Source organism: Salmo trutta, chromosome 28 (assembly GCF_901001165.1).
Source record: "Salmo trutta chromosome 28, fSalTru1.1, whole genome shotgun sequence".
In the NCBI taxonomy this organism is placed as follows: domain Eukaryota; kingdom Metazoa; phylum Chordata; class Actinopteri; order Salmoniformes; family Salmonidae; genus Salmo; species Salmo trutta.
Window position 1 is genome coordinate 41,565,483 of NC_042984.1, and position 144,179 is coordinate 41,709,661.

A 144,179-nucleotide genomic window follows, 5' to 3' on the forward strand; every position below is an offset into this window, starting at 1 on the left:
GAGGAAAGGACTAGTGGAGGTGGAGGAAGGACTAGTGGAAGGAAGGACTAGTGGAGGGAAGGGACTAGTGGAGGGAAGGACTAGTGGAGGGAAGGACTAGTGGAGGGAAGGGACTAGTGGAGGGAAGGGACTAGTGGAGGGAAGGACTAGTGGAGGGAAGGGACTAGTGGAGGGAAGGGACTAGTGGAGGGAAGGGACTAGTGGAGGGAAGGGACTAGTGGAGGAAAGGACTAGTGGAGGTGGAGGAAGGACTAGTGGAGGGAAGGACTAGTGGAGGGAAGGAGTAGTGGAGGGAAGGACTAGTGGAGGGAAGGGACTAGTGGAGGAAGGACTAGAGGAGGGAAGGGACTAGTGGAGGAAGGACTAGTGGAGGGAAGGGACTAGTGGAGGGAAGGGACTAGTGGAGGTGAGGTGGAGGAAGGACTAGTGGAGGGAAGGGACTAGTGGAGGGAAGGGACTAGTGGAGGAAGGACTAGTGGAGGGAAGGACTAGTGGAGGAAGGAATAGTGGAGGAAGGACTAGTGGAGGAAGGACTAGTGGAGGGAAGGGACTAGTGGAGGGAAGGGACTAGTGGAGGGACTAGTGGAGGTGGAGGGACTAGTGGAGGGAAGGGACTAGTGGAGGGAAGGGACTAGTGGAGGGAAGGACTAGAGGAGGAAGAACTAGTGGAGGGAAGGACTAGTGGAGGGAAGGACTAGTGGAGGAAAGACTAGTGGAGGAAAGGACTAGTGGAGGAAAGGACTAGTAGAGGAAGGACTAGTGGAGGAAGGACTGGTGGAGGAAGGACTAGTGGAGGAAGGACTAGTGGAGGTGGAGGAAGGACTAGTGGAGGTGGAGGAAGGACTAGTGGAGGAAGGACTAGTGGAGGAAGGACTAGTGGAGGAAGGACTAGTGGAGGAAGGACTAGTGGAGGAAGGACTAGTGGAGGGAAGGACTAGTGGAGGTGGAGGAAGGACTAGTGGAGGAAGAACTAATGGAGGAAAGACTAGTGGAGGGAAGGGACTAGTGGAGGAAAGACTAGTGGAGGAAAGGACTAGTGGAGGAAAGGACTAGTGGAGGAAAGGACTAGTGGAGGAAAGGACTAGTGGAGGAAAGGACTAGTGGAGGAAGGACTAGTGGAGGAAAGGACTAGTGGAGGAAAGGACTAGTGGAGGAAGGACTAGTGGAGGAAGGACTAGTGGAGGTGGAGGAAGGACTAGTGGAGGAAGGACTAATGGAGGAAGGACTAATGGAGGAAGGACTAGTGGAGGAAGGACTAGTGGAGGAAGGACTAGTGGAGGAAGGACTAGTGGAGGTGGAGGAAGGACTAGTGGAGGAAGGACTAGTGGAGGAAGAACTAGTGGAGGAAGGACTAGTGGAGGGAAGGACTAGTGGAGGGAAGGACTAGTGGAGGGAAGGGCTAGTGGAGGGAAGGACTAGTGGAGGAAGGACTAGTGGAGGAAGGACTAGTGGAGGAAGGACTAGTGGAGGTGGAGGAAGGACTAGTGGAGGGAAGGACTAGTGGAGGGAAGGACTAGTGGAGGCAAAGGACTAGTGGAGGCAAAGGACTAGTGGAGGCAAAGGACTAGTGGAGGCAAAGGACTAGTGGAGGCAAAGGACTAGTGGAGGCAAAGGACTAGTGGAGGCAAAGGACTAGTGGAGGGAAGGACTAGTGGAGGGAAGGACTAGTGGAGGGAAGGACTAGTGGAGGAAGGACTAGTGGAGGAAGGACTAGTGGAGGAAAGGACTAGTGGAGGAAAGGACTAGTGGAGGAAAGGACTAGTGGAGGAAGGACTAGTGGAGGAAGGACTAGTGGAGGTGGAGGAAGGACTAGTGGAGGAAGGACTAGTGGAGGAAGGACTAGTGGAGGTGGAGGAAGGACTAGTGGAGGAAGGACTAGTGGAGGTGGAGGGAAGGACTAGTGGAGGAAGGACTAGTGGAAGAAGGACTAGTGGAGGTGGAGGAAGGACTAGTGGAGGAAGGACTAGTGGAGGAAGGACTAGTGGAGGGAGGACTAGTGGAGGGAAGTACTAGTGGAGGGAAGGACTAGTGGAGGAAGGACTAGTGGAGGAAGGACTAGTGGAGGAAGGACTAGTGGAGGTGGAGGAAGGACTAGTGGAGGAAGGACTAGTGGAGGAAGGACTAGTGGAAGAAACTCTAGTGGAGGGAAGGACTAGTGGAGGAAGGACTAGTGGAGGGAAGGACTAGTGGAGGGAAGGACTAGTGGAGGAAGGACTAGTGGAGGAAGGACTAGTGGAGGAAGGACTAGTGGAGGAAGGACTAGTGGAGGAAGGAAGGACTAGTGGAGGAAGGACTAGTGGACGTGGAGGAAGGACTAGTGGAGGAAGGACTAGTGGAGGAAGGAAGGACTAGTGGAGGAAGGAAGGACTAGTGGAGGAAGGAAGGACTAGTGGAGGAAGGACTAGTGGAGGAAGGGACTAGTGGAGGAAGGGACTAGTGGAGGGAAGGGACTAGTGGAGGTGGAGGAAGGACTAGTGGAGGGAAGGGACTAGTGGAGGAAGGACTAGTGGAGGGAAGGGACTAGTGGAGGGAAGGGACTAGTGGAGGAAGGACTAGTGGAGGGAAGGGACTAGTGGAGGTGGAGGAAGGACTAGTGGAGGGAAGGACTAGTGGAGGAAGGACTAGTGGAGGAAGGACTAGTGGAGGAAGGACTAGTGGAGGAAAGGACTAGTGGAGGAAAGGACTAGTGGAGGAAGGACTAGTGGAGGAAGGACTAGTGGAGGAAGGACTAGTGGAGGTGGAGGAAGGACTAGTGGAGGAAGGACTAGTGGAGGAAGGACTAGTGGAGGTGGAGGAAGGACTAGTGGAGGAAGAACTAGTGGAGGAAGGACTAGTGGAGGAAGGACTAGTGGAGGAAGGACTAGTGGAGGGAAGGACTAGTGGAGGAAGGACTAGTGGAGGAAGGACTAGTGGAGGAAGGACTAGTGGAGGTGGAGGAAGGACTAGTGGAGGAAGGACTAGTGGAGGGAATCTCTAGTGGAGGAAGGACTAGTGGAGGCAAGGACAAGTGGAGGCAAAGGACTAGTGGAGGGAAGGACTAGTGGAGGAAGGACTAGTGGAGGAAGGACTAGTGGAGGAAGGACTAGTGGAGGTGGAGGAAGGACTAGTGGAGGAAGGACTAGTGGAGGGAAGGACTAGTGGAGGGAATCTCTAGTGGAGGAAGGACTAGTGGAGGCAAGAACTAGTGGAGGAAGGACTAGTGGAGGAAGGACTAGTGGAGGAAGGACTAGTGGAGGAAGGACTAGTGGAGGAAGGACTAGTGGAGGGAAGGACTAGTGGAGGGAAGGACTAGTGGAAGGAATCTCTAGTGGAGGAAGGACTAGTGGAGGCAAGGACTAGTGGAGGCAAGGACTAGTGGAGGCAAAGGACTAGTGGAGGGAAGGACTAGTGGAGGAAGGACTAGTGGAGGAAGGACTAGTGGAGGAAGGACTAGTGGAGGAAGGACTAGTGGAGGAAGGACTAGTGGAGGAAGGACTAGTGGAGGTGGAGGAAGGACTAGTGGAGGGAAGGACTAGTGGAGGGAATCTCTAGTGGAGGAAGGACTAGTGGAGGCAAGGACTAGTGGAGGCAAAGGACTAGTGGAGGGAAGGACTAGTGGAGGGAAGGACTAGTGGAGGGAAGGACTAGTGGAGGGAAGGACTAGTGGAGGAAGGACTAGTGGAGGAAGGACTAGTGGAGGAAAGGACTAGTGGAGGAAGGACTAGTGGAGGAAGGACTAGTGGAGGAAAGGACTAGTGGAGGAAGGACTAGTGGAGGAAGGACTAGTGGAGGTGGAGGAAGGACTAGTGGAGGAAGGACTAGTGGAGGAAGGACTAGTGGAGGTGGAGGAAGGACTAGTGGATGAAGGACTAGTGGAGGAAAGGACTAGTGGAGGGAAGGACTAGTGGAGGAAGGACTAGTGGAGGAAGTACTAGTGGAAGAAGTACTAGTGGAGGTGGAGGAAGGACTAGTGGAGGGAAGGGACTAGTGGAGGTGAGGTGGAGGAAGGACTAGTGGAGGAAGGACTAGTGGAGGGAAGGACTAGTGGAGGAAGGACTAGTGGAGGAAGTACTAGTGGAAGAAGTACTAGTGGAGGTGGAGGAAGGACTAGTGGAGGGAAGGGACTAGTGGAGGTGAGGTGGAGGAAGGACTAGTGGAGGAAGGACTAGTGGAGGGAAGGACTAGTGGAGGAAGGACTAGTGGAGGAAGGACTAGTGGAGGAAGGACTAGTGGAGGAAGGACTAGTGGAGGTGGAGGAAGGACTAGTGGAGGAAGGACTAGTGGAGGTGGAGGAAGGACTAGTGGAAGAAGGACTAGTGGAGGGAAGGACTAGTGGAGGAAGGACTAGTGGAGGGAAGGACTAGTGGAGGGAAGGACTAGTGGAGGAAAGGAACTAGTGGAGGAAGGAAGGACTAGTGGAGGAAGGACTAGTGGAGGTGGAGGAAGGACTAGTGGAGGAAGGACTAGTGGAGGAAGGACTAGTGGAGGAAGGACTAGTGGAGGTGGAGGAAGGACTAGTGGAGGAAGGACTAGTGGAGGAAGGACTAGTGTAGGTGGAGGAAGGACTAGTGGAGGAAGAACTAGTGGAGGAAGAACTAGTGGAGGAAGGACTAGTGGAGGAAGGACTAGTGGAGGAAGGACTAGTGGAGGTGGAGGAAGGACTAGTGGAGGGAAGGACTAGTGGAGGGAAGGACTAGTGGAGGGAAGGATTAGTGGAGGAAAGGACTAGTGGAGGAAAGGACTAGTGGAGGAAGGACTAATGGAGGAAGGACTAGTGGAGGCAAAGGAATAGTGGAGGCAAAGGACTAGTGGAGGAAGGACTAATGGAGGAAGGACTAATGGAGGAAGGACTAATGGAGGAAGGACTAGTGGAGGCAAAGGACTAGTGGAGGCAAAGGACTAGTGGAGGCAAAGGACTAGTGGAGGAAGGACTAGTGGAGGAAGGACTAGTGGAGGAAGGACTAGTGGAGGAAGGACTAGTGGAGGAAGGACTACTGGAGGTGGAGGAAGGACTAGTGGAGGAAGGACTAGTGGAGGAAGGACTAGTGGAGGAAGGACTACTGGAGGTGGAGGAAGGACTAGTGGAGGTGGAGGAAGGACTAGTGGAGGAAGGACTAGTGGAGGAAGGACTAGCTATTTTCAGGTCCCTTCAGACCATTTTAAACTTGCAATGATTTGGGATCCACAACAAATTTCTGGAATAGCAGGTAAATCATATAGTCGTAGGTCGCATAATGTGAGTGGGTGAAAGAGGTGCATTTATGCATCTGGCGATCTCCTCATCTGCATCTTAGGTCCCAATAATTAGTTTGACATGACAGATATTTTTGTCGTATCTTGTATAGTGAGCGGTGTGCTACAATGCGACTTCTGCAACTTGGTCTTCGTTGCTCGGGGGCAATGATGACAATTCTTAAAACCACGATCGATACGACACATCTGGAAATCGTGGGACAGGGAGGGGTCTAGACAGGTTGCAATGTGAGTAAACTCGTGTAGCGTGAGCACACCGGTCACAGACTTCAGGATGACAAGATTATGCAGACGATTCCCATAATGGGAGTGCTCCCAAGATGTCAAGATTTTTGTAATTGTCTAATGTATGTCTAGTTTAAGCGTCCTTGCTGAACCCAACTGTCACTCCAGGGGGTTACACCATGAAGGGCCAGCCATTGACCTCTCCCCCATCTCTGTCGCTGAGGAACTAGATGTGCTTGGGGAAGCCGAAGATCCTTGAAGTGACAGGCAGAAGAGAAGTGAAAATTGTTAAAGAGTGACTGCGCTTCCTGATTAGGCCTCGTTTTGAAGATTGCTCATTAAGAAATGCTAGCGGCCATGACTGAAGCCAAACGAGAGTTGTCTTGGGGTGAGGTTTGATGTGGATGTGTAATGTTCACATATTGTACCCTGTCGTTTGTCACTGTAGCAAGCAACAACATAGCCACGTCCTCAAAATAGTCACTTCCTGAAAATAGATAGATTTCTTAATTTGTCATTCATTTCGATGTTTTTGCAGAAGAGGTGTTAGTCGTGCAATTCTAGCTAAGGTTTTTGGTGTAGTATTTCTCAGGTAAAAACATGTGCATGAAAAACTAGTCAGTGCACTGCATGCAGCCTATCAAGTCAGGAAAGTCTGTCTGCTCAGGATTGATTTCTGAGAACAACGTCATCATCTGCAAGCTGTCAAACTATCGTAAATAAAGTATAAGCTGTTTATCAGTGCCCAAAATCACTTGCTAGCTAGCTAAGATCCAACTCTGTGTTTGTCAATGAAGCTTACAAGTAGTAGCTAGCAGGCACTTTGAGCAGCCAGGCCACAATTAGTTTATCAAGTCACTAGCGAGTGGTGACGTGTGTGCTTTAGTGCCGTTTTGTTTTTTACAACTTTCTCACTATCTATTACCAGAGTATGTGTCTGTCTAGCAGTGTTTCATAAGGAATCATGTTACAAAACATTTACATTTAAGTCATTTAGCAGACGCTCTTATCCAGAGCGACTTACAAATTGGTGCATTCACCTTATGATATCCAGTGGAACAACCACTTTACAATAGTGCATCTAAATCTTTTAAGGGGGGGGGGGTTAGAAGGATTACTTTATCCTATCCCAGGTATTCCTTAAAGAGGTGGGGTTTCAGGTGTCTCCGGAAGGTGGTGATTGACTCCGCTGTCCTGGCGTCGTGAAGGAGCTTGTTCCACAATTGGGGTGCCAGAGCAGCGAACCGTTTTGACTGGGCTGAGCGGGAACTGTACTTCCTCAGAGGTAGGGAGGCGAGCAGGCCAGAGGTGGATGAACGCAGTGCCCTTGTTTGGGTGTAGGGCCTGATCAGAGCCTGAAGGTACGGAGGTGCCGTTCCCCTCACAGCTCCGTAGGCAAGCACCATGGTCTTGTAGCGGATGCGAGCTTCAACTGGAAGCCAGTGGAGAGAGCGGAGGAGCAAAACAGGTTGTGGGGGACATAAGATGCTCAATGTGTTTTGCAATATTGACATGTTACAGTTGGGATAAAAGTGCACTTTGATCATCTCAATTCTAATTTTGCCCCAACAAGTGGCAGACTGGAGTGATTGACACTATCAAACATATCAGCAAATGGCCACTCCATAAAGGGCTTTGGGCCAAGGGTTATTTCAACATAACGTTGGCGACGTGTTGTCTTATGTAAGCAAGTCTTAGGCTCTGTGTAATGGGCAGGTTTGTCTCACTGTCTGGAGGTTTTGGCTGCTATGATTGGATAGAGTGCACGCAGCACAGATGCTTCTCCCGTGTTAGTGGGCACTGGGAAAGTGGCCATGATCATAATCCATAACCAACCTCCAGTAAGTCGTGACGAACTCATTTACAAAAAAACTCTGCTTTGGACAAAACTGACTTTATGACCAAAATTATCCTATTTACACTTTGCAGTCAATTTTGACACTACACTCTAGAACGTAAATTATCTTCAGCTGTCCCAATAAGAGAACCCTTTTGAAGAACCTATTTTGGCTTCAGGTAGAACCCTTTCCACAAAGGTGTCTACATGGACCCAAAAGGGTTATACATGGAACCAAAAATGGTTCTCCTATGGGGACAGCCGATGAACCCTTTTGGGAAAAAAGTCAGAGTGTAGAATTAATGTTTCTGACTCATATCGATGCGACATAGAACCAACTTCTTTGGTTTTGAACGGCCTAAGGGGCAGTTGACCTTTCATTTCAGCTGAATTTCAAGAAATAAAAGTGAGAATAAATGAAATGCTACATTTTAAAATGCCTCCTTCTCTAGCACTGTGATCCACATGTCATCCACGCCTTTCTCTGATACCGGGAGCTTTCCAACATCTTTGTTCTGCTTGAGAGAGTTCGAGTTGGTGGGGATTGTCCTCACTTTTGTGAACTGTGCAATAGAATATAAACGAAACAAAGGAAAACAAGAACGTAAGACACCAGGAAATGCAGACAGCTACAGGTTCCAAAGAAAGAGGGTTAGAATACAGTGGCTTGCGAAAGTATTAACCCCCTTGGCATTTTTCCTATTTTGTTGCCTTACAACCTGGAATTAAAATAGATTTTTTTGGGGGGGGTTGTATCATTTGATTTACACAACATGCCTACCACTTTGAAGATGTCAAATATTTTTTATTGTGAAGCAAATAAGAAATAAGACAAAAAAACTGAACTTGAGCGTGCATAACTATTCACCCCCTCAAAGTCAATACTTGTAGAGACACTTTTGCAGCAACTACAGCTGCAAGTCTCTTTGGGTATGTCTCTATAAGCTTGGCACATCTAGCCACTGGGATTTTTGCCCATTCTTCAAGGCAAAACTGCTCCAGCTCCTTCAAGTTGGATGGCTTCTGCTGGTGTACAGCAATCTAAGTCATACCGCAGATTCTCAATTGGATTGAGGTTTGGGTTTGACTAGGCCATTCCAAGACATTTAAATGTTTCCCCTTAAACCATTTGAGTGTTGCTTTAGCAGTATGCCTAGGGTCATTGTCCTGCTGGAAGGTGAACCTCTGTCCCAGTCTGAAATCTCTGGAAGATTGAAATAGGTCTCCCTCAAGAATTTCCCTGTATTTAGCGCCATCCATCATTCCTTCACTTTTGACCAGTTTCCCAGGCCCTGCCGATGAAAAACATGCTGCCACCACCATGCTTCACTGTGGGGATGGTATTCTCGGGGTGATGAGAGGTGTTGGGTTTGTGCCAGACATAGCGTTTTCCTTGATGGCCAAAAAGCTCAATTTTAGTCTCATCTGACCAGAGTACATTCTTCCATATGTTTGGGGAGTCTCCCACATGCCCTTTGGCAAATACCTAACGTGTTTGCTTATTTTTTTCTTTAAGCAATGGATTTTTTCTGGCCACTCTTCCGTAAAGCCCAGCTCTGTGGAGTGTACGGCTTAAAGTGGTCCTATGGACAGATACTCCAATCTCCGCTGTGGAGCTTTGCAACTCCTTCAGGGTTATCTTTGGTCTCTTTGTTGCATCTCTGATTAATGCCCTCCTTGCCTGGTCTGTGAGTTTTGTGGGCGGCTCTCTCTTGGCAGGTTTGTTGTGGTGCATTATTCGTTCCATTTTTTAATAATGGATTTAATGGTGCTCTGTGGGATGTTCAAAGTTTCAGATTTGTTTATAACCCAACCCTGATCTGTACTTGGCTGCAACTTTGTCCCTGACCTGTTTGGAGAGCTCCTTGGTCTTCATGGTGCCCCTTGCTTAGTGGTGTTGCAGACTCTGGGGTCTTTCAGAACAGGTGTATATATACACTCAGATCATGTGACACTTAGATTGCACACAGGTGGACTTTATGTAACTAATTATGTGACTTCTGAAGGTAATTGGTTGCACCAGATCTTATTTAGGAGCTTCGTAGCAAAGGGGGTGAATACCACTTTTCTTTGAAACAAGTTATTTTTTTAATTTCACTTCACCAATTTTGACTTTTTTATGTATGTCCATTACATGAAATCCAAATAAAAATACATTTAAATTTCAGGTTGTAATGCAACAAAATAGGAAAAATGCCAAGGGGGATGAATACTTTTGCAAGGCACTGTAACTCAAATTAAAATGGAAAAAACAGGACAACAATGTTTGAAAACAACCAAAGAGGATCAGATTGGGACTTCCTAGTTAACCTTTATTTAAATAGAAAATGCACTTGAAAAATTGTCTGACCTTGGCAACTCTGCCCCTTTCAAGGAAGTCTTGGAGATTGACCTTGTCGTTCTGTGATGTGATGATGGGCCTAGAACAGAATCAGATACATTGAACAAAACCTAAGGCCATTTCTAAAGGCAGGAAGATGACTCATCCCCAAGGAGATAATCGTCACATTCGCTGTTGCTAGTGTTCATTATCTGTCACTTTATTCCTAGTTCTTTGCACATATCTACCTCAATTACCTCGTACGCCTGCACATGGACTCGGTACTGGTACCCCATGTATATAGCCAAGTTATCGTTACTCATTGTTTATTTAGTATTACTTTTATTATTACGTGTTTTACTTTTCTATTGTTTCTCTCTGCGTTGTTGGGAAGGGCCTGTAAGTAAGCATTTCACTGTTAGCCTGTTGTTTACGAATCATGTGACAAATAACATTTTATTAGAATTTGATTTGAATCAGTCAGACAGGGTCACCAGTGAGTTATTCTTATGAACAGAGAGAGATGAGCCTAAAGATGATGTCACACTGGTGTGGTCCTGGGTTTTTCCGAACACCCACATAAACAGAAGACTATGTACTGGTACCGGAGCACCAAGTCTAGGACCAAAAGGCTCCTAAACAGCTTCTACCCCCAAGCCATAAGACTGCTGAACAATTAATCAAATGGCCACCGGACTATTTACATCGACCCCCCTTCTATTTGTTTTTACACTGCTGCCACTCACTGTTTATTATCTATCCATAGTCACTACACCCCTACCTACATGTACAAATGACCTTGACTAACCCGTACCCCCGCACATTGACTCAGTGCCGGTACCCCCTGTATATAGCCTCTATTGTTATTTTATTGTGTTCATTTTTATAATTGTTTACTATAGTTTATTAGGTAAATATTTTCTTAACTCTTCTTGAACTGCACTGTTGGTTAAGGGCTTGTAAGTAAGCATTTCACGGTAAGGTCTACACTTGTTGTATTCGGCGCATGTGACAAATAAAGTTGGATTTGATTTGATAAACTGCATTGAATTCACTTTTCATCTGAGGTTTCAAGAATCAATGGGGTTGATGTGAAAGGATCAAGGATCAGCGGAATGGTTAAGTTTGGTCCAGGGCGGAGACACATACCTGTTCATCCCAGGGATGCTGCCCCAGAAGTATTGCGCTTTATGGGCCGGGCTCACTTTCACCGCATCCACCAGAACCGGGTTGCACTGACAACAGAGTATCAGTTAGTTGGGTTCTAAACTACAGAATATTTAGACAGTATGATTTGCATCCAAATTGAGAGATCTGATGCTGTGTTCATGTGCTCTCAAAATTATAACAGTTTCCGACTTCAAAACCGTTCATTCGGAGACCCAGACCAAGACTCATAAATATAAGTGGGGAAAGCTTGTTTAAAGCTTGAACCCTGAGTTTCACATGAACGCAGCACAATACAATTGTTCTGAGGAGAGTGAGTGAGTGGGGCTAGCTAACCACCAGAAAGCGGAAGATGTTGGCCTTGTTGTTCATGAACACCACGTTATCAAACAACCTAAAGGGCCGCCCGTCCTCTCTACTGACAGAGGTGTAATAAGCACCCATAACACAGGGGAATAGTCAGGTTATGCACTGTAGCTAGGCAGTGAACAGACCTTTCTAGGCAGCACTGTAGCTAGGCAGGTTATGCACTGTAGCTAGGCAGTGAACAGACCTTTCTAGGCAGCACTGTAGCTAGGCAGGTTATGCACTGTAGCTAGGCAGTGAACAATGCCATTTTGACCTTGCGCAACACTTAAACCACACTGCAGAACTGATATCCACATTAGAGCTAACAGTATGTTACACTATACTTGCCTATTTGAACTGCACCACATTTTCATACACTGCCCTCTACTGGTAATGTCTACAAGCCGCACTAAACCTGTGTTCCCCCAATATTCATTTAGCACCTTTGCTAAATTGTTGCCACCGCTGTAAAAAAATATTGTCATTTAAAAAATATATATTTATTTCTGGCGAGACGCACTTTTAAATGGATAGTCGTTGGCTCAATGACTAGTGGTCTATGGGAACAGCTAGCATGTCATTGCGCTAACACTATTAGCAATTCCCCCCTCCCCCGCTAGCCTTGCCACCACTGTTGAAAAAAATCCTAGGGGAAACTGCTACACTACGCGTATGGAAATGCATTTTAAAAAAAGTCCGTTGATCTATTCAAGTCTCGAACATACCAAACAGTCCCTTCCGTGCTGGGTTCACGATGGACAGATTGTTGCAAGAGCTCCCACCAATGAGCAGATCGACCAGACCCCACTTCCAGAATTGGATTGGATAAGACTAGTGCGGTTTTAGTACTACAATGTTTAAAATCGTCAGTAAATGCGCTGTGCCCACGTTACCAGACAACAGAATTGAAGTCCCCATACTGTACGTGCCGGACATCAGTATGATCTTGACTTCGTGGTTGATCTTGGAGACAGCAATTAACTCTGAACAGATCTCTGAGGCCACATATTTGTCCACCTTGAATCCCAGCTCTTTCAACGCCAAGTAACCCGAGAGTCAAATAAGAACACATTAACAACCATTCTGACGCACATCTTCCTTCACAATCTGGTTATGTGTTACTGTGCAAAGGTTCAGAAGTTCCTCTTCTCGTTAGACCTTAGAGGAGTATAATAGAATTTCCACCGTAGAACCAGAACAGTACAAAAACAGTAGAATTAGAACATAGAATAGAATAATCTTCACAGTAAGATCTTCATAATAGAATCAGAACAAATAACAGCGGAATCAGAACAGTAGAATTAAAACATAAATTAGTAGAATCTTTTCTGGAAAATCAGGACAACACAGAGTAGAATTGTAGATTCAGAATACAGGAATTCCGGCACTGCAGCTAACCTGTGCCAATCCCATCAAACAGTGAGAGAACCTTGATTGGGCGACGCATGTTGGCAGGGATGGACGGGTATACCCGGTGGAGCTCCTAGAGAGAGCAAAGGTCAAACTCTGTCATTCGGTTATTGACCAATAACAGCAGTAGCAGAATGTCAATTAATATTACTAATATGACAAATCAAAACAGAGAGCATTCCACCCTAAGGTGGTGTTATAAGAAAATATGGATTAAGGGGCCACTCACAAACTGAAAGGCACTATCATTTGCAAAAAAACTCCTGGACATGGATGCTCCAGTCCAGATGGGGTTTCAGGGCACTGTGGGCATGGTGTGGTTCGCACAGGTAGCAGATCCATGGATCCACCTCTTCAGAGAGTCGAAGGTACCTGGACCAACCAACATGTTTAGGCAGCCCGAAGAGTAGGAGCTGTGGAGAAGAAATATGCTTCGAACATGACCCATGTCTGGAAGGTTTAGAGTAGACAATGGCATAGGGAGCATCATTGAAGGCTGGTGGAGGGATAAATGGGGAGGACGGTCCCTCCTACCACTAGCCTCCATTGGAGTTAGAGAGTAAGTAGCAAAGACTGTTACTCACCGGCAGCAGCTGTCGTTCCCACAGAGGATGACCTCCCGGCCAGCACAACACACTGTACAGTATGACTGGTAGCCATCTTCATCGTACCGATAAAGAGTCTCAGTGAAGTTACCCTATAGGGAGATCATGTCAATTTTTTTTCAATGGCAGTATTAATCTGACCATTATTGTACCCCCTCTCCTTGAATTTTCTTTGCGTCTAAGCCATATTTCTGTCGAAATCTGATTTGTTTTTTGCAAATTCTTTTGAGTCGACAGAATTGGTTGTACGGAAACTGTTTTTCAAGGGAAGCGGGTGACAACTATCAGCCCTCAACAAATTGTTATGATCAGTAGGTTTCCTGTAAAGATCAGTGTATAGAACATTATCCTCACAGAAAATCAGAAGATCAAGGAAACGGATTTGACGTGTGTCAGATTGCATAGTAAACCTCAGGTGCTCAGAACAGGAGTTAAGAAAAGCATGGAACGCCTGGAGCTGTTTTGCATCATCCCTCCATAGAACAAAAATATCATCAATGTACCGTTTCTAAATGATTATGTTAGGCAAGAAAACATTTGAGAGTAAATGCACTGTTTCTCCATGTAACCCACATACAAATTAGCATAGTAAGGAGCCATAGGGGATCCCATAGCAGTACCCTTCTTCTGAATAAATAAATAATTTACAAACATGAAGTAGTTGTGTGTGTGAGTACTATTTCAGCCAATAATGCATGCACTGGAAGGTAATTTATTAAGGTCACGTTACAGAAGAAAATGTTCCATGGCTTCAATACCGTCCTCGTGTGGAATATTTGTGTATAACGACTCAACATAAAAAGTAACTCAAAGTATTATCAGGGAGAGGATCAAAATATTCAATAATAGAGATCATACTGCTGCTGTCCTTTACAAAAGGAGGGGAGCTGTTCTGCGACTGGTCTAATAAAAAAGTAAACAAAAGTCGATAATGCCCATCAAGCATTTCACTACACTCGCAATAACATCAGCTAACCATGTGTATGTGACCAATACAATTTGATTTGATACAATAGGGTGCCCTGGAGGTTTTGTAACATTCTTGTGTAATTTCGGCAAAGTATATAATGTGGTAATTTTACATTTGAGTCATTTAGCAGACGCTCTTATCCAGAGCGACTTACACATTGGTGCATTCACCTTATGATATCCAGTGGAACAACCACTTTACAATAGTACATCTATATCTTTTAGGGGGGGGGGGGGGGGTTAGAAGGATTACTATATCCTATCCCAGGTATTCCTTAAAGAGGTGGGGTTTCAGGTGTCTCCGGAAGGTGGTGATTGACTCCGCTGTCCTGGCGTCGTGAGGGAGCTTCTTCCACCATTGGGGTGCCAGAGCAGCGAACAGTTTGGACTGGGCTGAGCGGGAACCGTGCTTCCTCAGAGGTAGGGGGGCCAGCAGGCCAGAGGTGGATGAACGCAGTGCCCTTGTTTGGGTGTAGGGCCTGATCAGAGCCTGAAGGTATGGAGGTGCCGTTCCCCTCACAGCTCCGTAGGCAAGCACCATGGTCTTGTAGCGGATGCGAGCTTCAACTGGAAGCCAGTGGAGAGAGCGGAGGAGCGGGGTGACGTGAGAGAACTTGGGAAGGTTGAACACCAGATGGGCTGCGGTGTTCTGGATGAGTTGTAGGGGTTTAATGGCACAGGCAGGGAGCCCAGCCAACAGCGAGTTGCAGTAATCCAGACGGGAGATGACAAGTGCCTGGATTAGGACCTGCGTCGCTTCCTGTGTGAGGCAGGGTCGTACTCTGCGAATGTTGTAGAGCATGAACCTACAGGATCGGGTCACCGCCTTGATGTTAGTGGAGAACGACAGGGTGTTGTCCAGGATCACGCCAAGGTTCTTAGCACTCTGGGAGGAGGACACAAGGGAGTTGTCAACCGTGATGGCGAGATCATGGAACGGGCAGTCCTTCCCCGGGAGGAAGAGCGGCTCCGTCTTGCCGAGGTTCAGCTTGAGGTGGTGATCCGTCATCCACACTGATATGTCTGCCAGACATGCAGAGATGCGATTCGCCGCCTGGTTATCAGAAGGGGGAAAGGAGAAGATTAATTGTGTGTCGTCTGCATAGCAATGATAGGAGAGACCATGTGAGGATATGACAGAGCCAAGTGACTTGGTGTATAGCGAGAATAGGAGAGGGCCTAGAACAGAGCCCTGGGGGACACCAGTGGTGAGAGCGCGTGGTGCAGAGACAGATTCTCGCCACGCCACCTGGTAGGAGCGACCTGTCAGGTAGGACGCAATCCAAGCGTGGGCCGCGCCGGAGATGCCCAACTCGGAGAGGGTGGAGAGGAGGATCTGATGGTTCACAGTATCAAAGGCAGCAGATAGGTCTAGAAGGATGAGAGCAGAGGAGAGAGAGTTAGCTTTAGCAGTGCGGAGAGCCTCCGTGACACAGAGAAGAGCAGTCTCAGTTGAATGCCCAGTCTTGAAACCTGACTGATTAGGATCAAGAAGGTCATTCTGAGAGAGATAGCAGGAGAGCTGGCCAAGGACGGCACGTTCAAGAGTTTTGGAGAGAAAAGAAAGAAGGGATACTGGTCTGTAGTTGTTGATATCGGAGGGATCGAGTATAGGTTTTTTCAGAAGGGGTGCAACTCTCGCTCTCTTGAAGACGGAAGGGACGTAGCCAGCGGTCAAGGATGAGTTGATGAGCGAGGTGAGAAGGTCTCCGGAAATGGTCTGGAGAACCATTTTAACATTTCAACCAATTTTAGGGTGTTGAATTGCCAAAAAGTCGTGTTTTTTTGGGGGGGGGGGGGTAATCTGACCAGAATTTAAACACCCATCTAGGACAGGAAAGATAGTGTTCTGAAATTGGGAAGTGGGGTCACTTCGGAGTTTCTAAAAGGTGTTGTCAAGCAGTTGTTTATGACACTCATTTACATAAACTGTCCAATCCATGAGTACAACCGACCCACCCTTATCACCAGGACAGGTAAGGACTGACATATCGGATTGTAAATCAAGCAAAGTTTATAGTCTATCACTGTGCCATCCGTTTTGTCACCAAAGCCCCATACACTACCCACCACTGCGACCTGTATGCTCTCGTTGGTTGGCCCTCGCTTCATACTCGTCGTCAAACCCACTGGCTACAGGTTATCTACAAGTCTCTGGTAGGTAAAGCCCCGCCTTATCTCAGCTCACTGGTCACCATAGCAGCACCCACTCGTAGCACGCGCTCCAGCAGGTATGTCTCACTGGTCACCCCCAAAGCCAATTCCTCCTTTGGTCACCTTTCCTTCCAGTTCTCTGCTGCCAATGACTGGAACGAACTGCAAAAATCACTGAAGCTGGAGACTTTTACCTCCCTCACTAGCTTTAAGCACCAGCTGTCAGAGCAGCTCACAGATCACTGCACCTGTAAACAGCCCATCCAACCACCTCATCCCCAAAATGTATTTATTTATCTTTCTCCTTTGCACCCCAGTATCTCTACTTGCACATTCATCTTCTGCACATCTACCATTCCAGTGTTTAATTGCTATATTGTAATTACTTCGCCACCATGGCCTATTTATTGCCTTAACTCCCTTATCTTACCTCATTTGCACTCACTGTGTATAGACTGTTTTCTTTTTTCTACTGTATTATTGACTGTATGTTTTGTTTATTCCATGTGTGACTGTGTTGTTGTATGTGTCGAATTGCTATGCTTTATCTTGGCCAGGTTGCAGTTGCAAATAAGAACTTGTTCTCAACTAGCCTATCTGGTTAAATAAAGGTGAAATTACTAACATATTTTTCAACGAGTCTGCAATATGTCTCAATAGAGAGATTGCGAGATATATATATATATACACTGCTCAAAAAAATAAAGGGAACACTTAAACAACACAATGTAACTCCAAGTCAATCACACTTCTGTGAAATCAAACTGTCCACTTAGGAAGCAACACTGATTGACAATAAATTTCAAATGCTGTTGTACAAATGGAATAGACAACAGGTGGAAGTTATAGGCAATTAGCAAGACACCCCCAATAAAGGAGTGGTTCTGCAGGTGGGGACCACAGACCACTTCTCAGTTCCTATGCTTCCTGGCTGATGTTTTGGTCACTTTTGAATGCTGGCGGTGCTTTCACTCTAGTGGTAGCATGAGACGGAGTCTACAACCCACACAAGGGGCTCAGGTAGTGCAGCTCATCCAGGATGGCACATCAATGTGAGCTGTGGCAAAAAGGTTTGCTGTGTCTGTCAGCGTAGTGTCCAGAGCATGGAGGCACTACCAGGAGACAGGCCAGTACACCAGGAGACGTGGAGGAGGCCGTAGGAGGGCAACAACCCAGCAGCAGGACCGCTACCTCCGCCTTTGTGCAAGGAGGAGCAGGAGGAGCACTGCCAGAGCCCTGCAAAATGACCTCCAGCAGGCCACAAATGTGCATGTGTCTGCTCAAACGGTCAGAAACAGACTCCATGAGGGTGGTATGAGGGCCTGACATCCACAGGTGGGGGTTGTGCTTACAGCCCAACACCGTGCAGGACGTTTGGCATTTGCCAGAGAACACCAACATTGGCAAATTCGCCACTGGCGCCCTGTGCTCTTCACAGATGAAAGCAGGTTCACACTGAGCATGTGACAGACGTGACAGAGTCTGGAGACGCAGTGGAGAACGTTCTGCTGCCTGCAACATCCTCCAGCATGACCGGTTTGGCGGTGGGTCAGTCATGGTGTAGGGTGGCATTTCTTTGGGGGGCCGCACAGCCCTCCATGTGCTCGCCAGAGGTAGCCTGACTGCCATTAGGTACCGAGATGAGATCCTCAGACCCCTTGTGAGACCATATGCTGGTGCGGTTGGCCCTGGGTTCCTCCTAATGCAAGACAATGCTAGACCTCATGTGGCTGGAGTGTGTCAGCAGTTCCTGCAAGAGGAAGGCATTGATGCTATGGACTGGCCCGCCCGTTCCCCAGACCTGAATCCAATTGAGCACATCTGGGACATCATGTCTCGCTCCATCAACGCCACGTTGCACCACAGACTGTCCAGGAGTTGGCGGATGCTTTAGTCCAGGTCTGGGAGGAGATCCCTCAGGAGACCATCTGCCACCTCATCAGGAGCATGCCCAGGCGTTGTAGGGAGGTCATACAGGCACGTGGAGGCCACACACACTACTGAGCCTCATTTTGACTTGTTTTAAGGACATTACATCAAAGTTGGATCAGCCTGTAGTGTGGTTTTCCACTTTAATTTTGAGTGTGACTCCAAATCCAGACCTCCATGGGTTGATAAATTGGATTTTCATTGATTATTTTTGTGTGATTTTGTTGTCAGCACATTGAACTATGTAAAGAAAAAAGTATTTAATAAGATTATTTCTTTCATTCAGATCTAGGATGTGTTGTTTAAGTGTTCCCTTTATTTTTTTGAGCAGTATATATATATATATTGTGGCAGATCTCTTCAAGGTTAGGAGCATTTGTCACAAATTAAGTGGGAAACTGTCACCAAAATCATCCCAGAACGAGAGTTAATTCGAACAGGACAGTACCTGTGTGTTTGTTTCTCCGTCGGTACACGAATCGGGTTCTTGGTAGGTCCAGGTCCAAACGTCAACAGGTAATTCCAAAACAATCCAGCTCATACACGGTAAATCCAGCCAATATATATAGTCTCTTTCTCTATGGTTCACAGATCCTTCCAGCCCTCTCTCTCTCTTCCTGGTTTGTCTTGACCCTTTATCTGTGGGTCGGCCCCCCCTTCTGAGGGTTCCCCTTGCTTCTGGGAATTGTAGTTTTGGCAGTCGGCCATTTTGTGATCTGTAGTTCTGATCGGGGTGGCCATTTTAGTGATCGGGCAGAGGCCGTTTATTAGTTCTGCTCTCACACATCTGCCATTTATCACTCGACCCCCTTCTTTGCCACACATCTCCCCCCTAGATCCGACCCCCTAGATCGGGCTACCGCAGCAAAATATGCGTGCATGCGGGATAACCCATCCACATTTCCCATTTCCTTCCCTGCTCTGTGTTTCAAGTCAAAGTGAAATAGTTGGAGACTCAAAAACTACCGCATCACCCGAGCGTTCTTCTCTTTAGCCCTATGCATCCAGGTGAGTGGGGCATGGTCACTGATGAGGGTAAAGTGGCGCCCCAGCAGGTAGTATTTCAGACTTTCTAGAGCCCACTTTACTGCCAGCGCCTCTTTCTCAATGACTGAGTAGTTGGTTTCCCGTGGATCCAGCTTCCTGCTTAAAAACAGGATGGGGTGTTCCACCCCTTCTACTTCTTGGGAAGTACTGCTCCCAAGCCGACCTCAGAGGCATCCGTCTGAACCCCGAACTCTCTCTCAAAGTCTGGTACCACCAACACTGGATTACAGCAGAGAGCCTCCTGTAATGTCCTAAATGCTTTGGTGGCCCTTTCATCCCATTTGACCATGTTTGGCCCTCTGGCTCTAGTCATGTCGGTGAGTGGGGCGGCCACTGTGGCATAACTTGGGATGAACTTCCGGTAGTAACCGGTCAGCCCTAGGAAGGCTCGAACCTGCTTCTTATTTACTGGTTTCGGCCATTCTCTAATTGCCTCCAACTTCTTACGTTTGGGTTTGATTAACCCTCTTCCCACGGTGTATCCCAGATACTCTGTTTCCTCTAACCCCACGTAACACTTGGCAGGGTTCGCTGTGAGCCCTGCCTTTCTAAGGGCGTCAAACACTGCCTGTACCCGGGGTAAGTGGGATTCCCAATCTGGGCTGTAGATCCCCACATCATCTAAATAAGCTGTGGCGTATGCTTGGTGCGGTTTTAGGACCTTGTCCATTAGCCGTTGAAAGGTGGCTGGGGCCCCGTGTAAGCAGAATGGCATGATGGTGTATTGAAACAAACCGTCAGAGGTTGCAAAGGCTGTCTTTTCTTTGGCCCTGGGGGTCAGAGGAATTTGCCAGTACCCTTTGGTCAGGTCCAGGGTCGTAATGTACCGAGCTTTACCAATTTTCTCCAGTAGTTCGTCTACTCGGGGCATGGGGTAGGCATCAATCTTGGAGATTTCATTTACCTTCCGAAAGTCGTTACAGAACCGCAAAGACACATCGGGCTTGGAAACCATCACAATTGGGCTAGACCACTCACTATGTGACTCTTCCATCACTCCAACTGTCAACATTTTCTCCGTCTCTGCTCTAATCGCGGCCTGTCGAGCCTCGCGTACCTGATATGGCCTCATGCTCACTTTTCTCCCTGGTAGGGAAACGATATCATGAGCCGTAACCTCAGTTCGGCCGGGTACTTCTGAAAACACATCTCTGTTTTTCTGGATCAGGGTCTTTACTTCCTGTACTTGTGCTGGGGACAAAGTAGGTGAAATATTTACTTTGGCTGTCTCCTGAGTGTGTGTGGGGTACGTGGCCATTAGTGTTTCTCTCTCTCCATGCTTTTAACAGGTTTATGTGATAGATCTGTTCCTGGGGCCGTCGACCTGGCTGTCGGATCCGATAATTAACTTCTCTTATTCTCTCCAGTACTTCATATGGTCCTTTCCATGTGGCTAGTAGTTTGCACTCTACCGTGGGGATCAGCACTAACACCTTATCTCCCGGTTGAATTTCCCTCAGGGTAGCCTGCCGGTTATAAGTGTGCCGCTGGTGCTCTTGTGCTTGTCTCATGTGCTCTCTGACAATGGGCATGACTGTGGCTATCCTTTCTTGCATTGCCGTGACGTGCTCTATGACACTAGTATACGGGGTGGATTGGTGATCCCAGGTTTCCCGGGCGATGTCTAAGATTCCCCGGGGGTGGCTCCCATAAACCAGCTCAAAGGGAGAAAACCCCAGCGAGGCATGAGGAACATCTCTAATGGCAAACATCAGATACGGCAACATGCAATCCCAGTTTTTCCCATCCTTATCAATTACCTTCCTGAGCAATGACTTCAGGGTACGGTTGAATCTCTCAACCAGCCCGTCCGTTTGAGGATGGTAAAACGATGTCCTCAACTGTTTCACCTGCCACAATTTACAAAGGTCCGCCATAAGGCGGGACATAAAGGGGGTCCCCTGGTCAGTAAGGATCTCCTTTGGAACCCCTACCCTGGTGAACAAGAGCACTAATTCCTTGGCGATAGTTTTGGAAGCCATCGTCCGAAGGGGAATGGCTTCTGGGTAGCGAGTGGCATAATCTAGAATGATCAGAATGTATTGGTGCCCTCTGGCGGATTTGGGTAGTGGGCCCACTATATCCATCGCTATCCTCTCAAATGGCGTTTTGATTATGGGGAGTGGCACTAACGGGCTTCTAACAGCTGGTCGGGGAGCTGTTAACTGGCACTCCGGGCACTCTCCACAATGCCGAGCCACTTCAGCCTGAATTCCTGGCCAGTAAAACGTCCTTACAATCCGGTCTCAGGTTTTATCGATACCAAGGTGTCCACCCAGAATGTGCCAATGAGCTAGATCCAGTACTGTCCTCCAGTACTGGGTGGGGTCCAACAACTGTTCCACCACATCAACCCCTATTTTTGAGACTCTGTACACCAAACCCTTTTTTCATGATGAAGTGGGGAAAACTATTAGGCATCATCCCATCATTTATGGGAGTACCATCTACGACCTGCACATCTGCTCTGGCTTGCTGCAGGGTTGAATCCTGGGTTTGGGCCGTCACGAAATTAGTCAAGGACCCTGCCAGGTCTGCTGGTTCTAGATAGTCGTCCAGCCCCACGACCCCAGCCCCACTAGTACCGGGCTGTTCGTTATCAACGAGGTCTGCCACTTCATCCTCATCCTCCCCTACTAGCACCTGTGAGGTTGGCCCCTGGGAGACCTCTTTTATTGGCTTTGGTTGAAGGCCCCATGCTTCTTCCTACTTGGTCAGGGTTGTTGGCTTCTCAAATATGCCATTCTTTTGGCCTATCATCGCAAAGTTAGGAAAGTATCTACCCAATATTACATCATATGGTATCTTTGGGACCACGCCGACCTCATAATCCAGCAGACCGTCCTCTGTTTGTATGCTCACTAAGGCTGTGGGGTACAGACGGGTATCCCCATGAATGCACGTAACACTGATATCCTGACTTGTATCCAGTTTATGAGTCGGCACTAGGTTTGCAACGACCAGGGTTAGCATACTGCCGGAATCCAGCAGTGCTTCAACCTCTTTCCCTTCAACCTTCACCCTGCACATATGTCTGTTTCTTGATCTTTCAAGTACAGTGGTTACCACAGGACATGCATACCATATCTCATCTTCTTTTTCACCGAGGTTACATTGCATTGGCTTTTCTTTAATAGGGCAGTAGGCTGCAATATGTCCCGGTCGATTACAACTGTAACAGATAATAGGGTTTCAGGGGGGAGACCCCCTCGACCGGCTTTTCCCTTAGTGTCTTGGCCCGATTCTGAATCTTTCCTCACGGCCCCACGCTGCTCTCTTCCCCCTCCACATGTAGGGACAGTCTTACCCTGTCCGCTGGTTCGCCCAGGCCTGGGGAATGGGAATCTTTTCCTCCTGTGCCTGCTCAGCTGTTCCTGCCGTACAATACCGTTCAACCAGGCCCACGAGATGGTCGGCGGAAAGTACCTCGTTCTGGCCAACCCATCGTCGCACTTCTTGGGGTAGACCTCGCTGAAACTGGTCGAGTACGATGGTCTTGGCGGATGAACGGATCTCCGGTCGCAACCATTTCCGTGCCAGGTGAATCAAGTCGAACATCTGTGTTCGGGGGGGTTGTCCAGGTCGGTAGGACCACTGATGCAAGCGGTGTGCCCTCACGGTATCGGTCACTCCCAGTCTAGTCAGAATCTCTCCCTTTAATTTATCGTAATCTTGTGCATCTTTCAACTCCAGGTCGAAATACGCTTTTTGAGCATCCCCTGCCAGGTATGGTGCCAGAAGCCCTGCCCATTCTTCTTTCGGCCACTTCTCCCACTCTGCCGTCCTTTGTCATTTTTTGAAGAAAATGATTGGCCCGCCTCTGGGTATTTGCACCTGGTAACTGAGCCCCAATTTGATCCGCTAGCCCCTTTAGGCCTTCTCTTAACTCCCGGGTGTTTCTCTCTTGCTCTTCTCTGAGAAGCTGGTTGGTGCGGTGCTGGACCTGTAACGTGTCCTGATACATTCGCATTGCATCCTGATGAGCTATTTGTTGAACTCTAGTTGCCTCTTGTTGGGCGGCCGCCGCTTGTAACAGGGCCTGTATGGCTCCCTCCATACTCATTTTCCCGAGAAACTGTCCTAACCAAACAAAGCCCAAAAAATAAAAAACCTGACTCCCGTTTGGAGTGCTAACTGAACATTTTAAATTTTTATACCTAACCAGCGGTATGGTTAGTCCTTTGCCCGCATTCTCCACCACGTGTGGCAGACCTCTTCAAGGTTAGGAGCGTTTGTCAAAAATTAAGTGGGAAACTGTCACCAAAATCACCCCAGAATGAGAGTTCTTTCGAACAGGACAGTACCTGTGTGTTTGTTTCTCCGTCTGGGTCCACCTAGGCCGCAGGCAAGGTCAAGGATAGCAGGGTTCGATACACGAATCGGGTTCTCGGTAGGTCCAAACGCCAACAGGTAAATCCAAAACAATCCAGCTCATACATGGTAAATCCAGCCGATATATGTGCCCCTGTGCCCCTGTGTCCCTGTGCCAACAATTTTGGACCCCCTTGTGGCCCCCCTAAATGTGGAGTATGAAATAATTTTTTACATAACTAATGCCTGCAATGCAGTGAAGAAAACGATATGACAACAATAACATCTAATGTAACTGGCCCCAGCTTGGCCCCCCCAGTTGAAATGGTCTAGGACCGCCACTGTGCTTGACATCATGGGGAAATCAAAAGAAATCAGCCAAGAATTAAAATAATTAATTGTAGACCTCCACAAGTCTGGTTCATCCTTGGGAGCAATTTCCAAACGCCTGAAGGTACCACGTTCATCTGTACAAACAATAGTACACAAGCATAAACACCATAGGACCGCGCAGCCGTCATACCGCCCAGGAAGGAGACGGTTTATGTCTCCTAGAGATTAACGGACTTTGGTGCAAAAAGTGCAAATCAATCCCAGAACTACAGCAACGGACCTTGTGAAGATGCTGGAGAAAACAGGTACAAAAGTATCTATATCCACAGTAAAACAAGTCCTATATCGACATAACCTGAAAGGCCGCTCAGCAAGGAAGAAGCCACTGCTCCAAAACCGCCATAAAAAAGCCTGCAAACTACTGTTTGCAGCTGCACATGGGAACAAAGATTGTACTTTTTGGAGAAATGTCCTCTAGTCTGATGAAACAAAAATAGAACTGTTTGGCCATAATGACCATCGTTATGTTTGGAGGAAAAAGGGGGACGCTTGCAAGCCGAAGAACATCATCCCAACCGTGAAGCATGGGGGTGGCAGCATCATGTTGTGGGGGTGCTTTGCTGCAGGAGGGACTGGTGCACTTCACAAAATAGATGGCATCATGAGAATGGAAAATGATGTGGATATAATGAAGCAACATCTGAAGACGTCGGTGAGGAAGTTAAAGCTTGGTCGCAAATGAGTCTTCCATATGGACAATGACCCCAAGCATATTTTCAAAGTTGTGGCAAAATGGCTTAAGGACAACAAAGTCAAGGTATTGGAGTGGCCATCACAAACCCTGACCTCATTCCAATAGAACATTTGTGGGCAGAACTGAAAAAGTGTGTGTGAGCAAGGAGGCCTACAAACCTGACTCTGTCAGGAGAAATGGGCCAAAATTCACCCAACTTATTGTGGCAAGCTTGTGGAAGGCTACCCAAAACGTTTGACCCAAGTTAACTTCTCTAGGGTAGGGGGCAGTATTTTGACGTCCGGATGAAAAACGGACCCAAATTAAACTGCCTACTACTCGGGCCCAGGAACTAGAATATGCATATTATTAGTAGATTTGGATAGAAAACACTCTGAAGTTTCTAAAACTGTTTGAATGGTGTCTGTGAGTATAACAGAACTCATATGGCAGGCAAAAACCTGAAAAGAATCCAACCAGGAAGTGGGAAATCTGAGACTTGTAGTCTTTCAAACCATTGCCTATTCAGACTACGGTGTCTGTGGGGTCATGTTGCACTTTCTACGGCTCCACTAGATGTCAACAGTCTTTAGAAAGTTGTTTGAGGCTTCTATTGTGAATTTTGAGGGAATAACAGCCGTTTCAAGCAGTGGACTGTCTGAGGTCATGTAGTTACTTCATGCGCATTCACACATGGCTAGCATTTTTTTTTTTTTCTTCTGTAATGAATATGCTATTGTCCGGTTGGAATATGATCGATTGTTTATGTTAAAAACACCCTAAGAATTGATTGTAAACATCGTTTGACATGTTTCTACAAATGGTAATGGAAATTTTGAGCTTTTCGTCTATTGATTTGCGCTCCCGCATCGTGCCTTTGGAATAGTGTTCTGGACGCGCCAACAAAATGGAGGTATTTGGACATAAATGATGGACTTTATCGAACAAATGAACATTTCTTGTGGAAGTGGGAGTCCTGCGAGTGCATTCCGCCGAAGATCAGCAAAGGTAAGGAAAGATTTATAACACTAATTTAGAGTTTTATTGATGCCATGACTTGGCGGGTAGCTGTATAGCTTGCATTGATGGCTGAGCTCTGTACTCAGAATATTGAACAATGTGATTTCTCCGTAAAGTTATTTTGAAATCTAACACAGCGGTTGCATTAAGGAGTAGTCTATCTATAATTCTTTAAATAATTGTTATGCATTTTGTCAATCTTTATGATGAGTATTTCTGTAAATGAATGTGCACATTCACCGGAAGTTTTGGGAGGCAAACATTTTCTGAACATCACGCGCCAATGTAAAATGCTGTTTTTGGATATAAATATGAACTTAATCGAACAAAACATACATGTATTGTGTAACATGATGTCCTATGAGTGTCATCTGATGAAGATCGTCAAAGGTTAGTGCTAATTTTAGCTGTATTTCTGGTTTTTGTGACGCCTCTCCTTGCTAGGAAAATGGCTGTTTAGGTGGTGTCCTAACATAATCTAATGTTTTGCTTTCGCTGTAAAGCCTTTTTGAAATTGGACAATGTGGTTGCATTAAGGAGAAGTGTATCTTTAAAATGGTGTAAAATAGTCATATGTTCGAGAAATTTGAATTATGAGATTTTTGTCGTTTTGAATTTGGCGCCCTGCTATTTCACTGGCTGTTGAATAGTGTGTCCCACATACCCAAGAGAGGTTAAACAATTTAAAGGCAATGCTACCAAATACTAATTGAGTGTATGTAAACTTCTGACCCACTGGGAATGTGATGAAAGAAATATAAGCTTAAGTAAATCATTCTCTCTACTATTATTCTGACATTTCACATTCTTAAAATAAAGTGGTGATCCTAACTGACCTAAGACAGGGAATTTTTACCAGGATTAAATGTCAGGAATTGTGAAAAACTGAGTTTAAATGTATTTGGCTAAGGTGTATGTAAACTTCTGACTTCAACTGTATATATATATGCGTTTTTCACTATATATATATATATATATAGTGAAAAACGCATATATATATATTTTTTGATGCCTAAAGGGGTCCTAAAATTCGAAATCAAATAGCTAAATGATCCACAGTATGACCTTCTTAAAACAATTCCATATGTCAGCTTAGAATGAAGGCTTTTTATTGAATAAAAGTAACATATACTGAGTACACAGACATACCTTCTTGCTGCTTTTTCAAAAAGTGCACAAGAAGTACAAAAATAGCAGACTGGTCTTTTTGAATTGCTTGCACTTCAAACCACAAGTGTAGATTAAAAAAAGGTTAATGAAAAAATGCTGAAAGCACAATGAAAGTACAGTACTACTGGAGAAAGTATTTTTCACAAAAGATAAATCATACACATCTAACATTTGTCAAAGTTGCAAATCTAACATCCACTGACAATAAAAAAATCCTATTGATTAAAATCAAGTTCTAAAATGCTCTATAAAATGATAAATGTGAAGCAAGCCTAAAATACAGTATATTGTGCTACTATTTCAGATACTGTTGCAAAAAAGCAGAATATCTGAGTATATTAAACTAAACATTTTAAAGGTACAGTCATAAAATTATAGAAAAAACTTTTAGAATATTCAAAAATCATAAGCATGACATTCAGCAAACATTTTAAAGGATACAGTAGTGATAAAGCATGTAAACGATTTATGTATTTTGGCATCTTAGTAAAAAATAACCTTTGAAGTAAAGCAACTGCTGGTTATGTCATGGACATACAACCAGTGTGTAACTGAAGTAGCTCTTTGAACATACTGATAAAAGGCACCCTGAATGAGTGAGTATTATTAAGTAGTACTCAGTGAGTACAGACAACTCAAAAACAAATAACTGGCAGGTCTCCACTGTGCACATATGATATGTCAAATCTGTTAAATGTCCAGTATTTAAAAAACTGAATAGCAAACGGTACACATTCAATTACCAAATCAAAAAAGGGCTACAAATGTAGCCAAAATGAGTAGTCAAAAAGTGTATATTGTACTTCAATCTGAAGTCCAGAGTACTTTAATGTGAGTTGAGGCATATCTATGCCCCATACTGGGGGTTATCAACTGCTGAAATTCACAGATTTAAAAATATTAATTTAAGATGACATTAGGACAGTCAAACTCCCAGTCCAATCAAATACTGTTAAATCCTGTAAACATTTGCATATATACAGTATAACAATGAAGTATAAAAGTTCTACAAAACATTCCAGTGACTAAAAAATAAGTGTAAAATGTTGTTGTTGTTTTTGAACAGATGACCAAGGTGTTTTTTTTAGATGCCCTGGATGATGAGGTAATGCCCACTTATTTTTGGTGAAAGCAAAAAAATAAAAACTTCCAGTTCAAAAATATGGATATCTTAGAACAGTAGCAGATGACAAATGTCAAAATGTCCAATATTGAGATGTCTTTACATGTCTTTGCATTGCTTTTACAGTATTTAAAAATATATATATTTGGATATGGCTGAGAATGGATTCTTCTTCAGTCGCATTGGCATTTGGGAGAAGAACATGTATATTTCCCAACCCTGACTATGTTGACATAAAAATGAAAAAAACATTTCTACTCATTCATAAAGAGATCTAAATCAATTTAAGAATATATATAAATCAGCGTGGCATCAAAATATGTTTGACCTCCCAAAAAATGGTGATCACAACAAAACCAGTCAAAGACAACATAAGGGGAAGTCATTAGTAAAAAAAAAATAAAAGCCGTGTTTAAAACCTTAAAACCCTAAAATAATACTTTCGCTACCAGGGGATAACTTGGCATTGGCACTTCTGATTGACCGTCAGTGGTATTTTCCATGTCACACTCAGCACAGCCTTTTGCTACAGGGAAGGCTATAGGAGCCAGACCCTCAAATGATCCCCCTATGGCAGGGCTGGTTTCGCTCAGTAGAAGCAGGTTTGGCACCTTGATTGTAGGGTATTTTTCAAGTGTGTTGGATGAAAACACCTAGGCTGAACGGAGAGGGGTGAAAGCAGAGTCACCATTTGTACTCGCCCAGTCTTGTGTCCTCCTGCTCTTCCAGAAGGGGCCCTCCCCTACCATTACCTACACAGCCTCATGATTGGAGAAGATCAAGGTGGGGTGTGGAATGGATAGAGTGATGGATCAGGGAGGGAATTATTCACATGCAAAGTAGTCCTTCAGTGGGGCAAACAGGTGTCTGATGACGGGTACGCTCCAGGATCTGCCCAGCAGCTTCTGCCTGGCACCGCGACCCATGTTGGACACATCTGTGTAGTGGACTGGGAAGCCAAAGATCCTTGAGGAAACAGATGATCAGAACAATGGTGTATCACAAGGTGTCCCACAAGGCTCAGTGTTAGGTCCATTACGGTTTAGTATTTGAACTCAGATTTCACTGTTATGCAGACACAAATCTACATCCACACAAAACACCACCACTCTGCAACCCCCATGTTGTTGACTATCTCTGTGAAGTGAAAACTTTTAAAAACTAAATGACGACAAAACTCATGGGCCCCAACTCCCTCATCAAGAAACTGGGTGAACTCAAAATGGAAATCAACGGCTTCACCATCCAATCCAATTCCACAGTCAGGAACCTTGGTGTTACATTTGACTCCACTCTGTCATTTGTACCCCACATCTGAAACATCACCAAGTCAGCCTTCTTCCACCTCCAAAACATCTCACAACTCGGACCCTCTCTCACTGACCCCAATGTTGAAACCCTCATTCACACCTTTGTTTTCTTCCGCCTGGACTACTGCAACGCCATTCTCTATGGACTGCCCGCCAAAACACTGGACATACTTCAACTCGTTCAAAATTCAGCTGACACACACCAGACGCTGAGACCACATCACTCCCACTGGCTCCCAATTCAATACAGGATCATCTTCAAATTGCTCATGCTCACCTACAAAGCACTCACATACCTAACTTACAATGGACTGGCACCCACCGACCTCACTTACCTCCTGCACCCCTACACTCCCATTTGTTCACACCAAAGACACACCTCTTCAGACAGGCTTACCCAGATTCTCTGTTGTCTTAGCTTTTATCCTCTGTCTAGTTCACTTCCCTGGTTAGCCTGTCATCATGTTTAGTGTTCTCCCTGGTTAGTCTGTCATCATGTTTAGTGTTCTCCCTGGTTAGTCTGTCATCATGTTTAATGTTCTCCCTGGTTAGTCTGTCATCATGTTTAATGTTCTCCCTGGTTAGTCTGTCATCATGTTTAGTGTTCTCCCTGGTCAGTCTGTCATCATGTTTAGTGTTCTCCATGGTTAGTCTGTCATCATGTTTAGTGTTCTCCCTGGTTAGTCTGTCATCATGTTTAGTGTTCTCCCTGGTTAGTCTGTCATCATGTTTAGTGTTCTCCCTGGTTAGTCTGTCATCATGTTTAATGTTCTCCCTGGTTAGTCTGTCATCATGTTTAGTGTTCTCCCTGGTCAGTCTGTCATCATGTTTAGTGTTCTCCATGGTTAGTCTGTCATCATGTTTAGTGTTCTCCCTGGTTAGTCTGTCATCATGTTTAGTGTTCTCCCTGGTCAGTCTGTCATCATGTTTAGTGTTCTCCCTGGTTAGTCTGTCATCATGTTTAATGTTCTCCCTGGTTAGTCTGTCATCATGTTTAGTGTTCTCCCTGGTTAGTCTGTCATCATGTTTAGTGTTCTCCATGGTCAGTCTGTCATCATGTTTAGTGTTCTCCATGGTTAGTCTGTCATCATGTCTAGTGTTCTCCATGGTTAGTCTGTCATCATGTATGGTGTTCTCCCTGGTCAGTCTGTCATCATGTTTAGTGTTCTCCATGGTTAGTCTGTCATCATGTTTAGTGTTCTCCCTGGTTAGTCTGTCATCATGTTTAGTGTTCTCCCTGGTTAGTCTGTCATCATGTTTAGTGTTCTCCCTGGTTAGTCTGTCATCATGTTTAGTGTTCTCCATGGTTAGCCTGTCATCATGTATGGTGTTCTCCCTGGTTAGTCTGTCATCATGTTTAGTGTTCTCCCTGGTTAGTCTGTCATCATGTTTAGTGTTCTCCCTGGTCAGTCTGTCATCATGTTTAGTGTTCTCCATGGTTAGTCTGTCATCATGTTTAGTGTTCTCCCTGGTTAGTCTGTCATCATGTTTAGTGTTCTCCCTGGTTAGTCTGTCATCATGTTTAGTGTTCTCCCTGGTTAGTCTGTCATCATGTTTAGTGTTCTCCCTGGTTAGTCTGTCATCATGTTTAGTGTTCTCCCTGGTTAGTCTGTCATCATGTTTAGTGTTCTCCATGGTTAGCCTGTCATCATGTATGGTGTTCTCCCTGGTTAGTCTGTCATCATGTTTAGTGTTCTCCATGGTTAGTCTGTCATCATGTTTAGTGTTCTCCCTGGTTAGTCTGTCATCATGTTTAGTGTTCTCCCTGGTTAGTCTGTCATCATGTTTAGTGTTCTCCCTGGTTAGTCTGTCATCATGTTTAGTGTTCTCCCTGGTTAGTCTGTCATCATGTTTAGTGTTCTCCCTGGTTAGTCTGTCATCATGTTTAGTGTTCTCCATGGTCAGTCTGTCATCATGTTTAGTGTTCTCCCTGGTTAGTCTGTCATCATGGTTAGTCTGTCATCATGTTTAGTGTTCTCCCTGGTTAGTCTGTCATCATGTTTAGTGTTCTCCATGGTTAGTCTGTCATCATGTTTAGTGTTCTCCATGGTTAGTCTGTCATCATGTTTAGTGTTCTCCCTGGTCAGTCTGTCATCATGTTTAGTGTTCTCCCTGGTTAGTCTGTCATCATGTTTAGTGTTCTCCATGGTTAGTCTGTCATCATGTTTAGTGTTCTCCCTGGTTAGTCTGTCATCATGTTTAGTGTTCTCCCTGGTTAGTCTGTCATCATGTTTAGTGTTCTCCCTGGTTAGTCTGTCATCATGTTTAGTGTTCTCCCTGGTTAGTCTGTCATCATGTTTAGTGTTCTCCCTGGTTAGTCTGTCATCATGTTTTTTATACTTATTTAATATGTCATTGTATTGCTATTTATCCTGCTGATTTTCTTGTGTATGTAAAGTGACTTCGGGTGTCATGGAAAACGCTTAAAATAAAATGTATGATTATTAGTATTAAAATGGCATCAGAGGGCATTGTGGGCAGAGTTGGGTCTCATTCATTAGTGCACACAGTAGCAAAACATTTTGCAACAGAAAACAAAAACGAGCTTCAGACAAGTTCCGGTAGTCCCTCCGAATGTGATTTGACATTGTTTTTTTTAACAGAGGCACCACAGTTAACCTGTTGGGGCTAGGGGGCAGTATTTGCACGACCGGATAAAAAACGTACCCGATTTAATCTGGTTACTACTCCTGCCCAGTAACTAGAATATGCATATAATTGTTTGATTTGGATAGAAAACACCCTAAAGTTTCTAAAACTGTTTGAATGGTGTCTGTGAGTATAACAGAACTCATTTGGCAGGCCAAAACCTGAGAAGATTCCAAACAGGAAGCGCTCTCTCTGACCATTTCATGGCCTTCTTGATCATCTCTAACCAAAACAGGGGATCTCTGGCATGACGTGACATTTTCTAACGCTCCCATAGGCTCTCAGAAGGCGCCAAAAAGCTGAATGGTGGCTTTGCAGGCCCTGGCTGAAAAACATTAGCGCATTTTGTAAGTGGTCGATCTGAGAACAATGATACTGGAGGCGCGTGCCCGAGTCGACTCCATGTTTACTTTCTCTCTCTTTGAACGAAAACAACCACTCCCGGTCGGAATATTATCGCTTTTTTACGAGAAAAATTGCATAAAAATTGATTTTAAACAGCGGTTGACATGCTTCGAAGTACGGTAATGGAATATTTAGAATTTTTTGTCACGAAACGCGTCGGGCGCGTAACCCTTATTTACCCTTCAGATAGTGTCTTGAACGCACGAACAAAACGCCGCTATTTGGATATAACTATGGATTATTTGGGACCAAACCAACATTTGTTATTGAAGTAGAAGTCCTGGGAGTGCATTCTGACGAAGAACAGCAAAGGTAATAATATTTTTCTTATAGTAAATCTGACTTTGGTGAGGGCTAAACTTGGTGGGTGTCTAAATAGCAAGCCCTGTGATGCCGGGCTATCTACTTAGAATATTGCAAAATGTGCTTTCACCGAAAAGCTATTTTAAAATCGGACATAGCGAGTGCATATAGGAGTTCTGTATCTATAATTCTTAAAATAATTGTTATGTTTTTTGTGAACGTTTATTGTGAGTAATTTAGTAAATTCACCGGAAGTGTTCGGTGGGAATGCTAGTCACATGCTAGTCACATGCTAATGTAAAAAGCTGGTTTTTGATATAAATATGAACTTGATTGAACAAAACATGCATGTATTGTATAACATAATGTCCTAGGTGTGTCATCTGATGAAGATCATCAAAGGTTAGTGCTGCATTTAGCTGTGGTTTGGGTTTATGTGACATTATATGCTAGCTTGAAAAATGGGTGTCTGATTATTTCTGGCTGGGTACTCTGCTGACATAATCTAATGTTTTGCTTTCGTTGTAAAGCCTTTTTGAAATCGGCAAGCGTCCCACCTAGCCCATAGAGGTTAAAAAAGGTAGAGGGCGCACTTGGGACAAATTAGTCCCAAGGAGAGTGGCACAGTCAGATTAGAGTTGTGGTTCTAGGTCTCACCTCTCCAACTCGGTGCACCACAGGATGTCCTCTTTGCCGTTCATCATGACGGGAAAGTGCTGGTCTTTGCCCTGCTTGATGGAGTTAGAGCGCGTGGTGATGGTGCGCACCTTTCCAAACTACCAGACAAAGAAAATGCACACTCATATTAATACACTTTATGTGTGTACACACACACACACACACACACACACACACACAAACACAGTGCATTCGGAAAGTCTTTAGACCCCTTGACTTTTTTCACATTACAGCCTTATTCTAAACTTTATTAAATTGTTTTTCCCCCTCAATCTACACAAAGCAAAAACACGTTTTTTTTTGTGTGCAAATTTATGAAAAACAAAAACCAGAAATACCATATTTACATAGGTATTCAGACCCTTTGCTATCAGCCTCTAAATTGAGCTCAGGTGCATCAGGTTTCCATTGATTGCCCTTGAGATGTTTCTACAACTTGATTGTAGTCCACCTGTGATAAATTCAATTGATTGGATATGATTTGGAAAGGCACACATCTGTCCATATAAGGTCCGACAGTTGACAGTGCATGTCAGAGCAAAAACCAAGCCATGAGATCGAAGGAATTGTCCGTAGAGTGCCGAGACAGGATTGTGTCGAGGCACGGATTGGGGGAGGGTTCCAAAAAATGTCTGCAGCATTGAGGGTCCCCAAGAACACAGTGGTCTCCATCATTCTTAAATGGAAGAAGTTTGGAACCACCAAGACTCATCCTAGAGCTGGCCGCACGGCCAAACTGAGCAATCAGGGGAGAAGAGCCTTGGTCAGGAAAGTGAACAAGAACCCGATGGTCACTGACAGAGCTCCAGAGTTCCTCTGTGGAGATGTTAGAACCTTCCAGAAGGACAGCCATCTCTGCAACACTCCACTAATTAGACCTTTATGGTAGAGTGGCCAGACGGAAGCCACTCCCCAGTAAAAGGCACATGACAGCCTGCTTGGAGTTTGCCAAAAGGCACCTAAAGACTCTCAGACCATGAGAAACAAGATTCTCTGGTCTGATGAAACCAAGATTGAACTCTTTGGCCTGAACGGAGCTAAGTAGAGAGAGATCCTTGATGAAAACCTGCTCCAGAGCGCTCAGGACCTCCGACCACAGCGAAGGTTCACCTTCCAACAGGACAACGGCCCTAAGCACACAGCCAAGACAACGCAGCAGTGGCTTCAGGACAAGTCTCTGAATGTCCTTGATTGGCCCAGCCAGAGCCCAGACTTGAGCCCGATTTGAACATCTCTGAAGAGACCTGAAAATAGCTGTGCAGCAACTCTCCCCATCCAACCTGAGAGGATCTGCAGAGAAGAATGGGAGAAACTCCCCATATACAGGTGTGCCAAGCTTGTAGCATCATACCCAAGAAGACTCGAGGCTGTAATCACTGCAAAAGGTGCTTCAGAGTACTGAGTAAAGGGTCTGAATAATTATGTAAATGTCATATTTAATTTTAGTTTTTACCTGTTTTTGCTTTGGTATTGTGTGTAGGTTGATTCAATAGTTTTTTCCCTTCAATCTTAGAATAAGGTTGTAACGTAACAAAATGTGGAAAAAGTCAACTGGTCTGAATACTTTCCGAAGGCACTGTGAATGTGACATTTCAGTTTGTTATTTTTAATAAATGTCTAAACCTGTTGTTGCTTTGTCATTATGGGGTATTGTGTGTAGATAAGACAAAAAAAACTATTTCATCATTTTTAGAATAAGGCTGTAACATAACAAAATGTAGAAAAAGTCAAAGGGTGTCACAGAATAAGTCGTACTCATCGTTGAAAATGTCATACATGAGAGAGAAGGACCAAGGCGCAGCGGAAGTGTGGACACTCATGTTTCTTTAATTAACAAAACAAGTAAAGTATCCACTGGAAAACCAAAAACAGTACTCACGACAGCAAACAGTTTTGCAGGCTCACAAAGCAAGTGCAAAAACAATTCCCCACAACCCCAAAGACAAACACACACACCTATATAGGACTTCCAATCAAAGGCAACTATACACACCTGCCTTCAATTGGAAGTCCCAATCATCAACCCAACATTTAACAAACACAAACCCCCTGCCACATCCTGACCTAGACTAAGCAATACGCCCTCTGCTGGTCAAGACGTGACAAAGGGTCTGAATACTTTCCAAATGCACTGTATATACAGTACCAGTCAAAAGTTTGGACAAACCTAACTCATTCAAGGGTTTTTCTTTATTTTTACTATTTTACACATTGTAAAGACATCAAACTACGAAATTACACATATCATGTAGTAACCACAAGTGTTAAACAAAACAAAATATATTTTAGATTCTTCAAAGTAGCCACCCTTTGCCTTGATGACAGCTTAGCACATGCGTGGCATTCTCTCAACCAGTTTCATGAGGAATGCTTTTCCAACAGTCATGAAGGAGTTCCCACATATGCTGAGCACTTGTTGGCTGCTTTTCCTTCCCTCTGTGGTCCAACTCATCCCAAACCATCTCAATTGGGTTGAGGTCGGGTGATTGTTGAGGCCAGGTCATCTGATGAAGCACTCCATCACTCTTCTTCTTGGTCAAATAGCCCTTACACAGCCTGGTGGTGTGTTTTGGGTCATTGTCCGGTTGAAAAACAAATGATAGTCCCAATAAGAGCAAACCAGATGGGATGGCGTATCGCTACAGAATGATGTGGTAGCCATGCAGGTTAAGTGTGCCTTGAATTCTAAATAAATCACAGACAGTGTCACAAGCAAAGCACCCCCAACACCATCCCACCTCCTCCTCCATGCTTCATGGTGGGAACCACACATGTGGAGATCATCTGTTCACCTACTCTGCATCTCACAAAAACACGGCGGTTGGAACCAAAAATCTCAAATTTGGACACATCAAACCAAAGGACAGATTTCCACCGATCTAATTGCTCGTGTTTCTTGGCCCAAGCAAGTCTCTTCTTCATATTGGTGTCCTTTAGTAGTGGTTTCCTTGCAGCAATTCAACCATGAAGGCCTGATTCACGTAGTCTCCTCTGAACAGAAATCGGCTCCTTTTATTCTCTGTTCCCAAAGCACTAGATGACCAGTTCATATAGCCTTTAGCCGTACCCTTAACCTACTCCTCCTCTGTTCCTCTGGTGATGTAGAGGTTAACCCAGGCCCTGTGTGTCCCTAGGCGCTCCCATTTGTTGACTTCTGCAACCGTAAAAGCCTTGGGTTCATGCATGTTAACATCAGAAGCCTCCTCCCTGGGTTTGCTTTATTCACTGCTTTAGCACACTCTGTCACATCCTGACCCTAGTAAGATGTCCTTTTCTATAGTAGAGTAGGGCAGGGCGTGACAGGGGGTGTTTTGGGTTGTTCTATGTTTTCTATTTCTATGTTTAAGTTCTAGTTTGTCTATTTCTATGTTGGGATTGTTTGGGGTTGAGCTCTAATTGGAGGCAGCTGATCCTCATTGCCTCTGATTAGAGATCATATTTAAGTAGGGGTTTTTCTCTTCCTGTTTGTGGGTTATTATCTTTTGAGTAGTGTGTTTTCCTCTCTGTGTCACGGTTTATTTTTGTATTTCAAGTATTAGTGTATTGCATTTTAGTTTCTTAAATAAGCATGCCCCTTTCAACATTTTTTGAACTAAGAACAGATATAGACCTTGGTTCACTCCAGACTTGACTGGCCTTGACCAGCACAAAAACATCCTGTGGCGTACTGCACTAGCTTCGAATAGTCCCCGCGATATGCAACTTTTCAGGGAAGTCAGGAACCAATACACACAGTCAGTTAGGAAAGCAAAGGCTAGCTTTTTCAAACAGAAATTTGCATCCTGCAGCACTAATTCCAAAAAGTTTTGGGACACTGTAAAGTCCACGGAGAATAAGAGTACGTCCTCCCAGCTGTAGTATTGAAATAAAATCACTTAGTGATTCCTGTCCAGTTCCACTGAATGAAGGAGAGCTAGATCGTGTTACCTTAGCCACACGGCCATGGTCCAGACAGTCCTGTAGCTCTAGCTTGTCCATCCCAGATGCACACCGAGGCCTGATAACATGAATGGGAATTAGAAATGAAATCCTCCAAGAGATCCATAAAGTGAAGTGGCTAGTACTTTATTTTACTGTACGGTTTCCACTAGTATTCAACTGGTAACAATGTGTACTTCCTAGCATTTACTTACTAAACACATTTGGCAACTATCAAATGGTGCCAAGTGGTGCGTTTAATGAATCCCAAATGAACAAACAAGTAAAAGTAATGAATAAGTTATTACTGTGTAATTACCATTAGCTTTTACAATGCAATTTGGTCATTTTTGTATTGTAAAGTAACAACAGGAATATGAAAGATTGTGTTAGTATAGGAAACACATATACTGTGGTCATCACACACCTGTTCATCCCTGGTAGGTTGCCCCAGAAGTACCTAGCCCTGTGAGCCGCAGACACCTCAATGGCGTCGATCATTACTGGATTGCACTGTAGGACACGCACGCACACACACGCGCACACACACACACACACACACACACAGGTTGGTGTTTAATTGAACATACCGCTGCTACCGTGGGTTACACATCTTCACTCCTTGTGTTATGTTGCGAGTCAGTAACGATATATAAAGACTAAGTAGCCGAGACGACTTCTCAAGCTATCTCACGAGGTAATGCCAAAGACCCCTGAGGTTGTCACTTGTATTGATCCATTGATATTGAATTGATATTGTGGACACAACAAACCTCGAGGAAACGGGAGATGTCTCTCTTGTCGTTGACGCCCATGGCGACCACGTTCTCGAACATCCAGAAGAAGGGGCGGTCCTCGGCCTCCTTGGGCTTGGCCTCACTCAGCAGACGGTAGAACTCAAAGAACAACCTCCCTGTGCCCTCTGGACAGACAGACAGACGGGGGATGAGGAGAACACGCTAGGAGATTCCTACTACAGTCCAATGTAAACTGAATAATAATGTACATCAATTGCAATTAGGGCTGGGCGATATGTCCAAAATATAATATCACTGTATTTAAAAAAAATGTGACTGTATTTTATGTTTTGGAATAATAAAAGTTCTAAATTTGCTTTATGAGTAATGTTTAACCCTAGGGTGCCAACACATACGTTCTTAGTGATTCCAATGGGTCTATTATCTATGTCTATTCAGATTGTTTTATACTGTTCAATTAAACTTAAACCAAAAATACATTTCTGAATTTTCATACATTTTCTGCACTCATTTGAGATCATTTCCACAATGCCAAATAGGGCTGCACGATATGGGCAAGAAAACTAGGCCTTATTTTTAACCAAATGTTGTGATCTGACTTGCGATTTAGATCAAAACACTTGAGTGAACTGAAGGGATGAAGAAAAAATAATGTTTATTCCAATTCTAAGATAATAACACTTTGAATAGTGATATTTGACATGACAACAAATTAAAATGTCAGGGAGGAGTTATTGTGACACAGTAAGAACCAAAGTGTTGGTCAGTGTTTCCTAGGGGACACTATAATCTTTGGCTACGTTCAATGATTTCTCTTAGCTACTTCATGTAGCTAACATATTCATGCTCTTTGATTTAGAAGATATTGTTACACAAACAACATGCTGATTGAAGCCTACACCAACACTGGTATCAGGCTGTATAGCTAGCTACATTTTTTCTGACTAACTAGTGATTAGCATTAGTGGCTAACACGTCTTCGCCACAACCTGCTAAGAAAAGACAAACTAGCTGTTTGCAGATGTAAGAAACACTAAATAATAGTGTAATTATATAACACTTGAGGACTTATATTAAGAAGCAAAGTGGAAACAGCATCGTAGTCATCAACACGTGTGCTGCATTGACCATGCGGACTGAGCGCAAGAGTCTCGTGGTCGAGCAACAACAAATGCGCTCCTTAATCAACGGGGCCAAGCTAAGTCTAGATGCAAAACAGCATGGAGAGAGAGAGAGCGGAGAGAGATGACTCAAACACCGTTACAGAAGGTAAAGTAAAAACGCAAACCGGTCCGTGCATCAATAGTGGTCTAAAGTAAAATACGGTATAGCGCCCAGCCCTAATTCCAATAATACATCTGTCATTATGAGTTTCAAATATCCCTCTGATTCTTATACCTTACACGTTGCCCTGGATGTTTAGAGGTACAAGTCTATAACGTACATGTAAGAGGGAATGTATATAAATGACTTGCATAAGAACTACTTCACTGGAATTTTAGCCCGTAACACTTGGCAAGAATTCTAAAGTGTAATTGGAGTGAAGTGAAGCATGCTTATTAATACATTTAATGAAGTTTGATTAAAATTCATTATTTTGATTCAAACTCTTACCGTACAATCCCTTCCTGGCGGGGTTGACGATAGACAGGTCATTACAGGGGCTTCCTCCGATCACCAGGTCAAATGGTCCCCACTCTTCTATCTGTGTGACACAATCACACCACCTACTGTCAGACTGAGTGTAACACACGTCAATGCCCCAACATCTGCCCCCATCTGCCGTTTGTCATTCCCAATCCCCCCCTATCCTATCCTACATAGTGTCATCTCCCCCCATCACCACATCCATATTGGCCACCACCCCCAACGCAACGTACAGTGCCTTCAGAAAGTACTTGACTTATTCCACATGTTGTTATATTACAGCCTGAATTCAAAATGGATGAAATAGATATTTTTCTCACCAATCTACACAAAATACCCCATAATGACAAAGTGAAAGCATGTCTTTAGAAATGTTTGCACATTTATTGAAAATGAAATACAGAAATATCTAATTTACATAAGTATTCACACCCCTGAGTCAATACATGTTAGAATCACCTTTGGCAGCGATTACAGCTGTTAGTCTTTCTGGGTAAATCTCTAAGAGCTTGGATTGTACAATATTTGCACATTATTCTTTTTACAATTCTTCAAGCTATGTCAAGTTGGTTGTTGATATATTGCTAGACAGCCTGGACAATAACCTAAAACACAAAGCCAAAGTGTTGCTTACCAAGACAACATTGAATGTACCTGAGTAGCCTAGTTATAGTTTTTACCTCAATTGGCTTGAAAATCTATGGCAAGACTTGAAAATGTGAATTTGTCTCCAGTGGGAAGCAGACTGAACAATGTTTTCCTCTAGGATTTTGCCTGTGATTAGCTCTATTCCGTAAATTTTTTTCCTAAAAAGAAAACTCCATAGTCCTTGCCAATGACAAGCATAACCATAACATGATGCAGCCACCACCATCCTTGAAAATATGAAGAGTGGTACTCAGTGATGTGCTGTGTTGTATTTGCCCGAAACATAAGGCTTTGTATTCAGGACACAAAGTTAATTTCTTTGCCACATTTTTTGCAGTTTTACTTTAGTGCCTTATTGCAAACAGGATGCGTGTTTTGGAATATTTTATGCTATAGTCTTCCTTTTCTTTTTACGCTGTCATTTAGGTTAGTTATCTCCTATCACAGCTCCTTAAACTCTGTAACTGTTTTATAGTCACCTTTGGCATCATGGTGAAATCCTTTATGGTGAAATCCCCCATACCTTCCTCTCCAGCAACTCAGTTAGGAAGGACGCCTGTATATTTGTAGTGACTGGGTCAATTCATACACCATCCAAAGTGTAATTAATAACTTCACCATGCTAAAAGGAATATTCAATGTCTGCTTTTTTTTATACCCATCTACCAATAGGTGCCCTTCTTTGTGAGGCATTGGAAAACCTCCCTGGTCTTTGTGGTTGAATCTGTGTTTGAAATTCACTGGTCGACTGAGGAACCTTACAGATAATTGTATGTGTGGGGTACAGAGATCAGGTAGTCTTTTAAAAATCATGTTAAACACTATTATTGCACACAGAGTGAGTCCATGCAACTTATTACAGTGCATGCAGGAAGTATTCAGACCCCTTAAGTTTTTCCACATTTTGTTACATTATATCCTTATTCTAAAATTGATTAAATAGTTTTTTCCCCCTCATCAATCTACACACAATACCCCATAACAACAAACCAAAAACTGGTTTTTAGACATTTTTGCAAATGTATAAAACATTTTTTTTAAACTGATATCACATTTACATACAGTATGTGACATGTTAAGCAAATGTTTACTCCTGAACATATTTAGGCTTGCCATAACAAAGGGGTTGAATACTTATTGACTCAAGACATTTCAGCTTTTCCTATTTAATTTGTAAAAAATGAAACACAACAACACGTCAAAATGTGGAAAAAGTCAAGGGGTGTGAATACTTTCTCAATGCACTGTATAATCCCCAACCCCCCACCCTACAGAACGACCCATACAGAAACACCCCTCCCTCCCCCCACCCATCCATACCACCCATCCCACTTCCCTACAGAACACCCCCCTCCTCCTCAGCTCTACATAGGGGCCTTTTCATCTGTGACAAAGGCCTTGGATAGAGAGAGAGTGAGAGGGTGTAGCAGGGCCAGAGCAGACCCTCCCCGGGCCCAGCCCCTCTTTGAGGAGTGCTCTGAGTCGCTGACAAAGGGGTGAATGGGTTCTGGGGGATTTAATCTGACAAGAGGCTGTGCTTTGTCCTATAAACCAGATGACCTCACGGACTCTCATGCAACCCGGCAGCACGCCCCTCTCTGCAGCTGTGGTGGAGCTATGTGTTTAGGTTCGACTTGGGAGTGGTTAATGTTGTCTGTTGGTGTGTTTGCATGTTTGTGCTCTTGTGCTCTTGTGTTGAAGCTCTCAAAAGAGTCCTTGCGAGCCCATGAGTCTGTATAGGTTTCATTGTGGATCCACATAATGTAGGTCAGGGGGGAGGGCATTCACTATAAGGTGAGGCTCATTAGGCTACAATAAGGTAATACTGTCTGGACAGGCAATGGCCTGGTCCAGACAGAACAAACCAGTAACAGGTGTGTGGTATGAATGTGTGCAATTGTTTGATTTTCCATGACACTGACGAGGACTACTCCTTATAACCAGTGTTGGGGGTAATGCATTACAAAAGTAACACTATACAGTGGCTTGCGAAAGTATTCACCCCCCTTGGTATTTTTCCTATTTTGTTGCCTTACAACCTGGAATTAAAATGTATTTTTGGGGGGGTTTGTATCATTTGATTTACACAACATGCCTACCACTTTGAAGATGCAAAATATTTTTTATTGTGAAGCAAATAAGAAATAAGACAAAAAAAACGAAAACTTAAACGTGCATAACTATTCACCCCCCCAAAGTCAATACTTTGTAGAGCCACCTTTTGCAGCAATTACAGCTGCAAGTCTCTTGGGGTATGTCTCTATAAGCTTGGCACATCTAGCCACTGGGAGTTTTGCCCATTCTCAAAGGCTAGACTGCTCCAGCTCCTTCAAGTCGGATGTGTTCCGCTGGTGTACAGTAATCTTTAAGTCATACCACAGATTGAGGTCTGGGCTTTGACTTGGCCATTCCAAGACATTTAAATGTTTCCCCTTAAACCACTCAAGTGTTGCTTTTGCAGTATGTTTAGGGTCATTGTCCTGCTGGAAGGTGAACCTCTGTCCCAGTCTTAAATCTCTGGAAGACTGAAACAGGTTTCCCTCAAGAATTTCCCTGTGTTTAGCGCCATCCATCATTCCTTCAATTCTGACTAGTTTCCCAGTCCCTGCCGATGAAAAACATACCCACAGCATGATGCTGCCACCACCATGCTTCAATGTAGGGATGGTGTTCTTGGGGTGATGAGAGGTGTTGGGTTTGCGCCAGACAGCATTTTCCTTGTTGGCCAAAAAGCTCAATTTTTGTCTCATCTAACCAGAGTACGTTCTTCCATATGTTTGGGGAGTCTCCCACATGCCTTTTGGCGAACACCAAACGTGTTTGCTTATTTTTTTCCTTAAGCAATGTCTTTTTTTCTGGCCACTCTTCCGTAAAGCCCAGCTCTGTGGAGTGTATGGCTTAAAGTGGTCGAATGGACAGATACTCCAATCTCCGCTGTGGAGCTCCTTCAGGGTTATCTTTGGTCTCTTTGTTGCCTCTCTGATTAATGCCCTCCTTGCCAGATCCGTGAGTTTTGGTGGGCGGCCCTCTCTTGTCAGGTTTGTTGTGGTGCCATATTCTTTAAATGTTTTAATAATGGATTTAATAGTGCTCTGTGGGATGTTCAAAGTTTCATATTTTTTTTTTATAACCCAACCCTGATCTGTACTTCTCCACAAATTTGTCCCTGACCTGTTTGGAGAGCTCCTTGGTCTTCATGGTGCCACTTGCTTGGTGGTGCCCCTTGCTTAGTTGTGTTGCAGACTCTGGGGCCTTTCAGAACAGGTGTATATATACTGAGATCATGTGACACTTAGATTGTACACAGGTGGACTTTATTTAACTAATTATGTGACTTCTGAAGGTAATTGGTTGCACCAGATCTTATTTAGGGGCTTCATAGCAAAGGGGGGTGAATACATATGCACGCACCACTTGTCCGTTTTTATTTTTTTTCATTTCACGTCACCAATTTCAACTATTTTGTGTATGTCCATTACATGAAATCCAAATGAAAATCTATTTAAATTACAGGTTGTAATGCAACAAAATAGGAAAAATGCCAAGGGGGTGAATACTTTTGCAAGGCACTGTACGTAATCAGATTACATTATTGAGTAATAGAGTAAAGTAACGCATAACTTTTTCAAATTGGGTAATATTATTACAGTTACTATACCTGCCGCATGTTTCCATAATCCAATGATTTGTATTGTTTATAAAATAGCACCAACAATCATTTTTAGAGAGGTTGCACCTCTGATCTTTGCCATTGATGGCTTCTGTGATAGAAAAGCCCATAGAGGGCTTTCCTGTCTAGTGGCAAGTGTTCCCTTTATACATCTCTACATCTCGAGAGAAAGATTTTGAATGAAAAGATAGGAAATCTGTACAGATGTTTGGCTTACAGTATACACTACCGTTCAAAAGTTTGGGGTCACTTAGAAATGTCCTTGTTTTCCATGAGTTGCAAAATGAATAGGAAATATAGTCAAGACGTTGACAAGGTTATAAATAATTATTTTGTATTGAAATAATAATTGTGTCCTTCAAACTTTGCTTTCATCAAAGAATCATCCACTTGGAGCAATTACAGCCTTGCAGAACTTTGGCATTCTAGTTGTCAATTTGATGAGGTAATCTGAAGAGATTTCACCCCATGCTTCCTGAAGCACCTCCCACAAGTTGGATTGGCTTGATGGGCACTTCTTACGTACCATACGGTCAAGCTGCTCCCACAACAGCTCAATAGGGTTGAGATCCAGTGACTGTGCTGGCCACTCCATTATAGACAGAATACCAGCTAACTGCTTCTTCCCTAAATAGTTATTGTATAGTTTGGAGCTGTGCTTTGGGTCATTGTCCTGTTGTAGGAGGAAATTGTTTCCAATTAAGTACCGTCCACAGGATATGGCATGGCGTTGCAAAATGGAGTGATAGCCTTCATTCTTCAAGATCCCTTTTACCCTGTACAAATCTCCCACTTTACCACCACCAAAGCACCCCCAGACCATCACATTGCCTCCACCATGCTTGACAGATGGCGGCAAGCACTCCTCCAGCATCATTTCCTTTTTTCTGCATCTCACGAATGTTCTTCTTTGTGATCCGAACACCTCAAAATTAGATTTGTCTGTCCATAACACCTTTTTCCAATCTTCCTCTGTCCAGTGTCTGTTCTTTTGCCCATCTTAATCTTTTCTTTTTATTGGCCAGTCGAGATATGGCTTTTTCTTTACAACTCTGCCTAGAAGGCCAGCATCCCGGAGTCGTCTCTTCACTGTTGACGTTGAGACTGGTGTTTTGCGGGTACTATTTAATGAAGCTGCCAGTTGAGGACTTGTGAGGCGTCTGTTTTAGAGGACGACCGATTAATCGGCACGGCCGATTAATTAGGGACGATTTGAAGTTTTCATAACAATCGGTAATCGTCATTTTTGGATGCCGATTATGGCCGATTACATTGCAATCCACGAGGAGACTGCGTAACAGGCTGACCAACTGTTACGCGAGTGCAGCAAGGAGCCAAGGTAAGTTGCTAGCTAGCATTAAACTTATCTTATGAAAAACAATCAATCTTAAGATAGTCACTAGTTAACTACACATGGTTGATGGTATTACTAGTTTAACTAGCTTGTCCGGCGTTGCATATAATCAATGCGGTGCCTGTTAATTTTTTATCGAATCACAGCGTACTTCGCCAAACGGGTGATGATTTAACAAAAGTGCATTTGCGAAAAAAGCACAATCTTAGCACCAATGTACCTAACCATAAACATCAATGCCTTTCTTAAAATCAATACACAAGTATATATTTTTTAACCTGCATATTTAGTTAAAAGAAATGTATGTTAGCAGGCAATATTAACTAGAGAAATTGTGTCACTTCTCTTGCGTTCAGTGTAAGCAGAGTCAGGGTATATGCAGCAGTTTGGGCCGTTGCTAACTGTGTGAAGACCATTTCTTCCTAACAAAGACGTAATTAATTTGCCAGAATTGTACATATTTATGACATAACATTGAAGGTTGTGCAATGTAACAGCAATATTTAGACTTATGGATGCCACCCGTTAGATAAAATATGGAACGGATGCCACCCATTAGATAAAATATAACTTCAAGCCTATCAACTCACGAGATTAGGCTGGAAATACTATAGTGCTTATAAGGACATCCAATAGCCAAAGGTATATGAAATACAAATGGTATAGAGAGAAATAGTACTATAAATTCATATACACAACCTAAAACTGGGAATATTGAAGACTCATGTTAAAAGGAACCACCAGCTTTGATATGTTCTCAGCTATTTTACATGGCACATATTACATTTTTACTTTCTTCTCCTTATGTATTATATTAAGTTAATTCAGTATTGTTGCAATTGTCATTATTACAAATATATATATAAAAATTTACCGATTAATCGGTATCGATTAATAGGTCTTCCGTTTCTTGGCAATTTCTCGCATGGAATAGCCTTCATTTCTCAGAACAAGAATATACTGACGAGTTCCAGAAGAACGTTTTTTGTTTCTGGCCATTTTGAGCCTGTAATTAAACCCACAAATGTTGATGCTCCAGATACTCAACTAGTCTACAGAAGGCCAGTTTTATTGCTTCTTTAATCAGCACAACAGTTTTCAGCTGTGCTAACATAATTGCAAACAGGTTTTTTAATGATTAATTAGCCTTTTAAAATGATAAACTTGGATTAGCTAACACAACGTGCCATTGGAACACAGGAGTGATGGTTGCTGATAATGGGCCTCTGTACGCCTATGTAGATATTCCATAAAAAATGAGCTGTTTCCAGCTACAATAGTCATTTACAACATTAACAATGTCTACACTGTATTTCTGATCAATTTTATGTTATTTTAATGGACAAAAAAATGTGCTTTTCTTTCAAAAACAAGGACATTTCTAAGTGACCCTAAACTTTTGAACGGTAGTGTATATGGCTAACTAAGCAGCCCATATGATAGCGCAGTACTTGTAGACAAGTACAGGAAAGCAGCGCCACCGAAGAAAGGAGAAACCAGCGATCAAGCCCGAGTTAGTAAGTAGCCTATATTTGGTAGAGTGCGCACGGTTCGCCTTGCTCCCTCCGACAGTCAAACAAACAGGGAGATTGAGATTTTTTCCTATGAACGTAACACAAAGTAATATAACTTATTACTTTCCACACAAAGTGACATTGTAAAGTAACGCATTACTTTTTGCTAAATATAACGATATTTCGTCATATGTTGAATTAGGAGAAGGAAAAGAAGCACCTGCTTTACACAACAACATAATGAGTCATTGGGGAACGGATTGGATCTTTGCTTTAGAGACAACCCTAGTACTCTACTCTCCCCTCTCTCACCCCTCCCTCTATATGATTTAACTCAGATTCAATTTGTTCTGCCCACCCATATGTAAAGACTGTGAAAAGAGAAGAGAGAGAGAGAAAGAGGGAGGGAGATTTGATCTGCTTACGTTCTTCCTGGAGATGTTGCGCACATCATGCACATACTGGATTCTTCCTTCATGTCGGACGACGCCCACCGATATGGAATCTTCACACACCTCTGACGCAATATAATGGTCCACTTTGAATCCTAGGTCTCGTAGCACTAAGTATCCTAAACACACACCAGGTAAACATACGTCAAGATATTTTTTTTACGGGTTCTGAATACTAAACTTGAGTAATGCATTGACACCTATGCGTGTGCGTGCGCACACACACACACACACACACACACACACACACACACACACACACACACTTACCAGTGGCGATGCCATCGAACAGTGAGAGCACGCGGATGGGGCGCCTCTGTTCTGCAGGGACAGCCCGGTAGATCTTTGGGCTTTCCTGAGAAACATATAGACCAAATCAAAATGTTTATATAAACAAACACAGACACTGTATGTACTGTAGTAATGTCGCTAGGAGTGGGACCCTGAAGTTTTCCTGACCCTGTGACCTGACCAAGAAGAACGGCAGGCCCTAGATACTGTATGAGCTAAGTTAGTTTGGCCTCGGTACTGGGACAAGGTCAATGTGAGGAGTTAACTAAAGCATCTTGATGGGACTCACAAACTCCTGGCCGTTGTCGTTGACGAAGAACTCCTGCAGCTTCATGCTCCAGTCGTGGCGTCGTTTCAGCACGCCGTAGTTCTGCAGGGGCTGGCACATGAAGCAGCGCCACGGGTCCAGGTTACGGGCACTGTTCGACGCCCCTGCGCCCACCAGAATGTCCAGACAGTCGACACAGAAACACCTGCAGGGGAGGAGACAGACGGGTGTGATAAGGTTGAGGGGGGAGAAGGGGAGATGGACGAGTAGGGGAGGGGAGAGGGGGAAGGAAGGGGTGGAGGGAAGGCAGGGGGAGAGAGGGATATGGGGAAGGGAGTGGGGGAAGGGGAGGGAGGGAGAAGGGAGGAAAGGCAGGGAGTGAGAGGGATATATGGGGGAGGGGAGAAAGGGATATGTGGGGGAAGGGGAGAGAGAGATATGGGGGGAAGGGGAGAGAGAGATATGGGGGGAGGGGGGAGAGAGAGATATGGGGGGAAGGGGAGAGAGAGATAGGATATGGGGCAGGGGGAGAGAGAGATATGGGGGGAAGGGGGAGAGAGAGATATGGGGGGAGGGGGAGATATGGGGCAGGGGGAGAGAGAGATATGGGGGGAGGGGGAGAGAGAGATATGGGGGGAAGGGGAGAGAGAGATATGGGGCAGGGGGAGAGAGATATGGGGGGAAGGGGAGAGAGAGATATGGGGGAGGGGGAGAGAGAGATATGGGGGGAAGGGGAGAGAGATATGGAGGGGAAGGGGAGAGAGAGATATGGGGGGAGGGGAGAGAGATATGGGGGGAAGGGGAGAGAGAGATATGGGGGGAGGGGGGAGAGAGAGATATGGGGGAAGGGGAGAGAGAGATATGGGGGGAAGGGGAGAGAGAGATTTGGGGGGGAGGGGGAGAGAGAGATATGGGGGGAAGGGGAGAGAGAGATATGGGGGGAAGGGGAGAGAGAGATTGGGGGGGAAGGGGAGAGAGAGATATGGGGGGAAGGGGGAGAGAGAGATATGGGGGGAAGGGGAGAGAGAGATATGGGGGGAAGGGGAGAGAGAGATATGGGGGGAAGGGGAGAGAGAGATATGGGGGGAAGGGGAGAGAGAGATATGGGGGAAGGGGAGAGAGAGATATGGGGGGGAAGGGGAGAGAGAGATATGGGGGGAAGGGGAGAGAGAGATATGGGGGGAGGGGGAGAGAGAGATATGGGGGGAAGGGGAGAGAGAGATATGGGGGGAGGGGGGAGAGAGAGATATGGGGGAAGGGGAGAGAGAGATATGGGGGAGGGGGAGATATGGGGGAAGGGGAGAGAGAGATATGGGGGGAAGGGGAGAGAGAGATTTGGGGGGGAGGGGGAGAGAGAGATATGGGGGGAAGGGGAGAGAGAGATATGGGGGGGAAGGGGAGAGAGAGATATGGGGGGAAGGGGAGAGAGAGATATGGGGGGAAGGGGAGAGAGAGATATGGGGGGGAGGGGAGAGAGAGATATGGGGGAAGGGGAGAGAGAGATATGGGGGAGGGGGAGATATGGGGGAAGGGGAGAGAGAGATATGGGGGGAGGGGGAGAGAGAGATATGGGGGGAAGGGGAGAGAGAGATATGGGGGGAGGGGAGAGAGAGATATGGGGGGAGGGGGAGAGAGAGATATGGGGGGAAGGGGAGAGAGAGATATGGGGGAGGGGGAGATATGGGGGAAGGGGAGAGAGAGATATGGGGGGAGGGGGAGAGAGAGATATGGGGGGAAGGGGAGAGAGAGATATGGGGGGAGGGGAGAGAGAGATATGGGGGGAGGGGAGAGAGAGATATGGGGGGAAGGGGAGAGAGAGATATGGGGGAAGGGGAGAGAGAGATATGGGGGGAAGGGGAGAGAGAGATATGGGGGGAGGGGGAGAGAGATATATGGGGCAGGGGGAGAGAGAGATATGGGGGGAAGGGGAGAGAGAGATATGGGGGGAGGGGGAGATATGGGGGAAGGGGAGAGAGAGATATGGGGGGAGGGGGGAGAGAGAGATATGGGGGGGAAGGGGAGAGAGAGATATGGGGGGAGGGGAGAGAGAGATATGGGGGGAAGGGGAGAGAGAGATATGGGGGGAAGGGGAGAGAGAGATATGGGGGGAGGGGGAGAGAGAGATATGGGGGGAAGGGGACAGAGATATGGGGGGAGGGGGAGAGAGAGATATGGCGGGAGGGGAGGAAAGATAGGGGGGAGGGGGAGAGATGAAGAGAGAAAGCAGAGATAGAAAGCAGGTGAAACCAGTGGAAATAAAAGGTGACATCGAGAGGAAACATGTACAGTGCCGTGAACAAGTATTTGCCCTCTTTCTGATTTTCTCTATTTTTGTATATTTTTTATACTGAATGTTATCAGATCTTTTACCAAAACCTAATATTGGATAATGTTTACAAATAACCCAAAAAATGTATACCTATTTTATTTATTTATATAATTAACAAAGTTACGCAACAACCAATTCCCTTATGTGAAAAACTCAATAACTGGTTGTGCCACCTTTAGCTGCAATGAATGCAACCAAATGCTTCCTGTAGTTGTTGATCAGTCTCTAATGTCGCTGTGGAGGAATTTTGTCCCAGTCTTGCATGCAGAACTGCTTTAACTCAGCAATATTTGTAGGTTTTCAAGCATGAGCTGCTCGTTTCAAGTCCTGCCACAACATCTCAATTGGGATTAGGTCTGGACTTTGACTAGGCCATTCCAAAACTTCATATTTGTTGCTATTTAACCATTTTCATGTAGACTTGATTGTGTGTTCTGGATCATTGTCTTGCTGCATGACCCAGCTGCGCTTCAGCTTCAGCTCACAGACGGATGGCCTGACATTCTCCTGTAGAATTCTCTGATGCAGAGCAAAATTCATGGTTCCTTCTATTAAGACAAGTCGTCGTCCTGAGGCAGCAGAGCATGCCCAAACCATCCCACTACCACCACCATGCTTGATATGGTATGAGGTTCTTACTGTGGAATTCAGTGTTTGGTTTTCGCCAGGCATAATGAGACCCATGTCGTCCAAAAAGTTATACTTTTGAATCATCTGTCCATAGAACATTCTACCAAGAGTCTTGATGATCATCCAGGTGCTTTTTTTTGGCAAACTTGAGTCAACTTTTCGGATGAGATGGGTCCCATTACGTCTGGCAAAAACCAAACAGTACATTCAGTATAAAAAAATATGTAAAAATAGAAGAAAGAATACTTTTTTACAGCACTGTACATCTAATCAACAGGTTAGAGAGAAAGGAGAGTGAAAGAAAAAGTAGAAGCTGACTGAGAAGGCAGAACGTAAAAGAGGGTAATGAACTAAGATATAGCAGATTACAGTTAAGACGCAGAATATTACACTAATGACACAGTATAGATACAGCTTGTGTCCCAAATAGCACCATATTCCCTAGTGCACTACATTTGACCACAGCCAATAAAGTAGTGCAATGCACTTTTAGAAAAAAAGGGTTCCAAGAGTGTTCTTCAGCTGCCCCCTTTTTTGGTTCCACGTAGAACCCTTTAGGGTTCCATGTAGAAACCTCACTGGAAAGGGTTCTACCTGGAACCCAAAAGGGTTCTTCAAAAGGGTTCTCCTATGGGGACGGCCGAAGAACCTTTTCCGGTTCTAGAAAGCGGCCCTTTTTTCCACTAAGACTGTATAAAAGGGACAAGGGCAGCATTTGGGCCACACTCGTAGAAGATTACAGAGAAACGGTTAATGAGGTGAGTGTTGAGTCCCACCTGCAGCAGTTGGCGTTCCCACACAGTAGCACCTCGCGCCCCCCGCAGCACACCGTGCAGTACGATTGGTAGCCGTCGTCATCATACATGTAGGAGATCTCCAGGTACACGTCCTACCACACGCACGCAACAACACTCATCAACAACAATATCTAGACGCCAGTGTTGATTTACAGAACCAAAAAAATACCACATTTCTTGACACCAGGATCTTTAACCAGTTCGAGCATGTATGGTGATGCAGGAAATCAAACAAGAATGCGAATACAAAGATCCTGTCACGCCCTGACCTGAGAGATCCTTTTTATGTCTCTATTTAGGTTTGGTCAGGGTGTGATTTGGGTGGGCATTCTATGTCTGTTTTTCTATGTTTGGGATTTCTTTGTTTCGGCCGTGTATGGCTCTCAATCAGGAACAGCTGTACATCGTTGTTGCTGATTGGGAGTCATACTTAGGCAGCCTGTTTTTCCTTTGGGTTTTGTGGGTGAATATTTTCCTGTTTAGTTTTTGTAACCTGACAGAACTGTTGCTGGTCGTTTTTTGGTTTATTTTGTAAGTGTTCATTCGGTCCATTAAAATCTTTCAAGATGAACACATCCTCCCCTGCACCTTGGTCTCATTTTGACGTTGGCCGTTACAGATCCACTATATACACAAAAGTATGTGGACACCCCTTCAAATGAGTGGATTTGACTATTTCAGCCACACCTGTTGCTGGTAGGTGTATAAAATCGAGCACACCACCATGCAATCTCTATAGACAAACACTGTCAGTAGAATGGCCTTACTCTAAGAGCTCAGTGGCTTTCAACGTGACACCGTCATAGGATGCCACCTTTCCAACAAGTCAGTTCATCAAATTTCTGCCCTGCTAGAGCTGCCCCGGTCAACTGTAAGTGATGTTATTGTGAAGTGAAACATCTAGAAACAACAACGGCTCAGCCGCGAAGTGGTAGGCCACACAAGCTCACAGAATGGGACCGCCGAGTGCTGAAGCTTGTAGCACATAAAAATCCTCTGTCCTCACTACCGAGTTCCCAAACTGCCTCTGGAAGCAACGTCAGCACAAGAACTGTTCGTCGGGAGCTTCATGAAATGGGTTTCCATGGTCAAGCAGCCGCATACAAGCCTAAGATCACCATGCGCAATGCCAAGCTTTGGCCCGGAGTGGTGTAAAGTTCACCACCATTAGACTCTTGAGCAGTGGAAACACGTTCTCTGGAGTGAAGCTTCACCGTCTGGCAGTCCCGACGGACAAATCTGGGTTTGGCGGATGCCAGGAGAACGCTACCTGCCCGAATGCATAGTGCCATCTGTAAAGTTTGGTGGAGGAGGAATAATGTTCTGGGCCTGTTGTCTGTTTTTCATGGTTCGGTCTAGGCCTCAGTTCCTGGGAAGGGAAATCTTAACATCTGTGTATTTTAAACACAGAGACCAAAGTCCACAGACACAAAGGCACTGCTCTGGGACACATTGTATAACACATTGACAAAGCTGTAAACTGACAACATCACTGCAATTGTACCAGTCACTCACCATGCACCCATTGCACTTAACAAGGGGCTGAACCATAGCTATTTAACTATGATGGAACCGGGCCTATAACAACAAAGCTGCTAATAATAAAGAGAATGCTTGAGCCAATAGTTTCTATAAGAACTTACTGAGACCTTGATAAATATGGATAAAGGCCATTGCTTCAGAAACCCAATAAGATAATGTGATTAGACCTGGGTTTGCAACCCTTACAAATCTTCTAGCTGGGCTTAATTGTGCTTTCCTGGAGCAAATAGAATAGTCACAACGCCACAAACCTTGCCCCTCTGGCACTCCATGCAAGCTAAAGCAAACTCTAAAAGTATCTGCCAGATTTTGAATAGTAATTGAACCCAGGTCAGGATGAGATTACGTCATATGATCATGCAGTGAACATTCACACACCTGTGGTAATGATCTATTGGACTGAAGGTATGTCAATAGAAGCAGTCAGCCAGGCCTGGTATCGATGCTTCTAGTCCCTTACACAAGAGAGACAGGCCTAGGCATGTCTCTCTCTTAAGTTCTGAACACAGTGGTTCTATTAACAAAATAGCTCTTGATGACTTCTGTGGAAAAGTCTTCTTCCAGAGAGCCGCACAAACACGTGAATAAACACCAGCGCAGGGGTTCAGGATCGGATTATATGTTTAGGTAGGTAGGTGTCATTCACCTCAGGGTGTCCTGACTCTTTCAATGGGATCTAGACTCAGTGGTGGCTGGTAAAGATGGCTGTGTGAGACTGATGACAGTGATGACAGTGTAAAGGTAATATAGGTCTATTTCTTGTCAGCGTGCCATTTCTGAATGAGAGGGCAATAGAGAAGTGCACTAACCTTGCATGCTTGGCAAAGGCCTCCTTCAAAAAGTGGGTGGAAGGTTGCCACTCTTGTCTTCCCGCAAGAGAGGCAAAAGTCTGCACGAAACAAATATGAGATAGACGAAGACTTGACGAAAACACTTTTTCGCAGCTCATGTTCAACAGCTACGGTGCCTTCAGACAGTATTCACACCCCTTGACTTTTTCCACATTTTGTTGTGTTACAGCCTGAATTTTAAACGGGTTGAGGTGTTTTTTAGTCACTGGCCTACACACAATACCCCATAAGGTCAAAGTGTTTACATTTTTTTTTTTTTTAAATGAATACAAAATGAAAAGCTGAAATGTCTTGAGTCAATAAATAGTCAACCCCTTTGTTATGGCAAGTCTAAATAAGTTCAGGAGTAAAAATGTGCTTAATAAATTGCATGGACTCACTCTGTGTCCAATAAAAGTGTTTAACATGATTTTTTAAATGACTACCTCAACTCTACCACACACATACAAATATCTGTAAGGTCCCGAGGGTGGAGCAGTGATTTTAAAACACAGATTCAACCACAAAGATCAGGGAGGTTTTCCAATGCCTCGCAAAGAAGGGCACCTATTGGTAGATGGGTAAAAAAAGAAGCAGACATTGAATATCCCTTTGAGTCATTAATTCCACTTTGGATGGTGTATCAATACACCCAGTCACCACAAAGATACAGGTGTCCTTCTTAAGGATTTCACCATGAGGTCAAAGGTTGATTTTAAAATAGTTTAGAGGCTGTTATAGGAGAAAACTGAGGATGGATCAACAACATTGTAGTTACTCCACAATACTAACCTAAATAACAGAAGGAATGGGTGGGTGAGGAAGAAAATAACAATTTAATTCATTTTGAATTCAGGCTGTAACACAACAAAATGTGGAATAAGTCAAGGGGTATGAAAACTTTCTACAATATCTGAAGGCCCTTGTATGTCAACTAGAAAGAAATATCTGAAACTAAAAGGAGAACGTACCTTCTATACTTCTGTTATTCTTCAAAACTTCATGCACCATTTGTTCTGAAGGGCAGAGAGGAGAGAGAGACGCATGCAGGTCAATAATTAAAGACAGGTCTTGAGTCACATGAATAATAACATGCCATAGCAATAAATCACAGACGACTCCAGGATCGTATTCATTGGGGCATAAAGTGTTAGAAAAATGTTGCAACGGAAATGGGAAATTAGTGTTTCTGATAGGACCAATCCAAGTAGTCCCCTCCCTGTTTCTGTTTTCTTCCATTTGGTGACTAATAAATACGACCCTGATAACCCCAGGTTGACCCGTTTGGTTGACCTCTGACCTCGACTGTAGACCTCCTCTGGGCCGCTTTTGGCCTTACACAGGCTGATGCGGGGCCTCTTGGCTGTCGGGAAATACTCTGTCAGACTGACGTCCAAAACCTGGTGGTTCAACGTGTTGCTATCTGGAGAGGACACACAGACACACACACACACACACACACACACACACACACACACACACACACACACACACACACACACACACACACACACACACACACACACACACACACAGACAGACAACCGTCAAAGCATGTAGAAGAAAGTACACTGTACCTAAAATACTCTACAAATATATGTAATATTACTGTATACCAGTTGATATTACTGTGAATTATTGGCCAAGTAATACTGGTCCACTAGACCCGACAAACCCATTGAACCCTTACCTACGGAGTATGGTGGATGACATAATGAAACATACTAAACAGGAGATAACCCTTAACCACCCTAGTGTGAGTACCGGTCTTTTCTGATAACATTCCACTCCTTGTCATTGCAAAAGAGACTGGCCTTTTGGCAATCTCGACGTTCAACATGCGCTGTATTTACGGTGGAGTTGCTCGTTGGTTGTTGGAAATAACATTAATATTATCCAACATGTGGAGCTTCGGAAATAGAATAAGAATTTATAACAAAGTCAAAAACAAACATTTAGCTGTTAGCTAGGCAAGTTGTGGTATTTTTAGGTTTACAATCAAAACTAAGACGACATTTTGTGGTTGGAATTGCAGTATGTATTTAGTTTGAGAATTTCGATGTGAGCTAGCAACTTTGGTCATCACTAGCTACCACAGCCACAAAGTCATAAACCCTATCTATTTCTAACAGTTCTCTTGTTAAAATCTGATTTTAAACCACAGGAGGCTGGTGGCATCTTAATTGGGGAGAACGGGCTAGTGGTAATGGCTGGAGCGGAATCAGTGGAATGATAGCAAATACACATGGTATCCATGTATTTGATGCCTTTCCATTTGATCCATTCCAGCCATTACCATGAGCTGTCCTCCCCTCAGCAGCCTCCACTGTTTTAAACCTAAACCCAACCCTAACCTCAACCCTAACCTTAGCCACACTGCTAACCTTATGCCTAACCCTAACCTTTTCATACATTTTTATGATCTAGGCCATTTTGACTTTGTGGCTGTGGTAACTAGTGGAAACCGGAGCACAGGAAGTGGATTAGCTAAAGGAACAGGTACCTAGGCTATAACCACCCCTCCTCTCTAATGAAATACCAACGTGCCACCATACAGTTAACCGATCATGTGAGAGAGAGAGGAGAGGCAGATTAGGATGCCAAGTAGAGACAGGAATAAATGACGTAAGTCTTCTAATAAAAGTATTTAATTAAAAACGTGTCATATTGATAGAGAGAAAGTAATGGTGGAACTCTTAAATATGTCAGCAACTACTGTCTCAGCACTAACTGGGGCTATCGTTTAAAGCCACAATATGTAACTTTTTGGGGCGATCCGACCAAATTCACATAGAAATATGAGTTATGGATCTGTCACTCTCAAGAAGCAGTAGATCTGTTATATATGCGCTATTTCTATGCTTCCCGTTCATAAATGTTGTTTTTGCGTCTTTTATTTTTCAATTTTGTACACCAGCTTCAAAAAGCTGAAAATATAATATTTTTGGTTATTGAAAATATATTTCACAGCGGTTTAGATGGTACAATAAACTGAAAGCACCTGAACTACTAGAATTTTAGCAACAAAATGGCGGAGCAATTTCTGCATATTGCACCTTTAAGTTGGGTGCTATAACGGCGATCTATTGGACTACATATGTACTTCCTAGGCGCATTCCAAATTACTGTATGATGTGAAAACTAAAACATTGATTCAAGGGATCATTCGCATTTGAGAAGTTTCAACAACAAAACAACTCTAAAAAGTTAACTATCCCTTCAACGTGCCCATATTAGACAAGACAGTACAGGAGGAGTCAAGAGAAAAACCCAGCCATTACATTTAGACCTTATATTGGCTTTGGTTGGTGAGTCTCACCAGGGTTGTCTGTGGGTTTGAGGCCTTCTTGGCCCTTAGGCAGGAAGCCCCCGATGGCCCAGTCCAGCATGGGCTTGACTTGGTCCTCTGGCCCCTCTGATTCACACTGAGGGAACGTCTTCTCAGCACGCAGACTTGCCATCTGAGAGAGGGAAGGGAGGTAGAAGGAGAGAGGGAAGGGAGGTAGAAGGAGAGGAAGGAGGTTAGGGGGAAGAAAATAAGAGAAGGAAGGGAGAGAGAAAGTGAGAGGAGAGGGGGGAAGAAGGCCAGAGAGAAAAATGGAGCTGAGAAGAGATGATTGACAGCCTTGATAAACAAACAGATGATCAGACAGGCAGGTACTCTATACAGACAGTCAAGCACACGAGAGACCAAACAGACCTGGTAGACAGAGACCAAACAGACCTGGTAGACAGAGACCAAACAGACCTGGTAGACAGAGACCAAACAGACCTGGTAGGCAGAGACCAAACAGACCTGGTAGACAGAGACCAAACAGACCTGGTAGACAGAGACCAAACAGACCTGGTAGACAGAGACCAAACAGACCTGGTAGACAGAGACCAAACAGACCTGGTAGGCAGAGACCAAACAGACCTGGTAGACAGAGACCAAACAGACCTGGTAGACAGAGACCAAACAGACCTGGTAGGCAGAGACAACAGACTGAACTAGGCTACTACAAGAAGGGGCTTGTGCTCACAGACAGACAGACAGACAGACAGACAGACAGACAGACAGACAGACAGACAGACAGACAGACAGACAGACAGACAGACAGACAGACAGACAGACAGACAGACAGACAGACAGACAGGACAGACAGACAGACAGACACCTCACTAGACACACAAGTCTTCCTCTCTCTGTCTCGCTCTATCTCACAAAGGCGGACAGGTCATCTCAACCAGAGAAAAGAGTCAAACAAACACAAACACACAAAAGAACAAGACAAGGAGACAAGAACAAGTAGGGTCGGCCCGCTCATTTAGGCAGGATTAGGCAGCATTTTCTGAGCATGGGAATTTTCTGAGCTAAACTGGCCAAGAAGCACCTCCAACAACACATAAAACCTCACATAATTTTGCTAAAAAACAATGACAATTTCTCTCAACCAGTGGCATTATGGGCTTTTTAGGTGAGCGCTGACGCCGCCTTGGGATAAGCAGTACCCACTTTGTCAAAGGCAAGGAAATTAAATATTTATCTCGTCCATTCCCAGCGTGCTTCTCCAGGGTGCTGTTGGAGAGATTCATCTCTGCAGCGCTCAACCAACGTTCCGTCCCAAAAACGATCTAACATAAATCATGTATCAGATATAGCATATGGTAGACAGAGTAGGCTATGCGGCCTTTTCTGTAGTCTACAGGCTGGAGATAAAATGAATGACAATGCAAAGAGACGGAAACATCGTGTTTCTCCGATCGAATAGCCTAACCTAAATGGCGGCCAATCAGATAAAGAACGCGCTGAGATGTTAAACACAGGACAGGTTAAATGGACAATCAGGCTACTCATAACTGCTGCTGTCCAGGCATTTCATCCCGTGGGCTAAATTGCCATGGTCAGTGGTTTCAAGTACGTATCCTTATATTCTTTGACGAGCTGATCATAGCGAAAAAGTAAAATATTGATTCAATATTTTAGCATTTCTCGCTGTATAAACGCATTGCAAATAGGCTCAGGATAACTTCTTTTACATTTTTTTATTTAACCAGGCAAGTCAGTTAAGAACAAACTCTTATTTACAATGACGGCCTAGGAACAGTGGGTTAACTGCCATGTTCAGGGGCAGAATGACAGATTTTAGCCTTATCAGCTCGGGGATTTGATCTAGCAACCTTTTGTTCACTGCCCCATCGCTCTAACCACCAACGCTGACGTCTTCTGGACGTCTTTTGTGGGGTTGTTTTACAAACGGTAGGCCTACCACAAAGATGGACACTCCTCAAATTACATTTCAGGCGACACTGTAGGCCATACCTCAGTAAGCACAGAACGATGCAGTTCAGGCGGCCTGGATTTCCACGTCCACAGAAGATGGTTTTTGGTCCGGTCCGGACCAAATCTGAACCAATCATAGATGGCTATGTTCGGTTTAGATCTGGTGCGGTCTGGCCTTAATTTCAACGTCCACGGACATAGATTTTTGGTCTATAAATTATGTATTGGTCTATAAATTATGTTTTTTCATTCAGAACCAAAAATTAACCTTATTTCAACATCCGGAAAATAAGAATTTTCACCTTTCATTCAGAACCTAAATTTAAGCTAACTTCAAAGTCTGGAAAATATGTATTTTAGACTTCTTTTCAACGTCATGTTGTCTGTCTGTCTGTCTGTCTGTCTGTCTGTCTGTCTGTCTGTCTGTCTGTCTGTCTGTCTGTCTGTCTGAAGATGATTAACAGCTCCTTGTATTGAGAGACTGATAAAGGAACGGCAGGGAAAGCAAGTCCCTGTATTGACTTTATTGTGCAGCTGTCACACACCCACACAGGCAACCACAGTTATATGGCATGCACACAGGCACACACACACACACCTGACATGAAGGAAGATAGGCACTAGGCAGGTAAGTGTTAAACCACACACACACACACCTTCCACCAAATGAAGGAAGGTAGGCACTAGGCAAGTAAGTGTTAAAGCACACACATATAGCCTTTCTCACTCTGTCACATTCTTCTTCATCCCCCCTCCTCCTCCTCCTCCTCTTCCTTCCTTACCTCCAGTGCCTGGAAGATGGCCCTGCGGTAGGATGTCAGCTTGGTGTAGGAGGCCTGGTTGAAGAACTTGGGGAAAGCAGTGATGGAGTCCAGCTTGTCAGCAGACACCTGGAGGAAGGATGATGAGTGGAGATATGGAGGGTTAAACGCTCATTCATTGCTTTACTGTAAAGCAACGTCCGCATTCACATAGGGGGGAATTCCGACACAAGTTAAGCATGGAATTCCCTTTTTTATGCCCTTTTTCTCTCTATGAATATTCTGACCCTTATAACTTCAGCATGAGAAGAGCATGCTATTCACTCGCTATTGGTTTGGGATGTAGATGGAATAATACACATACTCCCTATTCTGACCTTGACTTCATTCCCTAACTAATTCCACCACCTTTACTCGCCAGGAAACTGTAAATAAGGTCTAGCGAACCGACCGGTTCCAAGTGGGGGACAAAAACATCTACACCATTCTCCACGCACTGTCATCTACAACTTGATAAGAGCTAGTGATAAAAACTAGGTAAATGATGAGGGAATTGTAAATATAAATGCTTTAGATCTATTTTAGATCTATTTTAGATCTATTTTACCTTATGATCTCTGGGAAAAAAGGTGAAACTTGTCATATGGCAGCTAACTGAAGCATATCAACATATTAACTTTCCCATAGTAAAGTTTATGAAATGCTGTGCCATTATGCAGCATTTAAATTATACAGCCTTTTAACTTGCAGGGATGGGCACTCTCTAATGTCTTAATTATAGGCTACCGTGACTTTCTCTGTTTCCGATTTCTATCATGTTAAAGATTAGCTATCAGTATCGACTGTCTATCAGTATCGACTGTCGGAAACCAGATATTCAACTGCCAATTTACTATTAGTTCCCTTCAGTTGGTATAGCCTACATTATCATTTAATTACATTGTTTTGTTTACCTTCATTTCCTTCCTCTGTAAACGGTTGTGATGACCTCACAACTGTTTACAGAGGAAGGAAATGAAGGTAAACAAAACAATGTAATTAAATAACATACTGCCAAATTCTCTAAAACGACGTTGGGGCAGCTTATGGTATAGAAATGAACATTCAATTCTCTGGCAACAGCTCTGGTGGACATTCCTCCAGTCAGCATGCCAATTGCACACACCCTCAAAACTTAAGACATCTGTGGCATTGTGTTGTGCTACAAAACTGCACATTTTAAAGTGGCCTCTTATTGTCCCCAGCACAAGGTGCACCCGTGTAATGATCATGCTGTTAAATCAGCTTCTTGATATGCCACACCTGTCAGATGGATGGATTATCTTGGCAAAGAATAAATGCTCACTAACAGGGATATAAAAAATGTGTGCACATTTTCGAGAAATAAGCTTTTTGTGTGTATGGAACATTTCTGGGATTTTTATTTCAGCTCATAAAACACTTTACATGTTGCGTTTATATTTTTGTTCAGTGTAGATGGCTTTCCTTCATTGATCCCTAATTATTCTGAAGCCGGTCGCTCGATATATTCTAGTGAGTCTGTTGACAAAATTTGAACTAAACGATACATGTCATTGGAAACACTTATCTTCCTGTATCTTGTTAGACTACAAAACATAGAGACGTGCCATCATATGTTGATGTTGGGGTGGTGCTGGAGACGATGAATATGTCTTTGAAAAATATGTAGAAAAATTATGACATTTCCCTTTGAAAGAAAAATGTACTGAAAACCCAACTGAATGAAAACTCCACGAGAAAATCTGGTTGGCTAGCAAGTGGGAGGGTTTTCAGCGGTTGAAGGAAATGTATTCAAAGCGAGCAGAGGCGTCACAGGGGCACGTGCCCCCTGAGAATTGTCCTGTTTACAACAACAACAACAAAAATATATATATTGTATCTATTTTTTTTTTTTTTTTTAACTCTGTAATACTACTAGCCACTTATCAATTTTATGAAGTTTGGATTTAGCTAGCCCAGATAGATTCCCAAACTCCAAACCTCAGAACAAGCTACCAAGAAGCCATTTCATGCTGTCACTCAAGTTAGAGTAGCTAGGTGGTCTAACTATCTTAGCTGGCATGTCTGTTGGTAAGGCTGGTAGACTTTAGAAAAGCAAGAAATAACTCATGAATAAGACTCACGTTCCTTTCCATATTTTACACAGATTTTAGAAGAGATGCAAAGAAGCATATTGTTTCAACACAAAAAAATACACTAGTCAGGTGGATACAGACAGCTCAAGAGGTATGATTAATATTTTTGTCACAGAATGAAGCATAATAATTATAGCTCTAGACAGCAGGAAAAAGCTGTTTCAGGTGTTTGAAAAATTCTACAACTTACGAACTGGGGGGTGGCGCACAGCACCCTTCTGGACCCCCCCCCCAGCCATCCTCATGTAGTTTGTGCCCTGTCAAATTCTTGGGGTGCATGATGCCCCTGAGAGCGTGCAAGGTACCCACATCTGCAGAGTGCATTACCCTACTGAATAAGGTAAGTCTGAATACCAAATATTGAGAAGTCCGTAGGAAAGGCCCCAAGCGTCTTATCTACTGTAGGATCAGGTGCCCTGTCCATATAATGTTATCCATTATGGTCTAAAACGGATTCTCGATCAGCAATCCTACTCTGTGTGGCATGAGCCTAGTTTACACCTTGCGTAAATACACGACATGACCAAAAGTATGTGGACACCTGCTCATCGAACATCTCATTCCAAAATCATGGGCATTAATATGGAGTTGTTCCCCCCTTTGCTGCAATAATAGCCTCCACTCTTCTGGGAAGTTTTTCCACTAGATGTTGGAACATTGCTGCAGGGACTTGCTTCCATTCAGCTACAAGAGCATTAGTGAGGTTGGGCGATTAGGCCTGGTTCACAGTCGGCGTTCCAATTAATCCAAAAGGTGTTCAATGGGGTTGAGGTCAGGGTTCTGTGCAGGCCAGTCAAGTTCTTCCACAGCAATATCGACAAACCATTTCTGTATGAACCTCGCTTTGTGCACGGGGGCATTGTCATGCTGAAACAGGAAAGGGCCTTCCCCAAACTGTTGCCACAAAGTTGGAAGCACAGAATCGTCTAGAATGTATTCTGTAGCGTTAAGATCTCTCTTCAGTGGTACTAAGGGACCTAGCCCGAACCATGAAAAACAGCCCAGACCATTATTCCTCCACCAAACTTTACAGTTTGCATTATGTACTTTACAGTTTGCATTGGTCTTCCCTGTGGCTCAGTTGGTAGAGCATGGTGTTTGCAACGCCAGCATGGTGTGTGCAATGCCAGGGTTGTGGGTTCAATTCCCACGGGGGGCCAGTCCCAAAAAAAATGCATGAAATGAAATGTATGCATTCACTACTGTAACTCGCTCTGGATAAGAGCGTCTGCTAAATGACTAAAATGTAAATGTAATATATTCGAGCAAGTAGGGTTCTCCTGGCAACCGCCAAACCCAGATTTGTCTGTCGGACTGCCAGATGGTGAAGCATGATTCATCCTTCCAGAGAACGTGTTTCCACTGCTCCAGAGTCCAATGGTAGCGAGCTTTATACTACTCCAGCCGGCGCTTCGCATTGCGCATAGTGATCTTAGGCTTGTGTGCGGCTGCTCAGCCATGGAAACCCATTCCTGAAGCTCCCAACAAACAGTTATTGTGCTGACGTTGCTTCAAAAGGCAGTTTGGAACTCGGTAGTGAGTGTTAGAACCGAGGACAGACGATTTTTACGCACTACTAGCTTCAGCACTCGGCGGTCCCATTCTGTGAGCTTGTGTGGCCTATCACTTCGCGGCTGAGCCGTTGTTGCTCATAGACGTTTCCACTTCACAGGACAACAAGGGTTGAGCGGGGAAGCTCTAGCAGGGCTCTTCAGTACAGGCCATTCTACTGCCAATGTTTGTCTATGGAGATTGCATGGCTGTGTGCTCGATTTTATACACCTGTCAGCAACGGGTGTGGCTGAAATAGCCAAATCCACTAAGTTGAAGGGGTGTCCACATACTTTTGTATATATAGTGCATGTGGGTTTTATGTTCTGATCAATATGATTCAATCACAATCTGATCAAGATGATTCAATCACAATCTGATCCAGATGACTCAATCACAATCTGATCAAGATGATTCAATCACAATCTGATCAAGATGATTCAAACACAATCTGATCCAGATGATTCAATCACAATCTGATCCAGATGATTCAATCACAATCTGATCCAGATGATTCAATCACAATCTGATCTAGATGTGTCGCATCTACACATGGTATTAAAATGTCTATCTGATGTGTCTGCAGATTTCCTAGTCCCCCCCTGTGTGCAATTTATTTGCATACAGATAATATCTATTTATTTGAAGATAATTATGAAGGCATTGGTGCTACCTGTCAATGACTTTAGAAGCCGGTATAATGACGATTTAAATAGTTTCACCATCTAGATCTGTTTACACTTGATTAATATCCAGATCCAATGCGTACCTAACTATCTCCACAGGGAATGCATCGTCTAAAAATGTGGGCACAACCAGAATGTGGACAAGATCAGGACAAGGACACATGTTAGCACCAAGTATAAACAGGGCTTTTGTGCATGCTGGCCCTGATAATACAGCAGACTTTTTGACAGACTTACGATAACACCCAAAATGTTTCTCTCGCCCAAAACAACCCACTTCCTCAATGCTCACCTCAGAGAACTTGCCGTCGCCGAACCACTGCAGCCACCTCATGCCATGCGTGGCCTGTCGTTTGCCCGTAGCGCGCCAGGTGACCACGATGCCTGGCCACCAGGAGAACCCCTTAATCTTCCCCCACACTAGCTCCCCAATGCCGAAACCCTTGTTGTCCTGCGAGGGGAAGAGAGAGGAGGGGGGACGTTTAGAGGGGTAAAAAGGGGTGTGCGTGTGAGAACTGGATTTGGCGTTTGAGACGAGGGAGGTCTTAGCTTCCATGGGACATGTCAGTGCATAGATACACCGCCAGGTGCACATGATCATAATAGATATACACTACTGCTAGGGGACAGTGGATACGGGTTGGTCTCCAACCACACACTACAAAGACTCAAGTCTTTCTATGAGAATGTTACACTTCATTTACTTCATGTGCCACTGACTAACCACACGCCACCCAGCTGTGTAGAACTGTGAGGTTGCCGGCATCAAAGGATGCAGAGATGTACAAACACACACAGTCAGCCATGCTCCACGCACACACTCTCTCTGCAGGTGGACAAACAGAAGACGGGATGAGAGACCTCTATGATCTTCTCCCCTTCCTTTCTGTTTCACCTTCACTCCCTCTTCTATTGGCCCTATATTCACTTTTTTTTCATTTCTCCCTTCTCTCACCCCCCTCCCCCTCTCTCCCCTTCTTCCTCCTACCCTCTCCTCTATCCCTGTTCAGTTACCTTGTACTCCGGCTGGCAGGCAATCTCTGTGGTATTGGAGATCAGGGAGGTGGAGGAGGTGGAGGTGCTCTGGGCCGAGTCCTTGGAGTCCTGCTCCAGGAGCTCCAGGGAGGGGCCCTCAGGGACCACGGACACCAGGGTCCCGGGGCCGACACCGCAGGCCAGGCTCTGTGGAGCGAGAGAAAGGGGAAGGGAGGGAGATAGGGGGGGGGGGGGGGAAGGCAGGCACAATGCATGAAACGTTAGTTGGGGTGTATTGTATTGCATTAGTCATTACAACCTGTCTAACTACAGTGTAAGTACACAATGTTACCAAGTAACTGTTGAACTTGTATCTGTTTTTTTTGTTTAATTTGGTCCTGATGTTCTCTGCTCTACCCAGCCCTATTTCTTAGCTCCATCAGTGTGTGTTTCAGTCCTCTTGACTCAAATGGACTCCCACACCTACACAGCGAATTCAGACCAACACCTTGAAACCTGCTCAAGTGTTCAATTCTCTTTCCGATTCAGTTAAGATTCTCAGCAGTAACTGAACCAAAGCAACTCTTTATGCAGGTACTGTGACAGAGGGACAGATGGAGAGGGTATGAGAGAGGGGGGGAGAGAGAGAAAGAGACAGCGAGATAGAGAGCGAGGGAGAGCGAGAACGTAAGAGAGTGAAAGAGAGAAGGAGAGCGCAAGAGGGAGAGAGAGAGAGAGAGAGAGAGAGCGAGAGCGAAAGAGAGAGATCCAGAGAGGCGCCAAACGTTGTCGGCGCCGTCACGAAGCGGAGACGGCGAGGACTTAAGTAAGCACTTCTGAAATCTCATCACGTGACGGACTGCAGACAATCCTGTTTTTACTGGCTCTCGCTGCAAAGAAGAGGCTTCAGAAAATAAACACTGAGGAAAAAGTGGTTGAGAGAGAAATAATCACCTCAGCCTTTCAAACAAAGGCAGCACTTACGGTTTCTGTGTGCGTGTTATGTCTCCAAGGATTTGGCTTGGTTTAGCTCTACCTACCCACTCATATCTCCTGTGTGTGTGTGTGTGTGTGTGTGTGTGTGTGTGTCTGTTTGACTGTTTTGAGAGTGACAAGTCATGTTGGATGGTGTGTTTCTACAGGTGCTGACTCGTCATGTCTCAGACAACTGAGAGATGACGCCGAGAGAAACTCGTATTGCCTTGCGAGGCCAAGAGTCAGAGAGACTGCCAAAAGTATGGCTACCTAGTCATGTCATCGCTAATGGGATTGACACAATGTCTTCTTTAATGTCAAATAATGTCTCAGGTACTGTTGGAACCAAGTAAAACATTTATTAGGGGCTGTCAAATTTGAATGAATGAAAAATAGGATTCTGGGGAGGCGTACATGTTTTTTTGTTGTAAATAATGAATTATAATATAAAAGATCAGAGCTGAATATTTTGACAGACTGGATAGGATATGCCCTGGGAGTTATAGTGTCTGTTCATTATGTTTTTGCACATTCAGTCTAGTCTGAATGGTGTGTTCTCACCGGAGAGCTGCTGTGGTGCTCCAGCTTGCTCTGGCATCCTCCTCCTCTCTGCTCGCGGCTGCGCGGTTTGTTGTGAGGGGCCAGCAGACCGGCCTGGAAGATGGTTCTGGGAGAAGGTCTCTGTCTCAGGCCCGAGCCCGACTCCGAGGCCCCCACCCCTGCCACCTTGGCCTTCTGCTGTAGAAAAGACACAACAACCCTTTCACTCAACCAATAGGTACCAGGGGACCAAGATCCAGGCAAACAGCGCCAGAGTCGTGTTTAATGGGGCAAATGTTTTAAAAGAAATCTTAACGGAACACAACAATCTGTGTTCTTATTGGGCAATTTCAGGTATCGCCTCAACGTTTCAAAACGTTTCTACCAACTGTACACAACTCAGGTTTCAGTATTACCAGCCGTGCTTGTCTTGGTTCCAGGATGCAGAAGGAGTGTGAGAAGAGGGTGTCTGGCTACGAGATGATGACAGATGGGTGGTTATATCAAAGCTGAGTTGATACCAGCAATGACCCTATCAGTTAGAACCAGTTAGTCCTGCTGTCTGCCAGACAAGACTGCCAGTTCTTTTGATTTACGGGTCACAGGTATGACAGCGTCTGGGGGAGAGAGCTGGAGCAGTTTGTGCGTGTGTGTGTGTGTGCATCTATCTATATCAGGGTCTTCAACCTTTTCTTGACCAGAGACCCCCTCCCAGGCAAACCGGCGACCCAGGGACGGCCATCATACGTTAGCAAAAATAATTATAACCATCACAAGTCTTGTCTTATCAGGTGAACGCAAGGAGAAGTAATTCACATTTTAAAATGAATAGATTTGGTAGATAGTTTGTCATTATTTTGACCTCCCCACATTATAATTGGAAGAGTAAGTGTAAACTTTAACATAGCCTATTAGCTAGGAAGGTAATGGGCTCAGAGCATTTTCCCTAAGAGCAGCTGTTCAGCTGGTCAAGAAAGCTCAACCAGCAGCCAGCGGCACTTGCAGCCTGTTCCCAGGTGCTTTTTCAAAGCCTTTGTCAGATACGCAAGTGAGTGTAAATGGCTCCAGTGAGTGTAATCAGGAGGTGAGAAAAAAAAAATGTTTGGTTAATTCTGTTGTTGTTAGCGATATTCATAAAAATATTTAAATAAAAAATAAAAAACGGGGGGAAAGAAGATATTTGTCCTGTTTCACTGCATCACGTGGGTAACCTGTACGAGCATGAGGTGTATAATGAAAATGTATTTTTTGCATATCCCAACTCCCCCTGAGACACCCTCGGAGAGTGTGTGTGTGTGTGTGTGTGTGTGTGTGTGTGCGCGTGTCCATGTATGTGTGTCTATGTAGCGTGTGCGAGACTCACCTCACTGTAGGTAGAGTCCCAGCTGCACTCCTCCTCTGAGGACCTCTTCCTAGTTCTCTTTCTGCTGCCTGACAACTGATTCACATCTGAATCTGGAGAGGGGGGGGGCAAGAGGGAGAGAGGGGGGGTGAGAAAGTGAGAGACATGGGATACAAGGTAAGGATGGTGACTTGAGCCATCTGCCTGCTTCCCAGCCAAAACAGCTCAGTAGAATTTGTGCATACATTATAATAATAACAAATAAAACAATAGTTAACTAGGCAAGTCAGTTAGGAACACATTTTTATTTACAATGACGGTCTAGGAACAGTGGGTTAACTGCCTTGTTCAGGAGCAGAACGACAGATTTTTACCTTGTCAGCTCGGGGATTCGATACAGCAACCTTTCAGTTACTGGCCCAACGCTCTAACCACTAGGCTACCTGCCTCCCCAAAATTACGCTGACATTTTGTAACGGATTTTTTTCCGGTTTGGACTTCGGTGAGGGTTTTTTCGGCTGTTCGGACACACAACATTCTTTCTGGAGGCAAGACGAAGTTCGGAGCCGAAGTCTACGCCCCTTCGACTGTGATTGGTCAACAGTAGGGATTCTTCAATAAAGTCTTTGTCATTCAATGAGAGACCACTCATTTTCAGACACCAAACAACTTAGTTAGATGTAAAATAAGATCTCTTCGGCAAAAACTGAAAAATTAATGACAGATTTCTTGAGTTATCTTAGATTAATTTGGACTATTTTGAGGAAGTGTATACTGGTTACGGCGTCTCAAAATGGACAAACAGTACGATTGGTGCCTTTTTCTTGTTTTTCAAGCGAAGGTCTTTCCAGGGAGTGTGCGAGCACACTCAAACTGAAGCATGCTGACGCCTTTATGCAAACACAGGTTTCAGAGAGTGTGTGAGAAGGGTGAGGGTTGAGAGGTGAGAGAATGATGTAACTTAACGTGGTCGGAGAGTGTGATGTGATAACGAGATCAAAGGCCTGAAGTCAACTGAGAGGGGTGAAAGCTTTCCGAGAATGTCCAGTGTGTGTGTGTGTGTGTGTGTGTGTGTGTGTGTGTGTGTGTGTGTGTTCCGGACCTGCAGGTGAGGCAGCATCTCCATTCTGCTTGGGGCTGAACGGGGAGTGCGGTTCGGCCAGGGTGAGCGGGCTGTTCTCATTGGTCATCTCCATGCCACTGTCGTCGGCTGCAGGCATGTCCCCATTCACCTCAGCCTGGAGACGACAGGAGAGGAGCTATCAACACACAGCACTCAACAACACTATGGAAAACCGTAGCAACGGTCAACATTTTTTATTATTATTATTATTTTATTTTAATTTTACAATTCTAATAAATACAACAGTTGGACAATGGATGAAGAAACTCCAAACTTTTAGCATTTTTTTAATCCATCAGATATTGACTGAATTGTAGCACATAAAACATTTTACTGGCATGGACAAATAATGAGGGATTTTGGTGGGAAGGTATTCAATTTATTGTCAAACATTACCTTTTTTTAAATTTTAGAATGCATTCACATATAACTGTTCATATTGTATCTGGTATTGTTTTTATACGGTGTGTTAAAATAAAGAAAATGATATGTGCCTAATTTGCATAAATACAGTGGGCATATTTGCATATATGACTAAATTAACATAAATGGGTGGAACAGGGCTGGAGCCACCAAACACTTGCTCTGTCTACCCTACTTGCACTCACCTGTGTCTAGGCTGCCTCATTAACTACTGTTGTTGTCACAGTCTTTTGCATAATTCAATAGCAGGATACGCTCAGACTAAAAATCAACACGCTTGTCTCTAGATAACACCTATCTAAATATACTTCACATTGTTTGCGAGATCAGACATAATATCACTATAATCCAGGTGTACATTTTAGGAAGTTGCTTTCATTTCAGCGCATATAATTTGAAAGCATTTCATCTGTACTAAATTACTGTTTTGTTAAACTTCACAGAAAATGTACACCCATCAAAATAAAGGTATCTCTCTTCTCTATTTTGTGATGTATGTGTCGAGACGTTGCGTTAAATCCCAGACAAAGCTTTAGCGTTCTTATAGATACAACGGAAAGACACTGTATTCCCTTGAGCCCATTTCAGCCATTACCAGGGTGTGTTTGACAGGTCATTACAAACATTTCCGCGGACGTAATGCTTACGGGGAAAACGACAGGCACAAGAAAAACCTGTGTTAGTGTTACTTGATTCAATTCAGCCACAAGAGCATTAGTGAGGTCGGGCACTGATGTTGGGCGATTAGGTCTGGCTCGCAGTCGACGTTCCAATTCATTCCAAAGGTGTTCGATGTCGTTGAAGTCAGGGCTCTGTGCAGGCCAGTCAAGTTCTTCCACACCAATCTCAACAAACTATTTCTGTATGGATCTCACTTTGTGCACGGGGCATTGTCAGGCTGAAACAGGAAAGGGCCTTCCCCAAATTGTTGTCACAAAGTTGGAATCACAGAATCGTCTAGAATGTCATTGTATGCTGTAGCATTAAGATTTCCCTTCACTGGAACAAAGGGGCCTAGCCCAAAACATGAAAAATAACCCCAGACCATTATTCCTCCTCCACCAAACTTTACAGTTGGCACTATGCATTGGGGCAGGTAGCGTTCTCCTGGCATCCGCCAAACCCAGATTCGTCCATCGGACTGCCAGAGGGTGAAGTGTGATTCATCACTCCAGAGAAGGAGTTTCCACTGCTCCAGAGTCCAAAAATGGCGAGCGTTACACCACTTCAGCCGACGTTTGGCATTGCGCATAATGATCTTAAGCTTATGTGTGGCTGCTCATCCATGGAAACCCATTTCATGAAGCTCCTGATGAACAGTTCTTGTGCTGACGTTGCTTCCAGAAGCAGTTTGGAACTCGGTAGTGAGTGTTGCAACCGAGGACAAATGATTGTTATGCGCTACGCGCTTCAGCACTAGGCGCTCCCGTTTTGTGGTCTTGTGTGGCCTACCACTTCACGGCTGAGCCGTTGTTGCTCTTAGATGTTTCCACTTCACAATAAAAGCACTTGCAGTTGACCAGGGCAGCTCTAGCAGGGCAGAAATTTGGCGAACTGACTTGTTGGAACGGTGGCATCCTATGACGGTGCCACATTGAAAGTCAATGAGCTCTTCAGTAAGGCCATTCTACTGCCAATGTTTGTCTATGGAGATTGCATGGCGGTGTACTCAATTTTATACACCTGCCAGCAATGAGCATAGCTGAAATAGTCGAATCCACTAATTTGAAGGGGTGTCCACACTATATAGTGTAGGTCCGTATTTGTATTATTTATTTCATACAGTCTCTTTTGCTCATCTTTATTAAGGGTGCCAATAATTATGGAAGTGACTGTAGATATAGAGATTATAGAATGGACTGAGAAGAGTGAAAGCATCTATCTGATATCTTTAGATTGTCACACCTCTGTTGCAATGACAGGGAACGCGGTGCTCGGATGGGAGGAGGGTGAGAGTGGAGGGTGAGAGAGGAGGGAGGGAGGAGGGTGAGAGAGGAGGGAGGAAGGAGGGTGAGAGAGGAAGGAGGGTGAGAGAGGAGGGAGAAGGGGTAAGGGAGAGTTAAGGGCCTTCACCAAAGTCAGGCTTCCTCCTCAGGGAGCGTAAGCCCTTGGCCTTGGGAACAATGCTGGCAGCTGTGGGTTATCAGGAATCTTCCTCTGGAATGCCAGACTGAGACACGGAACACTTCCCACCACAGCTGTCCTCCAGTGGCACAGTCACTTGCCAAAGCTAACGCAGCCAGCCAGCAGACACAGGCCAATACACAACCCAACCTAGGTAAGGCTAGGTTGGAGCTGAGTACAATTCAATACCATACCTAGGGCCCTATAAAATCTGTGTTGCGGAAAACGTGGATGGAATCACGGAATCCAGACATTAAAAAGGAATTAAAAAAAATAAAAATGATATATATATCTTTTTACTTTAGTAGGAAATCAACTAAATGTATTGAACTTAATCAATTGGGTGCACACTGCCTGCCCTCCAGGACACCTACAACACCAGGTGTCGCAGGAAGGCCAAGAAAATCATCAAGGACCTCAGCCACCTGAGCCACGGCCTGTTCTCCCCACTTCCATCACTCAGACGCGTGCAGTCATGGTTAAAACAAACAGACTGGCCAATAGCTTCTACCCCCAGACCATCAGACTGCTGAATAGCCACTAGTCAGTTACCTACCCCACCTCAACGGACAATTACCCATGCCCACACACCAATGGACATTAATATTCATCACTGTCACAGTTGTAAACATGTATATATTCTACATTTTTGATTTGATTGTTTCATTCACACCTGCACTGTTGGGAGCTCGGAGCTTAGGAATGTCACTGTACACTGCAACTACATCTGTGCATGTGACTAAATAAAAAACCTCTCATCTAATCGAACGTTCATTCATTTGCCCAAGTTAATCATAAGACATGAACAAAATGCATCAGTGATTTCTATTTTCCTGCAACTTTGTGAAACGGCACAGGAATAGCCTTGTCTGTGTGTGTCGTGCCTATGTTTAGTCTACACTTCGAGTAGCTGTTTAGTGGTAATGCTAATGATAACCGTTCTGCTGGTCGATGGAAAGCCTTTCCCAAACACTATAAAGTAGCCGGGCAGAACGATACCATGAATATCTGCATTGAATCCAGTAGCCATTTGTTTTGCAAACTCTGCAATCACGTGAGCGCTATAGAAACACTGCTGGTGCACACTTGCATTAAAGGGTAACTACACCCAAAATTCTACATTTCTTCGATTTTTCTAGATCTCAAAAGTGGTCTCCTGTGGTTCAAGATTTGTTGTGGATTTAGAACATTCAATTTAGTTGTTCTTCTGTGTGATTTTGAGAACAAAAACGTGAAGAAACGGGGGGGGGCCTGGGGAAAAAAACACGAGAAAACGGAATTTGGGGAAAGACTAAACGGAATCAGGAAAAATAATTCAATATATTTTTATAGTGCCCTACATGCCACACAGTGTGTTCTCTCTCATTCTGGAAAACCAGCACTACAATATAAAAAGAACAGTTTCTCTCTCTGGCTGCTGTGCCCTTGTGTGTCTCTCTCTCTCTCCTCCCTCTCCCTGCTCCTCTCAAACTTAATGGAGGAGAAAAGAGAGCCCTCAGGCTGTGAGATTCATTCTGACGCACATCCAACAGTGTCAGCCCAAATTGCGTTTCACCTGAGCCAACCTGGGCCTCACACGCAGGCAGGCAGCGCAGCACAGTATAATATAGTAAGGCACAGTACAGCACAGCCATAGGTCCCAATGAACTCAATACACCCTGGATACAGTGATTATTAAGCCATACAGGGGGCAGAGGTAGAGAGAGTGAATTAAAGAGAGGGAAATATAGAGAGCGAGAGAAAGAGGAGAGAGAGAGAGAGAGAGAGAGGAGAGAGAGAAAGAGGAGAGAGAGAGAGGAGAGAGAGAAAGAGGAGAGAGAAAGAGACACAGACAAGAGGGAGAGAGAGACAGACAGGAGTGCGAGAGAGACAGACAAGAGTGAGAGAGAGACAGACAAGAGTGAGAGAGATAGAGAGTGACACGTCCAGGGCGGGAGGTCAGTGCCAGAGTTTCTCTCATTAGTGAGATTAGACCTGAGAGGGCCGCCTTGTCCCAAACCAGGACACCCCTCTGCGTGTGTTAACGCTCCATCTGCTACCCCACCCCTGTCTGCACCCCCCCTCCCCACATCTGGCTAGGAGACTGCAGACGACTGAGGAAACCTATCGGTGCCTGACATAAGACAACGCATGTACGGATTCATTCAAAGTGTGTTGACAGATTGCGGAGCAACACCTCTGGTTGATCTGCCTGTCTGTCTCCGGGGGGGGGGGGGGGGGGGCAGAGGGAGATGTTAGGAAGGACTATGCCGAGTCGGAGAGATCGGCCCTTTCAATGAACCCACACCCGAACCTACAGTATTACACACACACACACACACACACACACACACACACACAGCATTACATTACAAGCACACACACCTTTCAGACACATTTACAATATAAGTCACTGGCTTGCCATGTCAAGGTGCTTAGCCGACGTCCGTTAATCTCATTCTCACAGTCTAGACTCGCTCCACTGGCTCGGCACAAAGGCACCAAGATAAGAACGTGACAGAGGACCATAAAAGGTGAAGTTTGTCAACAGATATAACAGTAAAGACAACATGTCTGTGCTTTAACTGCCCTCCATAGAACAAAAGCTCTGGGATCACAGATGCATATAGCTGAGGACCAGACTGCAAGGCAGATCTAGAAACGATAGAAACTCCCATTGGAAAAGCATGTAGAAATCCAAGAGAGAGAGAGAGAATAAAGAGTTGGTCATTCTGGTTTGAAACTGGTCTCTCTCTCTCTCTCTCTCTCTCTCGATGCCCTGAAGAACGATCACACTCGGGGTTACAGCAGCAGACACAGTCCCACAGGCGACGCCACACTGCCACCCTGCTCCAACACAGACTGACACCACAGAAGAGAACTTCCTACATGTATTACGATATGCAGATTGATCTAGATATTCCCCCCATAACAACATTTTTCAACATAGCCGTGGTTGTCCCATTAGACCGGCTGAGTCTTTGACACAAACTCAAGTCACTGTATAACTACGTAACCATTTGACTCGTCCTGCTACTCAAAGTAAGTAATAATATAATCCAGGACTGAAACCCAAAACCTAACAGGCAGAGAATGCTATTGGGACTGCCTGGAAGTCACATTATTCTACTCTAATTAACCGGGAAGATAGATTGTCCTACTGAACGGAAAAAGAGGGATTTGAGGGCAAAACCAATACAACCGAAAGTATCACAGTGCCAATGTATCGTGATCCAGTTCTGTGCGAGATCGCTAGTGGTGGAACCAGAAGGAGTGTTATCCGAGCAGCGAGAAACTATACGAATTTCAACTCTTGGAGCAGTGGCCATATCTCATCTGATATGATGTGAAAAACCACTGATGGAATTGCAGAGGGGGGGAGAGGGGGGGGGGACGCTTTGTAGGGTGAAAACAGGGCAGTAATTTGCTGAGAAGTACCAAGCACTGTACCTTGTACCAAGTTCCCCAATTGAGGAGAGGGATGTGTAGACAGGTACCAACACATTAGTAATACTGCAATACCGATGGGTGGAAACAACAGCCACCTGAAGTCCACACTAGAGCGAGTGTTAATTCGGAACATAAAGAGCCCACTGTGATGATGGATCTCACACACACACACACACACACACACACTCCTCTTCCATTTCCTCTTTCCCTCCCTCTCTCTCTCTCTCTCTCTCTCTCTCTCTCTCTCTAAAGAGGCAGCTGCCCTGGCCGCTCCATGAAAGGCTATGACACATCCAGGCCAGATGTACTGTAAGAAGTTGCCAGTTTGCTCTCTGAGGCCAAATGATTATGCACATTCAGCATGGTAGGCTGGGAGACACAGAGGCAGGCCAGTTGACTGAGGGAGGGAGCTGAGGCCTGAGGCTTCTGGCAAACACAGGAGGGGGAGGAGGGGGAGGCACTAAAGCCAGGCAGATGAGTTACCATGATATGAAGGGTGGGCTGACAACGTCATGACAACGTGGACGCATCTCGTAGCTGCCACGTGGTAAACCGTAGATGGCTCCCTTCAGCTAGTTTTATATTGTTCTTGACACCACGTCTTGTTTTGAGGTGTTTCGACTTATATGTCACGTCTATGCTAATATGGCTCAAATTTGACTAGCTCGCTAACCAACAACTGTAATGATGTATTTGAGAGACCACAAATGCTTATTGTGCATTTATGTTTTCAATAAACATTTGGGGATAATATAGTATAGTATAACAGTGCGCAGAATGGTGGTGTGCATTTTGGAGCAAAAACACAGTGGAAAACGGTGTGAACAGTGGATATTTGGTGACTTTGTTGGCAATAGCACCATCAGAAGACCTAACCCCCCCCCCCCCCCCCCCCCCCCCCCCCCCCCCCCTACTTACTGTTGCCGTCATCTTGTCACTCTCCACCATGATGGCTGAAGAATACTTGTTGGATGGCATCGCTGTTGCAGTTGTTTTCTTCAAGGATTGATCTTTTGTTTCTCTTCTAACCTGGAAGTAAACCAAAAAAAAACAATGTAGCAGTTAGGAGAGTGCACGAAAGGGCACATTTCAACGTGCGTTATTTCCCACAATTGACATACTTTTCCCATACTTCCCTCTCTTACAAGTTCACAGACTAAACAGATAGAGAATCTTGAGTCAAATACAAAATATCTTATCTAATCCCCGTAACCACACAGAATCACTAGCTAAGTGACCACCTGAATATGTATTACTATAGTATTATAATATTACTATAATACACCAATGCTCCATTTTGGACATGTACATCGTCTACTCAAACGCCCACCACAAAAGTTAGATCTCACGTTTCAAAAATAAGCTTTAACCTTGTTGTCTTTAAGCAACAGTCTTGACACTACAATCAGAGCACCAGAGAAGATCCCCACCAAAATAGGCTCTGAAAGCTAATTCACACGTAAAAATACATTTATCGAAAATTATTTGGATTTGGTGTGAACGTAGTAGCAACAGCTACTAGCAACAGCTCAAGAAACAACATCAACAATATAGTTCCTCAACATAAAGTGTTCTTCTTCCTGAAGTTCAAGGCCAGGGTTTGGGATACAGGCAGGAATGTAGTGGAGGATAAACGCACGTAAACACCATTTAGCACTTTTTTATTTCTGAAATAGCATTTACTCACCTTTTTATTTTGTTAATGAGCGTTTACCCACATTGTCACACCCTGACCAGTAGTAATTTAGTTATTGTAGTTGGTCAGGACGTGGCAGGGGTGTGTTTCGAGGTTTTTTGGGTTATGATCTATGTTAATATATTTCTATGTTTAGTTTATTGGGCTGACCTTCAATTGGAGGCAGCTGTTCCTCGTTGCCTTTAATTGAAGGTCCTATTTAGTAGGGGTGTTTTTTCCATGGGTTTTGTGGGTAATTGTTCCGTGTTTAGCTGTGAGCCTTACAGGACTGTTTTTCGTCGTTGTTTTTGTAATTTTGTTTTGGTTTTCATCTAATAAAAAAGATGAGTATTCATATCCCCGCTGCGTTTTGGTCCCATTCTTACGACGAATGTGACACATATTATTACGTTCCCAGTGTTGATCAAAGCTCAAAACGCTTATATTGTTGATCTTCTTGAGTTGTAATTGCGCCTGCCTCTTTGCGAACGAGTGGAATCATGAATAGTTGTTTGCTCGTTAGGTTTGCGTGCGCCCCTTGGATTTGCCTTGTCAGTAGCACATTCCCCACTCTCTCAAACGGCCCTCTTGTGAGTCGCAGCACCTGCGACAACAAACCAACAGCGCTGACAGACTAGGCTAGTGGGTTTGTGAGATGTCAGACATAAGGTGTCCGCGACTCCGACTTTGTCTCCAGACATCCCCCAAACAAAGAAAAAACAGACTCTCGGAAAATTTGTGCACAACTGGTAAATAGTCACTTAGTCAGGTGGCTGGCTGCCAGCAGAGACTTCTATTAATATTGCAGTAATGTTAAAGGGATCTGGTGTTAGGAGGAAGTAAGAAGCTAATGTTAAAGGGATCTGGTGTTAGGATGAAGTAAGAAGCTAATGTTAAAGATGAACTGAAACATTTATGTAAGTTAAGGTGATTTTGATAACCAAATGAGATAATGTTCCTACTCTTAAAACTGCTGAAAAACTCATATTTTGTCACGGATCCCTCCGGAACTGTCATTACGCACACCTGGTCCCTATTCCCATTCATTAGTAATTGTATAAGTGTGTCCTTTGTTCACCATTGTCCTTTCCATTATTGTTACAATGTCAGTTGGTGCGTGTGAGTACATGTGCTGTGTTGTTTTGGCTCTCGTGTCACGTGTATCGTGCAGATGATTACGGGTCTCGTCCCATGTGGTAATCATTGTGCGATTGTGTATTTATTCGAGGTACTCCTTGCTCTTTGTTTGGGTTTCTACACTGTGTTTTGTATACTTGTTTGTTTGGTCTTCGTCCCCGTGCCTTTACACGGCACGCTGTAATTTGGGTAAATAAAAAACCCTATTACGCATTCCTGCGCCTGTCTCCCGACCATTTATGCCAACGTGACATATTTATGTTAAAACGTTTGAAAATGGCCACATCTGACTACTGTGCGCCGCCATCTTGATAATGTGTCATCAATGATATCACTTGAATGGTTCGGCTGAAAGGCAGACCAGATTACAATCCATGTTTGTAGCATCATTGAGAATGTTTTCATTTCGACAACAATAAAAAAAAATGAAACAAGTGTCTTTTTAGGAGGCTATCCTGCTAGAGACTAGCCAGGTAACATGGCATGAATGACAAATAGACCAAAAAAGTATACTGTGCCAGCTGGGCTATCATAGCCAGCTAGTCCAAAACAATGGCAAGCTCAGCTATCATTGATGGATATTTTGCTAAGGTTAGCTTGTGAAGTTAGCGAATAATGTTGTAGGTTGAACTGAGCATTTCAGTTCTACTTTAAACAGATTCTGACCTCAGCAGGAGCAAAAGATAGGCTAGTTCTCATTCTAACTTGGCTTTACAGAGAGTACTAGTGAGTCAGATAGTGGTGAGCTTGAGGAAGGCTGCAATGCATGCAGGAGGAGGCAGAGGAGACACAGAGAGATAGGAAGCAAGCAGAGAGGACAGTACAGAGGTTCCAAAACTTGAGGCCGGGGTCCAAATGTTGTGCACGAATTTGTTTACATCCCTGTTAGTGAGCATTTCTCTTTTGCCAAAATAATCCATCCACCTGACAGGTGTGGCATATCAAGAAGCTGATTAAACAGCATGATCATTACACAGGTTCACCTTGTGCTGGGGACAATAAAAGGCCACTCTAAAATGTGCAGTTTTGTCACACAACACAATGCCACAGATGTCTCAAGTTTTGAGAAAGCGGGAATTGGCATGCTTACTGCAGGAATGTCCACCAGAGCTGTTGCTAGATCATTTTATGTTCATTTCTCTACCATAAGCCGCCTCCAACATAATTTTTGAAAATTTGGCAGTACGTCAAACCAGCCTCACAACCTCAGACCACGTGTAACCATGCCAGCCCAGGACCTCCACATCCGGCTTCTTCACCTGCTGGATCATCTGAGACCAGCCACTCGGACAGCTGATGAAACTGAGGAGTATTTCTGTCTGTAATAAAGCCCTTTTGTTGGATAAAACTCATTCTGATTGACTGGGCCTGGCTCCCCAGTGGGTTGGCCCTCCACCCCCTCCCATGGCTGCACCCCTGCCCAGTCGTGAAATTCATAGATTAGGGCCAAATTGTATTTATTTCAAGTAATATACACAACAATATACACATTTTTCTACCGATGTCTACCCAATGTGGACCTGACAGAGACAATGTTTTGGCAATTGAATGTTCACTATTTTTGGCTTTGGAATTTCCATTTAAAAAGCTCTAAAATCATTTAATGTAAAAAAAATATATAATAATAATTAACTGACCTCAAAAAGCACTATTCCCTCAACACTACTATAGGCCTACATTAAAGTGCAATCAAAATGCAAATAACACCGTTTTTGTTTTTTAAAGTGTATATCTCGTTAGCCCACTGACAGGAGTTTATAGCTTACCCACGTTTTTCTTTACCACTACATCACTGGATACAGGACAATGGGCTCATAATGAGGCCCGGGAGCAGACCAGACATGTCCATACACTTCCCCGGGGGAAAGACACACACAGAGACCGGAAAGAACCTAACAGGTCAACAGTATTGTCAAACATGCCTCTGCAGAGAGAGAGAGGAATTTGTCAGAGAGATAGTGATTTGACCCCGCTGGAGGGCAATGAGCGAGATCAGATAAGGCTGGTTGGTGCTGGTGATCAGGCGGTTACTGATTGAAATCGTGTGTTGGGGCACTGCTGTCGTTTTGTTTGAGAGATCATTTCAGCCACTGGCTGAATGTTATTATCAACGGGAGGGGCTCAACAGTCAGCCCTGCAGCACCCCATAAACCAAAGAAGAAGTGAAAGATCACAAACAGCATACTATGCAACACCTACATCCCCATTTGCATGAATGTTCTAGGCATTAAAAGAAGAAGCTCATACGCAAGACCAGAAACAGCCAAGGCCACAGGTGCATCCTGCAAACTACGGGGGACTCTCTCTCTCTCTCTCTCTCTCTCTCTCTCTCTCTCTCTCACGGTAAATGACTCAAGATGAGTCTCTAAATAAATACATTTTCAACAACCTTTCAAACCTCTGTTTTTACGGCTTCTTTAGAAACACATTGAAATGCAAAGCCACATTGTGAAGTTAACACTGGGCAAAAGCCATGGCGACTGAGAGGGTGAAGGTAGGAGGTGGAGGGGAGAGTGGGGGGGGGGACAATAAGGGGCCACATCAAAGTTCTTTCGGCAGCCTGAATGTCAGAGATTAGGCGCTACAACATGAAAGGTTTTTTTTACCCACAGGGGGTGTCACCACTAACAGCCATTACAATTCTGCAGCCTACCTTTACATTTACTATTCAGAAATTCTGTGTTCAAGAAACTGTAAGCCTACAGTATTTGTTATATTTGTAACCTCCAAATAGTTCAATTGGGGCAGAAAAATTTAAAAAAATGTGGATGTTTTAAAATGAGTGTTTTCACACGTGTGCGTGCAGCGCGTATGAGGGGTCCGAAGATGGTTCGTGCCATCCCTCGCCACGAAGCACAACGTGTAGTTCTCGAGAGATGAACAACAAAGCCAAAGCCACGACTTTTTGTTCTTAATTAGAAACGGTATCCGTGCATGTGTGGTTAAAATGTATCTTTGGAAATCCCACTACGGCCGGGCATGCCTTAAGCAGGCCCAAGCGGGTTCACACGGTGCGGTGTCGGCTACAGTCAAACACGCCAATTATCCTATGACTTTCGCGCTGATGCGTGTGAACTCTCAGAGAATAAAGACCCAACTTCAAAGACTCTGCAAACGTGATGTAAAAATCCACGCAGGTGCACAACAGTTTACGAATTCTGTAACACTCAAACGACTAGGCTAGGGTTATAGGCCTATTATATTAAGTTTCCGCATTAGGCCTACATACAATGATTATGAAGGCACATATTCTTACAGAAAACAACTATTTCAAATAAACCATTCAAAAAAGAACTCTCTCTTTCTCTCTGGCACGGCATGGAGTTAGGAAACATGCGCTTGCTTGTATGGAAAACGTCGCCGTCGATCTTGAAATGATTTTGAGGAGATTGTGCCAATGCCACAATAACAATGTAACACTTTCTTAGTCAAGTTGAACCGACGTTTATATAAACGTCCAAAGACACGCAAAAAAAATAAATCACCGCCTTCTTGGAAATCACAAACTAGCCTACTCACGCGTGAAAATGCATTAGATTCCACTCGCAACGTCTGTTTGCCAACTGTACAGGCTACTAACTACGCGACGCAGATGGTAACTCGGTGAATTTAAACTGCAATATCACACATTCCGATACAGAACATAATACAGATTTATTTTACAGTAAATAGCCCTATATTTGCCATGTCTGAGGACATGCTGGATATTTTCCCTTCGTTCCTTGTTTCCAACTTTCATAATAATTCATCCGCGCAACCTTGTTGCATCAATTACATCGAAGTGAAGCATGTCTTTAAGCAACAAAAAAAAGTGGGAATTAATATGACTCCCAATCGAACAAATGACTGTAAAAGTAAGAAAGTTGTCAAACCTCATGCGGGAATTCGTACTGTCTCAAGCAGCATGCTGTAGCGTAAATTGATCTCCTGAGTGCTGTTTTGCAGAGAGCACAGCCTAGGCTACTTGAACACTTATCGTGAGAAGGGCAACTGTACAAAATAATTACCTGTTGCAGAGGTTGTCATTCGGAAAGAAAGAGGGGGAACAGTTGAAATTGATTGGTTCTCTCTCACTGCTTGGCCCACGCTCTACCTACTTCAACCTACACACGCCTTTTTTTTCCACGGGGGGGGAATATTTAAGCCGAGTTCTTTACTCCTCAAACTTCCCTGCTGCAATCTTTTTTCTCCTTTTTTATTTTTTGCAACAGTATTCAGGCGTAACTTTTCCCGGGTCTCGAATCACGCTGTAGCTGAATGAAAAATATATTTACCTTTTCCAGTGTTAACCCTTAATAGACCTACATTGCATTATACACCATTTATAAACTGCTCTGCCAATGGTCTAGTTAGTAGTACCCCACTAGTCCGTGTTAGGAGAGTGCGTGTACGCGTAACCGAATGTCCACGATAACAATATATCCAAACATTTGAAGTTGTCACTGAAAAGGGATTGCCCATTCTATTCATTTACTGAAGTCTTATTAAATCCATTGCTATAATAACAAATGCATCATCATAACTGTGCCCATTTAAATGCTATCGCACATGTGTCTTAAATGTTTCTATGTTTTGTATTGTAGCCTATGTAATGTGCTTTGTTCATCCTAACTGCAAACCAAACTTGAATTTGAACTTGATTATTGATAGGGTTGCAATGGGAGGGTATATTACTGGCAACCTTTGAAGTTCACAAATAAACTATGAGCGTTTTGGTAACTTTCAAGGATTTTATGTCATTTATCATAAGACATCTAGTGGCCTTTTTGGATACTTCAGATTGTCTCACCTGTCTGTAGTTATCGCTGGCCCCCTGTGTGGCCTTATCACATGTAAAATATGTAAAATAATAAAATAAGACGATTTTAAGATACAAAATAGAATGACAAAGCTGTGAAACATTATCCTAAATATCACCTAACCACCTTGTGAATACCATTGGTGTTTAATATGAGGGTTTCAGCATAAACTATCCTTTATATTCTGACACACTTTTATTTATTTTACTTGCTACTGCACTGTTATAATAAAGTGTTTTGTAACACTAAAACTAGCGGCAACTGAACTGCCACCAATGTTAAGGAGACAAAACTAACTTTGCTGGAGTTTTCAAACACATGGTTGTAAGGGGTTATGAGACAGATTTAAGGTGTACTGAAACATTCATCCTAAAGTGGTCTGAAACATCACTTAATCAATAGTTGTGGAACACCTTGCAAGAGGCTGGGAGCATTAACCCGGAAAATATTGAAAACACTAGTATAGTGTTTCGAGTCCTGTTTAGTGCAGAATTAGATCCTTTCTTCTGGAGTTTCCAAATACAGTAGAAGGGAGTCCCTCCACTTATTGTGTATTCCCTGCTCTTGTGCTGATGAACTCCTCATTGGTAATTCCAAAAGGTCAAATGTACAGTATTATGCTCAAACAAAGGATGTGCCAAAATATAGTTTTGTGAAAATACAAATGAATACGTTTGTCCAGGATAATAATTAATGAGTACAACATTTTTTTTTTCAAAACCTGATTTTGAAGCTTGAAATGCCTTATCTTTTCGTTGTAAATTATCAAATGACAACAAATCATTGAAAGGTTTCACATTTTTATATTGATAAAGTAAGACGGTTCAAAGATCAGTAATATTATCACATGAATATTCTTCAAAATCAACGCAAATAACATATTTCACATTCAGGGGGGGAAAAAAACATGCAATGACTGCTAATGTTAGCAAAAGCACTTACAAAAGTTGTACAAAACCTGGGCTCAATGCGATCCACCAGTCACCCATTATGCTAATGTCTCAGACCGGAGTCTTTATATTCAGATTATGGTACATGGAAGGTTGTTCAGATGGGTTGAATCACAGTACAGTTGAGTTAGATGATATTGAGTTGGCATTAGCCTATGATCCTTTTCTTGATTGGCTTTGGTTAGGATTGGCCAGCCTGTGGGTAACATAGCATGTACACTACCGTTCAACAGTTTGGGGTCACTTAGAAATGTCCTTGTTTTTGAAAGAAAAGCAAAAAAAAATTGTCCATTTAAATAACATCAAATTGATCAGAAATACAGTGTAGACATTGTTAATGTTGTAAATGACTATTGTAGCTATACACGGCTGATTTTTAATGGAATATCTACATAGGCGTACAGAGGCCCATTTTTAGCAGCCATTACTCCTGTGTTCCAATGGCACGTTGTGTTAGCTAATCCAAATTTGTCATTTTAACTTCATCGGCGGTAGGGGGCAGTATTTTGACGTCCGGATGAAAAGCGTGCCCGTAGTAAACTGCCTGCTACTCAGGCCCAGAAGGTAGGATATGCATATAATTAGTAGATTTAGATAGAAAACACTCTGAAGTTTCTAAAACTGTTTGAATGATGTCTGTGAGTATAACAGAACTCATATGGCAGGCAAAAACCTGAGAATAAATCCAACCAGGAAGTGTGGAGATCGGAGGTTTGTAGTTTTTCAAGTGATTCCCTATCCAGTATACAGTGTCAATGGGGTCATTTTGCACTTCCTAAGGCTTCCACTAGATGTCAACAGTCTTTAGAACGTTGTTTCATGCTTCTACTGTGAATGGGGTGAGAATAAGAGCCATTGGAATCAGATGACTGAGAAAATGACATGAGCTGAATCGCGTGCGCTCATGTGAGAGTTAGCTGTGTTCCTTTTCATTTCTGAAGACAAAGGAATCGTCCGGTTGGAATATTATGGAAGATTTATGATAAAAACATCCTAAAGATTGATTCTATACATCGTTTGACATGTTTCTACGAACTGTAATATAACTTTTTTGACTTTTCGTCTGAACTCACTGCGCGAGCACAGTGGATTTGGATTACTCGACTGAACGCGTGAACAAAATTGAGCTATTTGGACATAAAGATTAACTTTATCGAACAAAACAAACATTTATTCTGGAACTGGGATTCCTGGGAGTGCATTCCGATGAAGATCATCAAAGGTAAGTGAATATTTATAATGTAATTTTTGTCATTTCTGTTGACTCCAAAATGGCAGGTATCTGTATGGCTTGTTTTGATATCTGAGCGCTGTACTCAGCTTATTGCAAAGTTTGCTTTCGCCGTAAAGCTTTTTTGAAATCTGACACAGCGGTTGCATTAAGGAGAAGTGTATCTATAATTATTTGAATAACAGTTGAATATTTTATCAATGTTTATGATGAGTATTTCTGTAAATTGATGTGCTCATTCACTGGAAGATTTGGGAGACAAAACATTTCTGAATATTACACGCCAATGTAAAATGTTTTTTTTATATATAAATATGAACTTTATCGAGCAAAACATTTATGTATTGTGTAACATGAAGTCCTATGAGTGCCATCTGATGAATATCATCAAAGGTTAGTGATTCATTTTTAGCTGTATTTCTGGTTTTTGTGACGCGTCTCCTTGCTTGGAAAATGGCTGTTTGGTTTTTCTTGTCTAGGCGCTGTCCTAACATAATCTAATGTTATGCTTTCGCCAATGTTTTTATTATTATTATTATTATTATTATTAAAGGCCGTAAAGCCTTTTTGAAATCGGACAATGTGGTTGGATTTACGAGAAGTGTATCTTTAAAATGGGATATAATAGTTGTATGTTTGAGAAGTTTGAATTATGAGATTTTTGTTGTTTTGAATTTGGCGCCCTGCTATTTCACTGGCTGTTGAAAAGTGTGTCCCGCAGGTGGGACGCAGGCGTCCCACATACCCCAGAGAGGTTAAAAGGCTAATTGATCATTAGAAAACCCTTTTGCAATTATGTTAGCACAGCTGAAAACTGTTGTCCTGATTAAAGAAGCAATAAAACTGGCCTTCTTTAGACTAGTTGAGTATCTGGAGCATCAGCATTTGTGGGTTCGATTACAGGCTCAAAATGGTTAGAAATAATGGTCTTTCTTCTGAAACTCATCAGTCTATTCTTGCTCTGAGAAATGAAGGCTATTCCATGCGAGAAATTGCCAAAAAACTGAAGATCTCGTACAAAACTGTGTACTACTGTGTACCACTGCTTAGTGCCAGTTTGCGCTGTTCTGTGAAGGGAGTACGTCAACAGCGAAGAGTAGCAACCCTTTTCCTTGATGACAGCTTTGCACACTCTTGGCATTCTTTCAACCAGCTTCATGAGGTAGTCACCTGGAATGCATTTCAATTAACAGGCGTGCCTTGTTAAAAGTTAATTTGTGTAATTTCTTTCCTTCATGAGTTTGAGCAAATCTGTTGTGTTGTGACAACGTAGGGGTGGTATACAGAAGATAGCCCTACTTGGTAAAAGACCAAGTCCATATTATGGCAAGAACAGCTCAAATAAGCAAAGTGAAATGACAGTCCATCATTACTTTAAGACATGAAGGTCAGTCAAGTGCTAAGTTTCTTGAAGTGCAGTCACAAAAACCATTAAGCGTTGTGATGAAATTGGCTCTCATGAGGACAGCCACAGGAAAGGAAGACACAGAGTTACCTCTGCTGCAGAGAATAAGTTCATTAGAGTTAACTGCACCCAAATAAATACTTCAGAGTTCAAGGAACAGACACATCTCAACATCAACTGTTCAGAGGAGACTGTTCAGAGGAGACTCCAGTCATTGGCAGCAGAGAACTGGAAGGAAAGACGACCAAAGGAGGAATTGGCTTTGGGGGTGACCAGTGAGATATACCTGCTGGAGCACGTGCTACGAGTGGGTGCTGCTATGGTGACCAGTTAGCTGAGATAAGGCGGGGCTTTACCTAGCAAAGACTTGTAGATAACCTGTAGCCAGTGGGTTTGGCGACGAGTATGAAGCGAGGGCCAACAAACGAGAGCGTACAGGTCGCAATGGTGGGTAGTGTATGGGGCTTTGGTGACAAAACGGATGGCACTGTGAAAGACTGCATCCAGTTTTTTGAGTAGAGTGTTGGAGGCTATTTTATAGATGACATCGCCAAAGTCGAGGATCGGTAGGATAGTCAGTTTTACGAGGGTATGTTTGGCAGCATAAGTGAATGATGCTTTGTTGCGATATAGGAAGCCGATTCTAGATTTCCTTTTGGATTGGAGATGCTTAATGTGAGTCTGGAAGGAGAGTTTTCAGTCTAACCAGACACCCAGGTATTTGTAGTTGTTCACGTATTCTAAGTCAGAGCCGTCCAGAGTAGTGATGCTGGACGGGCGAGCAGGTGCGGGCAGTGATCAATTGAATAGCATGCATTTAGTTTTACTTGCGTTTAAGAGCAGCTGTGGAAGGAGAGTTGTATGGGATTGAAGCTCGTCTGGAGGTTAGTTAACACAGTGTCCAAAGAGGGGCCAGAAGTATACAGAATGGTGTCGTCTGCGTAGAGGTGGATCAGAGAATCACCAGCAGCAAGAGTGACATCATTGATGTATACAGAGAAGAGAGTCAGCCCGAGAATTGAACCCTGTGGCACACCCATAGAGACTGCCAGAGGTCCGGACAACAGGCCCTCCGATTTGACACACTGAACTCTATCAGAGAAATAGTTGGTAAACCAGGCGAGGCAATAATTTGAGAAACCAAGGCTGTCGAGTCTGCCAATAAGAATGTGGTGATTGACAGAGTCGAAAGCCTTGGCCAGGTCGATGAATACGGCTGCACAGTAATGGCTCTTATCGATGGCGGTTATGATGTCGTTTAGGACCTTGAGTGTAGCTGAGGTGCACCCATGACCAGCTCTGAAACCAGATTGCATAGGGTCTCCGCTACTGTGGGATTCGAAATGGTCGGTAATCTGTTTGTTAACATGGCTTTTGAAGACCTTAGAAAGACAGGGTAGGATAGATATAGGTCTGTAGCAGTTTGGGTCTAGAGTGGCGGGATGACCGCGGCAGCTTTCCAATCTTTTGGAATCTTAGACGATACGAAAGAGAGGTTGAACAGGCTAGTAGTAGAGGTTGCAACAATTTCGGCAGATCATTTTAGAAAGAGAGGGTCCAGATTGTCTAGCCAGGCTGATTTGTATGGGTCCAGATTTTGCAACTCTTTCAGAACATCAGCTATCTGGATTTGGGTGAAGGAGAAATGGTGGGGACATTGGCGGGTTGCTGTGGAGGGTTCCAGGCAGTTGACCGGGGTAGGGGTAGCCAGGTGGAAAGCATGGCCAGCCGTAGAGAAATGCTTATTGAAATTCTCAATTATAGTGGATTTATCGATGGTAACAGTGTTTCCTAGCCTCAGTGCAGTGGGCAGCTGGGAGGAGGTGCTCTTATTCTCCATGGACTTTAGTGTCCCAGAACTGTTTTGAGTTAGTACTACAGGATGCACATTTCTGTTTGAAAACGCTAGCCTTAGGTTTTCTAACTGCCTGTGTATATTTGTTCCTAACTTCCCTGAAAAGTTGCATATCACGGGGGCTATTCAATGCTAATGCAGAACGCCACAGGATGTTTTTGTGCTGGTCAAAGGCAGACAGGTCTGGAGTGAACCAAGGACTATATCTATTCCTAGTTCCAATTTTTTTGCGTGGTGCATGCTTATTTAAGATGGTGAGGAAGGCACTTTTAAAGAATAGCCAGGCATCATCTACTGACGGGATGAGGTCATTGTCATTCCAGGATACCCCGGCCAGGTCGATTAGAAAGGCCTGCTTGCAGAAGTGTTTTAGGGAGTGTTTGACAGTGATGAGGGGTGGTCGTTTGGTCGCAGACCCATTACGGATGCAGGCGCTGAGATCTTGATTGAAAACAGCAGAGGTGTATTTGGAGGGCGAGTTAGTTAGGATGACATCTATGAGGGTGCCCATGTTTACAGATTTGGGGTTGTACCTGGTAGGTTCATTGATAATTTGTGTGAGATTGAGGGCATCAAGCTTAGATTGTAGGATGGCCGGGGTGTTAAGCATGTCCCAGTTTAGGTCACCTAGTAGCACGAGCTCAGAAGATAGATGGGGGCAATCAATTCACATATGGTATCGAGGGCACAGCTGGGGGCAGAGGGAGGTCTATAGCAAGCGGCAACAGTGAGAGACTTGTTTCTGGAAAGGTGAATTTTTAGAAGTAGAAGCTCGAATTGTTTGGGTACAGACTTGGATAGTAATACAGAACTCTGCAGGCTATCTTTGCAACACTGCAACACCGCCCCCTTTGGCAGTTCTATCTTGGCGGAAAATGTTATAGTTAGCGATGGAGATTTCAGGGTTTTTGTTGGTTTTCCTAAGCCAGGATTCAGACACCCGGGTTGGCAGAGTGTGCTAAAGCAGTGAGTAATACAAACTTAGGGAGTAGGCTTCTAATGTTAACATGCATGAAACCAAGGCTTTTACGGTTACAGAAGTCAACAAATGAGAGCGCCTGGGGAGTGGGAGTGGAGCTAGGCACTGCAGGACCTGGATTAACCTCCACATCACCAGAGGAACAGAGGAGAAGTAGGATAAGGGTACGGTTAAAGGCTATACGAACTGGCCGTCTAGCACGTTCGGATCAGAGAGTAAAAGGAGCAGGTTTCTGGGCACGATAGCATAGATTCAAGGCATAGTGTACAGACAAAGGTAAGGTAGGATGTGAGTACATTGGAGGTAAACCTAGGCATTGAGTAATGATGAGAGAGATATAGTCTCTAGAGACGTTTAAACCAGGTGATGTCATCGCATATGTAGGAGGTGGAACAACATGGTTGGTTAAGGCATATTGAGCAGGGCTAGAGGCTCTATAGTGAAATAAGACAGTAATTACTAACCAGGACAGTAATGGACGAGGCATATTGATATTAGAGAGAGGCATGCGCAGACATATAAACATATGGGTCCATTGAGTGGTTGGGCTGACTGGGGACACGGCGATTCAGACAGTTAGCAGGCCGATGCTAACAAGCTAACAGTTAGTAGGCCGGGGCTTAACAAGCTAGCAGTTAGCAGACCGGGGCTGGCAAGGTAGCAGTTAGCAGACCGGGTTAGCAATCAAGCAGTTGGCAGACCGGGGCTAGCAGTTAGAAGACCCGGGCAGGCAAGCTAGCAGTTAGCAAACCGGGGCAAGCAAGCTAGCAGTTAACAGATTGGTGCTAGCAAGTTAGCCTTATGAAGAGTTTCATGCTGTTCCCCATGGTGAGACTGACAGACAGCACTCACAAATAAAGATATTTAGAAATAACTTGTGTATACAACAAATACACCTAAACCAAAATATGGTAAAGATTCCAGCACATATCTTAGTATATTAGTATATCAAGGAAAATTGCCTTTCTTCCTGTCCATACTGTTAGAACTATAGAGCTATACAGTGTATTCGGAAAGTATTCATACCCCTTAACTTTTTGTTACGTTATAGCCTTATTCTAAAATGGATTAAACACATTTTTGTCTCATCAATCTACACACAATACTCCATAATGACAAAGCAAAAACTGGTTTTTAGAAAGTTTTGCAGATTTTAATGAAATAAAAAACTGAAATAACTTATTTACATAAGCTCAGGTGCATCCTGTTTCCATTGATCACCCTTGAGATGTTTCTACAACTTGATTGGAGTCCACCTGTGATAAATTCAATTGATTGGACATGATTTGGAAAGGCACACACCTGTCTATATAAGGTCTCACGGTTGACAGTACATGTCAGAGCAAAAACTAAGCCATGAGGTTGAAGGAATTGTCCGTAGAGCTCCGAGACAGGATTTTGTCGAGGCACAGATCTGGGGAAGGGTACCAAAACATTTATGCAGCATTGAAGGTCCCCAAGAACACAGTGGCCTCCATCATTCTTAAATGGAAGAAGTTTGGAACCACCAAAACTTTTCCTAGAGCTGGCCGCCCGGCCAAACTGAGCAATCGGGGGAGAAGGGTCTTGGTCATGGAGGTGACCAAGAACCCGATGGTCACTCTGACAGAGCTCCAGAGTTCCTCTGTGAAGATGGGAGAACCTTCCAGAAGGACAACCATCTCTGCAGCACTCCACCAATCAGGCCTTTATGGTAGAATGGTCAGACGGAAGCCACTCCTCAGTGAAAGGCATATGACAGCCCACTTGGATTTTGCCAAAAGGCACCTAAAGGACTCTCAGACCATGAGAAACAAAATTCTCTGGTCTGATGAATCCAAGATTGAACTCTTTGGCCTGAATGCCAAGCGTCACGTCTGGAGGAAACCTGGCACCATCTCTACGGTGAAGCATGGTGGGGGCAGCATCATGCTGTGGGGATGTTTTTCAGCAGCAGGGACTGAGAGACTAGTCAGGATCGAGGGGTAAGATGAACAGAGCAAAGTACAGAGAGATCCTTGATGAAAACCTGCTCCAGAGCGCTCAGGTCCTCAGACTGGGGCTAAGGTTCACCTTCCAACAGGACAACGACCCTAAGCACACAACCAAGACAACGCAGGACTGGCATCGAGACAAGTCTCTGAATGTCCTTGAGTGGCCCAGCCAGAGCCTGGACTTGAACCCGATCGAACATCTTTGGAGAGACCTGAAAATAGCTGTGCAGCGACACTCCCATCCAACCTGAGAGAGCTTGAGGGGGATCTGCAGAGAAAAATGGAAGAAACTCCCCAAATACAGGCGTGCCAAGCTTGTAGCATCGAGGTTGTAATCGTGGCCAAAGGTGCTTCAACAAATTACTGAGTAAAGGGTCTGAATACTAAATGTGATATTTCAAAACATTTTTTATACATTTGTAAACATTTCTAAAAACCTGTTTTTACTTTGTCATTATGGGGTATTGTGTGAAGATTGAGGGAAAAAGCTATTTAATAAATTTTAGAATAAGGCTGTAACATAAATTTTTTTTGAAAAAGTCAAGGGGTATGAATACTTTCCGAATGCACTGTAAAATGTGTTTGATTTAATTATGTGGTCACAGCAACCTAAAATGGACAAAGTACATTCTAGGTGCCCTGAAGAGAAATCTGACGGCAGACCAAGTCAAAGAGGACGCTTTAGGTATGTTGTAATATATAAATCCCATGTATCTATCACTATCAAAGCTGCAAATACTCCAGTCTCCACAGTCCATATTGGTACTGAGCTTTACAGTGTCATTGCACAGCTTTTAACGATAACCTTTTAATTTATAGGATTCAATGATGCCAAGGCAGCCCATTTTTCACAACAGGTATGTTACAACATTTAATATCATATCCTCCGTGTTGGATATTGAATTGAGAAAAAAAATGTCATTAATTGAATTATGTTTTTCAGTGGAGCAGCCACTACCCTGTGTTGTCCAGGCTGGCTGTAGGGCAGACTCTTATGGTCAACCAGCTGGTTGACATGGAGTGGAAGTTTGGTGGTAAGACAAATAACCTAGATAGATAGAAGTTCCCTTGCGAATGGTCCACTTTTTTGTGATCCTCCCCACCTTATCGTATAATGTAGATGTGTGTTTCCCTCATTTATACTGAACAAAAATATGAAAACAACATGCAACAATTTCAAAGATTTTCATTACAGTTCATATAAGGAAATCAGTCAATTGAAATAAATTCATTAGGCATTAATCTATTGATTACACAATACAGATATGCACCGGTTGGTCACAGACACCTTAAAAAAAATGTAAATCAGAAAACCAATCAGTATCTAGTGTGACCACCATTTGCCTCATGCAGTGCGACACCTCTTTCGTATAGAGTTGATCAGGCTATTGATTGTGGCCTGTGGAATGTTGTCCGTTGAGAGAAATAAGCTTTTTGTGCATATGAAACATTTATGGGATCTTTTATTTCAGCTCATGAAACATGGGACCAACACTTTACATGCGTTTATATTTTTGCTCAGTGTGTAATAGATACATTACCCAATTCCCAGCCTCTTCATGACTACTGTCGTGATGTGACTTTCATTAATCTGATGACTGTTATGTATCGAATCAACTATGTTTAATTGTTACCCGATTTAAATTAATCAATTAACTCATTAGGATTTGGGGCACCACGGAAGAAGTAGTTTAACGAGTTAATTAATCTCCCTAATTAAACTCTAGATGATCTAAGATATATATCAATAAGTCATTTATTAATCATTACCTCATATCAGTCTCATTCTGTTTAATGAGTTACCATCTGATCCCTAATTAAACTCTAGATGATCTAAGATATATATCGATAAGTCATTTATTAATCATTACCTCATATGTCTCATTCTGTTTAATGAGTTACCATCTCCCGAATTAAACTCTAGATGATATAAGATATATATCAATAAGTCATTTATTAATCATTACCTCATATCAGTCTCATTCTGTTTAATGAGTTACCATCTCCCTAATTAAACTCTAGATGATATAAGATATATATCAATAAGTCATTTATTAATCATTACCTCATATCAGTCTCATAATTCTGAACGTCGCATACTCCTTGTATCTGCACAAACCCAAGCTTTACTGATCATTCCGTACCACACAAATTGATTTAATTGTTTATTTACTAACTAACTAAATGATAACACAGGACACACACACACACACACACACACACACACACACACACACACACACGGTATAGGTTATTGATTATAAACTTAATATGATGAAAATAGGTCCCTAGTGGACTAACGACAACATGACTGCTTGTTTATCAAAAGAGGGAGGGGGAAAAGAAAGATTAGACAACACTTGTAACTATGCTCACAGTTATGCTCCTAATACTTTACCCCGAACCCTTTTGGGTAAGAAATAATGAATGTATTTACAGTTGAAGTCGGAAGTTTAGATACACCTTAGCCAAATAGTATAAATCTCCGTTTTTCACAATTCCTGACATTTAATCCAAGTATCCAAAATTCCCTGTTTTAGGTCAGTTAGTATCACCACTTTATTTTAAGAATGTAAAATGTCAGAATAATAGTAGAGAGTGATTTATTTCAGCTTTTATTTCTTTCATCACATTCCCAGTGGGTCAGAAGTTTACATACACTCAATTAGTATTTGGTAGCATTGCCTTAACATTGTTTAACTTGGGTCGAATGTTTTGGGTAGCCTTCCACAAGCTTCCCACAATAAGTTGGGTGAATTTTGTCCCATTCCTCCTGACAGAGCAGGTGTAACTGAATCAGGTTTGTAGGCCTCCTTGCTCGCACACGCTTTTTCAGTTCTACCCACACATTTTCTATAGGATTGAGGTCAGGGCTTTGTAATGGCCACTCCAATACCTTGACATTCTTGTCCTTAGACCATTTTGACACAACTTTGGAAGTATGCTTGGGGTCATTGTCCATTTGGAAGACCCATTTGCGACCAAGTTTTAACTTTCTGACTGATGTCTTGAGATGTTGCTTCAATATATCCACTAGAGGTCGACCGATTAATCGGAATGGCCGATTAATTAGGGCCGATTTCAAGTTTTCATAACAATCGGTAATCGGTATTTTTGGCCACCGATTTGCCGATTTTTAAAAAATTATTATTATTTTTTTTTACACCTTTATTTAACTAGGCAAGTCAGATTAAGAACACATTCTTATTTTCAATGACGGCCTAGGAACGGGGGTTAACTGCCTTGTTCAGGGGGGATTCGTATTTGCCACCTTCTGGTTACTAGTCCAACGCTGTAACCACCTGCCTTACATTGCACTCCACGAGGATCCTGCATGGCAGGCTGACTACCTGTTACGCAAGGGCCGCAAGAAGCCAAGGTAAGTTGCTAGCTAGCATTAAACTTATCTTATAAAAAACAATCAATCTTAACATAATCACTAGTTAACTACACATGGTTGATGATATTACTAGTTTATCTAACGTGTCCTGCGTTGCATATAATCAATGCGGTGCCTGTTAATTTCTCATCGAATCACAGCCTACTTCGACAAATGGGTGATGATTTAACAAGCGCATTTGCGAAAAAAGCACTGTCGTTGCACCAATGTACCTAACCATAAACATCAATGCCTTTCTTTAAAATCAATACACAAGTATATATTTTTAAACCTGCATATTTAGTTACTATTGCCTGCTAACATGAAATTGTGTCACTGCTCTTGCGTTCATTGCCTGGCTCGTTGCGAACTAATTTGCCAGAATTTTACGTAATTATGACATACCGTTGAAGGTTGTGCAATGTAACAGGAAAATTTAGACTTAGGGATGCCACCCCTTAGATAAAATACGGACCGGTTCTGTATTTCACTGAAAGGAAAAACGTTTTGTTTTCGAGATGATAGTTTCCGAATTCGACCATATTAATGACCTAAGGCTCGTATTTCTGTGTGTTTATTATATTATAATTAAGTCTATGATTTGATAGAGCAGTCTGACTGAGTGGTGGTAGGCACCAGCAGGCTCGTAAGCATTCTGAAAGATTAGTGGAATCTGTGTGGGTAGCTGGACAGGTAGGATGACTGACAGTGAGGGTGAACAGGTGGTCACGGGTCAGGTGACAGAGAAATGGATGAGACTGAGGCAGGAATTCCTTTAACCATAAAGTGGTATATTTACTGAGTAGTCTGTGGTGGATTCATGGACGCACAGAACTTCTGGATTTGACAGAGTGAAGGAAGAGAAAGCAGCGCAATCAGGCGATGGTGATTTCCTCCTTTTATGGAGTGGAGATCTGTCGGACATTTCCACCTGACCTAATTAAAGCGCCCCTGGCCCAGCTGAGTAAGTGGCAATGAATTAAAGGATTATTCCACCAACTCCATGGGCTTTTTCTACAGCCACCCCGGAAATTGGTTAATTTCCACACTCCTCAAAAAAGGCTCATTGCTCCCCGTCCTCTGTCATCTCAGGGAGAGGAATTAGTCTGGCAACTGGCCTGATATATGTCCGGTTCTTTACCTGGATCTCCACCGATCTAACACGACCATCGGTCCCAGGCATGATCTTAGTGATACGGCCCACAGGCCAGGAGGCTCGAGGCAGCTGAGGGTCCACCATCATTACAACTTGGCCAGTTTCCAGGCTGGCCATTTCTCTCCGCCATTTCCCTCTGTGCTGTAGACTTGGTAGGTAATCCCGAATGAATCGGGCCCAGAAATGGTCAGCCAAGATCTGGCTGTGTCGCCACCGGCGCCTGCCAACGAGGTTGGTATCAGCGTACATGGCTTGAGGAAGTGATGCATCTCGGCGTCCCATCAAGAGCATATTCGGTGTAACCGGATCGGGGTCAGCGACGTCTGCAGAGAGATATTCCAAGGGTTTGGAGTTCAGTATCCCTTCCACCTCTATCAGGACAGTCCGCAAGACAGTTTCCGTGACAGTTTGGTCCCCCAGTACGACTCGTAAGACCGTCTTTACAGATTTGATCTCTCGCTCCCATGTTCCGCCAAAATGAGGAGCTCCTGGAGGGTTAAATTTGAATGAGATTTGTTGCTCCATCAGCTGATCCAGGAGGCTGGGTTCCATGGCTTGGAAGGCTTCCTCCAACCTGGCTTCTCCTGCCTTGAAGTTTGTACCTCTGTCAGCCAGGATCTCGTAGGGTTTCCCCCGTCGGGAGATAAACCGCCGTAGGGCCATGAGGAACGCTTCAGTATCCAAACTCTCCAGTAGGTCCAGGTGGACACATCTAGTGGTCAAACACTTGAATAGAATGCCCCAGCGCTTTTCCACTTGACGACCTAACTTGATCGTCAAGGGGCCAAAGCAATCCACTCCTGTTGACCAGAAGGGTGGTTTGAGGAGGCGCAAGCGAGCAGGGGGTAAATCTGCAATTTTGGGCACCGTGGCTCTGGCCCGCCATCTCTGACATTCCACACAGGCGTATTGGTGCTTACGAATGGCTCCTCGTCCTCCAAGTATCCAGTACTTCCGCCTCATCTCCCCATAGACTCTCTCTGGCCCTGGGTGGAGAAGCCTCTCATCATAACTCTTGATGAGGAGCCTGGTACTAGGGTGTCTGGAGTCAAGGATAATTGGGTGGATAGCGTCGGGATCCAAAACTTCTGCTTGGCGCAGCCTCCCTCCGACTCTGATCACTCCAAGGATTCGATCATATTCTGGGGCCAGAGAGAGAAGACGGCTGTCCTTAGCCACCTCCCTACCGGCTTTCAGAGCTTTTAGCTCCTCAGGGAAGCTAACTGCTTGTGCATGCTGGAGGAGTAGTGTTTCTGCCGCGAGGGAGGTGGGTATGGAAGCCACCCCATCTGAGGTCTGGTTTGTGGCGGTGATCAGATCCGGCAGGGTTTGGGATTGTGTCATGTCATGGAGAGCTGTTGTTGGTTCCATAGAGATGCTGTAGCATTGGGTGGACTTCCTTAACTCATGAGCTTCAGTTGGTTGCGGAGGGGCTGCACGCCTGGGCGCTGTCGGCCACTCGTTCTCTGGTTGGGACAAGAATGGTGGCCCCAAACTCCAGCGATGGGGTTGAGCCAGTTCCTTAAGTGTTTTACCACGAGTAACGTCATCAGCAGGATTGTTTATGCTGTCAACATACCTCCAGTCTTGGACTTCTGTTAGGTCTTGGATTTCCGCAATGCGAGTTCCGACGAACACCTTATACCTGCAAGACTCCGACTTGAGCCAGGTCAATACAGTAGTTGAATCACTCCAGTAGATGACCCTTTGGATTGGCAAGGTGAGCTCGGCTCGCAAGGTTGATGCCAACTGGGCTCCGGAAAGGGCAGCACTGAGTTCCAGCCTAGGCATTGACAACTGCTTCTTGGGTGCGACCCTGGACCTGGCCATGACGAAGGATACATGGATGTGGCCTGCCTTATCCTCCACTCTTAGATAGGAAACCGCCCCATAAGCTCGCTCTGAAGCGTCACAGAACACATGCAGTTCCAGGCATGATCCCAGTTGGTCAGCACAGGGTGGTACATAACATCGTGGCATTTGAACTTCAGAGAGCTCCGATAACTCTGTTTCCCAACAGATCCATCGTTCCACTAGGTCAGCCGGGTGGATTGGTTCATCCCAGTCCCTCTTGGTCTGCCACAGGTCCTGGACTAAGACTTTGGCCCGGGTTGTGTATGGCAGAATATACCCAACGGGATCGTATTGACTGGCCAGGGTCCGATAGATGGTGCGCAGAGTGGGGGTTTCGGTACTCAGGGCGGAGCGGTGCTTGTACCCCAGGGTATCCGGTATGCAGCTCCATCTCAATACTAGAGTGGGCTCTTGTGGGTGAGCGCCAGACTGCGATAGCCATAGTTCACTGCTACTAGACCTGGCTTGTGGCGGGAGGTGCTGGATAACCTCCGCTCTGTTACTCGCCCACTGTCGGACCTCAAATCCCCCTTTGGACAGGAGATTCCGTACTTTGTCAAGGAGTGCTTTCGCTTCAGCCGTGGATGGGACGCTCTGTAAGCAGTTATCCACATAAAAGGCATTTTCCACTGAATCCCATACTTCTGGGTCACTGTCTGGGTGCTCCAGTGCATGTCTCTGCAGAGCGTATATGGCACAGCAAGGACTGCAGGTGGTGCCAAATGGGAGTACTTGCCATTCATAGATTGTGGGCTCTGCGTCTCGTTCCATATCTCGCCATATGAACCGGAGCAGTGTAGTGTCGGAAGGCAGCAGACGAATCTGATGAAACATGGCTTTGATGTCTCCACTGATGGCTCTAGAGTGCTGCCGGAACCGGATAAGGACACCAAGCAAGGAAGGACCTAAAATTGGTCCGGGGAGTAGACAGTCATTCAGGCTTTGACCAGCAGCTTGGAATGAACAGTTGAAGACAAGTCTGTACTTCCCACCGTGTTGCTGGATAACATGATGAGGGAGATACCAGGATTCGCCGAGTGCGTTTCCCTCTTCTTGAGTTGTCACTTTGGTGACATAGCCTGCCTTTACAAGGTTATGAATCTCTCGGTTATGAACTTCAGCAAGCTCAGGATTCTTCACCAGGCGTCGCTCCGTTCCACGCAATAGTGGGAGTACAGCCCGCGTCGTGGTTGCCAGAGGAGGATGGTTGGGCACCCGTAGCAGTGGGGTTGCGTACCTCCGAACGCCATCCATTTCAGTGGTGGTGGTGCGCTTCTCCAGGAGGTCTAATGCATAGGAGTCTTGTTTAGAGCAAGTGACCTCCTGTAGCTTCCTGTTGGAGAAGGTGTCCATCTTCCATAGCATCTCAACATTCCGAAGGAGGTCAGTAGCTGGACAGGGGGATGGAGCTGGATTGCTTCTGGTGAAGAGGACTTGCTGTGACTGTACAGCTTGGGTGGAGAGAAGTAAACGGGCTGGACCTTGCACAGCCCAACCCAAGGATGTATGGACAGCAACGGGCCCGCCTTCTGGTCCAGCTCGTATAGGCTCAGTCGGGGTGACAAGATGTGGGTGGTCTGACCCAATCAGGATAAGTGGAGCTACTCTGGCCAGGCTAGGAAGAGGCAATCCTCGGAGATGAGGATATTGTTTCTGTAGAACACTTACCGGGCAGGAGTGCTCTGCAAGATTCAGGCCATCCGCCGTGAAGGCATTGGTGATAGTATAGGTCACGTCCCTGTTTTCTGAAGGAGAAATGCTGAAGGTCACAGCAGAGCCTTTCATTTGGATAACATCATGTCGCACCGTTCTGAAATTAAGGGTCTCGGGGATCCCCTCCAGGTTAAGCTGTCGGGTGGCCGCCGGGAGAATGATTGTTCGTTCAGACCCATCATCTAGAACGGCGAATGTATCAATGCTTCTCCCTCCACTCCACAGAGTGACCTTGACCACCTTCAACATGACCCTTGGAGACCGGTTCTGCTGGTCGAGGTAGAGCTCCTTTACAGCTCCTACCATGAGCATACTCTGCTCTTTCTGTGCTTGGGGAATTACATCATGCAACACTGTGAGATGGATTTCTGTACAGCGATTGCAGGGTTTCCTCAATGTGCAGGTCTCCGCCTTATGGCTACGGGCACACTTGTAGCATCGCTCGCCTGAAGTGATCCAAGCCTTCAATTGAGGTTGAGTGAGCTTTTTTACCCTGGGGCATGAGCCAAGGAAGTGCCCCTTACTATTGCAATATGGGCAGTAAGGCTGAAATTTGATGTTCTTGCTCTTGAGAGGGGTCTTCTTCCTGGGTTCCTCCCCAGCTTCACTATTTAAATACATAGTAGTGGGAGTTGGCCTTTTCTGTCCCTCCTGGTGTTCAAACTCCTTCCTTCCCCTGTAGACTATGGCTGAGATTGTGGCCTGGTGAGCGATGCTCTTCGCCCTCGCTTTCACCTGCAACCATGCGGCTAGGTCTCTGAGAGCATAGGTGCTTCTCAAGCCCTCTTTCAGGATGCCTTTGTTCAAACAATGTTCAACGAAACTGTCTCTGAGGGACGCTGGAAGCTTGCTAAGAAGCCTGTCCACGTGGGAGCCACATTTCAGCTCGTTCCCGTCTTCTCCTCAACGGATTGGAGCATCGAGGTCAGGGATTGGACAGCCAGGGAGAACTCTTGGAAGGCAGCATGGTCGCCCATTTTAATTGGAGACATGTTCAGGATGTTGTTTAATTCATTCTGGACTAGCTGGCGTGGCTCACCATATCTCGCTTTCAGGGCCTGGAGAGAGGCAGTGTATGGTATTGCGGAGTGCATAAAGGATTGGGCCAGCTTATATGCACTGGGAAACCGCAAGTGATCCATTAGTACTTGGTACTTGTAGCGTTCTGACAGATGACTGTGAATACCCAGTAGGCTCTCCAATGCCATTTCCAAAAGGACAAATTCACTCTCCTTTCCACTCTCAAAGTATGGCAGTTTGGGTCTGGGAATTCCATAGGCTGAGGCTACTAGCAGTTTCATAATGTTGGCTCCATCTTCTGGTTGCGTGAAGGATAAACCCGGGACTTCTGATGAGCCCACTGTGGCCTCATTGGGCCTGTCCCCTACTGTCCCAGACCCTCCATGGGTGGCAGCCGGAATTGGGTGAGAGCCCTCCCACCTGCCGTCTGAGGACTGGCCTGGTCCAGGCCCTGGACGAGAGGAATGATTTGCCGTGGTTGGTAATTGGCGGAAAGGCGAAGGAGTGATGCTTTGTCCAGATGGAGGAATGCTAACTTCTGTCACTGGCCTAGAGGGCGTTTGCGGAGTGGTCTGTCCCCCGTGCTCCGTGTTGGCTGTTGACCTTGGAGCCTCCGGGGACTGTGTGCCATGCTGTACCAGAGGGGCAGATTGGGAAAGAAAGGCAGACAGGTCAGGTCCATCTGGAAGGGTGGTCAGGTCAGCTCCCTGTTCGTTCCTCTCCAGTAAGGATGAGACCATCCGTGCCTCCTCCAATTCCCTTCTTGCTTGACGGTGCCGTCGCTGCTGTGCCAGGTCCTTGGCAATGAATTCCCTTTCCTGTAGAGCTCTACGGGCTTGCACATCCAATAGGTGACATCGTTCGTCAGCCTGTCGTTCCTCCTCAATCTGACGCTCAATTTCCTCCAACGCTAATAGTTTCATCCTCTCTTGTAGGGCAGCGGTCTGTGATTCGCTGAGGGCTAGTGAATGGCGGCTGCCATGTCCACATCCAAAGGGGTATCCACTGGTCGAACTCTCACTCTGTCTAGAGTGCCTCGACGATTTCCTTTCAGTTAAGGGGTGAGCGGAGCCTGCCTCAGGAAGCTGGTCGACCTGTGCGGTGAGAGTTACCTCCATAGGTTCTTCCTGTAGAACACTTTCCCATCCCAAAGCAGTTTCTGGTCCTTGGCCCAGAGGGGATGGTTGATGGCTGAAACGTACAGCTGATCCATCACCACTTTGAGCTCTGGTGGGCTTGCCCTTGGATGTGGGAAACTCGACCACATAATCCTTAAGATAACCAGGTGCTTGCCTGGTTCTCCTGGTACTACTGGTGGTTGAGGATGAAGCCTTTGTTACTTTAGGCTTAGCTCCTGGACCTTTTCGTTGTTCCAGGACCTTTCCCTCCGCTGCTCTCTCTTCCTTTATCCCTCCTTCCAGTGGAGACAATTCCTCCTTCTCCCCCTTCATTCCCTTTCCACCTGTCTTTGGTTCCGTCATCATCCGGCTCGAAGGACCATTGAAAGATTAGTGGAATCTGTGTGGGTAGCTGGACAGGTAGGATGACTGACAGTGAGGGTGAACAGGTGGTCACGGGTCAGGTGACAGAGAAATGGATGAGACTGAGGCAGGAATTCCTTTAACCATAAAGTGGTATATTTACTGAGTAGTCTGTGGTGGATTCATGGACGCACAGAACTTCTGGATTTGACAGAGTGAAGGAAGAGAAAGCAGCGCAATCAGGCGATGGTGATTTCCTCCTTTTATGGAGTGGAGATCTGTCGGACATTTCCACCTGACCTAATTAAAGCGCCCCTGGCCCAGCTGAGTAAGTGGCAATGAATTAAAGGATTATTCCACCAACTCCATGGGCTTTTTCTACACATTCATTCAAACAGCACTTTCGTGCTTTTTGCCAGCAGCTCTTCGCAATGCATTGCGCTGTTTATGACTTCAAGCCTGTCAACTCCCAAGATTAGGCTGGTGTAACTGATGTGAAATGGCTAGCTAGTTAGCGGGTGCGCGCTAATAGCATTTCAAACGTCACTCGCTCTGAGACTTGGGAGTGGTTGTTCCCCTTGCTCTGCATGGGTAACGCTGCTTCGAGGGTGGATGTTGTCGATGTGTTCCTGGTTCGAGCCCAGGTAGGAGCGAGGAGAGGGACGGAAGCTATACTGTTACACTGGCAATACTAAAGTGCCTAAAAGAACATCCAATAGTCAAAGGTATATGAAATACAAATCGTATAGAGAGAAATAGTCCTATAATTCCTATAATAACTACAACCTAAAACTTCTTACCTGGGAATATTGAAGACTCATGTTAAAAGGAACCACCAGCTTTCATATGTTCTCATGTTCTGAGCAAGGAACTTAAACGTTAGCTTTCTTACATGGCACATATTGCACTTTTACTTTCTTCTCCAACACTTTGTTTTTGCATTATTTAAACCAAATTGAACATGTTTCATTATTTATTTGAGGCTAAATAGATTTTATTGATGTGTTATATTAAGTTAAAATAAGTGTTCATTCAGTATTGTTGTAATTGTCATTATTACAAATACATTGCCAAAGAATCGGCCGATTAATCGGTAGCGGGTTTTTTGGTCCTCCATTAATTGGTATTGGCGTTGAAAAATCATAATCGGTCGACCTCTAATATCCACATCATTTTCCGTCCTCATGATGCCATCTATTCTATGAAGTGCACCAGTCCCTCCTGCAGCAAAGCACCCCCACAACATGATGCTGCCACCCCCGTGCTTCACGGTTGAAATGGTGTTCTTCAGCTCGCAAGCCTCCCCCTTTTTCCTCCAAACATAACGATGGTCATTATGGCCAAACAGTTCTATTTTTGTTTCATCAGACCAGAGGACATTTCTCCAAAAAGTACAATCTTTGTCCCCATGTGCAGTTGCAAACCGTAGTCTGGCTTTTTTATGGTGGTTTTGGAGCAGTGGCTGCTTCTTCCTTGCTGAGCGCCCTTTCAGTTTAATGTCGATATAGGACTCGTTTTTACTGTGAATATAGATACTTTTGTACCCGTTTCCTCCAGCATCTTCACAAGGTCCTTTGCTGTTGTTCTGGGATTGATTTGCACTTTTCGCACCAAAGTATGTTCATCTCTAGGAGACAGAACGCGTCTCCTTCCTGAGCGTAATGATGGCTGCGTGGTCCCATGGTGTTCATACTTGCTTATATTGTTTGTACAGATGAACGTGGTACCTACAGGCGTTTGGAAATTGCTCCCAAGGATGATCCAGACTTGTGGAGGTCTACAATTTTTTTCTGAGGTCTTGGCTAATTCTTTAGATTTTCCCATGATGTCAAGCAAAGAGGCACTGAGTTTTAAGGTAGGTCTTGAAACACATCCACAGGTACACCTCCAATTGACTCAAATGATGTCAATTAGCCTATCAGAAGCTTCTAAAGCCATGACATCATTTTCTGGAATTTTTCAAGCTGTTTAAAGGCACAGTCAACTTAGTGTATGTAAACCTCTGACCCACTGGAATTGTGATACAGTGAATTATAAGTGAAATAATCTGTCTGTAAACAATTGTTGGAAACATGACTTGTGTCATGCACAAAGTAGATGTCCTAACCGACTTGCCAAAACTATAGTTTGTTAACAAGAAAATTGTAGAGTGGTTGAAAAATGAGTTTTAATGACTCCAACCTAAGTGTATGTAGTCTTTCGACTTCAACTGTACCTACGCTATATAGGTATGCACGGCAGTTTTGACATCGGTTTTTAACATGAGCGTTAAACTAGACATCGAGCCGATACCGATGTTGGCATTTTTAGCTAATATCGTCCGATTCCGATATGTTCACCGACTATATCGTGCATCCCAAATTCCAAAGGATTCACATACTTTTTCTTGCCCCTGTACAGTTTACAGCAGGTATAAATGATGCTGGAAAAGCCCTCAACAGTGCACTACAAATTATAAAAAGTTTTTTAAAAAAAGAAGTAAAACAAAATCATTGGAGAAAGTAGTATGCATAGTAATAGAGCTGCTATGTACTCATTAGGATATACAGTATACATTCTGAATGTGCTATGTCAAGAATGACTGTTTACAGATATAAAGTGTCTTGGGTCTTATTTACCATTATAAAGTGGATAGTGTCTTGGTCGTGCAGTTGAATAAAATGGTATATAAATGGGACAGCAGCATTGCCTGTGTGTGAGTGAAAATGTGTGGCACTAAAATGTGAGGCACTAACATCTAGATGAAGCATGGATTGTAGACTATTCCGTGCCTCTGGTGCACAAGACGAGAAGGCAGTCGTTTGCAACATATTTCTCAGGCATGCTGTTTGCATGTCTATAATCTATGCAACTAGGAGACTTGGCTGAAAGCCAAGCTAATGGTGTTTACTTTCAAATGCATGTCTCTTGATAGTTTCACAAAACCCAAACCGGCTGCGCGCATGCACCATCGTTGCTACATGTATTTTGTCCCCCCACACCAAACGCGATCACGACACGCAGATTAAAATATCAGAACAAACTCTGAACTAATTATATTAGGACAGGTCGAAAAGCATTAAACATGTATGGCAATTTAGCTAGCTAGCTTGCATTTGCCAGCTAATTTGTCCTATTTAGCTAGCTTGCTGTTGCTTGCTAATTTGTCCTGGGATATAAACATTGAGTTGTTATTTTACCTGAAATGCACAAGGTCCTCTACTCCGACAATTAATCCACACATAAAACGGTCAACCGAATCTTTTCTAGTCATCTCTCCTCCTCCCAGGCTTTTTCTTCTCTTGACTCTATATTGCGATTGGCAACTTTCATAAATTAGGTGCATTACCGCCACTGACCTCGTTCGTCTTTCAGTCACCCACATGGGTATAACCAATGAGGAGATGGCATGTGGGTACCTGCTTCTGTAACCGATGTGAAATGGCTAGTTAGTTAGCGGTGGTGCGCGCTAATAGCGATTCAATCAGTGACTTCACTCGCTCTGAGACCTGAAGTGGTTGTTCCCCTGCTTTTGTGGCGCGATGGGTAACGATGCTTCGTGGGTGTCAGTTGTTGATGTGTGCAAGGGTCCCTGGTTCGAGCCCGGGTTGGGGCGAAGAGAGGGACGGAACCTAAACTGTTACACTTCTATAAACCAATGAGGAGATGGGAGAGGCAGGACTTGCAGCGCGATCTGCATCAGAAATAGAACTGATTTCTATTTTTAGCCCTTGGCAACGCAGACGCTCGTTGGCGCACGCGAGCAGTGTGGGTGCAATAATTGAATAACATAGATTTCTACATTTATTTTACAATGCTCGCGCATGCGATGCGAGCGGTGTAGTCAGCCTGTTAGAAGTGCTGTTGAAGTACAATGTGAACAATGTGCAATAAGGCATTGCGATTGAATGTCTCCACAGTGACCGTTGGGACGAGTGAACTTCAGAAAGTTGGGAACATCTTTCTACAGGTATTTATGTTGTCGTCATGATTTCTATTAAATCCATGTATAAATTGACCATGTTATCAAATATGGTGTGTATCTATTCAGTGTGTATCTACTGTCTTCTAGACCATTAACTCATAGCTTTGATTATTTTAAGATTGATAGACAGTCATGTTTTTGTTAGAAGTTTGAATTATACAATTTCCAGCTTTATGGGCTAACTGACAGACTGATGAGGGGGTGATAGATTGCTATGACGACAGACTTAAGGCGTCCACATGCTTCCCATCCCAAAAAAGTTTGGAACAGTTTGTACATATATTACGATGACATTTTGTGACATTTTGTTCTTCGTGAATACAAACATTTTTCTCGAGGCAAACCGAAGTCCCTTCATCGGTAATTGGTCAACAGTAGGGATTCATAAATTATGTGTTTGTCTTTCAATGAGAGACAAAACATTTTCATGCATGAGAAGTACTGCACCAAACATCTGAGTTAGATTTAAAATTGCGTGATTAAGATTTCCTCAGTAAAAACGCAAAGCTGTCTTTGACATTTTGCAAAAATGTCAAATATAAATGATATTTTGATGTTTAACACTTTTTTTTGCTTACAACATGATTCCATATGTGTTATTTCATAGTTTTGATGTCTTCACTATTATTCTACAATGTAGAAAATAGTAAAAAATAAAGATAAACCCTTGAATGAGTAGGTGTGTCCAAACTTTTGACTGGTACTGTATTTCTTGAGTTATCTTAGATTAATTCAGGACTATTTTGAAGCAGTCTCACTGGCTACAGCATCTCAAGATGGACAAACAGTACCATTGCTGCTTTTTTTGTAATTTATTTTTTAAGCAAAGTTCGCCTAGCCTTTTAGCCTCTAGTTTTCATGGTCTGTTTTCCTACGTGTGTCAGAATTCCTGCGGTCTGCTAAGTACTGTCTTTCTCCCATGGCTTCAGCCACTTTGATTTGTTGACATAAATATGTCCACACATAGTGAAAGTAACACTCTGAAGGAGGAAGGCCCTAAAAATTGCAGGCTATATCCTGTTTATAGACTCGTTATTGTTATTTTGTTACCATTTTATTTGTATCTATTTGTACTTTTTAACTGCATAGTTGGGAAAGGGCTTGTAAGTAAGCACTTCACGGTAAAGTCTACACTTGTTGTATTTTATTTGAATGAGCATAGCATGACCATATTACCAGCACCAGTGCTGGGGAGTAACAGATTACAAACAGTAACTGTAATCCATTACCAGCTAAAATATTGTAATCAAATTAGATACTTTTGAAAACTAGATGATTACTTTTAAATTCAGAAAGGATTGTTGCAACAACAACAACAACAACAAAAATCTGACACCTTTCTGTTTTCTCAATGACATTTAAATCAGCATTGAAAAAAGGCGCAAGTTTGCGTTTTTCCATCTGAGCAAGTCTGACCACAAGTCAGAGACCACTACGACACACCAAGGCGTTTGATGGATTGCGGGAAAAGAGCTGGAACAGGATTTTAATAGGCTACATGCAATGTCTTCCAATGGTGTGACTGCTGTCGACATCCAAAGATTATCCAACTTGAAGAAAACCTTACAGGCCATTTTGAACCTGTAATCGAACCCAAATGCTGATGCTCCAGATACTCAATTAGTCTAAAGAAGGCCAGTTTTATTGCTTCTTTAATCAGCACAACAGATTCAGCTGTGCTAACATAATTGCAAAAGAGTTTTCTAATGATCAATTAGCCTTTTAAAATGATAAACTTGGATTAGCTAACACAACGTGCCATTGGAACACAGGAGTGATGGTTGCTGATAATGGGCCTCTGTACGCCTATGTAGATATTCCATTAAAAATCAGCTGTTTCCATGTATAATAGTCATTTACAACATGAACAATGTCTACACTGTATTTCTGATCAATTTGATGTTATTTTAATGGACAACAAAATGTGCTTTACTTTCAAAAACAAGGACCTTTCTAAGTGACCCCAAACGTTTGAATGGTAGTGTATGTCATTCAATTGGTAATATTAATGTCCTCTTCTAATGCCTCTTAGAGGGAAAGTAATCAGATTACGTTACTGAGTTTGGGTAATCCAAAAGTTGTTACCAATTACAATTTTGGACATGTGACTAGTAACCCTGACTAGCACAATATACAGAATCTGTCCATGTTCAATATTTCGAGGAAATTGGCACATTGCTGTGTTCTACACTATTTGAAAATATCTCTACGTCTCTTCCAGCTTAAGTTGGTCATCAGAAAGGGGAACTCAACTGAAAATGTCTACATGGGTGAGTCTCTTACTCTGGCTGCACTATCTCCCAGTCAACATGTCATTGGTTCACTTTTCCTATTGTTCTTGGTGTCATTGACAGATTTGGTCTGTTTTTTGTTGTTCTTTCTTCAGAGTTGAAATGGAGAGGGCCAAAGCCAGTATGGACTGTTTCAGCTGAGCCTTATCGCCAGTAGCCTGAGAATGTACTGAATGTGTCCTGGAGGGACAGTAGAAAACATGAATGGAGTTGCCAGCGACAGTGATTGACACTGGGTCTGCCCGAAATGGCACACTATTCCCCTTATAGGACAATACGTTTCAACGGGGGCAAAGTAGTGCACTATATAGAGAACAGAGTGCAATTTGGGGCGTACAATGAGTTCAAAATAGAACATACAGCATCTGAAGGAATCTTCCAGATTCTCACATACCATTAAACGATTTCAATATTTTGTCTTTTGAAATGTGCACAATTGTTTCGCAGTGGAGATTTCGTGTGCGTGAGTAGCTCTTCGTAAGTGTGTTTTGAGAGAGTATTGAATTGTAACCCAATTACTTTCATTCCATTGGCTGTCACTACAAGTGATGTGAGGCATACATGTAACTGTTGTTTTTTGTTGTTGCAATCTTGAATCATTTGTATCACAGATTTGCTTCAGTTCATTTTGTCTCTTTTATTAAGTATTCAGATGTCATATTGGCCTGCTGTAGGTATTCACATGATGAATGAATGAATGCTAGAAATTCTGAGCAATATCCTCAGACAATTACACAACAAGATTATTACGCTGACATAGAGGATACTGTTGAATTGGCTCTAATAACAGGTTTCAGTAGCTATTGCACTGACACCATAATGAGAAACCATGAGAGAGAGGAGCATGTACATACTAGTTGTCACTCCATCCTACTTCTGTTCCTTAATTATCCAATTAGCCAACTAGTCGCATCAAATTTACACCCAAATATTTTCTACTGTCATTTGGGCCTGCAGCAATGGCCTGTCATTTGTGGGCATTCTACATTCATTAAATGTTTTGAAAGTGTTTTGCGAATAAGAGCTTGAAGCAGAAAACAACCTAACACTGCCTGCAATGCTTGATGGTTACATTGTCATAATAACCAATAGGATGTTGATCAGAATATGTGATATGTTTTTGGAGAAATACAAGCTTGGGGAAAATGCCATGTCTTTGTTTCCGTGAATGTATATAATCAAGCACTTGCCTTTTAAGAGTGTATATTAGGTAGCCTATAGTTTTTAAATTATCAAGCATGTGGCAGACTCAATAGTCTTGGTTTCTCTAATGACTGCATCGCCTGGTTCACCAACTACTTCTCTGATAGAGTTCAGTGTGCCAAATCGGAGGGCCTGTTGTCCGGACCTCTGGCAGTCTCTATGGGGGTGCCACAGGGTTCAATTCTTGGGCCAACTCTTCTCTCTGTATACATCAATGATGTCGCTCTTGCTGCTGGTGAGTCTCTGATCCACCTCTACGCAGACAACACCATTCTGTATACTTCTGGCCCTTCTTTGGACACTGTGTTAACAACCCTCCAGACGAGCTTCAATGCCATACAACTCTCCTTCCGTGGCCTCCAACTGCTCCTAAATACAAGTAAAACTAAATGCATGCTCTTCAACCGATCGCTGCCTGCACCTGCCCGCCTGTCCTGCATCACTACTCTGGACGGTTCTGACTTAGAATATGTGGACAACTACAAATACCTAGGTGTCTGGTTAGACTGTAAACTCTCCTTCCAGACTCACATCAAACATCTCCAATCCAAAGTTAAATCAAGAATTGGCTTCCTATTTCGCAACAAAGCATCCTTCACTCATGCTGCCAAACATACCCTCGTAAAACTGACCATCCTACCGATCCTCGACTTTGGCGATGTCATTTACAAAATAGCCTCCAATACCCTACTCAACAAACTGGATGCAGTCTATCACAGTGCCATCCATTTTGTCACCAAAGGCCCATATACTACCCACCACTGCGACCTGTACGCTCTCGTTGGCTGGCCTTCGCTTCATAATCGTCGCCAAACCCACTGGCTCCAGGTCATCTACAAGACCCTGCTAGGTAAAGTCCCCCCTTATCTCCGCTCACTGGTCACCATAGCAGCACCCACCTGTAGCACGCGCTCCAGCAGGTATATCTCTCTGGTCACCCCCAAAGCCAATTCCTCCTTTGGCCGTCTCTCTTTCCAGTTCTCTGCTGCCAATGACTGGAACGAACTACAAAAATCTCTGAAACTGGAAACACTTATCTCCCTCACTAGCTTTAAGCACCAGCTGTCAGAGCAGCTCACAGATCACTGCACCTGTACATAGCCCATCTATAATTTAGCCCAAACAACTACCTCTTCCCCTACTGTATTTATTTTATTTATTTTGCTCCTTTGCACCCCATTATCTCTATTTCTACTTTCTTCTTGTCACAGTATCCAACGAAGGTGGCGCCCCTCCTCGGTCGGGCGGCGCTCGGCGGTCGTCGTCGCCGGCCTACTAGCTGCCACCGATTTATGTTTCTGTGTCTTTTGGTTTTGTCTGTCTATCCCGCACCTGTTTCGTGTCTGTCATTAGTGGGGGGTTATTTAGTGTGTATTTTCAGTTTGGGTTCTCGTGCGGGATTGTTTATTGTCCACTCAGGACAGTTGTATGTTTGGCCTGTTTCGCTGGCCTGTGTACGATTTATTGCCGGGCTGCGCCCCGTGCCCTTTTCTTCGTGTTTTCTTTTGGGAATGTGTTTCCCGGGCGGACCTATTTAAGCGCCCTGTGCCTTTCGGCTATTGTGTTTTGTTTACCGTGGCATTAAAACACTGTTGCTCCGGGCCTCTGTCTCCTGCGCCTGATTCTGCATCTCCACTGGTCCTAGAATTCCGTGACACTTCTACTACAAATCTACCATTCCAGTGTTTTACTTGCTATATTGTATTTACTTTGCCACCATGTACTTTTTTTGCCTTTACCTCCCTTATCTCACCTCATTTGCTCACATTGTACATAGACTTATTTTTCTACTGTATTATTAACTATATATTTGTTTTACTCCATGTGTAACTCTGTGTTGTTGTATGTTGTCGAACTGCTTTGCTTTATCTTGGCCAGGTCGCAGTTGTAAATGAGAACTTGTTCTCAACTTGCCTACCTGGTTAAATAAAGATGAAATAAAATAAATAAATAAATAAAAATGTTTAATGATGTCACCAATTCATTTGATTACTCATTCATTCATCTTGGGTTTGATATCTTTGCTTCTGCCTGGTCTTAGTCTTACTCAGCGTCTTACTTTCTGTAGTTCTTGGCCTTCTCCTAAAATCTGGGTTATAATCTCCCTCTTCAGTCTTCACCCCTCTGGAAACGGCATTTTTGGAGAAACGTTCTAAAAATCGAAAAAAATATTTTCCATTCTAACCCTATTGCGACAAAAGATAGAACCGGCGTTTTTCGAATAAAATTAATGATGATTGCCGAATCATTTTGAAGGTACGTGGAGCACGTGATTTCATCACGTAACTATTCTACTCCACAGTTAATTCTAAATGTCTACTGCTTGCTAAATCTATTTTTCAACTATACAAATGTTTTTTTTTTGCAGGACATCTTGAGTTTCAAAGTTGCCTGAATTGCTTCGTCTTGCTTTTCTAGTTGGCTTGATGCAAGTTTCACCATTTAATTATTTAATATCCACAGGAGTACAAATCACGCTGGCCACTGTTTTTATCGACACGACCGTTCAGTGGAAACGCACCATAGCAGGCATTTGTTGTATCTATTTTCTATGCCAACTTTCTAAATGGTGACAAAAAAATACAAATTTCACTGGACAAGTTCATGAAAACAGCTATTCTCCCTTCTCTCATTCTCACTTGTATAATTATGTTCCTTTATTCCCCTTCATACACCATGCCTGTAAACCTTTGATATTCCTTGTGGTAGAACTAAAACACAAATGAGGCTTTTAAACAATTCTTAAATCCAGTGTTATACTCAGTTTATGTATGAACTCAGTAGAGAACTTGGATATGATGACAGTAAAGGATCCTATACCTATAAAACAATATATGAGCTATATTGATACATGGTGCAGTTTTGAAAAGGGAAGGAAGGGGGGATAGTTTTTCACCTGCATGTTCTCAGAAGTCCACCTGTTTCTCATAAACCCACCAGTGTACTCCCATTTCCAGTGTATTCTAGTGAGGAAATTCCCTTGTCAAGTAATATCCATAACAATTCATACGAAAACAAACACTTTCTTACCTGTATGATTTAGACTGCCTGACTAATTTAAAGAGGGATTCCTCTCACAAGTTTCTGAAGCAGGAATATATGCAATTTATCAATAAAGAAATGAGTCAGTGAAATAAATGTCTTTCCCATTTAGATCAGACAGATTACGGTGTCTCGCCCAATGACGCCAAAGCCCACCTGCCAACCAGCCACCTGCAGTGTGTGTGTGTGTGTGTGTAAGAGAGAAAGACAGAATACCGTTGGTGAGTACAGCACAGAAGAGGAAGTAGAAGCTTGATTCAGGTTAGTTATTTCACAGAACCCACTGCAATTACTCATACCTTTCATACTTCGTTGAATGTGGTATTTGAGCAGTTTCACGGCTGGGTATATCCCCTGGGTATATCCCCTGAGAGACACAGTATCAATGCAAGAGATCAAGAACTTCATTGATGTATGTGTGTGGCTCATTTGTTGAACATTTCCACGTGGTTCAACATTACTCTAGATCTCATCCTGCCCCTAGGATATGTATGAGGGTGTGTTATCTAGTTAAGAATTTCCAGAATGTTTAAAACCAACTTCCCCTGACTTATTGTGTTGTTACCTGAGGGAGTGTGTCAAATCATATAACATTCCCCTAAGAGTGTGCAGTTTATGCACATTTATGCAAATACATGTTTTTGCTCTAAGAGAGAGAGTCAGTTCTATGGAAATCTAGGCTTACGTAGCTCCAGGGTCTGGGATTTCTGAGACTAGCTCCCTGAAGTCTTCACAGTCTCACATGACAAGAAAGTGAAAGCAGCCATGCATCAGTCAAACTTTAGTCTGGGAGCTCATTTTTAGGCCAGGTGCTGATGTGCCAACAGCACAATGTCACTGCTAGACCATCGTCCTTCTGGAGGAATAGAGGAAAACACTAGTCTTCCCAGAGTCCTTTGAGAGAAATGTGGCTATTTTCTTCTATTACCAGTATCACTATACTCGTACCAGATTTACACTATAGGGCCAACCTGAATCGTACTACAATGTAAACGGGTTGCAGCACATTTGACAGTAACTTACAAGCAACTAGTGGTAAGTTACTGTATTTCATATTGCAGTACATCTACTGTAATCTAAATACAGTATCAAAGCAAGTACTGTGTATTGACACAGTACAATACCATAGAATTTTCTGCATTATACTGTACAAAAGTAAATGCTACTGTAATCGATATGAGTGAATAATTGAGTCAGTGAATGGAATTCATTGAGGAGAGATGGGGTTTGTATTTCACAGTATTTTACTGTAATTACATGGGATTGGTGCAATCATGTTGGCTGCTAGGTGGGTCATTCCACCGCTACGATGCCTTTTGAGAAGTGTACTTTGGTCAAAAAACAACAACATTTGATGTCACCTAATTTTATAATTCTGTCATAAAGAGCACATTTTCAACTTGATTAAAAACTATTTTTTGCATTTCGAGGTTAAATGAAAATGACTGTAGTAAGTTTAAATTAAGTGCCAAATAAAGTAACAGGGTTAACGATTTCATCTTAAATCAGCCGTGAATCCCTGTGACAGGGGGATGGGAGCTTGTTGTGTGCATCAGGGAGGGGTAATTAAATGCAAGCTTCACCCCCAAAAATGTATTGTCAAAACATGTCTAACCTGACTATGTAACAGGGTTGATGTGTTATGCTCAATCCGCTCAGTTTTCTACCACAAAACACCAGAAAATTGCCAGAAGGAGTAGAACCAGTTCACCTGCTTTACACTTTCATTTTATGTTTTAGATGTTAAATATTTATTTTGAAAGAAATATTTAAAAAAATAAATAGTTTCACCGTAATAATACAGAGTTCAGTTCACATAACAAGGTTGATCTTAAAATGAGGGACAAACATAAATACATTTGTACCTTAACTAATCACATGAAATAAATAATAATCTTGTCTTTGTCAAAGCAACCAAATAACTAGGGCTTACAATGATGGTGAGAATTTGGAGAAATGTTGGGGTTAACCTTTACCTGCAGTGGGCTAAATCAAATCAAATGTATTTATATAGCCCTTCTTACATCAGCTGATATCTCAAAGTGCTGTACAGAAACCCAGCCTAAAACCCCAAACAGCAAGCAATGCTGGTGTAGAAGCACGGTGGCTAGGAAAAACTCCCTAGAAAGGACAAAACCTAGGACAAAACCTAGAGAGGAACCAGGCTATGAGGGGTGGCCAGTCCTCTTCTGGCTGTGCCGGGTGGAGATTATAACAGCACATGGCCAAGATGTTCAAATGTTCATAAATGACCAGCATGGTCAAATAATAATAATCATAGTAGTTGTCGAGGGTGCAACAAGTCAGTAACACAAGAGTAAGTGTCAGTTGGCTTTTTCATAGCCGATCTTAGCCTAAATCAGGGTCACACAGTGTTTCATAGCCTAAATCAGGGTCACACAGTGTTTCATAGCCTAAATCAGGGTCACACAGTGTTTCATAGCCTAAATCAGGGTCACACAGTGTTTCTTGGTAGTCTTAAACCAATCTACTTTGAAACAAAGTATACAACCTCACACACACATGATTATGGGCTTGAAATGTATTACATTCGAGTTTGCATCCCAATATTACACTTTATATACAGTACCAGTCAAAGGTTTGGTACTCATTCAAGGGTTTTTCTTTATTTTGACTATTTTCTACATTGTAGAATAATAGTGTAGACATAAACTATGAAATAACACATATGGAATCATGTAGTAACCAAAAAAAGTGTTAAACAAATCATAATATATTAGATATTTGAGATTCTTCAAAGTAGCCACCCTTTGCCTTGATGACAGCTTTGCACACGCTTGGCATTCTCTCAACCAGCTTCATGAGGAAGTCACCTGGAATGCATTTCAATTAACAGGTGTGCCTTGTTAAAAGTTCATTTGTGGAATTTCTTTCCTTCTTATTAATGCGTTTGAGCCAATCAGCTGCGTTATGACAAGGTAGGGGTGGTATACAGAAGATAGCCCTATTTGGGCTGATTGGACACAAGAAAAGTTTGGTTTTCTTTTGGTTTTGCTATCTTTTGTCTGTAGGAGGAGTGGGGCAACAGACAGAAACCCCAGAACCTACTCCCTGGACACTTCCCTGACACTTTCACACTACTCCCTGGAATTTCAGAATTTCTGTCTGATATGGGAATGTTCCAACTGCAAAAGCCTGACTTCTGCAGCACTTCCGTGTAGATCACTTCCTCCCTGTCTCTTCTCTGTTTCCTTTTCTATGAGCCAAATTCTTCACATTGCAAGAGAGGCTTTGCAGCATTCAATGACTTATGATGCAGTCCCTTGTGAATTTACGGTTAGAACTACGCTACTTTATTGTCTCACACTCTCAGAAGTATACATTCCGAAGATAAGGATGGAGGAGGGTTCTATTATACTGAACAAAAATATAAATGCAACATGCAACAATTTCAAAGATTTTACTGAGTTGCAGTTAATTTAACGAAATCAGTCAATTGAAATAAATTATGAACTAATCTATGGATTTCACATGACTGGCAATACATATATGCATCTGTTCATCACGGATACCTTAAAAAAAAAAAGGTAGGGATGTGGATCAGAAAACCAGTCAGTATCTGGTGTGACCACCATTTGCCTCATGCATCACCACACATCTCCTTCGCATAGAGTTGATCAGGATGTTGATTGTGGCCTGTGGAATGTTGTCCCACTCCTCTTCAATGGCTGTGCGAAGTTGCTGGATATTGGCGGGAACTGGAACATGCTGTCGTACATGTCGATCCACAGCATCCCAAACATGCTCAATGGATGACACGTCTGATGAGTATGCAGGCCATGGAAGAACTTGTACATTTTCAGATTGTGTACAGATCCTTGCAACACGGGACCATGCATTATCATACTAAAACATGGTGATGGCGGCAGATGAATGGCACAAGAATGGGCCTCAGGATCTCGTCAAGGTATCTCTTTGCATTCAAATTGCCATCAATAAAATGCAATTGTGTTTGTTGTCCGTAGCTTGTGCCTGCTCATACTCTTCACAACCACACTCCCTCAAAACTTGAGACATCTGTGTGGCATTGTGTTGTGTGACAAAACTGCACATTTTAGAGTGGCCTTTTATTGCCCCCGGCAAAAAGTGCACCTGTGTAATGATCATTCTGTTTAATCAGATTCTTGATATGCCACACGTCAGGTGGATGGATTATATGGGGAAAGGAGAAATACTCACCAACAGCCATGTAAACAAATTCGTGCACAACATTTTTGAGAAACAAGCTTTTTGTGCATTCGGAACATTGGGATATGTTATTTCAGCTCATGAAACATGGGCCCAAAACTTTACATGTTGCATTTTATATATCTTTTTATGAATTATTGAAACATCCACTACTAGTTTTCATTATTCATATATACAGTTGAAGTCGGAAGTTTACATACACCTTAGCCAAATACATTTAAACTCAGTTTTTCACAATTCCTGACATTTAATCCTAGTAAAAATTCCCTGTCTTAGGTCAGTTAGGATCGCCACTTTATTTTAAGATTGTGAAATGTCAGAATAATAGTAGAGAGAATAATTTATTTCAGCTTTTATTTCTTTCATCACATTCCTAGTGGGTCAGAAGTTTACATACACTCAATTAGTATTTGGTAGCATTGCCTTTAAATTGTTTAACGTGGGTGAAACATTTCGGGTAGCCTTCCACAAGCTTCCCACAATAAGTTGGGTGAATTTTGGCCCATTCCTCCTGACAGAGCTGGTGTAACTGAGTTAGGTTTGTAGACCTCCTTGCTTGCACACGCTTTTTCAGTTCTGCCCACAAATTTTATATTGTATTGAGGTCAGGGCTTTGTGATGGCCACTCCAAAACCATTGTTGTCCTTAAGCCATTTTGGAAGTATGTTTGGGGTCATTGTCCATTTGGAAGACCCATTTGCGACCAAGCTTTAACTTCCTGACTGATGTCTTAAGATGTTGCTTCAATATATCCACATTATTTTCTTTCCTCATGATGCCGTCTATTTTGTGAAGTGCACCAGTCCATCCTGCAGCAAAGCAACCCCACAACATGATGCTGCCACCCCGTGCTTCACGGTTGGGATGGTGTTCTTCGGCTTGCAAGCCTCCCTCTTTTCCTCCAAACATAACGATGGTCATTAGGGCCAAACAGTTCTATTTTTGTTTCATCAGACCTGAGGACATTTCTCCAAAAAGTAAAATCGTTGTCCCCATGTGCAGTTGCAAACCGTAGTCTGGCTTTTTTATGGCAGTTTTGGAGCAGTGGCTTTTTCCTTGCTGAACGGCCTTACAGGTTATGTCGATATAAGACTGGTTTTACTGTGGATATAGATACTTTTGTACCTGTTTCTTCCAGCATCTTCACAAGGTCCTTTGCTGCTGTTCTGGGATTGATTTGCACTTTTCGCACCAAAGTACGTTCATATCTAGGAGACAGAACGTGTCTCCTTCCTGAGCGGTATGACGGCTGCGTGGTCCCATGGTGTTTAAACTTGCGTACTATTGTTTGTACAGATGAACGGGGTACCTTCATGCGTTTGGAAATTGCTCCCAAGGATGAACCAGACTTGTGGAGGTCTACAATTTTTTTTCTGAGGTCTGGCTGATTTCTTTTGATTTCCCCATGATGTCAAGCAAAGAGGCACTGAGTTTGAAGGTAGGTCTTGAAATACATTCACAGGTACACCTCCAATTGACTCAAATGGTGTCAATTAGCCTATCAGAAGCTTCTAAAGCCATGGCATCATTTTCTGAAATTTTCCAAGCTGTTTAAAGGCACAGTCAACTTAGTGTATGTAAACTTCTGACCAACTGGAATTGTGATACAGTGAATTATACGTGAAATAATCTGTCTGTAAACAATTTTTGGAAAAATGACTTGTCTTGCACAAAGTAGATGTCCTAACCGACTTGCCAAAACTATAGTTTGTTAACAAGAATTTTGTGTAGTGGTTGAAAAACTAGTTTTAATGACTCCAACCTAAGTGTATGTTAACTTCCGACTTCAACTGTACATGATAAACTGTCTGACATAAAAGAGGGGATGATTTCTATCCTACTGATGCAGGAGCCAGGGGGACAGTCTCGCAAAAGAAATTGAAGCCCCTCGCCATTCAATGTTGCGATGCCAAAATATTGGGCAAATGTCTTGCTCATAGAATTAAAAAAGGTCTTAACAGATATTATCAATCACGATTAGACAGGATTCTTAAAAGGAAGATATATTGGAGTTAGTAGACAATTATTAAGAATCATTGAAAACTATGAGAATGCAGGGACTATCTTTATAGCAAACTTTTTATGTAAAATACTAAATAATGGTTATTTATCTGAGAAAAATAAAGTTGCCCACTATCACCATACAGTACTTGTTTGTTATGGCTATTGAATTGTTTGCTATAAAAATCAGATCCAAGGTATCAATGTATACCGATGATTCAAGTTTTCTTGCGTTCAATCTTCACACCTGAACAGTCTTATTGAGGACCTGGATCGTTTCTCCAGTTTATCTGGATTAAATCCCAACTATAATACATGTACTATGTTACGGATTGGGTCTCTAAAAGACATACTTTAAATTGCTATGTGGTTTCCCGATTAAATGGGTGGATGGTTCAGTTTATTTGCTTGGTGTACACATCCGGGAAAAGTGAAATGGAAATGACCCTGATTAATTCTCTAGTGATAACGCAGTTTAAATATCTATTAACGGCGCTACCTAGTCCAGGATAATATTTTTTCAAATTGTGAGCAAATTTTATTTTATTTAGAATGGAAAACCAGATACATTTAAATGGGTATATGTATATAATGAATTTGATTTTCTGCAAAAACTATTAAATATCATGGAATTACACGGAAACTTTATCAAAATCCAAACTGGTTTTCCAGTCGGCTACTAAGAGAGGCACATCCAATGTTTAAAAAGGGCTCTTTGCTGTTATACAGATTAAAACTATCAATTTCCAGTGGATTGACCCTGTTTTAAAGTATCCTTATTTTTAAATGAAGCTATACAGAGTTGGCTATAATTCAAATTTTATCCTCCAGAAGTGGCAAAACATATATTACAGCAAATAATATGGCTAAACTGCAATGAACTGATGGAGGATAAACCAATTTTCTTGGAGAGATTACGAAAGGAAGGTAATCGTGTTTATAAATTACATTGTAAACAACGACGGTAGAATTATGTCACATGTAAGGGAAATGTTATGTCTGTGTATCAAAAATCAATCAAGATCAATACTACTTATTGTGACCAATTAGATGGGTTCGTGCAGGTGACTGACTGATTGTGTATGGAGGAATCCTCACTATCACTGATCCTTAACTTGGCAGTATGCCCAGAATATTGCTATGGGAACAACCGAGGTATCTCAGTTTCAAGGTCTCAACTTGGAGAGAGAGACAGAGAGAGAGAAAGAGAGAGAGAGAGAGAGAGAGAGAGAGCCTCATGAGGTATTGGTCAGCCACCGGTAGGAATTAATTAATTATGCTAAATCAAGCAAATATAACTTGTCGGTGCGTAGCCGTATATAAGACAACTGTTGGGACTGCCCCAGCTGAGTTTTCTGTTAGACCTGTACAGTGTGCAGAGTTTGTTGTAACCTCTCCAGCTGGCTGAAAATAAAGTGATTCATTTAAGATTGACTTCAGGTGTCCCTGGTGTTGAATTTCCACCACACACACATGCAATTAATCAAGGTGTATGGAGATGAATGCTCAATACAAAATTATAACCAACTCATTGCATCTCTGTTACAAAAATGGCATCGGGTTTATGAACTGATATACAAAACAACAATCGATACATCAATGCGTTCTTTTCAATTTAAGCTATTATATAAAATTGCCACTACAAAAAGTATGCTCAGTATATGGAACAGTCAGACCAGTGCAGACTCGCGGAAACAGAATCAATAGAGCATCTCTTTTGGTACTGTCCATCGGCGGCTTGTTTTTGGAGTTGGGTCCAGGAATGGTTGTTTTGTCATAATATCAGGGTGCAGTTGGACCTGCAAGCTGCATTGCTGGGGGATTTGAAGGACCACAGTCAGTCAATAGGAAATATCATTGTGCTCTTGGGTAAAAAAAATATTTCGGGGAGAAATTGCAGTACAAATTTTGCAGATGGGTAGGTTCAGTCCCTAGTGAGACACCATGGTAGAATGGAGGGAGCTATTACAATGTTAGAATGATGATTTACTAGGAAAGGTGAGATAGCAGATGTTCTGAAACAGCTGCAAAACCTGGACATGTACAAATCAGCTGGGCTAGACAATCTGGACACTCTCTTTCTAAAATTATCCGCCGCCATTGTTGCAACCCCTATTACTAGTCTGTTCAACCTCTCTTTCGTATCGTCCGAGATTCCTAAAGATTGGAAAGCTGCCGCGGTCATCCCCCTCTTCAAAGGGGGTGACACTCTAGACCCAAACTGTTACCGACCTATATCCATCCTGCCCTGCCTTTCTAAAGTCTTCGAAAGCCAAGTTAACAAACAGATAACCGAACATTTCGAATCCCACCGTACCTCCTCCGCTGTGCAATCCGGTTTCCGAGCTGGTCAAGGGTGCACCTCAGCCATGCTCAAGGTACTAAACGATATAACCGCCATCGATAAAAGACAGTACTGTGCAGCTGTCTTCATCAACCTGGCCAAGACTTTTGACTCTGTCAATCACCGTATTCTTATCGGCAGACTCAACAGCCTTGGTTTCTCAAATGACTGCCTCGCCTGGTTCACCAACTACTTATCAGATAAAGTTCAGTGTGTCAAATTGGAGGGCCTGTTGTCAAAACCTCTGGAAGTCTCTATGGGGTGCCACAGGGTTCAATCCTCGGGCCGACTCTTTTCTCTCTATTTATCAACGATGTCGCTCTTGCTGCGGGTGATTCTTTGATCCACCTTTATGCAGACGACACCAATCTGTATACATCTGGCCCTTCTTTGGACACTGTGTTAACAAACCTCCAAACGAGCTTCATTGCCATACCACACTCCTTCCATGGCCTCCAACTGCTCTTAAACGCTAGTAAAACTAAATGCATGCTCTTCAACCGATCGCTGCCGGCACCCGCCCGCCGACTATCATCACTACTCTGGACGGTTCTGACTTAGAATATGTGGACAACTACAAATACCTAGGTGTCTGGCTAGACTGCAAACTCTCCTTCCAGACTCACATTAAGCATCTCCAATCCAAAACTAAATCTAGAATCGGCTTCCTATTTCGCAACAAAGCCTCCTTCACTCACGCTGCCAAACATACCCTTGTAAAACTTACTATCCTACCGATCCTCGACTTCGGCAATGTCATCTACAAAATAGCCTTAGACTGCATCCAGTTTGCTATCACAGTGCCATCCGTTTTGTCACCAAAGCCCCATATACCACCCACCACCCACCACTGCGACCTGTATGCTCTCGTCCGCTGGCCCTCGCTACATATTCGTCGCCAGACCTACTGGCTCTATCTCATCTATAAGTCTATGCTAGGTAAAGCATCACCTTATCTCAGCTCAATGGTCACCATAACACCACCCACCCATAGCACGCGCTCCAGCAGGTATATCTCACTGGTCATCCCCAAAGCTAACACCTCTTTGGCCGCCTTTCCTTCCAGTTCTCTGCTGCCAATGACTGGAACGAATTGCAAAAATCGCTGAAGTTGGAGACTTATATCTCCCTCACTTTACTTTAAGCATCGGCTATCTGAGCAGCTTACCGATCGCTGCAGCTGTACACAGCCCATCTGTAAATAGCCCATCCAACTACCTACCTCATCCCCATATTGTTTTTATTTACTTTTTTTGCTTTTTTGCACACCAGTATTTCTAATTGGACATCATCATCTGCACATCTATGACTCCAGTGTTAATTTGCTAATTGTAATTACTTCGCTACACTGGCCTATTTATTGCCTTACCTCCTTACTCCATTTGCACACACTGTATATAGATTTTTATTTTGTGTTATTGACTGTACTTTTGTTTATCCCACGTGTAACTCTGTGTTGTTGTTTTTTGTCGCACTGCTTTGCTTTGTCTTGGCCAGGTTGCAGTTGTAAATGAGAACTTGTTCTCAACTAGCCTACCTGGTTAAATAAAGGTGAAAAAAATGTACTGTTTTATTTTTGATGTATTTTTGTTGTTTTGATGTGTTGTTTTGTTCCTGTTTGGACCCCAGGAAGAGTATTGGCTGCTGCTAATAGGGATCCTAATGAAATACTAAATACTAATAAAATACTAAATACTAAACTGGCAGTGACTACAGGGCAAAACAGATCTAAAAGACATGGCAAAATGCTCAACCATTAAAGGTTTAAGACTTGCTGCCACTCCAATCTGTCTCCAATACATTTCAATTTGATGGGGCACAACTACCACATACCAGTTAAATTGGTACAGCACTCTCAATAACGGCTGCAACAAATTTAGCCTCTTACAAGGCATATTAATGAGACAGAAAAAAACAATACCACTCCAAAAATACAGTACAGTACTGTATTCTGTGGGATGGAATTACAGTACCATTAGAAATACAGCAGTTCTTTCCCCGCCCACAAATTTGTCCCATAATGCAGTATGCTGCAGTAAAACATTTTACTGTATTTTACTGTTGATAATAACCCAAATTATCGTATGAATTACAGTTTTCCGTTACAGTCTACAGTGGGGGAAAAAAGTATTTGATCCCCTGCTGATTTTGTATGTTTGCCCACTGACAAAGAAATGATCAGTCTATAATTTTAATGGTAGGTTTATTTGAACAGTGAGAGACAGAATAACAACAAAAAAATCCAGAAAAACGCATGTCAAAAATGTTATGATTTGCATTTTAATGAGGGAAATAAGTATTTGACCCCTCTGCAAAACATTACTTAATACTTGGTGGGAAAACCCTTGTTGGCAATCACAGAGGTCAGACTTTCTTGTAGTTGGCCACCAGGTTTGCACACATCTCAGGAGGGATTTTGTCCCACTCCTCTTTGCAGATCTTCTCCAAGTCATTAAGGTTTCGAGGCTGACGTTTGGCAACTGGAACCTTCAGCTCCCTCCACAGATTTTCTATGGGATTAAGGTCTGGAGACTGGCTAGGCCACTCCAGGACCTTAATGTGCTTCTTCTTGAGCCACTCCTTTGTTGCCTTGGCCGTGTGTTTTGGGTCATTGTCATGCTGGAATACCCATCCACGACCCATTTTCAATGCCCTGGCTGAGGGAAGGAGGTTCTCACCCAAGATTTGACGGTACATGGCCCCGTCCATCGTCCCTTTAATGCGGTGAAGTTGTCCTGTCCCCTTAGCAGAAAAACACCCCCAAAGCATAATGTTTCCACCTCCATGTTTGATGGTGGGGATGGTGTTCTTGGGGTCATAGGCAGCATTCCTCCTCCTCCAAACACGGCGAGTTGAGTTGATGCCAAAGAGCTCCATTTTGGTCTCATCTGACCACAACACTTTCACCCAGTTGTCCTCTGAATCATTCAAATGTTCATTGGCAAACTTCAGACGGGCATGTATATGTGCTTTCTTGAACAGGGGGACCTTGCAGGCGCTGCAGGATTTCAGTCCTTCACGGCGTAGTGTGTTACCAATTGTTTTTTTGGTGACTATGGTCCCAGCTGCCTTGAGATCATTGACAAGATCCTCCCGTGTAGTTCTGGGCTGATTCCTCACCGTTCTCATGATCATTGCAACTCCACGAGATGAGATCTTGCATGGAGCCCCAGGCCGAGGGAGATTGACAACTGTTGTCACCTTCTCACCAAGCTGCTTGGCGATGGTCTTGTAGCCCATTCCAGCCTTGTATAGGTCTACAATCTTGTCCCTGACATCCTTGGAGAGCTCTTTGGTCTTGGCCATGGTGGAGAGTTTGGAATCTGATTGATTGATTGCTTCTGTGGACAGGTGTCTTTTATACAGGCAACAAACTGAGATTAGGAGCACTCCCTTTAAGAGTGTGCTCATAATCTCAGCTCGTTACCTGTATAAAAGACACCTGGGAGTCAGAAATCTTTCTGATTGAGAGGGGGTCAAATACTTATTTCCCTCATTAAAATGCAAATCCATTTATAACATTTTTGACATGCGTTTTTCTGGATTTCATTGTTGTTATTCTGTCTCTCACTGTTCAAATAAACCTACCATTAAAATTATAGACTGATCATTTCTTTGTCAGTGGGCAAACGTACAAAATCAACAGGGGATCAAATACTTTTTTCCCCTCACTGTAGGCTGGCATAGATATTTTCTTTTCAAAACAAATTTCCAGCACAATTCCATTCACTAAGATAGATGCGTCCTATCTCTACAGGAACCTTTGGTGGCTCCAGCATACCTGTATAGAGTATAAAACAGATATTGTACTTGTTTCCCTGCTCCTCCCATATAGTCCTGAAGAGCTCAGCTGTGAGGGGTGAGGGGCTTCTCGCAGGCCACTCAGCCTAGAGGTGTCAGGGCCTCAGCGTGTTGGAGCGTGTCGTGGGTGGAGGTCGTCTGGCTGCAGAGGCAAGAAACAGAGAACTTAAAACGTACTAGAATATACATCTCTGTGTTGAACAAGAAACAGTATAGAAGAACGTATATACACCGAACAAAAATATAAAGGCAACATGTAAAGTGTTGGTCCTATGTTTCATGAACTGAAATAAAATATCCCAGAAATGTTCAATATGCACAAAAAGTTTCTCTCAAATGTTGTGCACAAATTCCTTTGCCAAAATAATCCATCCATTTGACAGGTGTGGCATATCAAGAAGCTGATTAAACAGCAAGATCATTACACAGGTGCACCTTTTGCTGGGGTCAATAAAAGGCCACTAAAATGTGCAGTTTTGTCACACAACACAATGCCACAATGCCATGTAATTGGTTTGCTGACTGCAGGAATGTCCACCAGAGCTGTTGACAGAGAATTGAATGTACATTTCTCTACCATAAGCTGCCCCAACATCGTTTTAGAGAATTTGGCACTACGTCCAACTGGCCTCACAACCACAGACCACGTGTATGGCGTCGTGTGGGCCAGCGGTTTGCTGTTGTGAACAGGTTATGGAATGGGCAGGCATAAACTACGTACAACAAACACAATTGCATTTTATCGATGGCAATTTGAATGAACAGAGATACCGTGACAAGATCCTGAGGCCCATTGTCTGCCGCCATGGCCTGCATACTCACCAGATATGTGACCCATTGAGCATGTGTGGGATGCTCTGGATCAACGTGTACAACAGCATGTTCCAGTTCCCGCCAATATCCTGCAACTTCGCACAGCCTTTGAAGGGGAGTGGGACAACATTCCACAATCAACATCTTGATCAACTATGCGTAGGAGACGTGTGGCGATGCATGAGTCAAATGGTGGTCACACCAGTTACTGACTGGTTTTCTGATCCACGTCCCTACCTTTTTTTTAAGGTATCCGTGACCAACAGATGCAAATCTGTATTCCCAGTCATGTGAAATCTATAGATTAGGGCATAAGTCATTTCAATTGACTGATTTCGTTAAATTAACTGTAACTCAGTAAAATCTTTGAAATGGTTGCGTTTTTATTTTTGTTCAGTATAATAGAATCCTCCTCCATCCTTATCTTCGGAATGTACAGTTGAAGTTGGAAGTTTACATACACTTAGATTGGAGTCATTAAAACTAGTTTTTCAACCACTCCACAAATTTCTTGTTAACAAACTATAGTTTTGGCATGTCGGTTAGGACATCTACTTTGTGCAACTCCAAAGTCATTTTTCCAATTATTTACAGACAGATTATTTCTCATATAATTCACTGTATCACAATTCCAGTGGGTCAGAAGTTTACATACACTAAGTTGGCTGTGCCTTTAAACAGCTTGGAAAATTCCAGAAAATTATGTCATGGCTTTAGAAGCTTCTGATAGGCTAATTGACATAATTTGAGTCAATTGGAGGTGTACCTGTGGATGTGTTTCAAGATCTACCTTCAAACTCAGTGCCTCTTTGCTTGACATCATGGGGAAATCAAAAGAAATCAGCCAAGACCTCAGCAAAAAAATTGTAGACCTCCACAAGTCTGGTTCATCCTTGGGAGCAATTTCCAAACGCCTGAAGGTACCACGTTCATCTGTACAAACAATAGTACGCAAGTATTAACACCATGGGACCACGCAGCCGTCATACTGCTCAGGAAGTAGACACGTTCTGTCTCCTAGAGATTAACGTACTTTGGTGCGAAAAGTGCAAATCAATCCCAGAACAACAGCAAAGGACCTTGTGAAGATGCTGGAGGAAACAGGTACAAAATAATCTATATCCACAGTAAATCGAGGACTATATCGACATAACCTGAAAGGCCACTCAGCAAGGAAGAAGCCACTGCTCCAAAACGACCATAAAAAAAACCAGACTACGGTTTGCATCTGCACATGGGGACAAAGATTGTACTTTTTGGAGAAATGTCCTCTGGTCTGATGAAACAAAAATAGAACTGTTTGGCCATAATGACCATCGTTATGTTTGGAGGAAGAAGGGGGAAGCTTGCAAGCCAAAGAACACCATCCCAACCGTGAAGCACGGGGGTGGCAGCATCATGTTGTGCGGGTGCTTTGCTGCAGGAGGGACTGGTGCATCATGAGGATAGAATATTATGTGGCTATATTGAAGCAACATCTCAAGGCATCAGTCAGGAAGTTAAAGCTTGGTCGCAAATGGGTCTTCCAAATGGACAATGACCCTAAGCATTCTTCCAAAGTTGTGGCAAAATGGCTTAAGGACAACAAAGTCAAGGTATTGGAGTGGCCATCACAAAGCCCTGACCTCAATCCTATAGAACATTTGTTGGCAGAACTGAAAAAGCGTGTGCGAGCAAGGAGGTCTACAAACCTGACTCAGTTACACTAGCTCTGTCAGGAGGAATGGGCCAAATTAACTCAACTTATTGTGGGAAGCTTGTGGAAGGCTTCCCAAAACATTTGACCCACGTTAAACCATTTAAAGGTAATGCTACCAAATACTAATTGAGTTTATGTAAACTTCTGACCCACTAGGAATGTGATGAAAGAAATAAAAGCCGAAATAAATCACTCTACTATTATTCTGACATTTCACATTCTTAAAGTAAACTGGTGATCCTAACTGACCTCAGACAGGGAATTTTTACTAGGATTAAATGTCAGGAATTGTGAAAAACTGAGTTTAAATGTATTTTTCTAAGGTGTATGTAAACTTCCGCCTTCAACTGTATACTTCTGAGTGTGTGAGACAATAAAGTAGCGTAGTTCTAACCGTAAATTCACAAGGGACTGCATCATAAGTCATTGAATGCTGCAAAGACTCTTTTGCAATGTGAAGAATTTGGCTCATAGAAAAGGAAACAGAGAAGAGACAGGGAGGAAGTGATCTACACGGAAGTGCTGCAGAAGTCAGGCTTTTGCAGTTGGAACATTCCCATATCAATCAGAAATTCTGATATTCCAAGAAGTAGTGGGAAAGTGTTGGGGGAATATGGGGGAAGTGTCCAGGGAGTAGAGTCTAGGGTCTCTACTTTCTGGGTGGGCCTTGGTTTCTGTCTGTTGCCCCACTCCTCCTACAGATGGAGACAAAAGACATCAAACCAAAAGAGAACTGAACTTTTGTTGTATCCAGCCAGGTTGTTTTCATAACGACCTGTAGTGTAATCAGTTGGGTGAAACGTTCCGATTTGTTGCGGGTAGAAAGAGATGAAATGATACGGGACAGTGAGTCATTTGTCCAACAAAATGTATTTATATCTGTAGATTGTGTAAAGTTGCACTCTCCTGAATAGACCCAAGTCCACTGTAGCCTGATCCTTGGCGTGGTGGCCCCCCTTACCCCTCTAAAGGGGGAGTGCAGTACACTGGAGACACCAAGGGCTGTGTGTAGGGGCCCACAGTTCAACAGGGTCGTGGGAGGGTGGGTCTGGCTGTGCATGTGACTGTATGTGTGTGTGCGCGCGTGTGTGCGTGCACGTGCATCAGTGTGTGAAGGTAATAGAGTTAAAAAAAAATACAAATAAACAGGAGCCAGAGAGAGAAAGGGAGAGAGAGAGAGAGAGAGAGAGAGAGAGAGAGAGAGAGAGAGAGAGAGAGAGAGAGAGAGAGAGAGAGAGAGAGAGAGAGAGAGAGAGAGAGGTTAATAGTAACAGGCATAGAGGAAGTGTGATCGGTCAAACATGTTGGAGTCGACGTCTGTTTCCCCTTTGAAACCACAATGGAGGGAGACAGAACACTTCTTATCAACCGGGCCAGTCTAGCCCTGCGGTGAGCGAGGAGAGGCAAGAGGCCTACAACACTCACCCCCCATATACTCATACACATACACACAGAGTCTTGTATAACTAACCTTGCGGGGACACACAATTCAGTCCCATTCAAAAGCCTATTTCCCTAACCCCTTACCCTAAACCTAACTAACATTAACCCCAAAACCTAACCTTAACCCTAGCTCCTAACCTTAACTCCTAACCCTAGCTCCTAACCCTAAAACTAATTCTAACCCCAACACCAATTCTAACCTTAACCGTAAACCCCCTATAAATAGCATTTGACCTTGTGGGAACTAACAAAATGTCCCCAGTTGGTAACATTTTTGTTTGTATAACATTCTTGTGGGGACTTCTGGTCCTCACAAGTATAGCTAAACACGTCCACACATATACATATACACACTTATTGTCTGGAGCTGGGGTCTGTAGGGGGTAATTGATGGCTTCCTGCTCAGCACTGTGAGAAACATGCCAGTGAGCCCGTCTCTCCCTGACCACAGGACTACCGGTACGCTCAGGGCCTGTGTGTGTGTGTGTGTGTGTGTGTGTGTGAGACAGCCCAGGCCTGGGTGGTGGATAAGGGACTTCCTGTCATATTTCACCCCACATTGAAGCCCTCTAATCTGGGTAGGACAGAAGCATAGGACTGGTGTCTCAGAGGAAAGAGGGTGTCCACTCAAACAGGCTTTGCAGAGACAATGAACTCCCTCTCTCTCCCTCTCCCTCTGCCTCCTGCACACACACACACACACACACACACACACACACACACACACACACACACACACACACACACAACACACACACACACACACACACACACACACACACACACACACACACACACACACACACACACACACAGCTAAGCTGTGAACCTCATACACTACATGACAAAGAGTATGTGGACACCTGCTTGTCAAACATCTAATTCCAAATGATGGGCATTAATATGGAGTTGGTCCCCCTTTGCTGCTATAACAGCCTCTGGGAAGGCTTTCCATTAGATGTTGGAACATTGCTGCGGGGACTTGCTTCCATTCAGCCACAAGAGCATCTGTGAGTTCGGGGGCTGATGTTGGACGATTAGGCCTGGCTCGCAGTCAGAGTTCCAATTCACTTCAAAGATGGGGTTGAGGTCAGGTTTCTGTGCAGGCCAGTCAAGTTCTTCCACACCGATCGACAAACTGTTTCTGTATGGACCTCGCTTTGTGCACGGTCATTGTCATGCTAAAACAGGAAAGGGCCTTCCCCAAGCTGTTGCCACAAAGTTGGAAGCACAGAAACGTCTAGAATGTCAATGTATGCTGTAGCGATAATATTTTAATTCACTGGACCTAAGGGGCCCGAACCATGAAAAACAGCCCCAGACCATTTTTCCTCCTTCACCAAATTTGACAGTTGGCACTATGCATTGGGGAGGATAGCGTTTTCCTGGCATCTGCCAAACCCAGATTGGTCCATTGGACTGCCAGAGGCTGAAGCGTCATTCATCACTCCATAGAACGCATTTCCACTGCTCCAGAGTCCAATGGCGGGGAGCTTTACACCAGTCCAGCCGACACATAGCATTGCGCATGGTGATCTTAGGCTTGTGCACAAAAAAACCCATTTTATGAAGTTCCCTACGAACAGTTATTGTGCTGACATTGCTTCCAGAGGCTGAACTCGGTAGTGAATGTTGCAACCGAGGACAGATGATTTTTACGTGCCTCAGCACTCGGCGGTCCCGTTCTGTGAGCTTGTGTGCCCTACCATTTGGCGCCTGAGCCGTTGTTGCTCCTAGACGATTCCACTTCACAATAACAGCACTTACAGTGGACTGGGGCAGCTCTAGCAGGGCAGAAAGTTTACGAACTGACTTGTTGGGAAGGTGGCATCCTATGACGGTGCCACGTTGAAAGTCACTGAGCTCTACAGTAAGGCCATTCTACTGCCAATGTTTGTCTATGGAGATTGCATGGCTGTATGCTCGATTTATACACCTGTCAGCAACGGGTGTGGCTGAAATAGCGGGTGTGGCTGAAATACTAATTTGAAGGGGTGTCCACATACTTTTGTATATATAGTGTAGTTCAAACATAGCCCTGATCCAGCATGGCTGTAGACCACACAGTGTCCCCCATAGTCAGCCAATTCTGGAGGTACCATTCTAATCCTCCTCTGTTGTGTGCTCCTGTTACTTAGCTACCGGTGGCTGCGGTTGCCTGGGCTCATCACGTTTCCCTGGCAACCATGCCAATTGCATTGTCTGCGATCCTGCGGTGGTTTTTCTGGGCCTGTCCCAAGGCTGCCCCCTCCCCCACACAGCCACCTACCCAGCAGCACTCCACTCTGCATATCAGGGAGAAGGCAGGACACTGAGATGACAGTGCCCCCCCCCCCCACACACACACACACATATGCATGCATGTACACACACACACACACACACACACACACACACACACACACACACACACACACACACACACACACACACACACACACAAACAGGGCTTCCCAGTGCACTAGACTTGTGAGCACACACACCAGGTGCGTGTCTGTAGGCTAATCTAATGGATTGTGTAACCTGCAGCCTGTTTCCTGTTTCCTGCTGCAGGATGACAGTCAGGAGAATTCTCATGCACAGCATTTGTTTATGCTAATCATTAACAATGCAGCCGGTTTGTGCCTCGGAACAGGGAAGGCACTCTCTCGTCTTTTTTGTTTGTTTACACGCTTTGAAATGAGACCCAGTCAATTGAGTCTCACAGCTATCAAAGGAAGAACAAATACTGCAGGGAGTAACTGTGTTAAATCTGGTGCTGAGGTGTTGCGATTCTCCAAGGAGACACAAACAACAAAAAGCAGCCCAGACACCCCTGCTGTTTCTAAGCTTCGGCTATTACCATTAACTCTTGTTTACTCTTCTTCCTGCAACACCACCAGCCACACATGTTGATGATCATGAGAGACAGAACATCAAAGCCTGATTTATTCATTTATTAAAGGGAGTTGAGGTGCCTTGCAATGGGAGGCTGACGTGAACACACATACTGTTGTTATTCTCTGTGAAAACCAAAAGCACCGACCGAATGCTTAACCAGTGATTTTCACTAAACAGGAGGGCTGAAGCAGGATTGGAGTATATCTATTAACTTATTGAAGACAACGAGATGCCGAGGACCAGAGTGGTACGTACTGTAGGTGAACATAATGAATACGGTGGAGAGGTGGGGATTAAAGGGTCGGAGCTGAGAATCAATGACATTTACATCTCACATTCTACAGAATGACATCATTTGTTTTAGGTCAATTTCAAACTATGAGCTACAGTCAAACGATATAGTACTATTCAGACCAAGACGTGCTGACTTTATTTTGTGAGCTGCACTTGCACACATGTAACACCAGAGGGCAGTGTGGCACAAACATTCTCCATACAGATTGGCTCCAAAAACAGTGGTTTTGGATCAAGAGATTGTTCTATGTATGAACAAAAATATAAACACAACATGTAAAGTGTTATTCCCATGTTTCATGAGCTGAAATATGCACAAAAAGCGTATTTCTCTCAAAATGTGTGCACAAATTTGTTAGTGAGTAGTTCTCCTTTGCCAAGATGATCCATCCACCTGACAGGTGTGGCATATCAAAAAGATGATTAAACAGCATGATCATTACACAGGTGCACCTTGTGCTGGGGGACAATAAAAGGCCACTCTTAAATGTGCAGTTTTGTCACACAACACAATGCCACAGATGTTTACATTTTGAGTGAGCATGCAATTGGCATGCTGACTGCAGGAATGTCCACCAGCGCTGTTGTCTGAGAATTGTATGTTAATTTCTCTACCATAAGCCGCCTCTCCAATAACGTTTTACAGAATTCGGCAGTACGTCCAACCGGCTTCACAACCGCAGACTACGTGTAACCACACCAGCCCAGGACCTCCACATCCGGCTTCCTTCACCTGCGGGATGATCTGAGACCAGCCACCTGGACAGCTGATGAAACTGAGTAGTATTTCTGTCTGTAATAAAGCCCTTTTAAGGTGAAAAACTCATTCTATTAGGCTGGGCCTGGCGCCCATGCCCAGTCATGTGATATCCATAGATTAAGGCCTAATAAATGTATTTTAATTGACGGATTTCCTTATATGAACTGTAACTCAGTAAAATCGTTGCATGTATTGTTGCATGTTGCGTTTATATTTTTGTTCAGTATAGATTTGTGGCGGGGAGAGGTTGGGGTGTTGAAATAAACAAATACATGCATAACAAATCATTTATCTTGTGCAAAATTCCATTATGGAACATATTCCTTCAATGCAAAAAAAAAATTCCTTTAATTGCTCAGAAAGACATTTTATAATACTTTTTGTTCTAAAAAATATAGGGTCAGAAATTGCCACCTTTTTTTCATTAGCCTTCAATACCTCACCTTGCGAGGATAATGGTAATGACACTTTTTCTATAATGTTTTATGTGTTGGAGACATTCCTCCATATAGAATCTTTCCAGATCCTTGATATCCTTCGTCTGTGCATATGGACTGCCCTCTTCAATTCAAACCACAGGTTTTTAATGGGGTTTACGTACAGAAACTGAGATGGCCATTGCAAAATGTACATTTTGTGGTCAATTAACAATTTCTTTATGGATTATAGTGTTCTTGGGGTTATTGTCTTGCTGGAGGATAAAACATTTGTTGGTTTAAGTGTCTTGCTCATGAGCACATAGACAGATTTTCACTTTGTCGGCTTGGGTATTCCAACCAGCGACCTTTCAGTTACTGGGCCAACGTGCTAAACACTAGGCCTCCTAACAAGGTTTTTGGCAAAAATGTCCTGTTACTGGATAAAGTTAATGATGTTGTTGACCTTAACAATATAAAATGTATTTATATAGAAATATCAGCTGATGTCACAAAGTGCTGTACAGAAACCCAGCCTAAAACCCCAGACAGCAAGCAATGCAGGTGTAGAACCACGGTGGCTGGGAAAAACTCCCTAGAAAGGCCAGAACCTAGGAAGAAACCTAGAGAGGAACCAGGCTATGAGGGGTGGCCAGTCCTCTTCTGGCTGTGCCGGGGTGGATATTATAACAGAACATGGCCAAGATGTTCAAATGTTAATAGATGACCAGCAGGGTCAAATAATAATAATCACAGTAGAGGGTGCAATAGGTCAGCACCTCAGGAGTAAATGTCATTTGGCTTTTCATAGCCGATCATTCAAAGTATCTCTACCGCTCCTGCTGTCTCTAGAGAGTTGAAAACAGCAGGTCTGGGACAAGGTAGCACGTCTGGTAAACAGCTCAGGGTTTCATAGCTGCAGGCAGAACAGTTGACAGGCAGGATATAACTCCACCCACTTTGCCAAAGCACAGCCCCCACACCACTAGAGGGATATCTTCAACCACCAACTTACCATCCTGAGACAAGGCAGAGTATAGCCCATGAAGATCTCCCCCACGGCACGAAGCCAAGGGGGGGCGCCAACCTGGACAGGAAGATCACATCAGTGACTCAACCCACTCAAGTGACGCACCCCTCCTAGGGACGGCATGGAAGAGCACCAGTAAGCCAGTGACTCAGCCCCTGTAATAAGGTTTGAGGCAGAGAACCCCAGTGGAGAGAGGGGAACCGGTCAGGCAGAGACAGCAAGGGTGGTTCGTTGCGCCAGTGTATTTCCGTTCACCTTCACACTCCCGGGCCAGACTACACTCAATCATAGGACCTACTGAGGAGATGAGTCTTCAATAAGACATAAAGGTTGAGACTGAGTCTGCGTCTCTCACATGGGTAGGCAGACCATTCCATAAAAATTGAGCTCTATAGGAGAAAGCCCTGCCTCCAGCTGTTTGCTTAGAAATTCTAGGGACAGTAAGGAGGCCTGCGTCTTGTGACCGTAGCGTACGTGTAGGTATGTACGGCAGGACCAAATCGGAAAAGTAGGTAGGAGCAAGCCCATGTAATGCTTTGTAGGTTAGCAGTACAACTTTGAAATCAGCCCTTGCCTTAACAGGAAGCCAGAGGCTAGCATTGGAGTAATATGATGCATTTTTTGGTTCTAGTCAGGATTCTAGCAGCCGTATTTAGCACTAACTGAAGTTTATTTAGTGCTTTATCCGGGTAGCCGGAAAGTAGAGCATTGCAGTAGTCTAATCTAGAAGTGACAAAAGCATGGATACATTTTTCAGCATATGCATCTTTCTTTCGACGCAAGACCCACCACTGCCAATAATTTTTACCCCTGTCTTTTTTAGGCAAAATCTATTACTTGTTAAACAAAATATCTTTCTCTAGGTAATTGTATTAGCATAAAATAATATAATTTCCCCCAAAAAATGTTTTATCATTTATTTTATACAGTCTTTTTTGCTCATCTTTATCACCAGAGACAATAATTACATTGAATTCGGAAAGTATTCAGACCCCTTGGCTTTTTCCACAATTTGTTACGTTACAGCCTTATTCTAAAACAAAATCAATCTACACACAATACCCCATAGTGACAAAGCGAAAACAGGTTTTTAGAAATGTTGACAAATAAAAAATAAATAAAACCTTATTTCCATAAGAATTCAGACTCTTTGTTATGAGACTCGAAATTGAGCTCAGGTGCATGCCGTTTCCATTGATCATCCTTGAGATGTTTCTACAACTTGATTTGGAGTCACACACCTGTCTATAAAAGATCCCACAGTTGACAGTGCATGTCAGAGCAAAAACCAAGCCATGAGGTTGAAGGAATTGTCCGTAGAGCTCCGAGACAGGATTGTGTCAATGCACAGATCTGGGGAAGGGTAGAAAAAAATGTATGCAGCATTGAAGGTCCCCAAGAACACAGTGGCCTCCATCTTTCTTAAATGGAAGAAGTTTGGAACCACCAAGACTCTTCCTAGAGCTGGCCGCCTGGCCAAACTGAGCAATCAGGGGAGAAATGCCTTGGTTAAGGAGGCACCCAATGACTCTCAGACCATAGAAACTAGATTCTCTGGTCTGATGAAACCAATATTTAACCTTAATGCAAAACGTCACGTCTGGACGAAACCTGGCATCATCCCTACGGTGAAGCATGGTGGTGGCAGATTTGTCAGCATGGTGGTGGGGATTTATTGTAGCGGCAGGGACTGGGACACTAGTCAGGATCGAGGGAAAGATGAACGGTGCATATTACAGGGAGATCCTTGATGAGAACCTGCTCCAGAGCGCTCAGGACCTCTAACTGGGGCGAAGGTTCACCTTCCAACAGGACAACGACCCTAAGCACACAGCCAAGACAACGTAAGAGTGGCTAAGGGACAAGTCTCTGAATGTCCTTGAGTGGCCCAGCCAGAGCCTGGACTTGAACCCGATCGAACATCTCTGGAGAGACCTGAAAATAGCAGTGCAGTGACGCTTCCCGTCCAACCTGACAGAGCTTGAGAGGATCTGCAAAGAAGAATGGGAGAAACTCTCCAAATACAGGCATGCCAAGCTTGTAGTGTCATACCCAAGAAGACTTGGGGCTTTAATCGCTGCCAAAGGTGCTTCAACAAAGGTACTGAGTGAAGGGTCTGAATACTTATATAAATGTGATATTTCATTAAATTTGCAAAAATGTCTAAAAAACCTGTTTTGATAGAGCTGCCAACAACAGATCCTGTATGTAGCCATACAGGTGTTGAATGAGTGTCACCCCTGAAGATAAAATAACATTTATGCATGATGATGAATAAAAATATCCAGTGTTAAATGGACTGGAATATTCCCCTAGCAGCATGGGGGGTTATGACAAAGTTTGCATCAATTTCCATGCTTAATTAAGGCATTGTTATGCACACCCACTAAACCAGGTGGACCAGGCATTGATCATCATCGTCATTTTCAAGAAGACTTGCCGCTGTAATCGCTGCCAAAGGTGCTTCAACAAAGTAGAGTAAAGAGTCGGATACTTATGTAAATGTCATATTTCAGTTTTATTAAAACCTGTTTTCGCTTTGTCATTATGGGTTATTGTGTGTAGATTGATAAGGGAAAAATCTATTTAATATATTTTAGACTAAGTCTGTAACATAACAAAATGTGTAAAAAGTCAAGGGGTCTGAATACTTTCCGAATGCACGGTAAATGATTCAATGCCAACTGTTATATTTGATTACTAACAAACCTATATTTGAAGTTGCAACCTATTTCTTTGAACTCGCAACTTGCTTTTAATTAACCTTTGGTTAAACCTACTGAATAATATCAAAACAAAGTAATATTTTATGTAAATACAATCCATCTTTTCAGCTTGTTCCAATTCTCTTTGGAGATAAAATTTCTTCCATAAAATGTAATAAGTCAAGGGGTCTGAATACTTTCCGAATGCACAGTATGTAGGTTCAATGATCGCCATAGCCGCGGTTATGATGATCACTGGAGTTTGTACAGTGGCTTACGAAAGTATTCACCCCCTTGGCATTTTTCCTATTTTGTTGCCTTACAACCTGGAATTAAAATAGATTTTTGGGGGGTTTGTATCATTTGATTTACACAACATGGCTACCACTTTGAAGATGCAAAATATTTTTTATTGTGAAACAAACAAGAAATAAGACAACTTGAGCATGCATAACTATTCACCCTACCAAAGTCAATACTTTGTAGAGCCACCTTTTGTAGCAATTACAGCGGCAAGTCTCTTGGGGTATTTCTTTATAAGCTTGGCACATCGATCCACTGGAATTTTTGCCCATTCTTCAAGGCAAAACTGCTCCAACTCCTTCAAGTTGGATGGCTTCCGCTGGTGTACAGCAATCTAAATCATACCACAGATTCTCAATTGGATTGAGGTCTGGGCTTTGACTAGGCCATTCTGAGACATTTACACGTTTCCCCTTAAACCACTCGAGTGTTGCTTTAGCAATATGCTTAGGGTCATTGCCCTGCTGGAAGGTGAACCTTTGTGCCAGTCTCAAATTTCTGGAAGACTGAAACAGGTTTCCATCAAGAATTTCCCTGTATTTTGCGCCATCGATCATTCCTTCAACTCTGACCAGTTTCCCAGTCCCTGCCGAAGAAAAACATCCCCACTACATGATGCTGCCACCACCATGCTTCACTGTGGGGATGGGGTTCTCGGGGTGATGAGAGGTGTTGGGTTTGCCCCAGACATAGCGTCTTACTTGATGGTGCCATATTCTTTCCATTTTTTAATAAAGGATTTAATGGTGCTCCGTGGGATGTTCAAAGTTTCTGATATTTTTTTATAACCCAACCCTGATCTGTACTTCTCCACAACTTTGTCCCTGACCTGTTTGGAGAGCTCCTTGGTCTTCATGGTGCCGCTTTCTTGGTGGTGCCCCTTACTCAGTGGTGTTGCAGACTCTGGGGCCTTTCAGAACAGATGTATTTATACACTGAGATCATGTGACAGATCATGTGACACATAAATAAAGTCCACCTGTGTGCAATCTAACTAATTATGTGACTTCTGAAGGTAATTGGTTGCACCAGATCTTATTTAGGGGCTTCATAGCAAAGGGGGTGAATACATATGCATGCACCACCGTTTTTTTAAATATGTTTTTTTAAAGTTATTTTTTTAATTTCACTTCACCAATTTGGACTATTTTGTGTATGTGCGTTACATGAGATTTTTATTTGGATTTATTTAAATTACAGGTTGTAATGCAACAAAATAGGAAAAGCGCCAAAGGAGATGAATACTTTTGCAAGGCACTGTACATATGCTTTACATACATGCTGTGTGCCACAGAGGAGGCTGGTGTGAGGAGCTATTGGAGGACAGGCTCATTGTAATGGCTGGAATGGAATAAATGGAATGGTATCAAACACATAAAATATATGGAATCCACGTTTGACTCTGTCTCATTTATTTTTCAGCATGTCTAAGTTTATTTAAAACGATGCTTCTCTGCATCTCTGCTCAAATCGTAATTTCAAGAAATGTGAGTCTTCTTCATTACATTTAGTAATTTCTAAAGTCTATCAACCTTGTCAGCAGGCATGCCAGCTAAAATAGTTAGACAAGCTAGCTACTCTAACTTGATTTATATATATATATATATATATATATATATATATATATATATATATATATATATATATATATATATATATATATATATATATATATATATACTGCTTAAAAAAATAAAGGGAACACTAAAATAACACATCCTAGATCTGAATGAATGAAATAATCTTATTAAATACTTTTTTCTTTACATAGTTGAATGTGCTGACAACAAAATCACACAAAAATAATCAATGGAAATCCAATTTATCAACCCATGGAGGTCTGAATTTGGAGTCACACTCAAAATTAAAGTGGAAAACCACACTACAGGCTGATCCAACTTTGATGTAATGTCCTTAAAACAAGTCAAAATGAGGCTCAGTAGTGTGTGTGGCCTCCACGTGCCTGTATGACCTCCCTACAACGCCTGGGCATGCTCCTGATGAGGTGGCGGATGGTCTCCTGAGGGATCTCCTCCCAGACCTGGACTAAAGCATCCGCCAACTCCTGGACAGTCTGTGGTGCAACGTGGCGTTGGTGGATGGAGCGAGACATGATGTCCCAGATGTGCTCAATTGGATTCAGGTCTGGGGAACGGGTGGGCCAGTCCATAGCATCAATGCCTTCCTCTTGCAGGAACTGCTGACACACTCCAGCCACATGAGGTCTAGCATTGTCTTGCATTAGGAGGAACCCAGGGCCAACCACACCAGCATATGGTCTCACAAGGGGCCTGAGGATCTCATCTCGGTACCTAATGGCAGTCAGGCTACCTCTGGCGAGCACATGGAGGGCTGTGCGGCCCCCCAAAGAAATGCCACCCCACACCATGACTGACCCACCGCCAAACCGGTCATGCTGGAGGATATTGCAGGCAGCAGAACGTTCTCCACGGCGTCTCCAGACTCTGTCACGTCTGTCACATGCTCAGTGTGAACCTGCTTTCATCTGTGAAGAGCACAGGGCACCAGTGGCGAATTTGCCAATGTTGGTGTTCTCTGGCAAATGCCAAACGTCCTGCACGGTGTTGGGCTGTAAGCACAACCCCCACCTGTGGACGTCGGGCCCTCATACCACCCTCATGGAGTCTGTTTCTGACCGTTTGAGCAGACGCATGCACATTTGTGGCCTGCTGGAGGTCATTTTGCAGGGCTCTGGCAGTGCTCCTCCTGCTCCTCCTTGCACAAAAGCGGAGGTAGCGGTCCTGCTGCTGGGTTGTTGCCCTCCTACGGCCTCCTCCACGTCTCCTGATGTACTGGCCTGTCTCCTGGTAGCGCCTCCATGCTCTGGACACTACGCTGACAGACACAGCAAACCTTCTTGCCACAGCTCGCATTGATGTGCCATCCTGGATGAGCTGCACTACCTGAGGCACTTGTGTGGGTTGTAGTCTCCGTCTCATGCTACCACTAGAGTGAAAGCATCGCCAGCATTCAAAAGTGACCAAAACATCAGCCAGGAAGCATAGGAACTGAGAAATGGTCTGTGGTCCCCACCTGCAGAACCACTCCTTTATTGGGGATGTCTTGCTAATTGCCTATAATTTCCACCTGTTGTCTATTCCATTTGCACAACAGCATGTGACATTTATTGTCAATCAGTGTTGCTTCCTAAGTGGACAGTTTGATTTCACAGAAGTGTGATTGACTTGGAGTTACATTGTGTTGTTTAAGTGTTCCCTTTATTTTTTTGAGCAGTGTATATGGATTTGGGGCTTTTTGGTAGCTAGTAATGAGCTTGGGAGATTGGGAAACTATCTGGGATAGCTAAAGCCAACTTCATAAAATTGCTAGGTGGCTAGTAGTATTACAGAGATAAAAAAATAATATAGATATATTTTACTGGACAAATCTGAGGAGGGGGCATGACGCCTCTGTGTGTTGTGGATGGAAGATCCACACTGCCTTATATGGATGCCTGCGTATGTGCTCTACTAACTGTCCGTAGAGGAAGAGGACTAGAATCTGACATGGCCTTCACAGAGACAGACTGACATTTCTGTGGGAGTAGGAGGTTAGTGTTCAGGGTTCAGGGTGTTCAGGGTTCACCGACTGGTGGGTTAGGGCACCACCTATGACTTAAGAACGGGAAGACATCCTGACTATTCATTGCTATAGATGAGAAAGGTGTGTGATGGGAAAGAGAGTGATACCATAGAAATATGAACATGTTTACAACAGATGGCTCATTGAATCCTCTATGGAAAATCATGTTTATATACAGTTGAATTTGGAAGTTTACATACACCTTAACCAAATACATTTAAACTCAGTTTTTCACAATTCCTGACATTTAATCAGAGTAAACATTCCCTGTCTTAGGTCAGTTAGGATCACCACTTTATTTTAAGAATGTGAAATGTCAAAAATAATAGAGAAAATGATTTTTCAGCTTTTATTTCTTTCATCACATTCCCAGTGGGTCAGAAGTTTACATACACTAAATTAGTATTTAGTAGCATTGCCTTTAAATTGTTTAACTTGGGTCAAACGTTTCAGGTAGCCTTCCATAAGCTTCCCACAATAAGTTGGGTGAATTTTGGCCCATTCCTCCTGACAGAGCTGGTGTAACTGAGTCAGGTTTGTAGACCTCCTTGCTCGCACATGCCTTTTCAGTTCTGCCAACAAATTTTCTATAGGATTGAGGTCAGGGCTTTGTGATGGCCACTCCAATACCTTGACTTTGTTGTCCTTAAGCCATTTTGCCACAACTTTGGAAGTATGCTTGGGGGTCATTGTCCATTTGGAAGACCCATTTGCAGCCAAGCTTTAACTTCCTGACTGATGTCTTGAGATGTTGAGATATCCACATAATTTTCCATCCTCATGATACCATCTATTTTGTGAAGTGCATTAGTCCCTCCTGCAGCAAAGCACCCCCACAACATGATGTTGCCACCCCCGAGCTTCACGGTTGGGATGGTGTTCTTCGGCTTGCAAGCTTCCCCCTTTTTCCTCCAAACATAACGATGGTCATTATTGCCAAACAGTTCTATTTTTGTTTCATCAGACCAGAGGACATTTCTCCAAAAAGTACAATCGTTGTCCACATATGCAGTTGCAAACCATAGTCTGGCTTTTTTATGGCAGTTTTGGAGCAGTGGCTTCTTCCTTGCTGAGCAACCTTTCAAGTTATGTTGATATAGGACTAGTTTTACTGTGGATATAGATACTTTTGTACCTGTTTCCTCCAGCATCTTCACAGCGTCCTTTGCTGTTGTTCTGGGATTGATTTGCACTTTTTGCACCAAAGTGCGTTCATCTCTAGGAGACAGAACGCGTATCCTTCCTGAGCGGTATGACGGCTGCGTGGTCCCATGGTGTTTATAATTGTGTACTATTGTTTGTACAGATGAACGTGTTACCTTCAGGCATTTGGAAGTTGCTCCCAGGGATGAACCAGGCTTGTGAAGGTCTACAATTTTTTCTGAGGTCTTGGCTAATGTCTTTTGATTTTCCCATAATGTCAAGCAAAGAGGCACTGAGTTTGAAGGTAGGCCTTGAAATACAGCCACAGGTACACCTCCAATTGACTCAAATTATGTCAATTAGCCTATCAGAAGCTTCTAAAGCCATGACATCATTTTCTGGAATTTTCCAAGCTGTTTAAAGGCACAGTCAACTTAGTGTATGTAAACTTCTGACCCACTCAAAGTGTGATACAATGTTGTAAAAATGACTTGTTTCATGCACAAAGTAGACGTCCTAAACGACTTGCCAAAACTATAGTTTGTGAACAAGAAATTTGTGGAGTGGTTGAAAAACAAGTTTTAATGACTAAACATCAGCCCCACTGGTAACTTCCACAAAGCTGTGAACACAAGGCAAGAAGGGCCTTCTATGCCATCAAAAGGAATATAACATTTGACATACCAATTAGGATCTGGCTTAAAATACTTGAATCAGTTATAGAACTTCATTGCCCTTTATGGTTGTGAGGTCTGGGATCTGCTCACCAACCAAGAATTCACAAAATGGAACAAAGACCATATTGAGACTGCATGCAGAATTCTTCAAAGATATCCTCCGTATACAATGTAAAACACCAAATAACGCATGCAGAGCAGAATTAGGCCAATACCCGCTAATTATCAAAATCCAGAAAAGAGCTGTTAAATTCTACAACCACCTAAAAGGAAGCGATTCCCAAACCTTCCATGACAAAGCCATCACCTACAGAGAAATTAACTGGGAGAAGAGTCCCCTAAGCAAGCTGGTCCTGGGGCTCTGTCCGCAAACACAAACAGACCCCACAGAGCCCCAGGACAGCAACACAATTAGACCAAACAAAATCATGAGAAAACAGAAAGATAATTACTTGACACATTGGAAAGAATAAACAACAAAAAAACTGAGCCAACTAGAATGCTATTTGGCCCTAAACAGAGAGTACACAGTGGCAGAATACCTGACTACTGTGAGCATAGCCTTGCTATTGAGAAGGCCTCCGTAGGCAGACCTGGCTCTCAAGTGAAGACAGGCTTTGTGCACATTGCCCACAAAATGAGGTGGAAACTGAGCTGCACTTCCTAACCTCCTGCCAAATGTATGACCATATTTGAGACACATATTTCCCTCAGATTTCACAGACCCACAAAGAATTTGACAACAAATCCAATTTTGATGACTATTTGCACATCGTTACAACATTGTATGTAGCCATAATATGACATTTGAAATGTCTCTATTCCTTTGGAACTTTTGTGAGTGTAATGTTTACTGTTCATTTTTGTTGTTTATTTCACTTTTGCTTATCCATTTCACTTGCTTTGACAATGTAAACATATGTTTCCCATGCCAATAAAGCCCATTGAACTGAAGAGAGAGAGAGAGAGAGATGAGTTTAATCTGAGAGTGGAGGGAGAGTAGAAGCAGGGAGGGAGGGGACAAGGTGAGCCCCAGGGCACAGCTGTTGTTGAATGGGAGAGGAACAGACAAAAGCTCTGGAGGGCATGAGGAGACAGAGAGGGCTGAGAGAGACAGGCTGGGGGCAGAGAACGGCGTTGCAGGGAAAATACCTACCTACCTCTTTCTCTCTCTCTCTCTCTCTCATTCTCTCACCCTAACACACAAACACACACACACGCACACACACATACCAGACCAGACCACTGACTGAGTCAGAGACAAATTGGAACAAATAAGGTTTGGTTCAAAGGACTCCCCGGTGCAGGATAGATAGATACCTACTGATAGATAATGGGCGTGGCCAGTCTGTTTCTACAATATCGTGTGCTGTATTGTAACATCAGTGCAGTGGATAGTGGATACTCATGTACATGTGGGACAACGACATTATTTAGGATACTGTATGTCATTATTTCACGTGTACAAGTGTTTGCCGTTTTATTTACTCACCTTTTTGTGTAACTCTGCAAACACTGCACACACACAAGCACACTCACGCGGGTGCACACACATTTTCCAATGAAGTAACGGAAATATCAAGCCCTGGTTTACAAAGAAAATCGCAAATGAATGAGGCAAATCTCTTCCCAGTCTGGGCTATGATGCGATCAGTGTTAGCAGCTCTCTGCCTGGAC

At 43.7% G+C, this 144,179-nt stretch overlaps 2 protein-coding genes across 3 annotated transcripts; both read right to left on the reverse strand.

Moving 5' to 3' along the window:
* Window positions 1-7,635: 7,635 nt before the first annotated feature.
* LOC115166388 (DNA (cytosine-5)-methyltransferase 3C-like) lies at window positions 7,636-12,927 on the reverse strand. The gene is made up of 7 exons (XM_029720294.1): window positions 12,844-12,927; window positions 12,528-12,612; window positions 12,055-12,160; window positions 11,118-11,199; window positions 10,764-10,849; window positions 9,645-9,714; window positions 7,636-7,857 (listed from the first exon to the last, which is right to left on the reverse strand). Exons 1-7 carry the CDS (start codon window positions 12,925-12,927, stop codon window positions 7,726-7,728), a joined length of 645 nt encoding a protein of 214 aa, XP_029576154.1. The 3' UTR covers window positions 7,636-7,725.
* Window positions 12,928-26,729: 13,802 nt separating this feature from the next.
* LOC115166262 (DNA (cytosine-5)-methyltransferase 3B) lies at window positions 26,730-82,290 on the reverse strand. Of its 2 annotated transcripts, none has more exons than XM_029720098.1 (22): window positions 82,094-82,290; window positions 76,193-76,303; window positions 69,278-69,413; window positions 68,197-68,288; window positions 66,855-67,031; window positions 65,358-65,525; window positions 64,636-64,794; window positions 59,972-60,079; window positions 57,246-57,387; window positions 55,227-55,349; window positions 54,898-54,942; window positions 53,906-53,985; window positions 51,534-51,646; window positions 47,820-48,003; window positions 47,510-47,594; window positions 47,213-47,358; window positions 39,569-39,659; window positions 37,970-38,118; window positions 37,624-37,709; window positions 37,206-37,275; window positions 33,258-33,376; window positions 26,730-28,899 (listed from the first exon to the last, which is right to left on the reverse strand). In XM_029720098.1, exons 2-22 carry the CDS (start codon window positions 76,250-76,252, stop codon window positions 28,758-28,760), a joined length of 2,475 nt encoding a protein of 824 aa, XP_029575958.1. In that variant the 5' UTR covers window positions 76,253-76,303; window positions 82,094-82,290; the 3' UTR covers window positions 26,730-28,757. The 2 variants fall into 2 exon arrangements, with proteins under 2 accessions (XP_029575958.1, XP_029575959.1); XM_029720099.1 differs by lacking the exon at window positions 82,094-82,290 and adding an exon at window positions 81,959-82,087.
* Between the last annotated feature and the right edge of the window lie 61,889 nt (window positions 82,291-144,179).

Coding starts and splice junctions, on each gene's coding strand:
- LOC115166262 (XM_029720098.1), bottom strand. CDS start 76,252: ATGCCATCCAACAAGTATTCTTCAGCCATCATGGTGGAGAGTGACAAG. Junction 55,350..57,245: donor CAAACCCACAGACAACCCTG/GTGAGACTCACC, acceptor TGTCCTCTCCAG/ATAGCAACACGTTGAACCAC. Junction 47,359..47,509: donor GTTCGATGGCATCGCCACTG/GTAAGTGTGTGT, acceptor GTGTGTGTTTAG/GATACTTAGTGCTACGAGAC.
- LOC115166388 (XM_029720294.1), bottom strand. CDS start 12,927: ATGTTGGTTGGTCCAGGTACCTTCGACTCTCTGAAGAGGTGGATCCAT. Junction 12,161..12,527: donor GTTTGATGGGATTGGCACAG/GTTAGCTGCAGT, acceptor TGGCGTTGAAAG/AGCTGGGATTCAAGGTGGAC. Junction 11,200..12,054: donor ATCATACTGATGTCCGGCAC/GTACAGTATGGG, acceptor CACCTCTGTCAG/TAGAGAGGACGGGCGGCCCT.